Raw genomic sequence first — 144,179 nt, forward strand, 5'->3', positions numbered from 1 at the left:
CCTGAGAAACACTGTAACTAAAATGCCTTGACCTCTTGCCAAGCATTCAATAGTTAAAAGTCTTAAATCCTATCCAAATCATAGGATAGACATTCAAATCCTGAGATCATTAATTCCCCTAATAAATGGATCCATGGTAGAAGCCTATAGAAAATGTGTTGCACAATAGAAAGGCAGATTCAAATTCAATTTTGACATTGCTCCAAAGGACAACCTAGGTATTGCAGGAAGTGGAGGACTCATTATGGATAGTGAATGTAAAGCCCTTCACATTATTAAGCTTTAGCCCTCCACTTTGGCATTAGGGGACTAGAGATAGAAGAATGCTCACTCCTTGTGATCAAAGGAATGCAAAATAAGGGAGTGACTAGCAGGAGGTTATATAATATTAGAACAGTATCAGTGCTAAGCACAGACATAACTTTTGCACATTGTTATGAATAGGCAAAGTTGGCAAACAAACTAATGGAACTCCTCGTCTCTAGAGGTACCCTTCAAAGAAATCAAATAATTTACTAACGTCATTACAAAACTATCCAAAAGAAAACACTAGATTTCATTTATAAGACAAATAATTTCAATAATTTGAGCGAATAACCATCTGACATCCCATGTTTAAACCTTTCCCGCTAGCATGCAAATATTTAAACTAAGCTCTAAGGACCAGGAAAATAAACAACTATAAGCAATCTGTTATGTACAATAGAAAACTAGGATCATATAGAACCTATGTTTTTGTTGTAATTAATTAGCCTTGAACAAATAAAAAAATGCGATAACATACAACCTATTGTTTTATGCTCAGAAATGACAGTGGAATTCAACTTGCAATACTGTTATTTCCAGAGTTTACTAAAATTCTTCCCAACTTGTTTAGATTCTGATGTTCATGAAATATGCAGGGTTGGGTGTTATTAACAATACAAGCACATTTTCCTTCACTAAAGCCTCCGGCATGTGACATGGGAAGTGCATACAAAGCTGGGATTTGCAAGCAGGTGGAAGGTGGACAAACTATAATACTCTACACTTGTTTGTATGTCATGGCTCTTGGCATTGGAGGCATTAAGGGCTCTTTTCCTATTCATGGGGTAGAACAATTCAATGAGAATGATGGAAAAGAGAGAAAGCTGATATCAAATTTCTTCAACTAGTTTTTGTACAACATAAGCATTGCACTTGTATTAGCTTTCTTTCTATCATATACACTATATGCAAAATTAGCTCATTGTCTTAGATCAAATAATAGTTTGTTTGCATGATGAAATTTCATAATGTACAATAATGGATTTATGCTTTCATTAGGCTTTAATTATTAGCCACTTTTCTACAAAACCTTCTTTCTGCAATCATTAACATATTTTTAATGTTTATTGTAAAATTTACATAGTGTGGCAAAGTTTTATTTATGGTTGTTATACTTATTCTATACACATGCTTTTATAATTAATTTTTTAAGTTGTATATATATTTTCATCCCACCCCGCCCCCTTCGTCATCCCACTATCATCCCCAAATTTAAGCCCTTGGTATGTTAAGATATGAAATCTCACAATAGTTTCATTTGATATGTTAATCAAGGAAAAACCTACAATATATAGCTTCCAAGATTCCAAATCCATGAGGATCATGAAGAGGTAGAAAACCAAAAAAAGAAATTGCTTATCCAAGTTTCCAAATTTGTGACAAGGAAAAAGTAGAATCTCAATCAAAGAAGGAGAATGTGCAATCATTATCTTATTCTACCTAAGTAAAAATATTACCCAATTAAGCTTTTTAATAGTGGAATATCACACTTAGGATAAAACATATCCAAGGTAAATAAAATATTACATTGATAGGCTTCTTTGGTTGCTCTAAAAGTGGTGCCTTATTAATTATGTTCTTGGATACTAAAGTTTCCAAATTCTGGGCACTCTTGATAGCTTCTCATAGAGATTGTGATTCGAAAGCTTTAACCAAACCTTTCAATGGTTTATGTTGATGTCTTTTTTATGCACTATGCAACACAAAATAAAATAATAAGTATTCTATCCTCTCTTGAACAAAATCCTCCCAAGTGCTAAACTACGTGATCAAATGGGATGACTCCAAGATTCCAATAGTCAAGTCTTGACTTTATATTGTAGATAGACTCAATGATTGTAATGTGATATCTGCTGGAATCACAAGGGGGACTTACGTTGCTTGGGTCAAGACCTATCCATTCTCATGTTTCATGATTGATTTACACTCCATGATTTAGGTCATCCTTGAGCAACATGTCGACTTAGCCAAATTTTGTTTTTTGTACCCTAATTCTTTAATTTTGATCCCTTACTAGCATTGCCTTAGGTTCTATTGGAATTCTTGCTTCTCTAGCATGGGCACATTTCTAGGGTTCATTCGCACAAATTGCTCTTGATGAGAAAGCTAGTATCATGACCATGACTTCAACAAAATTTTAACTTAGTCAAATTATCTCCTCCAAACTTCTATGAGTTCATCGCCTTCATTCTTCATCATTTGGATGTTTTTTGTCATTGGAAGGTAATTCTTGACCACCATACCTCAATCTTGACCTATGCTATACCCTAAAACCCTAGAACCTAGTCATGTTTACAATTGAGATCTTGGTGACTTGATCACTTAATACAGCTTAATCATGTAGGTCTCATCTAACTCCAACTCCAACACTTAAGCAAATCAACCCTAGCAACCAAGTACTTTGGGAAATATCTTGCAACTTGACAACATGGGTAATGATGGAGGAATGGAAGGTGAGACCTATAGAGGTGAGAGAGAGAGAGAGGGTGGGAGGAAGAGATAATGATCTGGAGAGGGTAGAGAAAAAGAAGTAGAGAGGGATGGAGAAAGAGACCTAGAGAGGGGAGAGAGAAGAGAAATAGTAGAGAGGGATAGAGAAGAGAGATAGAAGAGAGATACCAATGTCAATCTTTTTCTATAAATTTTCTTTTCCAAAAAGTCGGCCTATCATTGGAATTCGGACTCCAAAGGATAAAATTCTGATAGAGAAGTGCTGTCGGATGCACAACATCCTTGTCGAAACTCTCGTGGAGGCTGTCATCATTACAATGGCTTCCAAGAGAGTTCCGATGAGGATGCTGTGCATCCAATGACACTCATCTATCAGAATTTTATCCTTTGGAGTCGGAATGCTGATGATAGGCCGAGATCATGATGGTAATCTTTCGAGGTATGAGCATCCATGGCAGCCATCAGAAAGGTTGGAGGTGATGTCACAATTGCGACGACCACAAGGATAGTCGGAACTTCCGACACAAAGTTTTCGACGACTTTTTTTGTCGGTAGTGCGACGAAATTGTGTTGGAATTATCACGATTTGCTGTCAAAATTTTCACCCAAATGTACTAGTGGGTGGTAATGCCACTTCCCATCAGATGTTCTAGATTGTATCTTCAGGCGAGGAAAAACTTCTCTAGTGTTTCTTGGTTCGTGCTTCATTGGTGCAGGAGCACCCATGGCATAAGGAAAATATATGGTCAAATTCATCATTTGAAATATAATTTATATTTTAAGGTCATTTATAATGTATTTGAATCCATTTGGAATGATTTGTAAGACTTGGAAGCCTAAAAATGTAAGCAAGTCCTGATTATGTCCTAGTTGTCCATATAGGCCCTTATAGGTCAAGATGGCCAAAATTGTATAAAAGGCCATGAGAAGGCTATCAAGTATGTAAAAGGTATTAAATGGATTATTTGGACATGTTTATGAGGTTTTTATAATTTTGAGAGTCATTAGGAAAAAGTGTCAAAGTTGCAAGAAAATTGCAAAAGTGCAACATTTGCAAAAATGTAAAAGTGCAAAAATTGCACATAAAGTTGTAAAAGGGAAGATGAAGGGTCATAAAGGTAGTTGGATGGTTTATAACTACCAAAGAGTCTATAAATATGTTTTATTGTTCGAACCAAATCATTATTGGAAGAATAGAGAAGAAAGGAGAATATTTTGAATACATTTTGGTGCATTCTACTATTGTTATTTTAGTTGGCTTTCCAGTTTTTGTGTTGGTTCTAGGCCTTGTATGACCATGTATAGCTTGGAAAACTTTGTATATGTATAATTTATAGCTAGATATGTCAATTAAATTTCTTCTCCTTTTTTTTTGGAGTTATTATGTTTAGAAATGAAGAAGATATGGAAGTTTTGGTGAAAGTTGTTAATTGCAGATTTGATACTTCCTGAGAATAGTCACATTGCAGTGTATGGTATGAACTCATATGATATTATTAAGACCTCTAAATAAAATTATTGGAAAGATATGTGAATCATATTTATTTTCCCTTTGGTTTGAGGCATTTTTGTTTATATTTGTGGAAGTTATGAAGATTTTGGTGAAAACTGGTTTTAAACTATCTTAAATGGAGTTGCTAGAAAGGGTTTGTACTTATCTTGTGATTTCACCATTGGAAAAATTAATGACTTGAATATTATGAAAGTAGACTCATAATGATTTCATTTTATTATGGTATTGTTTTAGTTTTGTTAAGTATTTTTTGTGAAATATGATGCCCTAGCAGGCAGCAAGCATACATTTTCCAGATTTATGACAGTCAAAATTGGTCTCGGTACAAAGATGATAACTTTTTATTGCACCGTTGGATCATTCTCAATGTTGGATATGGTTTTATATACCTATTTTTCTACAGCCTCACCGAAGAGATCTTCCAAATATGTTAAGGTTTTAAAGTTATTAATAACTGAGTACGGGTATATCAAACTATCATTAACCGGGACAGCATAATGCATTGTTTTGGTCTTGATTAATGTTCAAAGGGTTGTAAAATGATATGATGGATTTTATATTGTATTGGTTGGTTGATATTAATATTGTTTTGGACTGTAGAATAATGATTATGATCAGATTATGCCTCTAATACAGGTGAAGATGTTGTGTTGATATTGAAACTCCATGTTGATTTGGGGTTCTTGAAGGGTTTTTCTTGTTGCTCCACATCAAATTGGTATCAAAGCCAGAAGAGCTTGAGTGTGTGGGTAGAGCGCCGAAGGAGGCAATCCACACCAGGACCTAGCCCATGAGATTGTTTATTTGATTCTTTTGATTAAAGTTTCTTGGTTTTAGGTTTGGTTCAGGTTCACTCAGCTGGAAGTGGGTGGACAGGAAGGTCTACCAGAGGGTACCATAGAAGATGGTCCAAAGGGCCTGAGAAGGAGGTCCAGTGTGTCACCAAGAGTCTTGGGGAGAGAGGCAAGAGAGGACTCCCAAGTGAGGGACAGAAGTTGTTGGGTGTTTGTAGCAGCTTGGAGGAGTGGACTTTAGATGAGAGATGCACCATTGGAAGCAGCCAGTATAAACTCCATTGATAGGAGTCTTGATTGAAATAGAATGTAGCAGAGGCATCATGTTACTCATTTCCAAGAGACTTGGAAATCTTTCAAGGCCGGTAGTATGGTGCAGGAGAACCCATGGCATAAGGAAAATATATGGTCAAATTCATCATTTGAAATATAATTTATATTTGAAGGTCATTTATAATGTATTTGAATCCATTTGGAATGATTTGTAAGACTTGGAAGCCTAAAAATGTAAGCAAGTCCTGATTATGTCCTAGTGTCCATATAGGCCCTTATAGGTCAAGATGGTCAAAATTGTATAAAAGGCCATGAGAAGGCTATCAAGTATGTAAAAGGTATTAAATAGATTATTTGGACATGTTTATGAGGTTTTTACAATTTGGAGAGTCATTAGGAAAAAGTGTCAAAGTTGCAAGAAAATTGCAAAAGTGCAACATTTGCAAAAATGTAAAAGTGCAAAAATTGCACATAAAGTTGTAAAAGGGAAGATGAAGGGTCATAAAGGTAGTTGGATTGTTTATAACTACAAAATAGTCTATAAATATGTTTTATTGGTCGAACCAAATCATTATTGGAAGAATAGAGAAGAAAGGAGAACATTTTGAATACATTTTGGTGCATTCTACTATTGTTATTTTGGTCGGCTTTCCAGTTTTTGTGTTGGTTCCAGGCCTTGTACGACCATGTATGGCCTGTAAACCTTTGTATATGTATAATTTATAGTTAGATATGTCAATTACCTTTTTTTTACTTTTTGTTTGGAGTTATTATGTTTAGAAATGAAGAAGATATGGAAGTTTTGGTGAAAGTTGTTAATTGCAGATTTGATACTTCCTGAGAACAGTCACATTGTAGCATATGGTATGAACTCATATGACATTATTAAGACCTCTAAATAGAATTATTGGAAAGATATGTGAATCATCTTTCTTTTCCCTTTGGTTTGAGGCATTTTTGTTTATATTTGTGGAAGTTATGAAGATTTTGGTGAAAACTGGTTTTAAACTGACTTAAATGGAGTTGCTGGAAAGGGTTTGTACTTATCTTGTGATTTCACCATTGGAAAAATTAATGACTTGAATATTATGAAAGTAGACTTAGAGGGATTTCATTTGAGTATGGTATTTTTTTAGTTTGGTTAAGTATTTGTTGTGAAATATGATGCCCTAGTAGGCAGCAAGCATACATTTTCCAGATTTATGACAGTCAAAATTGGTCTCGGTACAGAGATGATAACTTTTTATTGCACCATTGGATCATTCTCAATTTTGGATATGGTTTTAGAAACCTATTTTTCTACAGCCAAACTGAAGCAATATTCCAAATATGTTAAGGTTTTAAAGTTATTAATAACTGAGTACGGGTATATCAAACTGTCATTAACCGGGACAGCATAATGCATTGTTTTGGTCTTGATTAATGTTCAAAGGGTTGTAAAATGATATGATGGATTTGATATTGTATTGGTTGGTTGATATTAATATTTTTTTGGACTATAGAATAATGATTATGATCAGATTATGCCTCTAATACAAGTGAAGATGTTGTGTTGAGATTGAAACTCCATGTTGATTTGGGGTTCTTGAAGGGTTTTTCATGTTGCTCCGCATCATTCATGTACCAGCTCATGTTCATGATCTTTGTTCAGTTTATACCTTATGGTCATTATATGATACTTTTGTGAACCCTTGATATTGTAACTTTGTATTCCGTGGTTTTATTGGAAGTCGTGTATTTAAGGATATTGTAATATCATGTCAGTGAAATGTATGTTAATTCAATTGCTTTGATTTTATGTATAAATGGTTTATGGATAATAAATGCATTGGAATACTTTGGTTCGTTCATTATGGAATTTAGATGTATGTGTAGTTTTAATCTTAAGCATTTAATTTATCTAATTAAATGGACAATTGGATTAACCATGATGTTAATATAATTTGTGGATTGATCATCATTGGTAACCCTTAGGAAATCATGTGTTAGACTTCCACTATGTTATTAAACGTGCTATTGTTATAATTAATGCACTTAATCTTTAAAAAAAAAAATTATTTCACCCTTTATTTGCCTAGTGTTGTTTTCCTTTAGGGTTCCTGGTGGGGCATTACATTTGGTATCAGAGCCCAAGTTTCAACATTGGGTACTCTGGGTTTGTAGTGTGCCTTTCAGTTGACCATCTTCCTTAGTTCTTAATGTTTGTATCTCTCTTATCTTATCCTAGCTGTAGATCTAAACCATTTTCTCTTTTGTGGTGCTAGGTCATGGCTAGGAAGCTAGTGGAGGTGGCTGTGTGGGTGGCCGCAAGGGAGGCAGAGGTGGAGGATAGGGCCGTGGTTCTAACTATCACAATCCTTCACCACCAACCACTCATGTGAGTGTTGAGCCAAAATAGTCTATTCATGAGGATCCAAAACAATCTGTTCATCAGGATTCTCAGCATGTAGGAGAGAAGGTTCCGAAAAGGGAAGAGCTGAGACAGATGTTTCGGGAGGTTCTGGCTAGGTTAGGCCACAGGCCTGAGTTTAAGCAGTCTATTCATGCTCAGGTTGAGAATCCGCATTAGCAAGTTACAGAGGAGAGAGAGAGGGAGAGATCGCCAAGGAGGAGGGAGATTCCAGCTAACCAAGATCCACCTTCTTTGGGTCACATAAAGGACTTGATGAGGTCCAACCCTCCTTACTTTGATGGTATGAGTACCCATCTCAAGGCAAAGACTTGGCTCATCAGTTTGGACCGGTGTTTTGCTATGTTTCCATATAGTAGCAACACCAAGGTGAGATGTGCTATTATGCATCTCAATAGTTTTTCTTCAATCTAGTGGAGATTAGAGGAGGAGAAAATCAGTGTATGCATTAACACCGTAACATGGGAGCTATTTTTGGAGAGATTCAGGGCACGATTTCTCTCACCCCAGTGGAGGCAGACTTGGGCAGATGACTTCTATGTCTTGCGTCAGTATGGTATGACAGTAGACCAGTATGAGCACAGGTTCTATGAGCTCAAACAGTATGTTGGGATTGGTAATGATGAGGCTATGCTTGTTCAGCACTTCTTGAGAGGTTTGAATGACCGCATCAATGGAGGAGTGAGGGTGTTTGAGCCACCTTTAGTTGAGATAGCCATGGTGAAAGCTAGATTTGTTGAGCTAAACCTTAGCCATTCACCTGGTGGTCAGAAAGGTGTGTAGATAGGTAGTGCACCTTCCAATGGGAATAGAGCTCGGGGAAATCATTCCCAGTCAGCTATATCGTTTAGGACTCCTCAAGGACCCGCTAAGGGTGGACAACAACAACAACAACCATCAAAACCGAAACAGTTCCAGGGCTAGCAAGGTGGAAACTCTTAGTTTAAGAAGAACAGGAACTGGTAGAGGGGCAAACAAGGCCCGACAGGGCAGTCCTTGTAGAGTGCATCTCATGCCCCTAGCCATGGAAGTTTCCAGTAGTCTAGTGGGCCGATGGGTAATAGAGGAGCTTGCTTCTCTTGTGGGTAGTTTGGTCATATAGCCGCGTAGTTCCCTCGGCATTTCCATAATTTAGGTAGTCAGAGGCCAGTAGCACCAGAGCCTATAGTGGGAGATGCAAGGAGATCCCATAGAGTGTTTGCAATGGTGGATGACCGCCAAGCTAATCATTAGGGTACAGTTATTGAGACAGTAGGTATGTTGCATGGAATCTCTATCTCTGTACTTTTTGATTCTGATGCTTCAGATTCTTTCATTTCTTCATCCATTGTGGAGCGGTGCGGACTCGTGTTTGCTAAGCAGGCAGATAGGTGGTAAGTAGAGTTGGCTATAGGTGTCCGTGTCTTTGTAGATGCCTTTATTCCCAGTTGTGAGTTGGACCTAGGAACCATAGTTACCTCAGTTGACCTTTGAGTCATTCCTTTGGGTTCTTATGGAGTTGTGTTGGGGATGGATTGGCTATCATCTCATAGTGCTCACGTTGATTGTCGCAAGAAGACAGTGGAGTGTTTAGATGACTCTGTAGAGAAGTGGAGATTGTTGGAGTTTAGAGACCAATATCCCTACGCATGATCTCCGCTATGCAACTTAAGTGGTGCATGTGTAGAGGGTGTCAACTTTTTGTAGTTACTCTTGAGGATGTGGATGAGTCAGAGAGTCAAGAAATCTCTCTTGATGGTCACCCTATTCTTAGAGAGTATGCTGATGTGTTTTGATTAGATATTCCTAGTATGCCTCCGAAGCGAGACATAGACTTTTGTGTCGATTTGTTTCTTGGTGCAGAACCTATTTTGAGAGCTCCATATTGGATGACTACTCAGGAGATGAGTGAGTTGAAGTTGCGGATAGAGGAATTATTGGCCAAGGGATTCATTCATCCTAGTGTTTCTCCTTGGGGTGCACCTGTGATCTTCGTTAAGAAGAAAGATGGTTCTTTTCAGTTATGCATTGATCACCAACAACTAAATAAGGTAACCATCTAGAATAGATATCCATTGCCTCATATAGATGACCTTTTTGATCAAGTTAAGTGATCCAAGGTGTTCTCTAAGATTGACCTGAAATCTAGATACCATTAGTTGCGCATTAAGGATGCAGACATTCATAAGACAACATTTCGTACTCGTTATGGTCACTATGAGTTCACAGTGGTACCATTTGGGTTGACGAATGCCCCTTCAGTTTTCATGAGCCTCATGAATGGGGTTTTTCGCACCTATCTTGATCACTTCATCATTGAATTCTTGGATGACATTCTGATTTATTCTAGAACTATGGAGGAGCATGAGGGTCACTTACATCAGGTATTGCAATGCTTGAGGGAGAATCAACTTTATGCCAATTTGGCGAAGTGTGACTTCTTCTAGTCTGAGGTGAACTATCTTGGTCATGTGGTTTTGTGAGAAGGTATATCCATGGATCCTTCAAAGATCCAAGCCATTGTTGATTGGCCAGTGCCGACCAACATTTCATAAGTTAGGAGTTTCATGGGTTTGGCCAGATATTATCGTCGCTTTGTTGAGGGCTTTTCCCGGATAGGACACTCGATTGCTTCTCTTTAGAGGAAAGGGAAGAAGTTTGTTTGGTCAGAGCAGTGTGAGGAAGCTTTTAGGACCTTGAAGGAACTCCTTGTCAGTGCTCCGATTTTGGTAGTTCCTGATCCATCTAGAGATTTTATGGTATGCATAGATGCCTCTTTGGAAGGTATAGGTGCAGTGCTTATGCAGGATGGATGTGTGGTTTCTTATGAGTCTCAAAAACTCAAAAACCATGAGTTGAACTATCCAGCTCACAATTTAGAGTTGGCAGCTGTAGTTCATGCTTTGGTTAGATGGCAACATTTCCTGTTAGGGCATCGATTTGAGTTGCATAGTGATCACCGCAGTCTGTAGTATATATTCATGTAGCCGAACTTGAATGCTCGACAACGAAGATGGGTGGAATTCTTATGCGAGTATGATTTTGGGGTTCATTATATTCAGGGGAAAGAGAACGTAGTGGCAGATGCTTTGAGTCGTAGGCGGCATGAAGTTTTAGCATTGTCCCTTAGAGTAGACTTGAGAGAGAGGATTCTTGGAGTTCTTCCTCAGGATACTTGGTATCAGGATGTTAGAGCTGTGATAGAGTCCAGAAGGCCTTTAGAGGGTAGATTTTATGGATATAACCTTGAGGCAGATGGACTTGTTCATCACCTTGGACAGATTTATGTACATCCTTTGGAGGGTCTTCATGTTTTGATCATGACTGAGGCCCATAGTGCACCTTATTCGGCACATCCAGGTGTCAAGAAGATGCACGTAGATCTTAGACAGATTTATCATTGGATTAGCATGAAACGTGACATTTTTGATTTTGTGTTGAAGTGTTTAGAGTGTTAGCAAGTGAAGGCAGAGCATCAGCACTCGACAGGGATTTTACAGCCTAATTTGGTATCGGATTGGAAATGGGATATCATTTCCATGGATTTCATTGTTGGTTTGCGTATCTCTTCACATCATCATGATGCTATCATGGTCATTATTGACATATTGACTAGGTTGCTCATTTTGTTCCTATTCGAGCTTCCTATATGGCAGCAGTGGTGGCACGAGTCTTCTTGGAAGATGTAGTGAGATTGCATAGGATTCCAAGGCGGATCATCTTTGATAGAGATCCTGTCTTTACCTCAGCATTGTGGACCTCACTTCAGCATACTTTGGGGACTGAGTTAAACTTCAGTTCATCTTATCACCGAAAGATAGATGGTCAGATCGAGTGAGTGAATCAAGTGTTAGAGGACATGCTTCGCATGTATGTGATGGACTAGCAATCGTGCTGGGAGGACTATATCTATCTAGTGGAGTTTGCTTATAATAATGGATGTCATAGCTCCATAGGTAAGTCCCCCTTTTAGGAATTGTATAGTCATCCTTGCCACACTCTTTTGAGTTGGGATCGGCTAGAGGATAGGGTGCTTATAGGACCGGATATTCTTCAAGAGATGGAGTGGCAGGTAGAGCGGATTCATGAGCATTTGGTAGCTGCACAAGATAGGCAGAAGAAGTATGCAGACGCTCATAGGGTACATCATCAGTTTTCTGTTGGTGACCGTGTGTTCTTGAGAGTGCGTCCGTGGAAGAGTTTGATCCGTTATGGAAAGGGTTCTAAGTTGGCGCCTCGGTTGGGTGGCCCTTTTGAGATCCTTGAGAGGATAGGACATGTTCCCTACCGTCTTGCCTTGCCACCAAGTCTATCCCGCATCCACAATGTCTTTCATGTTTCAGTTCTTCGACCTTATCATCCTGATGTGACACATGTTCTGGATTGGAAATCTTTGTAGGTCGAGGACAGACAGCTTTCCATGGAGCCCATGCGCATTCTTCAGTGTCAGGATTTGATCCTCAGGGGTCGCACCATCGACCAAGTAAGGGTCCTATGGGACCCAAATGATGAGACCTCGGTGACTTGGGACGATGCAACGAAGATGAGAGAGTTGTATTCTTATTTCTTTTAGGCTTCTAGGAGCAAGCCTAGTTTTCGGGTGAGAATGTAGTACCCCTACTCATTTGAACTCATTAGACTCATATTTGATTATTGTTTACTTTTAGTGGATACATTATCATGATGTGTTATTCAGACTTATATGACATTATTTCATGCTTTATCTAGATATGAGATGCATAATTTATTTGCAGTATTTTAGTACTTGTGGTTTATGGCATTTTATGGATTATTGCTACATACTGACACTTTACTTTATCTATGCAATGTGAAATTATATGTGGTGTGTCTGCGAGTGTATTGGATGCAAGGGTACGATTCTCCTTCACTCACTCCAGTGAGATAGGGAACGTTGTGATTCTCCTTCATCGGTGTGTATGTCATGTTTTCTATATTGTATATATGCATATGTGGTTCGGTGATGCATGATATTGCAGGTACAAGTATCGGGTAGGTACGACGTATCGTCTCCACCTGGCTTCATAGGTCTGAGCATGCCTTATATTTTCTGATGGAAGTGGAGGAGATAGTAGTTGATCCTATTTTACTCAGTTACACTCTTGTGAGTGTCGTCAATTGGTCATCCTATCAGTTTGTTCGGTCTTCATATTTTGTCGTTTGATCTTTTTATGAGTATTTGCTTGAGGTTTTCTCAGTTTGTGTGTTTAGTGGTTTTAAATTAATTAATTAAATTTATGGAGATATCTCATAGTTGGTATTTTTGAATTTTGTATTTTATGTATTGAGATTATAAATTTAGTTAATTAAAAGAAGTTATTAAATTAAGTTGCAAGCTGCATGATATTAGAAATATATTTTATTTAAATTTTAGTGAAAAATAAATTAGATTAATTTCATTTATTGTTTCCTAGAATTTTAAATAAATAAAAGAATAAAAGAATAAATAAATAAATAAATAAAAGAATTAATTAGAATTAAATTATTGCTTTAATTTCTTTATTTAGAAAATTAATTAATTTGCATGAGAAAAGAAAAGAAAGAAAAATGTTTTTAAGTCGAGAGGCGTAACCTACAATGGCATCAATAGGAGGTCATCATGAGTAACGGTGTAAGAAAAAAGAAACCTTTTGTATTCCTGTCAGTCATGCATGGAAATAACAAGAACCTTCGATAATGTTTCACAGCTTACTAGCCTTATGAAACTGACGATAATGGAAGAAGAAGCGGTTGTGGAGAATGGAAGTGCAAGAGGCATTCACCTTTTCCTATTTTAGAGGGGCAGATGATAGCAATGTTGAAGAATTCCATTGTAAGCTCCACAAATAAGCTCTGCAAAAGATGGAATGGGTGTTAGAAAAGGGCGATCATCCAATGATTCAAAACATGGAATGGGTATTAGCAAAGGGCAATCTCCAATCAAGAACAAATGTAGCAACTATTGTAGAAAAGCTGGCCAAAGTGAATGAACCAGTCGCTATGGAAATCAGCTCCATGGACAAAATACCAGATGTTTATTGCCAACTTATTTATGTTATGAGATAATAGGACATTATGTTCTATTATTCCTTGATTTAATTTTCCACTTTCCAACCACTATTTTAGATTTAGAATAGTTCAAGCAATTTAGACTTTCTATTTTAAAATTAGCTAATACGATATTCGTGGGAGTCTTTCTTTGATGATTCTGCAATTTAGACTTTCTATTTTAAAATTAGCTAATTTGTTTCTGCAATTTACATTTTTTGAAATTGAGGATACCCCTAAAACCTATAAGTTTAAATTTTAAAATTAGCTTTCTACAACTAGTTTAATTGCTGCACTCAGATATCTTCATGAAGGAAGGTGAATCTCTATGGGTTTCATTGTTAATCACTTTTTCCATGAATTTTCTGAGTTCAGAGAAAATGTTGAAACGTTGTTGCAGGCAGTTGCAATAGATGGACAAAACACGAATATGATGACATATTATATCTTCAAGGTAATTTTTTTTCAGAATTAGTGTGAATTTGCTAAAAACGAACAACTTACATCTTTTTTCCTTGTCTGTTGAGGTTTTGAATGTTTGAAAGAAAAAAAATTGAAATTTTTGGAACAGATATCTGCATTAGACACCATAGTAGGAAATCAAATGCACCAATCAGTGTAGGATCAGGGCACACCATCAAATGATGAGATGGGAATGTTGAATGAAGTTGCTCAGAATTTTCTCAAGGAAGAATACAATCACTCTCTTAAAATGATTCCCAAGAGTTTTATTTTCAATCTATACATAGACAGTTCTCCTATTTTTGTTGAAATTTTTAATTTTTTTTTCTATTTATTTAAATGATCTATTCATTAATTTCTACAGATCTAGTAATATTTAATATTGGGTGAGCCTTGGAAACTAATATTTAGATGCAAAATTTTACCCAATTTTCATATTTTTTTCATTAAAATGTTGATATTATTTATTTATTTATTGTTTGGTCTAATTGTTCAGTGAACAGTTTCACATTCTTATAACAACTCAATTCTTCTTATTAGTCTTTTTTGCTATTTTGTTTTGGTTATTGGAATTTAGCTATTTTGCCAAGAAGATAGATTGCAGTTCATATAACTTTACTAGAATCTAAAATCATTCTCAAGCTGTAAAAAGTATGGTAGTAAACAGAGACAAGTTTTGTTCTTTTTAGTGTACACTAATGTAGAAAGGGAGGCAACACATAGATCTTATTCTCATTCAAGTAGATAAAAATGGAGTTAGAAATTTTAGAATGTGAAATTTGATTGTTTTGTTTTGATTTGTTGTAACATTACTACAAGATATAAGCTTCATTTTTGGCATCTTCCATAAGCTCTATTAAACCCAAATAAATTTTTCCTATCTTGAGCTTTGTATAACAACATGCATTGAGAGAATACATGCCTTATAAGCATCATTTTTTGCATCCTCCATAAGCTCCATTAAACCCCAAATAAATTTTTTCTATCTTGAGCTTTGTATAACAACATGCATCTGAGAGAAAATAGATGCCTTTAGATGCCTTTTCTATATATTGAATTCCGAGCATAATGATCAAATCATGAATGTATTAATCTATATTCGAAAAGTAGTTTTTGTTGCTATGTAAACTTTCCAATGTAAGTTAAAAAGATTGAAAGTTTCAATATAGCTCAATTGTTGAAGTACTACTTCTTTCTAAAATTTAATATGCATAGTCATTTCACTTTAATATTTTAGATCTAATGTCTTTTAATGTCTTTTAATGTCTTCTATGTTGTTTAGCAAAAATATAGAAAGGATCTATTTATATCTAGATTTTAGTTTTAAATTTATTCTAAAAGATTGATGATTCATTTAAAAATTAGAAATGTTTTATTCATACCTAGATTTTAGTTTTAAATTTATTCTGAAATTGATTGTTTATTTATTTATAAATTTAAAAAAATTAGTTTAATTTTATAATTTAAATTTATTTGGTATATTTAGAAATATCAAAAAGATTTTTTTTGCTTTTGTTTCTATATTTCAATCATAAAAATATAAAGTTTCTAAATTCAAAAAATCAAAATTACATGCTACAAGTAGAAAGAATAAAAATGGTATATAATTTTAATTTTCAATTTTAAAAAATAGAAAAAATTATGTTTCTAAAGTTTAATCATAAAAATATAATGTTTCTAAATTCAAAAAAATCAAAGTTACATGCATTCACAAACATTTCAAAAATATGATATAGATTTGATTTTTCTATTTAGATCTCATTTATCTATTAGTTGAGTTTGAATATTTTATTATATATTAATAAAAATTTCATTTTTTTTGTATCAAAATTTAAAAAATTAGTTGCTTTAAAATAGTTTTCTAGAAACTCTAAACCTAATATTATCATTAAAAACAAAAAGTTAATAAGATTTTAAATTTATATTAATAAAATTATTTTAATTAAAATAAAGTTTAAGCTATTTTAAAATGTATTTATTTTTTAGAACAAAATTTAAAGCTATTTATTTCATAAATTGAAAAAAGGAGAAAAAATTAACCCTACTTACAACTTGAACCCTAATCTAACCATAATTGAACTTTAACCCTATTTGAACCCTAAAACTAATTATAACCCTAATTAAACCCTAATTGAATTGTAATACTAACTCTATTCATAATGGAACCCTAGCCATAATGCTCCCACTAATTTTAATGGAGCCTCAACCTTTAACTTGAGCATTATCCTTCAATATTTACCCTAATTATACCCTAACATTAACACTAAACCTAATCTTACCAAATTAAAACCTAACCCTAAACTTAAGTATAATCCTAGAGAATTAAACACTACCTATAACTTCAACCCTCATCTAATTATGATTGAGTCATAACCCCAAACTAAACCTTAACACTAATTGAAACCTAATTATAAACTAACCTTAAATTTTATTATAAATCTACAATTAATTTCTAATTACAACTTGAACCCTAAAATAACCATAATTGAATCCTATCCCTCAACTTAAACCCAACCCTAATTGAACTATAATCCTAATTAAACTCTAATTCTAAGCTATCCTAAACCCTAATCTACTCTATACCTTGATCCTAATTTAACTCTAATCCTAACCCTAACTATACTTAAATTGTTACCATAATCAAATCCTAATCGTAATTGAACCCTAAGTCTAATTAACTATAACCTTAACCCTTAACCCTAATCCCTTTAATTGAATGCCAACCATAACCTAACCATAAACTTAACTCTAGCCATATAATTAAACCCTAATCCTAACAATAACCCTAATCATATGCCCTAACCCTAATAATAACCCTATTCATGATGTAAATCCTAACCATAACCCTAACACTAAACCTAACCCTAACCATGGTGTAAGCCCTAATATTAATCCTAATAGTATCCATTAAAACATACCATAACCATGATATAAAAAACTACCCTAACTCTACCCCTAAATTAAATTATATCTCTAATTATAACACTAATCATAAATCCTAACCCTAACTCTAACCTTGAATCCATCTCTAAGCTAAAACCTAACCCTAAAGTTAAGTCTAACCCTGTCCATTAACCTAAACCTAACTATGATATAAACCTTAACCATAATCCTAAAGTCTAATCCTAACTAGACCCCAAAATCTAACCCTAATCCTAACACTATACCCTAACCCTAACCATAACCATAACCTTACCCCTAACCCGATCATTGTCCTTAACTATGATGCATCCCTAACAGTAACTATAATTGTAAGTATAACCCTAAACCTAAACATAATCCTAAGCCCTAACCTTAACTATAAAAGTAATCATATACCTTTTCCCTAACCTTGAATCTATTTCTAAGCCAAAGCCTAATTGTAATCCAAACCCTAAACCTAAGGCTAACCCTATTCATTAACCTAAAATTAACTATGATGTAAACCCTAAACATAATCCTAAACCCTAACTTTAATTATAATCCTAAACCCTAACAATAATCCTTATCTCTAATAAAAACTCACCCTAACCCTAAACTTGACCATAATTCAATCACTAAATCTAACCCTAACCCTCATTGTTAACTTAACCTAACCATAATGTCAACCCTTACTATAATCTTAAACCTAAATTAACACTAACACTAATTATTAACTTGACCCTAACAATGATGTTAACATGAGACTAACAATATCCCTAGTTGTGCTAGAAACCCTAACCCTAACCATATTCCTGACCCTGACCATGAACTCTAACCCTAACCATATTCCAAACCCTTACCGTAAATCCATCCCTAAGATTATCCTCAACCCTAACCCTAAACCTATCCCAAAACCTATCCCTCATCCTAAGAGTAAATCCTATTCATAATCCTAATCCTAACCCATACCATAACCCTAACCCTATCCTTAATCGTAAACCCTAACCATAATCCTTGAACCCTAACCCTAAACCTAAACGTAACTCTAAACATGGTGTTAATTATGACCCTAACTTGAATCATAACCCTAACCCTAGGCATAATCCTATTAATAACCCTAACCCTAATCTTAACCATAATCCTAAATCTAACCTTAATGCCAATCATGATATAAACAATAAACTTAACCATAACCCTTATCATAATCCTAACCTAACCCTAACCCTAAGCCTAACCTAACCATTATCCTAAACCCTAACCCAAACAATAATCCTGCCCTAAACATAACCCCAACCCAAATTGAACTTTGATCCTAATCTATTCCTAACTTTAATCTAGCCCAAACCCTGATCCTAATTGAACTTTAATACTAACTTAACCCTAACCTTAATGTAATTGAACCATGACCCTAATTCTAACCCTAACTTTGATGTAAACCCTAAACATAATTGTAACCCCAACACTAAACTCTAATCATAAACTTAACCTTAAAACAAAACCTTAACCCTAACCATAATCCTAATTGTAACCATAAACCTGTAGCGTCCTAAAATTGCGACACTTGCAATTTCGACTGCATTTCGGTCTTCACGATGGCGACGCAACATGCAACCTGAATGGAGACCCTGAAACTTGCTCACAACACTGAAAACTGCATTTTTCAAGCACCCTGGCCTGAACCTCCTTGCACCCTGCTGTCTCGGGAGGTGGGACCAGAGCGCCCAGTGCCCTGGTCCCTCAGGACCAGGGCGCCCAGCGCCCTGGTCCCTGGGTCCTATTTTGGGCCCGGTCTCCTAAGGGGCTCGGGTCTTTTTGTTTGCAATTTGGAAATTACATTTCTTGGTCGGCCTAAGGTCAGGAAAATCAGTCTATCAACCCTAAATAACAAGTATATAAACTACATTTTTCTTTCTCATTTGGGATGAAGAGGATATGTGTACAAGGCGTGGAAACTATACTCAAGCATTCAAGCATTCAAGCATTCCTTCAAGCAATTGGTCATCTCAAGTCTCCATTCAAGGCTAAGTGTTGCATTCAAGACAAGGATTCAACCATTGAAGAGGAGATCACATACTACATGCTACAACATACAACATACAACATACAACATCTAAACCTTCGCACATAAGGATACAAACATGCTTAGAACAAGGTATTAGTACTTGTTTTACAGTCATTTACATTTACAGCTCTTGCTCATTTCTTGGTTAATTCCAAAACCGGGGTTTGACCTAAAGGCAAACCCCCAATCCTTAACCCCCCAATCGTCTTCGCTTTTCTGTGTGTAGGTTGCAGGTACGCGGCTGAAATTGAAGATCTGGAATCCTTGTGCAGAGACGAACAGATCCCCCTTCGTTTCGCGGATTTTTCGGAGGACCGTGGCGTCGGGCGCCATCGTCCTGACAACTTTTGCTCAAATTTGCAGGTTAGCGCCGTATCGACATTTTACTGCTAATTCCAGGTCCGCAGCTTCATCCTATAACCCGAACTCAGTTTATAAGCGAATCTTTATGACTTTCTATGCATGCTTAGCTTAATTTCCTTAACAACATTCTTTACAAAAGAGGGTAGCCTTGCTGTCTTAACCCTTGAAACACATTTAGTATCCAATCTTGCATTGCGTGGGATTGGATCTTGTGGTTTTCAACCCCTCTTTTGAATGTAAAGTCTCTCCCCTAAGTGAAAAACCATCGAATCCTAGCGAACCTCCCTTCTCTCTCCTCGGAGTCGGAAGAGGGGAGAACAACTAGGGTTCGATCGTGATTTTTCCGCTTTACATTTTGGTGAACCCGACGTGAACATCCTTTCTGATTTTTCATGCTTAGATCTGAAAAAATTGATTACATTTCCATGTTTGATCTTTTGCAAAATTTTAGAGGTGATGGCATAAAAACCCTAAATTTTCTTTTTGGTAATTGAACTTGCGAAATGTCTAAATGTTAATGCCTGTTTCGGATCTGCCCTTCTATTACAAATTATCAATTCATATTTGTGCTTTAATTCTAAAAATTAAGTGGTTAAATGTCAAAACCCTAATTTTTGAAACCCTCTTAATTCAACCTTTGTCTAACAATTTCACTAATCAAAACATCTCCAAATCAGCTGTAACTTTGGATTCTGCAATAAAATCACAATATCTTTCATCCCTGAAAATTTGGAAAAAAGTTGCGAGGACCGTGTTGCACTCCGAGCGCCATCGTCCCCGACATTTTTTCCAAAATTTCGGGAGCGAGATCTTGCTGTATTTTCCTGCTAAAATCCAGAATTTTGGCTGATTTTGTCAATTATAACACTTTCAAAATTACAGTCAAAGTTGGTCTTGCGATTGCTTGGTCTAAGGCTTCTAATCATTCAAAAGTCATTGAAATTAAAATTTTGTGTCAAAATTGCATTTTTATTATCATAAATCTGAAAATTGTGTTTGCAGTCATTCGAAATTTCAGCGCTTTATTCAAATTCTTGCATTTTGTGACTTTTGAAATTAAGTGCTTAATTACAACAACTTCGATTTCCGCTTTCAAAATAGAATTTTGCGTGAAATTGAGTCAATTTTTGAATTTCAAAATTTGCATTGCTTTTGACATTCCCTCTAAAATCATAAAATTCAAAATTTCAGTTTCCCTCTCTTTTTCAAAATTCAAATTTTGCATTTTTCGACAATCTTGATAGGGTTCAATTTTGAGATTACAACTTTAATTTGGCCTATCTACAGATCGTAAAATCACTCAATTTTTTCAGATTAGCTCTAAAATCATCATACCTTTCATCCCTGCAAATTTCGAAAAAAGTTGCAGGGACCGTGTTGCACTCCGGGCGCCACGGTCCCGGACATTTTTTCCGAAATTTCGGGAGACTGTTGTGATTGCATTTAACAGCTTAAATCCAGAAAATTGGTTGATCTTACTGAAAATTGCTACCTCTAAATTCAAAACTTTCTCTCCTTCTCTAATGCATGAGTTTTACAACAATAAGCCCTACTTACACTATTCCCGTTAGACGAAGCCGTAGAATTAAGTCTTTCCGAGGTTTAACTACTGAGGAGATGGAACCTAATTTGAATGGCCTTTTTAACGAGGACATGGGTAATTCCTCTAATCCTCCTAATGATGAAGAAACTCTCTATGAGGTTTCTGTAGAACAACTTTCAAAATTGGATAACCAATTTGACGATTTTCGACAATGGATGTCTCAAGAATACCCTGATAGTCAAGCTCTTCCTTTAATTGAGGGTCTAAAACGTATGCTTCAAAGTGATAAGAATGGAATTGATATTTTGCGTGGTATTGCACACATTGTGGATTCAAATGTGATACCTATGAAGAGTTGTGCCAAAACCTTAGGTTATACACAACCTCCTACACAAGACAATCATTCTATTCCTTTGACGACTCCTATTGCTAGTATACCTACCTTTACATCAAACATCATGGCTACTTCTATACAAGGCATTCCTCCTGTGATTACTAGTCATGGGGGCAACCCTTCTTCTTCAATTAACCCTCTTCCTTCATTCAATCCTACTTCTTCATTCATTCCTTCAATGAGTGTCCCTATTATATCTCCCTGGTCGGCCTAAGGTCGGGAAAATCAGTCTATCAGCCCTAATTGACAAGTATATAAACTACATTTTTCTCTCTCATTTGGGAAGGAGAATGATGAGAAGGACATATGTGAAAAGCATGGAAACTATACTCAAGCATTCAAGCATTCAAGCAATTGATCATTCCAAGTCTCCATTCAAGGCTAAGTGTTGCATTCAAGTCAAGGATTCAACCATTGAAGAGGAGATCACTTATTACATGCTACATACTACAACATACAACATCTAAACCTTTGCACATAAGGATACAAACATCCTTAGAACAAGGTATTAGTACTTGTTTTACATTACAGTCATTTACATTTACAGCACTTGCTCATTTCTTGGTTAATTCCAAAACCAGGGTTTGACCTAAAGGAAAACCCCTAATCCCTAACCCCCCAATCGTCTTCGCTTTTCTGTGTGTAGGTTGCAGGTACACGGCTGAGATTGAAGATCTGGAATCCTTGTGCAAAGACGAACAGATCCCCCTTCGTTTCGCGGATTTTTCGAAGGACCGTGGCGCCGGGTGCCATCGTCCCGACAACTTTTTCTCAAATTTGTAGGACAGCGCCGTATCAACATTCTACTGCTAATTCCAGGTCCGCAGCTTCATCCTATAACCTAAACTCAGTTTATAAGCGAATCTTTATGACTTTCTATGCATCCTTAGCTTAATTTCCTTAATCAACATTCTTTACAAAAGAGGGTAGCCTTGCTTTCCTAACCCTTGAAATTCATTTAGCATCCAACCTTACATTGTGTGGGATTGGATCTTATGAGTTTCAACCCCTCTTTTGAATGTAAATTCTTCCTCCTAAGTGAAAACCCATCGAATCCTAGCGAACCTCCCTTCTCTCTCCTCGGAGTTAGAAGAGGGGAGACCAACTAGGGTTCGACCGCGATTTTCCGCTTTACATTTTGGTGAACTCGACGTGAACATCCTTTCTGATTATTCATGATTAGATCTGAAAATTGATTCCTTGATTACATTTCCATGTTTGATCTTTTGCAAAATTTTAGAGGTGATTGCATAAAAACCCTAAATTTTCTTTTTTTTGAACATTGAACTTGCGAAATGTTTAATTATTAATGCTTGCTTCAGATCTGCTTTTCTATTATAAATTATCAATTCATATCTGTACTTTAATTTTGAAAATTAAGTGGTTAAATGTCAAAACCCTAATTTTTGAAACCCTCTTAATTCAACCTTTGTTTGACCATTTGACCGATCAAAACATCTCCAAATCAGCTGTAACTTTGGATTCTGTAATAAAATCACAATATCTTGCATCCCTGAAAATTTGGGAAAAAGTTGCGAGGACCGTGTTGCACTCCGGGCGCCATCGTCCCCAACATTTTTTCCAAAATTTCGGGAGCGAGATCTTGCTGTATTTTCCTGCTAAAATCCAGAATTTTGGCTGATTTTGTCAATTATAACACTTTCAAAATTACAGTCAAAGTTGGTCTTGTGATTGCTTGGTTTAAGGCTCCTAATCATTCAAAAATTGTTGAAATTGAAATTTTGTGTCAAAATTGCTTTCTTACTGTCCTAAATCTGAAAATTGTGTTTGCATTCATTCAAAATTTTAGTGCTTTATTCAAATTCTTGCATTTTTGTGACTTTTGAAATTAAGTGCTTAATTACAACAACTTTGATTTCCGCTTTCAAAATTGAATTTTGCGTGAAATTGAATCAATTTTTAAATTTCAAAACTTGCACTGCTTTTGACATTCCCTCTAAAATCATAAAATTCAAAATTTCAGTTTCCCTCTCTTTTTCAAAATTCAAATTTTGCATTTTTCGACAATCTTGATAGGGTTCAATTTTGAGATTGCAACTTTAATTTGGCCTATCTACAGATCGTAAAATCCCTCAATTTTTTCAGATTAGCTCTAAAATCATCATACCTTTCATCCCTGCAAATTTCGAAAAAAGTTGCAAGGACCGTGTTGCACTCCGAGCGCCACGGTCCCGGACATTTTTTCCGAAATTTCGGGAGACTGTTGTGATTGCATTTAACAGCTTAAATCTGGAAGATTGGCTGTTTTTACTGAAAATTGCTACCTCTAAAATCAAAATCTTCTCTCTCTCTCTAGTGCATGAGTTTTACAACAAAAAGCCCTACTTACACTATTCCCGTTAGATGAAGCCGTAGAATTAAGTCTTTCCGAGGTTTAACTACTGAGGAGATGGAACCTAATTTGAGTAGTCTTTTTAACGAGGACATGGGTAATTCCTCTAATCCTTCGAATGATGAAGAAGCTCTCCATGAAGTTTCCGTTGAACAACTTTCCAAATTGGATAACCAATTTGATGATTTTCACCAATGGATGTCTCATGAGTATCCCGATAGTCAAGCTCTTCCTTTAATTGAGGGTCTAAAACGCATGCTTCAAAGTGATAAGAATGGAATTGATATTTTGCGTGGTATTGCACACATTGTGGATTCGAATGTGATGCCTATGAAGAGTTGTACTGAATCTTTAGGTTATACACAACCTCCTACACAAGTCAATCATTCTATTCCTTTGATGACTCCTATTGCTAGTATACCTACTTTTACATCAAACATAATGGCTACTTCAACACAAGACATTCTTCCTATGATCACCAGTCATGGGGGAAACCCTTCTTCTTCAATTAACCCTCTTCCTTCATTCAATCTGACTTCTTCATTCATTCCTCCAATGAGTGTTCCTATTACATCTTCACAAATGAACATGACGCAAGGGGGCAATTCGTTTAACCATTCCATTCCTCCTTGTAGCGTTCCTCCTATCCAATCATCTCCTATGACTAATTATCATAGAGTCCCACCACCTTACTCTTTACCTTCTTTCAATAACATAACACCTCCATCTCAATCTAACACATCTAATATGAATTCTTCGACTGAAGCGACCATTAACAATCTTGCACAAACTGTCTCTTCTTTACAGCAACAAATTGCCTCTATGAATCAATATAAGTCTAGTGTGCCCACATTTGATGTTGCGAGCCCACTTTCTCTTGACATTTTTCGAGCTATCCCTCCTAAACATGTTGAAATTCCACATTTGGAGCTTTATAATGGTAAAGGAGATCCTCTAACACATGTTAAGACTTTTCAAACAATATGTACTGATTTTGCTTATGACCAAAGGTTGCTTGCAAAACTATTCACCAGAACATTAAGAGACAAAGCCCTACAATGGTATTGCTCGTTGCCTTCTTATTCTATTACTTCTTTCGAACAACTTGCAAATGCTTTCATTCAACAATTTCAAAACAATATAAGTCCTAAAGTTACTTTGATTGATTTAATGCATTGTAAACAAGGTGTTAAAGAAAAAGTGACTGATTTCATTGGTAGATATAAGCATTTGTATGCTCAAATTTCTTTTCCAGTGCCTGATAATGATATTCAAAGAATCTTTATTTCTAATTTGCAAAAAGATATTCGAGACAAACTTCTGTTTTCTGAGTTTACTTCTTTCCAACAGTTGTGTGCCACTCTTCACAATTATCAACTGACTGTGAGTCAAATGGAACAATCACATCCTATGGCTCCGAGTGATAAGGGTGATAGCAGTCAACAACCATTTGGGAAGTTTAAACCGAACAGAGATTCCATCAAATTCAATGAAAACATCATCAACAACAATGTGAATGCAGCATCAGGTGTGCCTCCTATTTCTAAATTTTTCAGGAAAGAAAGAAAGTATACTCCTTTGAATGAATCATTGCATGGTATTATGAATAAATTATTGGAACAAAATGTGCTTACTCTTCCTCCTATAAGACAAATTGATCTTGCAAAGATTACTTCACCTTATTTTGATCACAAAGCTTTTTGTCACTTTCATCGTCAGCCTGGGCATGATACTGAAAAATGTTTTTCTTTAAAGGGTAAAATTCAAGATTTGATTGATAATAATACTATTTCTGTTTCTGGAGTGAATGATAAAGGCAACACATTTGTAGCTCCTCCTAACCAAAATCTTCAGATTTTTACTGATCCATTACCTTCTCATACCTCTCATACCTCTAATGCGATTGAGGCTAATGATTCCTCTTTCTCATCTGATGGTCTTGTGTCTATGACTCCGAATGTGATTAACTTTGTAGAGCAGCAAGAAATCCCTAAAGAACCTTCCATCACATTTGATTCTAGTGAAACCATTAGAGCACCTGATGGTCCTTTATACATAGTTGCAAAAGTCAAAAATACACCTTGCCGTGGAGTGCTTATTGATCCTTCATGCATGGTTAATGTTATTACTGAAGAATTTCTTTTTACTTTGCAATTGAATCAAGTGATCTATGACAAAACAGATGTGATTGTGAAACTATTTGATGCATTTTCTTCTCCTGCAATTGGTTCTATTACATTGCCTATTGAGGTTCATAATAAATCTCTTGATGTGAACTTTGCTATTATTCCATCTTCCGAACAATTTCGTGTGAAGCTTGGCTATCCTTGGCTATCTTCCATGAAAGCTATTGCTTCTCCTATTCATAAGTGTTTGAAATTTCCCCATAATGGTGAAGTTGTTACTATCAATCATAGTCTCTTTAAACCAGCTGAAAGAACCTCTAGTGTTCCTATTGATTACTTTTGGCCCAAACAATTCCAATCTCTTCCTCCGCGAAGTGATCATCTTTTTAAATCTTATCAAAAGTGGAAAACAGATATGATCCTATCTCTAAGTGAACCTAGAACACCTAAGCTTGACATTCCTATCATTCTTGAGAAGGAAATTCTTCCTTTGAAAGACAAATCTAATGTCTTTCCTCAAGAAGATTCCCAACCCGTCCCCATGGATGTGACTATGTCTATGCCTAATAAATCTTCTAAAAGTAGACCTATACCTCCTCGTCATGATGGACGTGGTCTTCTTCCTAAACCAAAAATTCTTCCTTTATATGGAGCAGTTCCTCCTCCTGCCTTTTATAGAGAGAAGAGACCTTCTCCTTCTCCTATTATCCAGCCTAAGAGACCACAACCTAAACACCCAAGTGATAGGGATGAGAACATTCCTCCTCCTCTATCTTCTACACTTCCTACTAAGACTAGACGTAATCGTTCTGCACGGGAACGCCGACGAAAGCGTCATCTTAGGGCTCAAGCAGCTGCTTCTCAAACTTCACAATCTCCAAAAACACCTTCAACAAGCATTATTCCATTTTCTCCTCAGTCGGATATTGAGCCTAAATCTCCTAAACATAAGATGCATGATGGTCTTGATCCTGTGCGAGTTAAAGATCCTATTTTTATAAATCTTGATGATGATATATATGAAAATGTTATGCATGATGAAAATGTTACTCCTCTTGCTTCTGATAGTGAATATGAACTTGTTGATGTTGATAACCATTTATCTAATGAATTTTCTAAAGCACTTATCCTAGCTCCTAGACAAGAACAACGTGGCTTGGAACATGAACGTAGCCCTTGTTTGGATCTTGTGATAGCTCCATCTGCTGTGTTGGATGTTCCTCCTCTAGCGTGTTCCCTGCCTTCCGAAACATTGATCAGCAAGATCGGGGGGTAGATGACGTGCTAGACTAGTTACATTAGCATGGCAGATTCTCTCCCCCTCTCTTTTGTTACTTCTTCTATATGTTATTCTCATTCTTCTATTTGTCGTCCTTAGTGTTGTCTACTTGAGGACGCCGCAAAGCATTGAGATCTCTCGGTCTCTCTCATGTTGACTCAAAAGACACATGTGTTCCCTTCTTCTAGGTGACCTTCCTTGATTGAGGAATGAAGAACAATTATGCATACATACATATGATATATACATGACTTATCATACAGCATACTGACCCTGAGGAAAGCGAAGTCACCTCGTGCTTTGTGTTTTGTGTCTATTATCCTTGGGTTTATCTCACACTTGGGGGCTAAATATTTGCGATAACGTTCTCCTTTTCCTTTCTCATTTCTTATGTGTATCACTACGTTAAAACAATCACCCCCGTTGAGGCGTGTGCGATCGCTTTAACGTAGGGGGACATACACCCTGTCTATCCTTTCAAAGATACTTGAAAATTTCTTGGCAAACTTAGCTTTGTCTTGAAGATTTTTGGTATTTCTTTTGCATGACTCATAGTGAGGGAACCTTACTACTGACAGTCATGGTTCTCCCTCGTGATCTTCCCTTTTACTTTGTCAATCGAAGTCGTAAGATCCTTAGTCCACTGGGGGCTTGGTGTGTCTTGCCTCCTTGACGTGGTGAAAGTCTTTCAACGTTGTTTCCTTGTACTTTACCGGAAGTATGAGCATACATACTCCCGCTAAAGTGGGGGCTAAATGTAGCGTCCTAAAATTGCGACACTTGCAATTTCGACTGCATTTCGGTCTTCACGATGGCGACGCAACACGCAACCTGAATGGAGACCCCAAAACTTGCTCACGACACTAAAAACTGCATTTTTTAAGCACCATTGGCCAGAACCTCCTTGCACCCCGCTGTCCCGGAGGTGGGACCAGAGCACCCAGCGCCCTGGTCCCTGGGTCCTATTTTGGGCCCGGTTTCCTATGTGATATCGGGTCTTTTTTATTGCAATTTGGAAATATACTTCCCTGGTCGGCCTAAGGTCGGGAAAATCAGTCTATCAGCCCTAATTGACAAGTATATAAACTACATTTTTCTCTCTCATTTGGGAAGGAGAATGATGAGAAGGACATATGTGAAAAGCGTGGAAACTATACTCAAGCATTCAAGCATTCAAGCAATTGATCATTCCAAGTCTCCATTCAAGGCTAAGTGTTGCATTCAAGTCAAGGATTCAACCATTGAAGAGGAGATCACTTATTAAATGCTACATAATACAACATACAACATCTAAACCTTTGCACATAAGGATACAAACATCCTTAGAACAAGGTATTAGTACTTGTTTTACATTACAGTCATTTACATTTACAGCACTTGCTCATTTCTTGGTTAATTCCAAAACCAGGGTTTGACCTAAAGGCAAACCCCTAATCCCTAACCCCCCAATCGTCTTCTCTTTTCTGTGTGTAGGTTGCAGGTACACAGCTGAGATTGAAGATCTGGAATCCTTGTGCAAAGACGAACAGATCCCCCTTCGTTTCGCGGATTTTTCGAAGGACCGTGGCGCCGGGTGCCATCGTCCCGACAACTTTTTCTCAAATTTGCAGGACAGCGCCGTATCGACATTCTACTGCTAATTCTAGGTCCGCAGCTTCATCCTATAACCTAAACTCAGTTTATAAGCGAATCTTTATGACTTTCTATGCATCCTTAGCTTAATTTCCTTAATCAACATTCTTTACAAAAGAGGGTAGCCTTGCTTTCCTAACCCTTGAAATTCATTTAGCATCCAACCTTACATTGTGTGGGATTGGATCTTATGAGTTTCAACCCCTCTTTTGAATGTAAAGTCTTCCTCCTAAGTGAAAACCCATCGAATCCTAGCGAACCTCCCTTCTCTCTCCTCGGAGTTAGAAGAGGGGAGACCAACTAGGGTTCGACCGCGATTTTCCGCTTTACATTATCATAGAGTCCCACCACCTTACTCTTTACCTTCTTTCAATAACATAACACCTCCATCTCAATCTAACACATCCAATATGAATTCTTCGACTGAAGCGACCATTAACAATCTAGCACAAATTGTCTCTTCTTTACAGCAACAAATTGCCTCTATGAATCAATCTAAGTTTAGTGTGCCCACATTTGATGTTGCGAGCCCACTTTCTCTTGACATTGTCCAAGCTATTCCTCCTAAACATGTTGAAATCCCGCAGTTGGAACTTTATAATGGTAAAGGAGATCCTCTAACACATGTTAAGACTTTTCAAACAATTTGTACCGATTTTGCTTATGACCAAAGGTTGCTTGCAAAACTATTTACTAGAACATTAAGAGACAAAGCCCTACAATGGTATTGCTCGTTGCCTTCTTATTCTATTACTTCTTTCGAACAACTTGCAAATGCTTTCATTCAACAATTTCAAAACAATATAAGTCCTAAAGTTACTTTGATTGATTTAATGCATTATAAACAAGGTGTTAAAGAAAAAGTGACTGATTTCATTGGTAGATATAAGCATTTGTATTCTCAAATTTCTTTTCCAGTGCCTGACAATGACATTCAAAGAATCTTTATTTCTAATTTACAAAAAGATATTCGAGACAAACTTCTGTTTTCTGAGTTTACTTCTTTCCAACAGTTGTGTGCAACTCTTCACAATTATCAACTGACTGTGAGTCAAATGGAACAACCACATCCTATGGCTCCGAGTGATAAGGGTGATAGCAGTCAACAACCATTTGGGAAGTTTAAACCGAACAGAGATTCCATCAAATTCAATGAAAACATCATCAACAACAATGTGAATGCAGCATCAGGTGTGCCTCCTATTTCTAAATTTTTCAAAAAAGAAAGAAAGTATACTCCTTTGAATGAATCATTGCATAGTATTATGAATAAGTTATTGGAACAAAATGTGCTTACTCTTCCTCCTATAAGACAAATTGATCCTGCAAAGATTACTTCACCTTATTTTGATAACAAAGCCTTTTGTCAATTTCATCGTTAGCCTGGGCATGATACTGAAAAATGTTTTTCTTTAAAGGGTAAAATTCAAGATTTGATTGATAATAATACTATCTCTGTTTCTGGAGTGAATGATAAAGGCAACACATCTGTAGCTCCTCCTAACCAAAATCTTCAGATTTTCACTGATCCATTGCCTTCTCATACCTCTAATGCAATTGAGGCTAATGATTCCTCTCTCTCATCTGATGGTCTTGTGTCTATGACCCCGAATGTGATTAACTTTGTAGAGCAGCAAGAAATCCCTGAAGAACCTTCCATCACATTTGATTTTAGTGAAACCATTAGGGCACCTGATGGTCCTTTATACATAGTTGCAAAAGTCAAGAATACACCTTGCCATGGAGTGCTTATTGATCCTTCGTGCATGGTTAATGTTATTACTGAAGAATTTCTTTTTACTTTGCAATTGAATCAAGTGACCTATGACAAAACAGATGTGATTGTGAAATTATTTGATACATTTTCTTCTCCTGCAATTGGTTCTATTACATTGCCTATTGAGGTCCATAACAAATCTCTTGATGTGAACTTTGCTATTATTCCATCTTCCGAACAATTTCGTGTGAAGCTTGGCTATCCTTGGCTATCTTCCATGAAAGCTATTGCTTCTCCTATTCATAAGTGTTTGAAATTTCCCCATAATGGTGAAGTTGTTACTGTCAATCATAGTCTCTTTAAACCAGCTGAAAGAACCTCTAGTGTTCCTCTTGATTACTTTTGGCCTAAACAATTCCAATCTCTTCCTCCGCGAAGTGATCATCTTTTCAAATCTTATCAAAAGTGGAAAACAGATATGATACTATCTCTAAGTGAACCTAGTACACCTAAACTTGACATTCCTATCATTCTTGAGAAGGAAGTTCTTCCTTTGAAAGATAAAACTAATGTCTTTCCTCAAGAAGAATCTCAACCCATCCCTATGGATGTGACTATGTCTATACCTAATAAACTTCCTAAGAGTAGACCTATACCTCCTTGTCATGATGGACTTGGTCTTCTCCCTAAACCAAAAATTCCTCCTTTGTATGGAGCAGTTCCTCCTCCTTCTTTTTATAGAGAGAAGAGATCTTCTTCTTCTCCTATTATCCAGCCTAAGAGACCACAACCTAAACACCCAAGTGCTAAGGATGAGAACATTCCTCCTCCTCAGTCTTCTCCACTTCCTACTAAGACTAGACGTAATCATTCTGCACGCGAACGCTGACGAAAGCGTCGTCTTAGAGCTCAGGCAGCTGCTTCTCAAACTTTGCAATCTCCAAAAACAACTTCAACAAGCATTATTCCATTTTCTCCTCAGCCGGACATTGAGCCTAAATCTCCTAAACATAAGATGCATGATGATCTTGATCATGTGCGAGTTAAAGATCCTATTTTTATAAATCTTGATGACGATATAGATGAAAATGTTACTCCTCTTGCTTCTGATAGTGACTATGAACTTGTTGATGTTGATAACCATTTATCTAACGAATTTTCTAAAGCACTTATCCTAGCTCCTAGACAAGAACAATGTGGCTCGGAACATGAACATAGCCCTTGTTTGGATCTTGTGATAGCTCCATCTGCTGTGTTGGATGTTCCTCCTCTAGCGTGTTCCCTGCCTTCCTGAAACATTGATCAGCAAGATCGGGGGGTAGATGACGTGCTAGACTAGTTACATTAGCATAGTAGACTCTCTTCCCATCTCTTTTGTTACTTCTTCTATATGTTATTCTCATTCTTCTATTTGTTGTCCTTGGTGTTGTCTACCTGAGGACGATGCAAAGCATTGAGATCTCTCGATCTCTCTCATGTTGACTCAAAAGACACATGTGTTCCCTTCTTCTAGGTGACCTTCCTTGATTGGGGAATGAAGAACAATTATGCATACGTACATATGATATATATACATGAATTATCATATAGCATACTGACCCCGAGGAAAGCGAAGTCACCTCGTGCTTTGTGTTTTGTGTCTATTATCCTTGGGTTTATCTCACACTTGGGGGCTAAATCCTTGCGATAACGTGCTCCTTTTTCATTTCTTATATGTATCACTACGTTAAAACAATCACCCCTGGTGAGGCATGTGCCATCGCTTTAACGTAGGGGGGCATACATCCCGTTCATATCTTTTCAAGATACTTGAAAATTTCTTCGTAAATTTAACCTTGCCTTGAAAATTTTTGATATCTTTCTTGCATGACTCATAGTGAGGGAACCTTACTACTGACAGTCATGGTTCTCCCTCGTGATCTTCCCTTTTACTTTGTCAATCGAAGTCGTAAGATCCTTAGTCCACTGGGGGCTTGGTGTATCTTGCCTCCTTGACATGGTGGAAGTCTTTCAATGTTGTTTCCTTGTACTTTACCGGAAGTATGAGCATACATACTCCCGCTAAAGTGGGGGCTAAATGTAGCGTCCTAAAATTGCGACACTTGCAATTTTGACTGCATTTCGGTCTTCACGATGGCGACGCAACATGCAACCTGAATGGAGACCCTGAAACTTGCTCACGACACTGAAAACTGCATTTTTCAAGCACCCTGCTGTCTCGGGAGGTGGGAGCGCCCTGGTCCCTGGGTCCTATTTTGGGCCCGGTCTCCTAAGGGGCTCGGGTCTTTTTGTTTGCAATTTGGAAATTACATTTCCTGGTCGGCCTAAGGTCAGGAAAATCAGTCTATCAGCCCTAAATAACAAGTATATAAACTACATTTTTCTTTCTCATTTGGGATGAAGAGGATATGTGTACAAGGCATGGAAACTATACTCAAGCATTCAAGCATTCAAGCATTCCTTCAAGCAATTGGTCATCTCAAGTCTCCATTCAAGGCTAAGTGTTGCATTCAAGACAAGGATTCAACCATTGAAGAGGAGATCACATACTACATGCTACAACATACAACATACAACATACAACATCTAAACCTTCGCACATAAGGATACAAACATCCTTAGAACAAGGTATTAGTACTTGTTTTACAGTCATTTACATTTACAGCTCTTGCTCATTTCTTGGTTAATTCCAAAACCGGGGTTTGACCTAAAGGCAAACCCCCAATCCCTAACCCCCCAATCGTCTTCGCTTTTCTGTGTGTAGGTTGCAGGTACGCGGCTGAAATTGAAGATCTGGAATCCTTGTGCAGAGACGAACAGATCCCCCTTCGTTTCGCGGATTTTTCGGAGGATCGTGGCGCCGGGCGCCATCGTCCTGACAACTTTTGCTCAAATTTGCAGGTTAGCGCCGTATCGACATTTTACTGCTAATTCCAGGTCCGCAGCTTCATCCTATAACCCGAACTCAGTTTATAAGCGAATCTTTATGACTTTCTATGCATGCTTAGCTTAATTTCCTTAACAACATTCTTTACAAAAGAGGGTAGCCTTGCTGTCTTAACCCTTGAAACACATTTAGCATCCAATCTTGCATTGCGTGGGATTGGATCTTGTGGGTTTCAACCCCTCTTTTGAATGTAAAGTCTCTCCCCTAAGTGAAAAACCATCGAATCCTAGCGAACCTCCCTTCTCTCTCCTCGGAGTCGGAAGAGGGGAGAACAACTAGGGTTCGATCGCGATTTTTCCGCTTTACAAAACCCAAACCCTAACCCTAATCCTAATCCTAAACCAAACCCTAACGCTGATGATAACCCCAACTATGATATACAACCTACCCATTATCATAATCCTAAGCCTAAACCCTAACCCTAATCATAACTCTAGGCACGATTTAAACCTTAACCTTGATCACAATGTTAACCTTAACCACGATCCAAAACATAACCATAAACCAAATCGTAATCCTAACCATACCCCAAATTATAATTTTAACCCTAACTCTAACTGTAATTATGCTTACCCTAACCCTAAGTTTGATGTAAACCCTAAACATAATTGTAAACATAACCCTAATCCCTAACCCTAACCTTAGAACCATAATTCTAATCGTAATCCTAAACCCTAACGTTAACCATAATCCTAAACCAAAAGAAAACCCTAACGTTGATGCTAACCCTAACCATGATATAACCCCTAAACATTATGATAACCCTAATGGTAAAACCAAACCCTAATCATAAATCTAACCCAAACCATGATGTAAACTTTAACGTCGACCATAACACTAACCTTAACCCTAACATTGACCATAACCATAATACTTGTGATTAAATAAAGTTAAATAATATATCTCAGATTTTAGTATTTGCTTTGATCTTGCAACACATATATGCTATAAAAAATAGTCTAAATAGAAATATTAAATTTCATATATCTCTACGTATTAATATAATAATATTATAATATAATTTATTTTAATAAAAAGATACTATATAATTATATATTGATTTATTTTATGTTTTCTATGTTGTGTCGTGCGAATGCCACTAGCATATACACCTTAAATTTTAATTTAATCTATATAAAATATGCCGAGAGATATCCTTCTCGAGGCGCCTATTTGACTTTAGGGTGTCAAATTGATTAAAAATAGGTGCCTCAAGAAGGATATCTCTCGGTGTATTTTATATAGATTAAATTAAAATTTAAGGTGTATATGCTAGTTTAGTTATTGCATGTTAACTTATCCCTTTGTTAGAAAATTAGAAAAGAAAATAAAATTGTTTTTATTACTAAATTGAGGTTTTTGAAAAAAGAGATATTCAGCCTAGAATTTTAGTTTAAAATGGGGAATAGGTCTTTATTTTAGAAGACACAGGAAATAGGTCAGGGATTTAGGTGAAGAGATTTATTTGGAAGCTTGTTGAAGGATTGGTTCTCTTCAACAAATTTCTTCCAGGAAAGCTATACCAGGTTGGGTGGCTTCTTTTGATTGTTTGTTTTAATAAAGAAAATATTTCTATTTCTTTTATCTTTCTAAATGATATGTGTGTTAAGATGTTTGTCAAATTTAAAATCCTATCTGATTATTTCTTGTTCTTGGCTAAAGTCCATTCCTGAAGTTAATTTTTTGTTTATGGAAAGAAGTTATTTCCTGGGTGTTTTTAGATTTAAATTTTTGAAGATTGGGAAAAGTTAATGTGTCAAATTTTGCCAAGATTTTTATTGTGCATGGAAGTTGCAAGATTGGGGGGGAATGAGATTTTCCAGAGAAATCATTCTCTCTTGTTTCTTTCGATAATGTTGGACTGTGATTGTATTCTTTGTACTATCATCGAGATTTAGCCAAAGATTTAATATCTTTGTTATTTATTCTAGATGTTAATTAAGTTTTATGTATCCCTGTTTTACCTGTTAAATTATAGAAATTGCCATAGGAATAAATTTATTTGTGAAATAAATTTATTGTTTTTATTAAATATTATGGGAAACTTGTATTAATTGAATAATGGGGATTAAAATTTTAATGTGTTAATTATTCTGGAAAATTGTTTTTATTAAACTGGGAGAGAAAAAGATTTTTATGTTTTTCATGTTGGGAGAGGCGGCAACCTGCTACCCCATGGTAGCAATGCTACCGTAAGGTAGTAGTGCTACCCCAAGGTAGCACCTACTACCAAATGGTAGCAGTGCTACCGTAAGGTAGCACTTGCTACCCCAAGGTAGCACCTACTACCGAACAGTAGCAGTGCTACCGTAAGGTAGCACTTGCTACCCTGCGGTACCAAGGGGGGTTGCTAATAAAATAAACAACGCCTTCCTCATTAATATTTGCTCACTGAAAAATTATAGTTTCAGTTCTTTTTTCTTTAAATTATTTTTATTTTTGTTTTTGTATGTTTTAAATTTATTTTTTTATATATATATATATATATATATATAGTATTGTGGTTTTATTATGTTATTTTGGAAATAAAAAGTTATTGTAAAATTAAATCTTCATTTTATTATATAGTTTTAATGTGATATAATTATATGATATTATATTCGATGGGTATATATATTTATGTAATTTTATTAAATTATTATTATATATATTTAATTTCGAATTTAATTTATATTATTGGTATAAGCTAATTGGATATATTTGTAAATTAATCATGAGCATATAATTACGGGGTTAATTTTTATGTGATTGATTTAACCTTATTGGACAAATAGCAGATTGATTTCTTTGTATTAAAATAGTTGTAGTTTCTTATTGTCTAGAAAATCTTTAATTGCAAGTTATTTATGCTTTTGGTTGTTTTAAGAAAAGCTTGCCTGTATTAGGATCCTATGTAAATGGTGTTTGCAGTCAAGCTTAATTTCGTTACAATTTTGGTTGAGTTTTCATTGTGTCTTATGTTATTATATCTTGTTGGTCAAGTGTTGTTGTATAACCCCATTGATGTGAGCTATTGTTTGTTTTGTCCAAATGGTCAATCTTGGTTTAGTGATTGTGTACCTTTCACCTGTGGTTTGTCAGGATTAGATATGGTTGTCTATTTTGCTATAGTGTTCTCGTAGAGAGACCTTTCTTGTTAGTGTCCTATGAGAGAGAGAATGGCTTTCAAGCGGGGGCCGCACCTAAAGTGGATGGGAGGATAACCCCTCGAAAGTCAGTTAAAAAGTGATAACCTAATAATTGATTCGGGGGTGGGTGGAATAAATATTAATTAAGATAATGTACCTCGTGCATAGGTGAGTGCTAGTATAGGGCTCATAGTTTTGTGAGAAGGCCTGGAATGGAAAACTTACCACCTTGTCTTCACGAAAGGATTGGTAGGGTGTGCATGAGACTTAAATGGAGCCAGAGGTTTGGGAGAGGTTACCAGGATAACCCAGGATGGGGGCCGGGACCTATGGAGGACTACCATGGTAACCACCATAAGCCATGCGATGAAAATCTCTCCTTAGAGTCACTAGTGTTTATGAGTTGAGTGACATGGATGTTTGCGGAGTCATGTAGTTCTTTCGTACTTGTCTTGTTTTGCTTGCTTGAGGGTTTTCTACTATCTCCTAGCACGATGGGGTGGTTCCGTTTCGGGATCACATGGTCGGGTGGTAGTGCCACTTCCCATCGGATATTCTGGATTGTATCTTCAGGTGAGAAAAGGCTTCACTGGTGTTTCTTGGTTCGTGGTTCATGTACCAGCTCATGTTTGTAATCTTTGTTCAGTTGAGACCTTTTGGCCATTGTATCAGACTTTTGTGAACCCTTGATATTGTAACTTTGTAATCCGTGGTTTTATTGGAAGCCATTTATTTATGGATATTGAAATATCATGTCAGTGGAATGCATGTTAATTTAGTTGCTTTGATTTTATGTATAAATGGTTTATGGATAAATAAATGCATTGGAATGCTTTGGTTCATTCATTATGGAATTTAGATGTATGTGTAGTTTTAACCTTAAGCATTTAATTTATCTAATTAAATGGACAATTGGATTAACCATGGTGTTAATATAATTATGGATTGATCATCATTGGTAACCCTTAGGAAATCATGTGTTAGACTTCTATTGTGTTATTAAACGTGCTATTGTTATAATTAATGCACTTAATCTTTAACAAAAAAAATTATTTCACCCTTTAGTTGCCTAGTTGTTTTGTTTTCCTTTAGGATTCCTGGCAAGGCATTACAAAATACCTGGAACAATCATTGCCAACATTATGTGCTCCCTCTTTACTGACATCCATGGAGGAATGTTATTGTTGATAACAAAAATAGGCCACATCGAGTAAGTAGATCTCAGCTCTCCAAATGGATTGACACTATCCGTTGCCAACGAAAGCTTGTGAAAGCCTGAGATTACGAGGTTCTTTAAAGTGTAGCCACTTTTCATCTCTGTCCATAAATGCAAAATCATCCGTAGGCATTCAAATAATGTCATCTCAACTTCTATTGTGTGCATGGTAATCCATAAATTGCGCTAAGCTTTCGCACCTAAATAATTGTTGCAAACATGGAATAATGGGAATATAATGAAAAAACTTGCGAGGCACCTTTTTTGTTAGTTGATTTGTTCGATATCTACTCATATGACATTTAGGGCATTCTGTTGCAAATTCATGTTGTTTATGATATATAATATGATCATTGGGACATGCATCTATTGCTTGATACTCCATTCCAATAGCTTTCATAATGATAAATAATTCTTGGTATGAGCGAGGTAGAATATTTGATGGTGGTAACAAAAACTCACCTATCAATCTACAACCAAAAATATAATTTGTTAATATAAAGAATCTTAATGGTGAATGTTTCACCCTTTATTAACTATAATGAAATAACAACAAAATTAGATGAAAAAAGATGATATATATGACATACCTTAACATACGTGAGATTGTTATGTTGGATAAATTGTTCATAACCTTCAAGTTCACCAATGAAAATACAATAGAGAGAAGAGTTGTTTGAGAGCCTTCGTAAAGGGGCTTGCATGCCTTCTCAAGTAGAGGTACATCATGAACAACATCAAAGTCATCTTGATCATCATGATCAGTTGAGCTAGCACTAAATATGTCATGGATCAATGTATTTGTACCATCATCTTCAATTATTAGTCCTGGTGCTTGATTATCTTCTTCCAAAGGATCATTATCTTTAGCTTTGATATTCACACCTCCATGTTCCTCCACTTGGAAAACCACATTCTCTAGGTTGTGGTAATCCATATCATTTACCCTAGGGTTCTCCACCTATATAAAAATGATCAACATATATAAACCATGATCATGATCTCATCATCAAGTGATTTCTTATGTATATAAAACGTTAAAACAATGTACAACCTAAGTTGGTTTAGTGGTAGACAACTTGTGTTCTTAAAAGAGAGGTCACAATTTCAAATCCCAAAGGGGGTAAGGTATGTACACCTCATCATCTTTGGCCCATTACCTATCAAAAATAAAATAAAGTTGTTAAAATAATATAATGAACAACTTACCAATGAACGATAATCATGCCCCCCTTCAATGTGACCATGTTGCCTATAATGTTTCTCAGTTGTTGTGACTAGAAGTCTTCTAGTCTTTAATCCCTTACAATTTTTGCAAGGATAATAACATTTTCCATCACCTTTTCTTTTCAAGCTAGACCACAATCTAGCAATTGTCTCCTTATTTTGTTCTTTGCTAATATTATCCAACATGATCTTTCTTCACAGGCAAAAAAAAATAGGCTATGGAAACTACGGTCTATAACCTTCACAAACTAAGTAAAACGATGTCGCAAGTATGGAAGTATTCTTAGAAATAGTTATAAAGAACTTGAAATGTTAGATATGAATTGATGTTTCAGTATAATGTACCAAATTGAAATGCTTAAACATTGAAAAATTGTAAAACGAACCAAAACCATTGAACATTCAATAGAATAACATCATGAACAACATTCATTGACAAAACACAAGAGAAATAATTATATTACAACAATGTCAAAGCAATCTGGTAAGATCAAAGTAGTGATAAGGTCAGGAAGGTTCACAAATATTTGAGGGATCCTATAGCCACTCTGCATCACTAAGATTCTCTAGAGTTTGCAAACTAGGCCAAGTAGTAAGTAAAGAGAAGCTACATTTAAAGGAGCTTGAAGGTGACCAGCTCCCATCCATCTATGATTTGGCTTTTGTAAACCAACCATTAGCTGGGCATCTTGAAGGTGGTACTAAGATGAGACAAGGAAGACATAGATCCTCTCAAGGTGTAGATTGGATGATAGAAAGCTTATTAGACATTTCTTGGAGTGATAAATAATGCAAATGTGATTGTGGCTACTTATCAAATGGTTTTCAAGATTCCTTTGAAGCGAAACCATGTGTCATTATCAAATGGTAGATATGGATGAGCTTTCACTTTGAACATTTTTGCCAAAATGTATGCCTCAAAAGTATCTTAAAGAATAACTAGGAATAGTGGAGTCCATTTTTGTGTTAGAGGTTTTGTTCAGTTTATATTGAACCCATTAAGGAGATTATAAACATCTGTATTCATAAGGAAAAAAAAAAGTTACAAAAAATTTGAAATATGTACTATTGGCAAAATTCAACCCGATGGTAACATTTAAGACAAGTAGAAGCATGTGATCGGGATAGAATACACCGATGAAGTCCATCATCAGAACACACACAAGCGGCAATGGATAAATCTTATCTTGCTGATAGCTGATGAGGCTATTGATAAGACTATTCCTGATGAGAATGTTGGCAGAGCTTATGTTGAGGAGACATAATGTATTAGGAGGAGCTACGCCAAGGGAAAAGATATCAGGGAAATTATGCCCATCACTTGAATACATTTTAAGCTATCCCAATGTCCGATGAGACTAGTGGGATAACTCGCACCAATTAGCAGGAAGACAGGTCATTGACATGTTATCCCAATGAATAAGAAGAAATCAGGAGGTTGTGAAAATCATCAGATCAATGTATTCCAATCAACAGGTAATCTGAATGTATTGAAGAAAGGGAGAGAGTTATGCCAATGGTGTCAAAATGAAGTTACATTGGGGAGACTTAGGCCTATGAGCCGTTGTCAAATCAAATTTCAAAACTGAAGCAGAGGACTCTTATTAAATGCTTGTGTTGTTGTAAATAAATATTCATTATGGATATTATTACACTTACTTAAGCTAACTTAGGATAATGCATCTCTTCGCACTTAGGGAAGTGTGCACTTAGGGATAGAGCTTGTAGGAGAAATTCCACCTTTTGTGGTCTTATTTTGCTGTTACACTCCACATTCGGTGGTTCATCCACCTCTTGTGGAATATTATATTATTTCTCATACCTACCTTTAGTATTTCTTACCTACCCTTGTTTCTCATTGAGCCACATGTCATATTTGTGTGCTCATACATCCATATGGCCTTGCCTATATAAGCAAGCCTCTATTCATTGTATTGGTTAATCCAGTTGATCATTTTGCATATTGATGAGAATACAGTTTGTTCTTGTCATTCTATTGTCTCTTTTATGATTTTCATTGTGCCCTTGATCTTGGCAAAATCCTACATGGTATCAGAGCTATTGGGGCTTCGTTGATCAATTTTTGGAGACATCGTGGAAGACTTCTACTTTCGGATTTGGGGATCTTCATTTTTGGGGGGCATCATACAGTGATTTGGACATCACCGTTGAATCCGAGAGGCCATTTCCATAAATTTCGACTATAAATTCGACCTATTTTGGTGAGAAATTTTTTTTCCCCATTTTGGCTATTATCGTATGGATTTCGAAATTTTAAAAAAAAATAAATAAATTTATTTTTCAAAAAAAAATTTATTTTTCAAAAAAAAAAATTTCGAAAAATCAAAATAAAAAATCAATTTTTTTTTTTTGGGGTCCGCAGACCCCCCCATACACCGTACCTACGTGTCGCAGGTCTTGTAGGTGCTGCAGACCCATGTCACCAGCCGCTGCCGCCTCCGTACCTCCTGGTCCCCGCGCCCCGCTCGCTGCCGCTGCCCATGCAGGTTCCAGTCGCTGCCCCCGGTCGTGCCGTCTCGTCTCATCCACGTGGCTTCCTCCTCTAGCAACCACTCCAGTCCTCCCGCCGACAGCTTCACCTGCACGCCGGCTGCCTCTGCTCCCGACCGTCGCCGGTCTCCACCGCCTTCGACCGCTTCGTCCGCCGGAGACCACCAACACCGGTAGCCCCACGTCTGGCACGTGGTAGGCGGCCACTGGCCTGCGGGCTAAACCGTTGACATGTCATCTTGCCACATTGATAGTATGGTTTGCATAGTCACTGCACCACGCAGTTTGTCCATACAGTGCCATGTCAGCATCCGTACTGCACAGTCACATGCATAGTCAGCAATCCGTACTATACGGACGCCCAATTAGTAGGGACGCGAAGTTTTTGTGACGGTCATATGGTCATAAAATTTAACATAGTGACTTGCTAACATCACCACCACATCAGCACTTTTTGAAATTTTTTTGACCCCTCTCCATTGGGCTTTTCAGTTTTGCAGTCCAACTTTGAAAGGCCATATCTTGCTCATTTTTGCTCCTTTTTTGGTGCAATTTTTTTTGAAATGGGCTAAAATTTTGTGATCTTCATAGTGGTGTGGTTATTTTCTGATTTTGGTGCATAGGTTTTTCATAATTTTCAGATTCTCTCAGCTATACCTGTCCAATCCTCAATTTTGCAACTTCAAAGGCCTCGTTTGAGCTCATACGACCTCCTTTTCAGGTGCCATTTTTTTTTAAAGTGCTTATTTTTTCATCTACTTTCAGAATCTATGATCAGATTTTAGAGATTTTGAGTGGAAATTATACTTTTAGATATTGGTCTTATTTGGCCTATTAGGTACTTGTAAATTGCTTGGATCTTAGTAAGATCTCTTGCATTATCAGTTTGAGACTCTTTTGGCCTTATTGAGGCAGTTGTAAAATTGTAAATCAGAAGTCCACTTTTCCATTTTTTGCAAGTGGCCCATTGTATACGCACTACTTATAAAGTGCCAAAATCATCACATTTGGGGGGGTTCTTTGATTGAGTGAATTTGGGGGGGTGTCTTGTGTGATTGTGCCTCTCTTTGTGCTCTTTCCATTCTTGTTGCAATGAGTCCTAACAAATTTCCACCTTTAACTCCACATAATTATGCATCATGGAAAATTAAAGTATGGAGTAAACTAATGGAAAAGGGTCTCACACACTACATAGATGGAACAATAACAGCACCACCTGATCCTAAGGCTGATCCAAATGCTCAATTAGAATGGCTCACAAAGAATTGCATGGCTCTTGGAACCTTACGCAAGTATGTATTAGATGACCTCATTTTTCACATTGAGAAGTGTAAAACAATCAAAGAGGCTTGGGATATGTTTCAAAAATTATATGGACAAGTTGATGAGATCAGAGGCTATCAGATTGACAATGAGCTCACCAACTTAGATCCCAAGAGTTTTGATACAATCCAAGATTATGTCACCAAAGCAAATGACTAAGAGAAAAGCTTAAGGATTGTGGAATTGACAAAAAGGATGCTCAATTCATATTCAACTTGTTGGATAAGCTTGCACCAGAATATGTAGCATTTGTGTCTAGCTTCCAAACTCATCGTTTGACAGTGGGGAGTTCTTATGTTATGCCTTCATTTGATGCTTTCACAGAAATGTTGATATTGGAACAAACTAAGTTTTGAACATGGGGTTTCTCAAGTCTTCAAAGTCCAAGGCTTTGGTAGAAAATCAAGGAAACCAAGGAAGTCAAGGCAAAAATTCTAATAAGAAGAAGAAGCAATTCAAGTCTAAGCCACACCAGGAAAAAGGACAATCATCCTCTCCATCACAAGGCGATTTTTCATCCTCTTCCAAGAAGGGGACACCACCTAAGAAGTATAAACCAACTTGTGCATATTGCAAAAAGTATGGTCATGATGAGCATCGATGCCACGCAAAACAAGTTGATGAGTTAACCAATCTTCTTAAGAAATACAACATCAACTTGCCATCCACCTACACAAAGAAGGATTCATCTCCTTCTTCTTCCTCAAAGTCTAAGGGAAAAGGGAAAGCATTTGTCACTTCAACAAGTTCTTCACAGCAATGGATACTTGACTCGGGTGTCTCATATCACATGGGTTCTACAAAGGAGTAGTTTTCTTCATTGGAGCCATCTAAGGTACCCCACATTTACATAGGTGATGATACACAAGTAGAGGTTGAAGGGAAAGGTTCAGTTGACATGGATGATGGAACATTTGAGAATGTTCTCTATGTTCCTAACTTGTCTACCAACCTTCTCTCCATCTACCAAATCACTCACTATGGGAATGGGAAAAAGGTTGAGTTTACACCAGATTCAGTTGTGGTAAAGGAACTTAATGATGATGCTTTGGTAGTAGTGGGACAAGTTAATGACAACTCAAGGCTTTATTCATTCTCCCACTTTGTGCCAAGTTCACCTTCTAGGGCCTTGCTTACTCATTCAAATTCAGAAAGTAAGCTTTGGCATGAGCGGTTTGGTCACCTCAACTACCGCTATCTTCAGCAGCTAAGCACTAAAGACATCGTCACAGGTCTACCTCGAATTAGTTTTTCAAAGGGTGTATGTTCAGGTTGTTCCATGGGCAAGCATCCCGAAGAGAAGTTTGATAAAGGGTAAACTTGGAGAGCTTTGGAAGTTCTTCAACTTGTTCACAGTGATGTAGCAGGTCCATTTCTAGCACCTTCATTTAGCAAGGCCCGCTATGTCCTTACCTTCATTGATGACTACTCCCGCTTCACTTGGGTCTACTTTCTCATTCATAAGAGTGAAGTATTTGATAGATTTAAAGACTTCAAGACTCGTGTGGAGAAGCAATCAAGGAAAGTGGTCAAGATTCTTCGCACAGATAATGGCAAGGAATATGTGAACAAGAGACTTGAGGATTTTTATACATTTGAGGGGATTGATCTTCAGCATTTTGTTGCATACACTCCATAGCAAAATGGAGTTGCAGAACACAAGAATACAACTCTAAAAGAAATGGCTAGCTGTATGATACATGCATGTTCTCTTGATCCCACCTTTTGGGCAGAGGCTATCAGTTGTGCCACACACATCCAGAATCGGGTTCCTCACAAATATTTGCAAGGTATTACTCCTTTTGAAGCTTGGGCTTGTAGGAAACCGATTGTGAGACATTTCAAAGTCTTTGGGTGTCCAGCATGGGCTCGCATACCTCCACAAAAGCACAAGGCATTGGAACCACAGAGTCAGACTTGCATATTTGTTGGATATCCCAAGGGTGTTAAGGCATACAGATTGATGGATCCAGAGACACACGAGGTATTCATTGAGAAGAGTGTACACTTTCAAGAAAGCTCTCCTAGTTTAGCTTCTCTACCTCCTCCACCTTCCTCCATTGTGGATAGTGATGTTATTGATTCAGATGATGAGACTCCCTCAACTCCGACTCGCAGGGTTACACCTCTGTAAGGTCCACTTGCAGTTGAGAAGCCTCATTCTCCACCTCCACCTAGACCTCATTGGGCTCAACAGACACTTGAGTCCGTGGGTTCTCTTGTTGGCGATCCTTCAGATACATGGAGAACTCGATCACAACATCAAGATCTTCCACATGCATTCATTGCTACCGCTTCCGATCCATAGACATTTAGGGAAGCATCAAGAGTTCCTGAGTGGGACCAAGTTATGGAGGAAGAGTATAGTTCCTTGATGAGGAACAACAAATGGGATTTAGTCCATCTCCCTAAGGGGAGAAAGATGTTTCGATGTAAGTGGATCTATCAGACCAAGTTTGCAGTAGATGGTAGTGTGGATAAGTATAAGGCTCGGCTTGTTGCAAAATTTTTCTCACAGGTTGCAGGTGTTGATTATACTGAGACCTTTGCACCCATAGCCAAGATGAACTCCATTCATTTGACACTTGCTATTGCTGCAGCTCATGGTTGGGCTGTACATTAGATGGATGTGAAGAGTGCTTTTCTTCATGGTGATCTTGATGAGGAGATTTATATGGAGCAGCCATAGGGTTTCATCCAGGATACTTCCTTGGTTTGCAGACTAAGGAAATCTCTCTATGGCCTTAAGCAAGCCCCTAGGGCTTGGTACGCCAAGATGGATTCCTTTCTTCTCTCCGCAGATTTCACCAGGTGTCATTCCGATCCGAATGCCTACATTTTGCACCAGGATGACTCTCACTTGATAATTGTGCTCGATGTTGATGACTTGATCATTACAGGGAGTACTTCATCCATCATTAGCAGGGTCAAATTTGCTTTGCATGACAAATTTTCTATGACTGACTTGAGTCTTTTGCACTACTTTCTCGGGATAGATATTTCACAGTCACCTTTTGGGATTACACTATCGCAGCCCAAGTATTCTCTTGATTTACTTGCATGTTTTCATATGGCTGATTGTAAGCCTACCCCGACTCCCTTTGCCCCGACTCCCTTTCTTTCAGGAGTCAAGCTTGAGGCTCAGTGTTCCTCTCCACTCATTGATGCCACTTTGTATCATCAGCTTGTGGGTAGTCTCATCTACTTGACTCATACACGCCCTGATATTTCATTTGCAGTTGGCATGGTTTCCCGCTTCATGCAGGATCCACATGAGCTTAATTGGAAAGCTGCCAAATGCATCCTTCATTACATCTAGGGTACACATCACTATTGGATTCACTATGAAGCAGGCACAGGACTTTTCTTGGTTGGTTACATAGACTCTGATTGGGCTGGTGATCTAGTTGATCGTAAGTCTACTTCTAGTTACAATTTTCACCTTGGTTCAGGCCCCATTTGTTGGTAGAGCAAGAAGCAACATGCTATTGCTCTCTCTTCGACTGAAGCTGAGTATCAAGGCGCTATTAATGCAGCGACTGAGACCATTTGGCTTTAGCAAATCCTCACAGAGTTTGGATTCACTACTCCACGGCCGACAGTCCTACATTGCGAAAATCAGAGTGCTATTTCCATCTTGAAGAACCTGGTCTAGCACTAGCAAACCAAGCACATCGAGATTCATATGCACTATATCTGAGAGCTTATCCAGGAGCAGGTCATTGATTTGCAGTATTGTCCTACAGTAGAGCAGGTTGCTGACATATTCACCAAACCTTTCACTGAGAGTAAGTTCCAGCAGTTGCAAGCTCTCTTGGGGGTGCGGGATGTGTCATTAGGGGGGGTCAGCTGACTTCTCCTTCCTCTCTTATGGGGGGGACTTTTTCCTCTTTGAGGTTTTGTCCTTCTTCTTTGAGAGACTTTTGTACATTCATCTCTCTTTTGGGGGAGAGTTTTTTCCCACTGGGTTTTCTCCCTTTCTCCGTTTGTGAGAGATTGCATTGCATAGTTTTGCTTGCATATTGTACATGGGTACCTATCATGGCCTAGTAGCTGGGACCCATCTTGCATTGTTGACTTGAGTCTTCATTCCCCTAAGTTGCACTTAAGGGGGGGGTGTTGGTGTAAATAAATATTCATTATGGATATTATTGCACTTACTTAAGTTAACTTAGGATAATGCATCTCTTCGCACTTAGGGAAGTGTGCACTTAGGGATAGAGATTGTAGGAGAAATTCCACCTTTTGTGGTCTTATTTTGCTATTACACTCTACATTCGGTGGTTCATCCACCTCTTGTGGAATATTATATTATTTCTCGTACCTACCTTTAGTATTTCTTACCTACCCTTGTTTCTCATTGAGCCACATGTCATATTTGTGTGCTCATACATCCATATGGCCTTGCCTATATAAGCAGGCTTCTATTCATTGTATTGGTTAATCCAGTTGATCATTTTGCATATTGATGAGAATACAATTTTGTTCTTGTCATTCTATTGTCTCTTTTATGCTTTTCATTGTGCCCTTGATCTTGGCAAAATCCTACAGCTTGCATTAGGTGCACACGAAGCCAATTTATGGGATGCTAATCATTGTGAGTTCGACATTGAATAAATTTGTTATATAATTGAAGTTGCCTGACATATATCTCACACAATGAAGGAAATTGGTAGTATAGAGACTTCTAATTCGTAAAGGGTAGAGTGAGAAATTACAGTTGCAGAAATGGAGGCATCTAGTTCTATAGAGAAAAAGAGATTAGCCAAGAGTTTGGAGTCAGGAGCTAAGAAATCCAAAATAGGAGAAGATTCCCTAGTTAGAAAATTGAACCAGGATATGATTGATCAAATGCAAGCACCTCGCCCTAAGTCTAGAAGATCAAAACAACATCTACCTGGTCGGAATCAATTGGAAGATAGATACAAGGATTTCAAGGATGTTTGGACTAGGGTAAGGGGCTATGAATTTTTTTTATTCCATTACTTGAGGGAAAATAGGGAGGTTCCACTCTACAACCCCTGGGTTACAAATCTAGGTAAGCTAATTGTCCCTAATGTTTTTGTAAATTTGAAAGTGTTAGAGATTCTAGTGAGAAATTATAATTCTACGGGCAGATAAATTCAGACTCGAAATGGAGAATCCTTCATAACATTTTCAGTAGACACTATAAATGAAGTATTTGTTAGGATTCCCAAAGATACTGAGAGCGGGGGGGTGAATCAGTATCTGACCAGTAATAATATTTTCTTAACTTATAACATGAAAAGCATATTAAAACTGTGTACCAGTAAACTAGAAATAATGTAGCAAATAAGAATAACAACCACAACATGAAAAACACACCACAACACAATATTTTAACGAGGAAACCTGGTGTGGGAAAAAGCTCGGTGGGATTTGTGACCCACAATATTCACTTACTGGCCAATAAGAGAATATTACTGCTACAACAGGGGCCTGCACATGCAAGAAGGCCAAGTGCCTATAGCTCACTTCTTGATTACAAAGGAAGTCACACTGACTTACAAAAATGGATTATACTAATCCAATGTCTTGTACTGCTTCAGATTAGCATCTACTATGCCAGATTCAGTACCAGTTTACGCTCTGCTACATACATAAACCTTTATCCAATAATTCGCATAATAGATTTGCTACCCTCTAGATTTTGCATCATACCTTAACATATATAAAGTGATATACAATGATCTCATACATATATGAGTCATATTACAATCTGCCATGTCGGCTTACAAAAGATTTTACAATTAATTACAAAATACATTAATACAAAATTGATGTCAGCCAGGGTGCCAGTAATCTTCCTTTTTGGTGTCAGTGTTTTGTATGTCAATGTAGAGTTTATCGGTGCCTTAACATATATAAAGTGATCTATAATGATCTCATAAATATATGAGTCATATTACAATTCACCATGTCGGCTTACAAAAGATTTTACAATTAATTACAAAATACATTAATACAAAATTGTTGTCAACCAGGGTGCCGGTAATCTTCCTTTTCGGTGCCGGTGTCTGCCTATCGGTATCACATGATTGCAAGGTTTCCATAAATGAAAATACCTTCAATCACTTATAATATCTCATTGGAGTGTGCATTTGCCAACAATCTCCCCTTTTGGCATTGATGGCAACACTCATGAGAAAAATTCAAGAATGTATCCAAAAACTGAAGTCCAAAAAATCTTTGCCAAAAACTATATGTCCAAAAATGTGTGCTCCCCCTAAGCAGATAATCTTTACTTCCTTTTGACCATTTTTCTCATCACACTACTCCCCCTTTGACATCAATGACAAAGGTTGTCATTTGCTGTTAGTGGAGTCCTTCCTGGATTCTTGTAACTGGTGGGTTACAATCTGAAAAATATCTATCAAAATCACATTTAAACCATTACTAAATGATTTGCTATCTTTTAGTGCCTCTTGATTTCTCTGCATTGTACCGGTGAGTATGTGCATTTTCTCTTCTGATGTCTTCAGTCTCAGAACTAGAGCCTCAAATACTTCTTTTCTCAAAGAAATGAGGTAATCCAGTTTGGGACCAAGTCTACATTTCAAGTCCTTTGCTTTATCCTTTATTCTTTCTTTGTCCTTTTCTAACTGCTTGATTTTCTCTTCTTGCTCTGCAATCTTCTTCTCTATCTCCAAAAATGAATCTGATGTACCTATCAGATTGTAAGCAATACTATTTATCTCATCTTGTGCTTTGCTGATTTCTTTGTCTGGATCCTCTGTTAGAATGTTTGTTTTACAAGTGTCTCTATACAGTTTCTTGAAGTAAAAAATTATCTCTCCAAGTTCCGATAATAGGGTATCCATTTTCTCTTTGTTCTTCTTCACAATTTCCTCAAGGAATTTCTCTTTTTCTTTAATCATTCTCTCCTTAATTGTATCCTCATTTATTTGATCAACAGTTAATATGTTGCTGGTGATGAACTTAGACAATATGTCTAGTTGACCTAAAGAATCTTTGTTATCTACAATACACTTTGGTTCTATCAGTTTAAGAATGGGAATTGTGTCATCAATTGCCTTATAGGCTTGTGCATTACATTTTGTGATCTTCTTTATTGAATCCAATAAGACCTTTGTTACATTTGTAGGTCTAAATCCTGCCATAGAAGTACTAGATGTCTGTCCAACTGCCTTCACAATATCCATACTACCAATTGTAGTAATCACCTTTCTTGGTTCGACCTCTGGTAAGTTAGTCTGTATTTGCATTTCTACAAACAAAGGTTTAGGCTTTTCAGTTTTGGCTGATGGCACTGTTTCTGTTTGAACCTATGTCTGAACCTGTACCTATTCTAGTTTCTCTATTTGTGTCTCAGAAGGTTTCTCTGAGCTTTCAACTACCATTTTTTTAGATGTATTCTTAGTTTGTACCTCTGTACTTTCCTTAGCTGGTTCTTTTGATGGTTTTTTAATTGTATCTACCAGTTTCTCAGTGGTATCCTCTGTCGATTGCTCTATCTGAGTAGGTTTTTTTGTGTTTATATTTATAGTTTCATTTACCTCAACCTCAGTATCTTTAGCCAGTGACTCAGTAGTCACATCTGTCCTCTTGTCCTCAATGGTTTCTTTATCAACCACAACATTTACTTCTTGAGTATCAATATTTACATTGTACAAAACTTTAGACTCAAGATTTGTATCCTCTAATGGAGTCTCCATACTCTCAGTAGCCGGTTGACTATCAGTAGTATCTACCGGTGGAGTATCTAAAGGAGGTGGGGGTACATTATCAATTATTTTAAGGCTTAGAGGACCACCTACCTTACCTTTCCCTTTATCCTTATCCTTTTGATATACTTTAATAGCCTTTGGTCTAAGTAATTCTTCCTGTTTTTCTTTTTCCACAAAGAATATATCCCATGCATCTACTGTTTCCTCATAGACTTCATTTACTCTACCTGCCATCAGTACTACATATCGGTGAGTAGTGGAGAATATTGTCTGGTTTGCTTCACTGATAAGTTTATCTATTTCATCATTTGAGTTGACTGGATGTACTGCAAGTAATTTTTCAATCTTAATTTTCTTGTCCAGATCATTTGGTATTTCATCAACAACTTGCATAAAAAATTTATTATAAATATCCAAGTGTAAGATTACATTGTTCTCTATGCTTTCCTTGTCATCTGTTGATAGTGTGTTGTATATTTTGTTGATGTTCTTCAGCTTACCATCCTTAGTGATTTCATTAAGAAGTTTGTCTATTGGGGCGATATCTTGTTTCATCTTCTTCTTCTTAGGAGTCATTTTTTTTTCACTAGAGGCCTTACTACTTGTTGTTTTTGCCTTGTTTTCCTGGGTGTAGGTCAGGGTACCGGTGAGGGTTTTCTTTTCCTTTCTACCCTTTATATACTATTGGTATATCACTCTCAGAGGAGGTTCCAACCGGTGAAAGATGAGCTTCCAGTTGAAGTCCTTCCAACTCACTTTATTTTATACCAGTTTGCTTCAAAATATCTTCTTTAATTGCTTTAGCCTATTGGGTTCCTTTCCTTACCGTTGCTTCAACTTTCTTAACCCTTTTTCTAGATTGAATTCCACTTTCTATTGTTTCAGCATTTCCAAAAACTTTCTTAGTGGGTTCCTTTGGTGCTTCAAGGAGGGCTTTTACATAAGTTTCAATAATATTGTCATCTATCTGATAGCCCATTTCAGTTACCCAGATAGTTCTAGGGACAACTGCCTCCATCTAGATTTCATCCTTTTTTACTACAAAACAAATTTCTTTCTATACTTGTCCACAATAGCTTATGACAGTCTTACTCTAGTTTTCATTCAAGCCTTTAATGCTTGAAAGTGTTCATTTAAGTTTTTCTCCCATATTGTTTAGTAGATCCAATAGTTGTTTTCCTACCTGAATGTCAAAACCAAAATCTCTTGCACCAATACTGGGTACTTGTTTAGTTATATACAACATCAGACAAACAAGTAAATTTCCAAATCTGAATGTTCCTTTCTTATCTCCTTTAATTTTCCCCAGATTGTCTATCAATTCATCTTTGATCCATTCGCATACATCTATCCTAGCATTGTTGTTGACCATGTCATATGCACTTTTGATACATAGGCTAGAAACTGAGTTCAACCTATTTGCATGTGTAGCTTTATAACCTAAGATCATACTGATAAATCTGATATTTATGTCCTTTACATTGTTTACCCTTAGAGACCTTTTGTCAAATGTTGCACTGGTTAAATCCATCACTGTGTCATTTGAGACTCTCTTTGTTTTGTCAGGTCTGCTACCGGTGGAAGGTAACCCCATTATAGCCTTGATGACTTCCTTTGTGATTTTATGAATTGTATCCAATTAAAAAAATTCACCATGAACTCTTCTTAGCACAATCCTTATAATATCCTTGGGAAAATCCAGGACACTAAGGATTTCAGTAAAACCTAGGGTTTCCACTATCTTATGTTTCAGCTTGATATTTCCAGATTCACCACAAATCATAGTGCTATACATTTTTTTGATCTCATCATCACCTAATTCCTTTATATAACAATGTATATACATCCTAGGGTCTTCAACATATACTACTCCCTTAGGAATTTGAGAAAATGCACCTATGCTATCATCTTTCTTTGCTATTTCAGGAACCAGTTTGAAAATGGGTCTAGGGCACTTAATTACTTCAACAACTATAGGATTTGCAATAAATTCAGGAGTGGATGAAGATGCCATGATTATAAATACCTCAATCTACCTTTAGGATGAATGCTTTGATGAACTGCTTCACTTTTTTGCTAAGGATGCCTTCGCTTGGGAATTTTTGTACTCTCGAAGATTTGAATGCTTGGTGAATGAAAAAGGAGCCAAAACACTTGCTTCATAATGTTATTTTCTCCAACTACCATATTTAATGCTCATAGGTTAAGTCACAACTTAACTCATTTGCTGGTATAGAAGTAATCTCAACTTCTCACCATCAGCCGAGGGAATAATAGCATGTTTTTCATTTTGTTGCTAAACCCCCAAAGTATTTTCCTTCAGTTAGATGAAGAGTCCCCTGTCAGTGGAGTGATACTCTGTTCTACCAGTGGAGGGGTATTCCCTTCAACATTATGATCTGACTTTCTGATCCATTATTTTGAGAATTCTTGCTTTACCTCTTCAACATTTTCTTTACCTTTCAAACTAGGACCTTTGTTATTTGTCGATGGGGACTTGCTTCTACAAAATTTTGCAATATGTCCAATTTTGTTACAAGCATAACAAGTCACATTTTTTTTTTTGAATAGCTTTCCCATATCCTATGTCGGTATGTGTTCTGCATTGATTAGATAAGTGTCCAAATCTTCCACAAAAATAACATCTTACATTCATTCTACAATTTTCAGAGTTATGACCAACTTTGTTGCATTTAGAACATTGATCGGTGGGTGTATTAGTGTTCTGATAATTTCTAGATCTACACTGATTTTCTCTATGACCATACTTGTTATAGTTAAAACATTTCCCATTGAATTTGTAAGCATTAGGTTGTCTTACCAGTTTGCTATGAGCATGAGTGTTTGCAATATCGGAGCTTTCACCAATTTCAAAGCCAAGGCCATTTGTATCACCATTAGGTTTCTGATTCTTCAGCATGTCAACAAGTTCTTCTGATGTTTTCTTGAATTTCTCCTTGTGTTGATTTGCAGTAGTCAATTCATTCTCCAAGATTCCTTTCTGTCTTATGAGTTTAGTTCTGTCATTTTGTGTATGCATCAGATCTATCTTCAACATATCATTTTCATGACTGAGTCTTGTGTTTTCATTTCCAACATCATTTAGTCTTCTAACCAAGTCTTCTTCGTTCTTCTTTCTGTCTTCAATTTCTTTACAAAATCTCATAGTCATATCTTGCATCTCATTCTTTGTTGTACTTATTTCTTGTCTTAGCTTGTTTACCAAATCATTAAGAGTTTCATTTTCATCTTCCTCTTTCTGCATCTTCTCACAAAGTTCTCTTCTTTTATTCCTTGCTATAGTGTAATTTTCTTGAAGTTCTTGAATGATATCCCGAGCAGCCTTCAGATCTTCCTCAAGTTTGATATTCTTCACCTTTTTTGCATCATAGTCTGAAAGAGTTGTTTCTAATTGCTTTCTCAAGTTTTCCATCTCTACCGGTGACAAGATCTTCCTCAAGTTGTTAGGCTTCTAAAAATGGAGGACTAAGCTCTGATACCAATTGTTAGGATTCCTAAAGATACTAAGAGACGGGGGGGGGGGGGGGGGGGGGTGTCTATCAATATCTAACCGGTAATAATATTTTCTTAACTTATAACATGAAAAGCATATTAAAAATGTATACCGATAAACTAGAAATAATGCAGCAAATAAGAATAACAACCACAACATGAAAAACACACCATAACACAATATTTTAATGAGGTAACCCGATGTGGGAAAAACCTCGGTGGGATTTGTAACCCACAATATTCACTTACTAGCCAATAAGAGAATATTACTGCTACAATAGGGGCCTGCACATGTAGGAAGGCCAAGTGCCTAGAGCTCACTACTCAATTACAAAGGAAGTCACATTGACTTACAAAAATGGATTATACTAATCCAATGTCTTGTACTCCTTCAGATTAGTATCTGCTATGCGAGATTCAGTACTGGTTTAAGCTCTGCTACATAAATAAACCTTTATCCAATAATTCACATAATAGATCTGCTACCCTCTAACTTTTGCATCATACCTTAACATATATAAAGTGATCTACAAATATCTCATACATATATGAGTCATATTACAATCTACCATGTTGTCTTACAAAAGATTTTACAATTAATTACAAAATACATTAATACAAAATTGATGTCGGCCAGGGTGTCGGTAATCTTCCTTTTCGGTGTCAGTGTTCTGTATGTCGGTGTAGAGTCTGTCAGTGCCAGTGCTGGTGTCTGCCTACCGGTATCACATGATTGCAAGGTTGCCATCAATGACAATACCTTCAATCACCTACAATATCTCATTGGAGTGTGCATTTTCCAACAGTGTTCAACCTAGATTCTGGTTTTGATAAACCTCTATCTTTTGGGGAATTGGAAGAGGAATATCAAAGAGTGGACACTACATACCTTGTGTGGAAACTAGTTGTCCATAAAGAAGAAGTGGGAGAACTTACAAAACAAGATGAGCCACCATTTAATATTGATTTTTTTAGACATTACCTTCAATACACCTATATGTCTTGTTGCCAATTAGGAGGCATTGAGGTTCCAGACCTCATGAGTATTGGGCCATTAGTTTTAGCTTTAGGCATTCAAATGTATGAACCCAAGTCATTTGATTATGCATCATATTTGGTGGAGAGATTGCATAAGGGTTTTTTGAACCTCAGGGATAATAATTTCCCTAATTTTAAGTTTTACTCGTTATTTATGCATTCAATCTTATTCTATGGACATTTTAGGGGTACATGTGGCCTAAGGAATTGAGGCTTAACATCAAAAACAGGCAAGGGGAGGAGCAACCTATTCAATTATGGACTTCTGTTTGGGATTCTCATTACACAATATTAAATTATATCAAATTTGAGGAATGGATAGTAAAGCCAATTTATCAGATGTATGGATTTCCTTGCGATGGATCAATCTCAGATGATATTAAAATATTTTTAAGACCTAAAAATTTTGATGACAAAAAGATAGTGAATCATAACTGGGGAGATTGGTATGTCTATAAGGGCTTCATATATTTTAGGATATATGGGTTCGAAGGAACTCCCTGTATGTTGCCAAAATGTGTTCCTAACTGAATAGCATACTTGGAGATTGTCAGACAATTGAGTATCTCAAATGCTAAAAAATTTGGGATCTACGTAAGCAGGGCTTCTTCCCACATACTCTCAACTTTGGAGATTTCACAATTGTTTCAATAAAAGCCTATGATGTAATTGACAAGAAATTAATGGAAGAATATAATTTATTCAAACATTTTGCAAGAGAATTATGATTCAGAAGGATATATCCATCACTGCAAGGAAAGGGAAAATCTAGGTGATTATTTGCATGTGAGTCTAGAAGAAGAAGATATTTTTAGGAACATGGAAGATGGAGAGGCTCAAGAAGTTATTGATAACCTAAACAAACAATTGGAGGAGAAAAGACACAGGTTAATGGAGATGGAGTCAAAAGAAGAAATGCCAGAAAATGAACCAAAAGACACTGAAGCCATTTCTAGGTCACAAGAAAAAGATGTGGAAGAAGAGTTCAATGAAGATGATCAAATTGTAACTAAAATGGAAATTTATAAAGATGCAAGATTGGATGGACATGCTCCTTTTGTGGCAGATGATGTATTTGTTAAATCTAAATAATTTAAGTCTCTTCTTTATAATTTCAAAGGTAAAAGGCTGAGGGATTCTATCCCAAATGTGAAACCTGAAAATGAGGCAGAATTATTGAAGAAACTAAAAGAGTATATAGAAGCAGAATTGGTGAAAATGACTCTGTACAGAGGGAGACAATTATTGATAGAGGCCAGAATAATTATTTTTCCAGGATGGGACCTGAGTGCCTCTTTTATTTTTGATAGTTTATTGCACTCTAATAATAAGGAATTCAAATTGGATATTCAGGGAGTTAATGACATTTTTATTGGGTCAAGGTTTGATCTAGAAGAGGAAGAACTAATGCTATGGGCACTCTATCCACCAAACAAGAGACCAACAATCATTGATGTGGATAGGGATTTTGGACACATGATGAAATTAAAGGTGGGAGAAATTGATCCTATTGTCTTAGCAGATATAGGAGTAGATATTTCCAAATTCAACATGGCAGAAAGGCTTAGAGTGGTAAGGGAAAGGAATTAGTACAAAGCTATGTATGAGAAGGCCATCAGAAGAAGTGGACAGTTTGAACCCATGTTGCTTTCTCCTAAAAATTCAAAATGGAAGAAGAAATGTGAGGAATTGTAGTAGGAAAATCAAATAATTTTCAAACATATGCAAAGTGTAAGAATTGATACTGCTTCTTTCTTGTTGAATAAAAGATTTGAAAAGCTGCAGGGTCACTTGGAAGACTTTTGGGTTGTGTTTCAAAAAAATGTGGACAATGTAGTATCACATAACAAGATCAAAATAGAGTGGGGATCAAGCTGCATGAGAAGAATTTAGAGGGAGTAGATGCCAAAGAGATTGAGAAAATTGAAAGGCTACTTGGAAAGTATGATAAATTCGATGCAGAATTACAAAAAGAATATGACGAGTTTAAAGATGTAATCCAACATGGTATTCCTATTTTAGTTGACCAGAAAGGTGAAGTTAAGGATAAGGATAAATGGATTGTTGAATACCAGAGTCTCCTCAGTGTTGCCCTTGATGTTGCCCGAACAGATAGAATAGAGCTAAAAGAAACCACTGCACAGATGGAGCAGTTTGTCACATTGAAGATCATATATTTATATAGGTGGAGATGTTGTGAATTTAATTATTAATGAAGTTAATATTTATGTTAAATTTAAATAGATTGAGATGTTTACAAATTTAAATATTAATGGAGTTAATATTTAATTTTTAAATTCAAATAGATTGAGTTGTTTTGAATTAAAAATTAGTGAAGTGATATTTAATTTTAATTAAATAAACTTAGATGTTGAAAATTAAACAATTAGGAATTTAAGTTCTAAAGGTAAATTATTGAACTCAAGGGTTTGAATTTTATCTCTCCTAGACATAGGTGCATGTGATTAAACTTGAATAGGAAAATATTCAATTGCGAATATAACCGACCCTTTAGTTGTTTTAGTTAATCTACTACTTAATTATTGCTAAGTAAAATATTTTATATTTGTCAATTTAATGTTTTAAAGTTATGTTTAAAAAAAAAAAATTCATCCCATTCTTGCCCTAAATTTTGGGCATGACAAAGGATAAATGGATTGTTGAATACTAGAGTCTCCTCAGTGTTGCCCTTGATGCTGCCCAAACAGATAGAATAGAGTTAAAAGAAACCACTGCACAGATGGAGCAGTTTGTCACATTGAAGATCATGGTCAGGGATGTGATTTATGATGCGGATACCTATAGGTTGGAAAAATATTTGGAGCATATTAAGAACTATGGTGAAGTGCTTGGCAATTAGATCTTGTTTTGAATGTTTTAAATTGTTGTCTTTTAAAGTCTTATGTAATATGTTTGTTATGTTGGTAGTTGTGTTAGGGTCAGTTGGTTGGGTTTTTTTAGTTAAGATATTAGTTAGTGTAATTATGAATGAAGGGTTATGCCCTTTCATTTTGAAACTAAATCCTCATCTATATATACAAAGGGTCTTTTGATTTAATGAGAGATAGATTTGGAGATGCAATTATATACAATACTCTCAGGGTTTATTTTCTGGAAATGCCAAACTGGTGAAAAGACATTGTGCTATATTTAATCAGTTGATTATCTTATGTTTATTTCAATACAAAGATCGATTGTTTTTAATCTATAATGGTATTTATCTTTTTGATTGTTTGATTAGTTCCCTATTTTAAATCTATTCATTTAGATTGTTTCAATATGTTATCCTATGTTATTGTAGTTTGGGTTAAGTTTCAGTTTGATTATAAGTTTGAAGGATTGGATGTCAAGCTTCATTCTATCTTATTGGTCTTTCAGAGAAAAGTTAAATTCAGTAAGACTAACTACAACATTATGTCAGGGGCGAATGCACTGGTCTACTATTGTTTGAAGATAATTTAATCAGGTGTTTTCTGCGTAATCTCAATTAAGAAATCTATAATGTCCCCACTTTGAAATAGGATTCAATAATATATAATAATAATAAAATTAAAATACAAAAGATTAAAAAATAAACATTTAAATTAAAATACAAATTAAATATAATTAAAATTTATTATTAAGTTAATGAATGATCAAAAGACATAAAATGAAAAGGTATGACTCCCTCAAACATGAGATATAAAAGGGAGAGGTCAACCTCATTTGAAAAGGGGGATGATTGGGGAATGAGAGGTGCAAATCTTATTTAAATAAGAAGTGCATATTTGATTGTGAAAGGTTGTGTCCCTTTAAAAGGGTAAAAAGAATGAAGAGGTGCACTCTTTCAAAGGGAGCTAATGGTGAAAGGGTGTGTCTCTTGCCAAAAAGCATACATGAAGAGAATTTGATAGTAATATTAATATAGAACATGGAGGAAACTATAGGCAATTGTAATCTGGTCTGTGCACACAATAATCACATCCAAGCTTCCGCCCTTTTTCTAGTATGTATTTCTATTTAGCACTTGCATATACTGCAACCCCCATATTAATCTTTGTATATTATTGGTCCAATACTTTTACAATAATAAGTTCTTACAATAATAATAATAACCTTTATATATACATATATATTTAGAGTGATCACTGATATTTAGTGGCCAATGTCACTTGAAGATAAAACTGGAAATAATCTGAAAAATTATTAATTCTTTGAAATTGTAAGTGCTAACGGATAAACTAGAACTAAATAACCATTCTAATTTCTAGTAATAGATTAGATAACTGATGATATTTTGAGCACTGGTAACAAAAGTAAATAACTGGTAATAATCTGAGTATTGACAATAAATTCAACAACTGATAATAATTCAAATAACTGATAATAAATCTGAATGCTGGTTATGATTTTTAATATTGATAACCTGAATAAACTAAATCAATTCATAAGGACTAGGGGGAACTACTAAAGGGAACCCTACCTAATAATATGGGTAGGGAGAACTGCTAAAGAGCACCCTACAAAATCATTAAGTGGGGAGAACTGTTGAAGGGAACCCTACCTGATAAATGGGTAGGGAAAACTTCTATAGGGTACCCTACATGATCATTAAGTGGGGAGAACTATTGAAGGGAACCCTACCTAATAAATGGGCAGGGAGAACAACTATAGGGCACCCTACGAGATCATTGGGTAGGGAGAAATCCTATAGGGCACCCTACATGACAATATTAGGTAGGGAGAATAGTTGTGTAAGGCACCCTACATGGCTATATTGGATAAGGGGAAATGGTCAATCAAGACACTCCACCAGATCTTGCATCACAACTCACTAACATAACTTATGATTCTATCTCTAATATTATTACAAGGATCCCTCTTTATGTTATATACAGTTAATTCTGTATATAGTCATTTATATGACAATTCCTTAATGAAATTTGTAGCACCTTTTGAGTTTATTTTTGTAGGATTTTTACAATAGCAAAGGCTAAGGTATTTTCTCTTAACCCCTACACTAAGAACTGAGATCCATAACTAGGATATTTTAAGGTATTTTATTAGGGGACATTACAAAATCATACTTATATATAAAGTAACCTTTTAATTAAAGCATTCATTTACAAGCAAGCAATTCAAAGTTTTTAGTAATTATTTAATTGAAGTGACAATCTCAGGAATCATTTTCCCTCTAATGCACATAAACCTTGGAAACATTCAATTCCAATCAGGCATACTTGACAATAATGGGATTAATACCCATCAAAAGTTTCTTCTCAATCTTCACAACACCCTTACAAGACACCAACCATACTTTGACGAAGACAAACTTGATAAAGGCTGCCCTACCTTGTAATGAAGCCAATCACTTCAATCGATCTCTTGATATCATTGTTACAGACTTATCCTCCAATTTATAGAAAGATCCAACGGTTCAAATGAAAGTTATGATAATTATTCCAAAACTGCTAGAGGATACAAGGAAGACAATATTAAGATAAACTATACAAGATACACATTATGAAGAAACTAGTCAAAATTCTTGATAACATCAAATGAAATATAGTGTTTGATTAGATTCTACTTTATTTTTAAGTTCTATATAATACCCAAATTTCTATTAACCCATAACAAAATATGCAACTAACAAATAAAATATGCAATTTGTAGCTGGCCTTGGACCTAGAAAAGTTGCTTCCATACAAACAACTATTTTAAGGGTTGGAAGCATTTACAGTCGCAGAGAATCATTGACCCCTCTAGAAGCTATGAAGCAACTTGTCTTTATAAATGCTACTAGTTTTTCAAGGGTTAGAGGGACCAAACAAGCAACTTCTAGGAACCATATTATGGATCCATTGGATGATACTAGAATTCATCCAGAGTCATATTAACTAGCCAAGAAAATGGTTGAGGATGTATAATATGAAGATGCAGGATAGAATATAGATGATATGTATGAGGAAACACAAGAAATGGTAGTTGAACATGTCAAAAACTATCCCCATGTGTTAAAGGCCCTTGATATTGATGAATATACTAGAAGTGTGGAACAACAGACATCTAATAAAAAGCAGGAAACTCTTGCTGACATAAAGTTTGAATTGGTACATGGATTTATGGATTGGTGAACACCATATAAAGAACCATCCCAGGATGAGGAATTTTATCTGCTAACTAGAGAAAGTGAAGAGACCCTTTAAGTGGGGAAAATTGTACAAGCAACTGCTCGTAGAGTCCTGAATAATTGTATAAAAGCTGCTTCCATACAAAGGGCTATTTTGAGGGTTGGAAGGGTTTACATTGGCAGAGAATTGTTGACCCCTCTAGAAGCTATGAAGCAACTTTTCTTTATAACTGGCAGCCATAGAATGGAGAGGTTAAGGAGGTTGAGGATCCATATTTTTCCAAAGCAGATACCATTAAACAAAGTGAACATGTTTCTAACATTCTACTATTTGGCAAGGGAATTCAAGCTAATAATTTGGTCACAATTTGATTACTATTTGCTAACGCCCTACTATTCAGCAAGGGAATTCGAGATAATTCGAGCTAATAATTTGGTCACACTTTGATTACTAGTTGCTAATGCCCTACTATTTGGCAAGGGAATTCAAGCTAATAATTTGGTTGAAATTTTCTTAATGGAATAACTCAGGATTCATGTAGTGAGGAACTGAGGCCCCAATAGGGGCAGCTCCAAATCAACTGACTTTTCCATCCCTACATAGGGAGGGGATTACTGGGGAAGAAGCTACGGAGTCTACCCACCTATATGCCATGGCTCCCCACTTCTCTTCCCTCTTCCCGGGCTTCACCCCTTCTTACTGTTCCTGTTCTTGCTATAGGAATACAAATGATCTGGACAATTTTCCATCTGGGCAAGGGATATGCCCATCTGTTCATACTATAGGAATACAGACAAAATACAATCTCATGCAATCTATTCTTGCTATAGGAATACAAACAAAATACAATCTCATGCCCGTACTATTATAAAGGGAGGTGTTAGGAACCTCTTTTTATGGAAGTTTTTCGAACAAATACAAAAACCAAAAGTAAGCTTAAAAGATTTAACCAACCTAAAAAGAAAAGGCATAGAATTGTAGGGCTATTTCATTCAAATTAAATTCCAATTCATTCAAACTAAAAGCAAAGGCCCTACTATTCTATGGGGCCATTTACTAGGAATTAAAGCTAGTTACTGCTAGAAATAAAGTGAACAAGAGAATGCAAGGAAAGCAAAGGAACTTGCAAAAAAATCTTGATGACAAGAACAGAAGTACCAACCTCTTGTACAGTTGATGTCGAGCATCTATCTACAGAAATTGTGTTCGCTTCCTCCAATTTTCGCACCCTGAGCCCGCGTATAATGATGGTGCGTAATTACTTTTTTTTTTGAAAAATACCTCATGTTTGTCGGAATTCTGATGTGAAATATGAAATTTGCACTATCAAAAAAAGTAAACCTGATGGTAACACACAAGTAGAAGCATGTGATCAGGATAGAATACACTGATGAAGTCCATCGACAGAATGCACACTAGTGGCAATGGAGAAATCTTGTATTGTCGAAAGTGATGCTATCAGTAAGACTTATCCTGCTGGACACTGGGAAAAGTAAAATGTATCGGCAAAGGTTACAATGATAAAGGGTCAAAGTTTATGCTAAGGAGACATGATAGATCAAGAGGAGCCACACTAAGGGAAAAGACATTGGGGAAATTATGCGCATGGCTTGGACAAATTTTAAGCTATCCTAATGCCTGATGAGACTAGTGGGATAATTCTCACCAATAGCAAGAACAAAGGTCATTGGCTTAAGTTATCCCGATGAGTAAGAAGAAATCAAGAGGTTGTGAAAATCATCTAACCAACATACACCGATCAACAGGTAAAATCCATGTTCATCGGGATGCCGATGTGAAATTTCAACATGTCTGAATTCTGACGAACACGAGGTATACTTAAAAAAAAAATTAATCTAACAAAGAAAAATAAATTCCATAACCAGTCAGAAATGTTCGTCGATTTTTCATCCAAATTCTGACGTGAAATTTTAACATGTCAAAATTCCAATGAACACGGGGTAATTTTAGAAAAAAACAAATTAATCTGATTAAACAAAAGAAATCCCATAACTCATCGGAAAACTACTCCAAATGTACTAGTGTGTCATTCATCCACTGTGCTTCTCTTTGATTAAATTCTCTCTCATGGAGATCTTCGGAAGGCACAACTGGCTTCCCTTGAATAAAATATCATCTTGGATTATGAAATCTAGCCACTTCATCCTGTCTAAAGTAAAAGGCTCCTTGCAAGCTTTCCAAGCCTCTACAAAATCAGGATCCTCAGGATACAATACTTTGAGTTCATTGAATCCAACGACCTCAAACTGAATCTTTGTCAGCAAAATATTCCTCCTACTTAAGGCATCTACAAGTCTGTTAGACCTCCCACTCTTGTGCTTCAAGACAAAAGTATAACTCTACAGAAATTCCACCCATTTCAAATGTCTCTGATTCAATTTTCCTTGACTATTCAGGTACAACAATGCTTGATGATCAATATATAAAACAAAATCTTTTGGCAACAAATAATGTCTCCATTTCTTTAATGCATAAACTATTGCATAAAATTCTTGATCATAAACAAAATATTTCTTCTTTGCATCATTTAGCTTTTCACTGAAGTATGCAATGGGCCTACCTTCTTGTCTCAATAGAGCTCTAATGGCATTACCATTGGCATCACAATCCACCTAAAACACCTTGTTAAAATCTAGAAGGGCTAAACCAGGTTACTCTGTCACCTTCTTCTTCAACAAATCAAAACTCTTTGCTTCTCCCATACTCCACCTAAATTCTTTCATATCCCCTCTCATTGTTTACAGTTAGGGGTACACAAATGCTACTAAAGTTTCTAGTTAACTTCCTGTAATAACTAGCCAAACCATGGAAAGATCTCACCTCAGTAGTAGTCATTGGGGTTGGCCATTCCAGGATAGCCTTCACCTTCTCTAGGTTCATTTGAAGACCTTCTATTGAGACGAAAAACCCCAAGTACACTTACTCTTTCACCAAAGTACACTTCTTCAAATTAATCAACAATTTCTCCTCTCCCAACTTCTCAAAAACTCTACGAGTATGCATCAAATGCTCCTCCAATGTCTTGCTGAAAATCAAAATGTCATCGAGGTACATAATAACAAAACTACCTAGAAATTCATTCAATACCTCGTTCATGAGCCGCATGAATGTACTCAGTGCATTGGTTAGCCCAAAAGGTATGAATAACTACTCATACAAGCCTTCTTTAGTTTTGAAGACGGTCTTCCACTCGTCCCCCTTTCTAATATGGATCTAGTGATATCCACTCTTCAGATCAATCTTTGTGAAGTACTCTACCCCACTCAAGCAGTCCATCAGGTTATCTATCCTTGATAGGGGAAATCTATACTTGATGGTTGTCTTTTTTATGGGCCTGGAGTCCATACACATCCTCTATTCTCCATTCTTCTTTGGTGCGAGTACTACAGGTACTACACATGGACTCGGGTTCTCTCGAATCAATCCTTTTCTCAACAACTCTTGAACCTATCGGTTCAACTCTTCATTTTCTACTGGAGTCATTCTATGGGCTACCTCATTCAGCAAATTGGCTCCAGGGATCAAGTCAATCTGATGATTGATCTTCCTCACAAGTGGTAAACCCTCAGGTACATTATCAGACACGATGTCCTGAAACTAATCCAACAACCCATAAACTTGTATAGGCACCTCTACACTATCTTGATTATCCACTCTAGGAATTAAAGAAAAACACACAGGTTTTTGTTTCATGCCCTCCAAAAATTTCCTTCCATCAACAAAACATATTCTGACATTACTACATACATTTTCTTCCACCTCCTTCAGGGACTTTAGCTTATGACGAAGTCCATCCTTTGTTAGGGTATAAGTATTTGCATGACCATCATATACATCATGCCTATCAAACTACCATGGTCTCCCTAATAGAATGTGACATGTATCCATGGGTATGATGTCACAGAGTACCTCATCATGGTAACTTCCAATCTTGAATTTCACTAAAGGGTAAGTGCACAAAGATGGTGGTCAAAAAGGGGGGTATAAGTGGACACTTTTTTTCTGAAATCAGGTGAACCTGAACTTGGAGGCAAAATTTGAAAGTCATCCACTCAAGATATGAAGATAATCAAAGAACAAATATTGTAGTACACTCAATCTAGTTTCCAAACTACTGAACTTTTTAAAAATTAGATAAGATTAAGGGGGTCAAATCCCTTGCGCACGAAAAAAAGACCTTGATTTTTTCAGAAAAACATAACATAGTGTCTGACATGCGCATCAAAAAAGTCATATTTAGATTTAGTATTTTGACAAATCCTTTGGCATAAAGATAGTTAAGAGTGAGGACTAGAAGATGTGTATTTTTTTGTAATTTTTTGTTGATTATTTTTTTTTAATGATTTTTCTGATAGAGCACATCCTGAAAATTAGGTACTTGTTCATGCGTGAAGCATAAGTTTCTCTAAAAAAATTGAAAATGCAAATATTTTTTTTTTTAAATTGTAAAGAATCACGTTCACTACAATAATATATAAATTCTTTTAAATTTGGATAATTATATCAAAAGTTATTAAAAAAATGGTGCACGTATGTTTGTGAGAACTATGGAGACACTAGTAAAAGAAATTCAATAATAATATGTTATTGTTGTTCAAATTTAAAAACAATTATATGGTTAGAAAGCTCAGAAGATGGATGAAAATATGGTGGAAATTTTAGAAATACCCACTTGATGATGTGTAAACCTGATGATGACAAAGTTGAGAAACCAAGTTGATAAAATAAAACATGCCAAAAAGGAGGGAAATGAAGGGAAATCGAACTTCCAAATTGTAGCTTTGTCATCCAGGCCTATTTCCAAGCCTAAATAGACAAAAGCGCATATGGGGTACCTATGGTATAAAAAGCGCATAGGAGGTACTTATGGTGTAAGAAGCGTGTACGTTCTATCTTAACTATAAAAAGCACATACGTGCTATTTTTACTATAAAAAACACGTATGCACTATTTTTATTATAAAAAGCGCGTACGTGCTATTTGTACTATAAAAAGCATGTACGCGCTATTTTTACTATAAATAATGCGTACGGGCTAAGTTTGTTTAAATTTTGGGAGTGTGTATAATATGTTATTGTATATATATATATAATATGTGTATATACATATAATATATAATTTCTATATAATATAAAAAATTAAAATATACAATATTTATATATATGTATGTATGTATATAATAATATATTATATATTCAATATATATATGCACATATGGGTGTGTATGTATGTGTATTGTCTCCCTCTCTCCCCCTCTCAAGCACGTACAAGGTCTCTCTCTCTCTATCTCTCTCTCTCTCTCTCTCTCTCTCTCTCTCTCTCTCTCTCTCTCTCTCTCTCTCTCTCTCTCCCCCTTCCCTCTCTCTTCCTCTCCCTCTCTCCCTCCCTCCATCCCCTTTCTCTTCCTCTCCCTCCAATATATCTTCTTTTTGTTTGCATATATATAAGGTGATAAGAAGATTGACAAGGTGGTCGGTTTTCTTTTTTTTTAAAGAAGATAGGATATAAAGTAGAACATTTGAAGAAAATGAATGTATTAGATTCTTTGGATCATGTGGATATATTGGTTGGATAATATTTATTTTTCGTATGGTGTACTAAGGTGTCATATGGTGTATTATGACCCCTTAGGTGTCATTATGGGTCATATGGTGTTCTATGATCCCTTAGGACACCATATGACCCCTTAGGACACCATATGGTGTCGTTGTGGGTCATATGGTGTCCTAAAGGGTCATATGGTATTCTATGACCCCTTAGGATACCATATGATCCCTTACATGTCATTAGAGGTCATATTGTTTCCTAAGAGGTCATATGGTGTCCTATGACCCCTTAGGACACCATACAACCCCTTAACACACCATACGACCCATAACGACACCATATGGTGTCATAAGGAGTCATAGGATACCATACAACCCATAACGATATCATATGGTGTCCTAAGAGGTCATAGGATTCCATATGACCCCTCAAGACACCATACAACACATAACAACACCATATGGTGTCCTCAAAGGTCATTTCATGTTTCATGACCCCTTAGGACACTATTCGGCATCATTATAGGTCCTATGGTGTGCTAAGGGATCATATAGTGTCCTATGACCCCTTAGGATACCATATGACCCCTTAGGATACCATATGATCCCTTAGGACACCATATGATCCCTTAAGACATCATACGACCCATAACAACATCATGTGGTGTCCTAAGGGGTCATAGGATGCCATATGACCCCTCAGGATACCATACAATCCATAACACCACCATATGGTGCCCAAAAGGGTCATATGGTGTTCTATGACCCCTTAGGACACTATTTGGCATGATTATAGGTCCTATGGTACTCTAAGGGATCATATAGTGTCCTATGACCCCTTAGATGTTGTTAGGGGTTGTATTGCATTCTAAGGGTCAAATGGTGTACAATGACCCATTGGACACCATATGGTATCATTATGTATCTTATGGTGTCGTATGACCCCTAGGACACCTTATGACCACTTAGGACACCATATGGTGTCATTAGGGGTCATATGATGTCCTAAGGGGTCATATAGTCTCCTACAACCCCTTAGGACACTATTTGACCCCTTAAGACTCCATATGGTGTTGTTATCGGTCGTATGGTGTCCTAAGAGGTCATATAGTATTTTATGACCCCTTAAGATACCATTTGGTGTCATTATGGGTTGTATGGCATGCTAAGAGGTCATATGGTGTCTTATGACCCCTTAGGACTCCATATGACCTCTTATGTGTCATTATGGGTCATATGGTGTCATAAGGAGTCATATGGTGTCCTATGACCCCTTAGGACACATGCATGGATCCCTAGGATACCATATGACCCTTGAGAATACCTTTTGACCCTAGAGAGGGATAGAGGGGGAGGAGAGGGAGGCAATGAGAGAGAGATACATCTAAGAGAGGAGGAGAGTGAGATAGAGAGATAGAGACTGAGAGGGAGAGACAAGAGATAAATGAGAGAGAGAGAGAGGGGGGAGGTATAGAGAGATCTAAGAGGTGGATAGAGGGATTGGGAGAGAAATAAATACCTAAGACGTGAAGGGAGGAAAGGTGAGAGAGAGAGAAAGAGAGGGTGAGAGAGAGAGAGATTCTGAGTGAGAGGGAGGAAGGGGTGGAAGGATATTACAAGAGACAAGAGAGAGAGAGGTGCAAAGAGAGGGAGAGAGGGAGAGAGTGAGAAAGAGAGGTAATGAGAAAGGGAGAGAGGGAGGGAGAGGGGAGAGTGAGAGAATGAGAGAGAGACACCTGAGAGAAGGAGAGAGTGAGATAGAGAGAATGAGGATGAGAGGGAGAGACTTCAGAGATAAAGAGAAAGAGAGAGAGAGAGAGAGAGAAACTTAAGTGAAAAATAGAAAGGGAGGTGGGGAGGTAGGGAGAGAGTGGGAAAGAGATACACTTGATAGAGGAGGAGAGTGAGATAAAGAGATAGAGAGGTAGATAGGGAGAGAGACTTTAGAGAGAGAGAGAGAGAGAGAGAAACTTGATAGAAGAGGAGAGATATTTGAGAGAGGGGGAGAAACTTGATAGAGATATTCGAGAAAGGGAGAGAAAGAGAGGGATATATGGAAGAGAGAAAGAGGGTGAGGGAGATGAGAAAGAGATAGAGAGATACCCGAGAGAGGGAAGAAAGTAGAGAGGGAGATTCTTAAGAGACAAAAAGGTAGGGGTTAAGGAAGAGAGAGGGGGAATGTAGGGAAGAGATGAGAGACATAATGGTGATATGAGCATGTTGATTACTGAAATTTATAAGAATACTCAAAAAACTAGAATCTGCATTATAACTCTTAGAGATTTGGAACCACTCTCAAACATCCTGACAATATATACATAAAATATAACTTAAAGTATAACTTATACTTAAATGTTATATTTTATGTATATATCCTACTGAAAAACCTAATGGAATGCTAAGTGAATTGCATTTTATTGACAGACAGAACCGCATACGCAGTTTTAGTTTTTAAACCACATACACGGTTAGTATGCTTTAAATCGTGTATGCGGTTAGTATTCTTTAAACCATGTACACGATTAGTATGTTTTAAACTGCACACGCGATTTAGCTTTGGTTAGGCTCGACAAAACGAGCCTAAACACATATGGGATTCTTTAAATTTGAAATACCTCATATGCGTTTTGGTGTTTTTCATGTGTTTTTTTTGGTGTTTCCACTTTTCTGACCACCATCTTTGTGCACTTACCCTAAACATCATTCATTGACCAAAACTTTGTGGTCATTTTACAACTAGGCTATCCAATATGGTTGCAGATGTCTTTCTCTCTTTAGACATCAGATTATTAGTGCTCCCACTATCAATAATCACATTACAACATTTGTTTTCATATTTGCATCTGGCATGGAACAAACTCTTCCTCTAATCTGGTTCTTTCTCCTCATTCATAAGGGTTCTCCTAACAACTAGGGCCTCTCCCCTTTTTGCATCATTAGAATGTTCTAATTGAGGTTCCTCATATGCATGTGTGGCTCGTGCATGGCCCTCATTTATTCAAATTAAGGCCATGGAAAATATTTAAAAGGTGCTTTTCCTTCATACTTACTTCCTACCGGTCCTTTAGGTACTCTTCTAGAAAATAGTGCTTCAAGTTTCTCAAACTCATCATCTTCTCTCTTCATATCATCCAATTCCTTTGCATATAAAGATCTCCAATATTTCTTACTAGTTGATGATGCAGATGCATAAAAAGCAGGTTCAGACTTCACAACTCTAGAAGGTCCAAATTCTTCAAGCTCAAAACCAGATAATTTCCCAACCAAGGTATCTCTGTTGATAAAAGTATTAACCATTGTTCTCAATTCATTAATTGTAGTAGCCTTCATCTTGTAATACAGTGGTAGGGCTCTCAAAACTTTAGAAACAATTTCATCTTCACTCAGAGTTCCACCACAACATTGAATTCCCATAAAAATCTCATTTACCCTTTCCATGAATGCAGTAATCCTTTCATCTTCTTCCATCTTCAGGTTTAGCAATCTTCATAGTAGGGTTACCTTCATTAAGAATCTCCAACTTATCCCATAAAGCCTTTCCAGATGATTTATCGGTGTAGACACCTAAAATTGTCATGTCTAATTAAATAAATATTTTATTTATTTAATTATCTAAGCCTAATTCTTCTATTAATTAAATAAATCTTTATTTATTTAATTAATTCATTTATCCTCTTCTAGCCTTATTTCTCATTTAAATAAATACATTTATTTATTTAAATTATCCTTTTCTTAAATTAAATAAATATCTTATTTATTTAATTGATCCCATTTCTACTATTAATTAAATGAATCTTTATTTATTTAATTAATTCAATAGCTTTTTCTACCTATGACACATGTCATTCATCTCTTAATTCCTACACTACCTACCCCCTCTCAGTATTTTATTATTTCTTTTACCTACCCTCTAATCATAGCCGACCATTTATCTTTTACACCTCTCAACCTTATCCCTTCATTTCTTATAGTATCTTCTATATAAGAGGATACTTCCTTCATTATCAACCCTAATCAATCTATGCATCCTAATCAATTGACTACCCGATTACACTTTCAAACTTGCATATGCAATCAAGCCTACTTGCAATCACATTTTTGTTCTTTGTTGAGCTCTTGTGCGCACATAAAATCTGAGAGCAAATATATCAAGCAAGATCAATGGAGATAGGAAGAATGGAGATCCAAACCCTATTGGACATGTGATGGTATAATCTTTGTGATTTCATTTGATTTGCATTGTCTTAGGTAATCTTTATATGTTATGGTGGATCTTTGTTGTTGTTAGGCTAGTGTTTTGTGGTTGAATTCATTTAGTCTTTCAATATTATCATTGTTGTTATCCATTTTCACCGTATACATTTTGGCACGTCCGGTGGGACTCTTGTCCCTTTTGCATTTAACCTCCTTGTTGCAGATTTGGTGTTTTGAAGTTGCAGATCTGACATTTCTGACAACATTTTGATATTTTCGCATCTACGTACTTTCAGATCGTGTTTTTTGTTTTATGCTGCGTCTACGACATCTGGGATCGCGTCTGCACCCTCGACAGTTTTTTTTTGCAGATTCCAAAAATTGCGTCTGTGTTCCCTAATCATGTATGTGGTATTTTTAGGTGCGTCTATGTCCATAAGCCGCGTCTGCATTCTAGAACCATGTCTGTGTGATTTTTAGGCTCGTCTGCATCCAAAAGTCGCATTTGTGTTTATGGTAACCACATCTGTGTACACTTATTTTGCATTTTGGATTTTTATTGATTCAAGTTTTTAGTCATTCAATTTTTCAGATCTGGTTTATTTTGAGCTAACATCTTCAGATCTAGCTAACGATATTGGTGCAGCTTGTCTTGAAAGCAAAATCATTTTGTTGAAGGCCCCTATTTCACAAAGTCTTTTGGATCTAAAATTTACCTAACTCATGTGCTTGCAGGAAGGGGTGATCATTTGAAACAATCCAAACTACTAATAACTCTTTGTTGCAAGTCCTTGGCAGGGGTTTTGGATTTTTATTGTGTGCCTTGTTTTCATAGACTAGCAAACACTTCAATTGGTGCACTAAAATTGAATCATTGTCTTTTGTGTCTTGAGCAATAGGCTCTTTTTGTTTAATCTTTAGAGGACCTGTCTCCCCATGTGGTCATTAGGACTACTAGTGAGGAGAGAACGACCCAAGTGGTAGCAAAAGAAAAGCCATATTCTTCCAAACCACTATAAATAACTGTATTCATGGTGAAAACTATGAATAACGTGTGCTAATTAGTTCATACCGACACTATGTCTCCCCATAAACCCATTTGATCAAATTTATTTGATCACTTGTAGGGCATAACCCCTATCGGTTGGGAGCCTTCTGTATTTACAGATCTAAAAGTGCCACATGTATGGCCACATGAGCGGATGCCCTTACTAGCACCTTTTTGTTTTAGAAGTCCAAATCCTTCTAGTAGTTGGGGCAGGAGGTCGGACCTCTGGTAGCAGCCCACACACATATGGTTATTAGTAGAGATACAAAGTTTTCCACAAGGAGATTTTGTGGGGACTAATGGTTGGCTGCCCCGAGAAGTAAGTGCCGAGGGTGGAGCCAATGGGGTCAAGCATCTAAGTATCCACTCTGAATAGCGTAGCCTCAGGGGTAAAACCCCATGTGGGATCAACAACTATTGTCTTGGCCAGCCATAAGAATTGTGCTTGACTTATTTTAAACATTCAAAACATTCAAGACCAAATAGTAAAACATTTTGTCTTTTGTGTCTTCAAGTGTATGCAAAACAATTTTACATCAAACAACACACTTTTCTTGGAGTCATTTTGAGTCTAAACACTTGCAAACATTGAGTCTTCATCAACACTGTGTCCTCTTGTCATGAAAAATAGTCAAAACATTTAGATTTGGTCACAACAACAACCTAATAGATTGGAAAAATTACACAAAGTTTACAGAAACACATCTGTGTCTGATAGAACCGCGTCTATGTTGTCAAAACACGTCTATGTCTGACATAAGAGCGTCTGTGTCTTATAACCACGTCTGTGAAGGGCAGAAATGCGTTTGCATTCCTAGAATCAATATTGCATTGACAAAATATCAAAAAGACGTCTGTGTTAAACAGAACCACGTCTACGTCAGGAAATCGCATCTGTGTAGTATACAGGTGCGTCTGTGTTCAGTATTGAAAAACTTTTATAATCCAGCAAACAAACACAGTCAGTTTCAGAATTCTTGAGCTTCCTAGGTTATTTCTCTAGGGTTTAATCTAGCATTCAACCTTTCTTTGGTTCTCACACAGTCCATCATTGCTTTACACCTTACATTACATTCACATTTGTCTAAACTTGAGTCAAAAGGTCACTTGCTTGTCCTCATCTTGCTTTGTCAACACACTACATACAACAACATTTTGCTAAGTGGTCCCTCATCAAGGTCTATCACCTTTGGGTCTCATTTGGTCTTACTTAGAGTCAAGGTCAACTTACCTCATCAAGAGAAAATATCATCTCTTTGGAAGCCACACCTACTCTACTACATACATACTTGGTCTTACACTTTGGACATTGCAAGTACACCTCGGATTCATTTACATTCCATCCAACTCTTGGTCTTCCATACTCTTTCCATTTTTCATCTAGTCTCACACATCTTGGTCAATACCTAGTTCATGGTTGAAAATCGTTCCCAAAAATCTAGGAGAGAAGCTAAAGAGGCTCAAGAGTCCACAAACATGAGTTCCTATGAGTATGACAATGATATCTTTTTCAATTCTGATCATACTACATTACCTGACATAGATGCTTATAGAAACATTCCAAATGTTGAGAACATGGACACTACAAACAACAATGATACACACAATGACAATATGGACAACTTTCGGTACATTCAACAGAAGTGGAAGACACCATTATGAATCCTCATTTTAATCAATTGGTTGAGGAAATAATGAGGAGAGATAGACAATACTTTCTACAAGTGATGGCACAAAGTGGAGCCAAGATACCTCATGATTTTGACATGTCTCAAATAATAGAAAATCGATCTTTGCAAAAAACTCACTCCAACATGGATCAAAGGAGGCCTAATAGTGGAGGCAATAGAGGACCACATATGGTGCCTGAATCACCATCATCTTTGTTTCAAAAACCAGAGGTCCCATACACACATGGTAAAGCATATGATACTCACCTTCGCAGACCATTATGGAAGTCTTATGCAAAAAAATACACTCAAGCACATGGTAATGCTAAAGACCTACCACCAAAGCAATTGGATATCCAAAGGCATGCTCAAAGTTTGGACACAAGGAAACCCCGTGTCAAATTTGGGGGCAACACATTAGAATATGACATGCCTATAGAGTATGGTATACATGGACAAAGCAGATATGCCATTCCTCAACATGAATCTATACCAAGTGGTCCATATACACAACATCATTATAGACCTCCTCCATATGAACATGTGTATGGTCAATATCATCCATATATGCAACATGCTCCTCCTCCAATTGGTGCCTCAAGCATGGGGTATGGTCCAAGGAGTCAATCTCCACCTAAGAACAATTTGAAGCAACAAATCAGGGACTTACAAAAGAAAATGGAGGACATAAATACACCAAAGCCAACATACACAATGAGAGACATATGTCATTATCCATTTGAGGTAGCAGCAGAAGAGACATATTTGATGAGATTATTCCCATAGAGCCTAGGCAATCAAGCTATGGAATGGTTCTCCCAACTTCCACCTGGAATTAAGTCATGGGGTGACTTAGTAGAGGCATTTATCCAACATTTCTCCTACATAATAGAGATAGACATATCATTCACTACTTTGTGCAACACTAAGCAAAAAGAGGGAGAGTCTTTTGCATCATTTTTACAAAGATGGAGGAATCTAGCCAACAGATGCTCTTGCAAAATTCCACAAAAGCAAATGGTAGAGATGTTCACCCAAAATGTTAAGAAAGACATTGGCTATGATCTAAGGAAAGCTTGTTTGTCTACCTTCAAGGACGTCATTGAAAAAGGATTAGTGATAGAAAAGGTCCTAATTGAATAAGGAGTCATTAAGATATTCAAGGAAAACAAAGTTGACTTTAAAGGAAAAGATAAGCCAAGATTTTGGAATAAGAGCAAGAACACAATCAATGATGGTGTTGTTGATGCAAATACAGTGTGACCCAAATTCATTTTTTTGAGATCAAGTTCTACAAACAACCAAGTGAATACTCAAACAACTTCCAAATCATAGAGGAAGTACACTCCATTGGGAGAACCTCTTGAGTCAGTTTTCAAAAAGCTAGTGGCAAACAAGGTAATCACAATTCCAGATTTTCCTCCATATGCGTCAAAGGTGAAACCAAATTGGTGGAATGATGATGAATATTGTGAATTTCATAAGAGTAAGGGTCATAAAATAGGAAATTGTCCTCAACTAAAGAACATCATACAAGATCTCATTGATAGAGGTGACATTGAGATTGAAGGACACTCATCCAATCAAGAACATGAAATGTTTAAGGAACCATTCCCAAAGCATGACAAGGGAAAAGCTAAAGCCACAGATGAACAAACCAACTATACTAGAGCATCTTATAACTATGATTCAACCATCAATCACATTTCAATGGACAATTATGTCTCTACCATTATCATCAAGGACAAAACCCCTGAGAATTCTACCTAGAGACCCAAGATCGTTCTGAAAGGCGTTGGATCTTCTTCCGAACCTACCTTGGAATGTCATGTTACAACCCATCAAGGTAAATTCACTTTGCAAGGAGCTCCAGCTAAAAACACTACTTCCTCATCAACCAAGCCTGAGTATGACCTTGTAGAACAATTAGGAAAAACACCCGCGCTTATTTCCATCTTTGAGATTTTACGCATATCCCCCACACATAAAGCTATTCTTGACAAAATCTTGAGAGACACTGTCATTCCTACTGATCTGAATGTGGACCAGTTTCAAGCCATGGTGGGATACCTTTACATTCCATACTCTCTTACATTCACAGAAGTTGATGACACCTCCGTAAGTCAGCCACATAATGCACCTTTACACATTGAATCCTTCATACAAAAACATCCCATAAAACGAGTCTTGATAGATGGAGGAGCAGGTCTAAACATTTGTACATTGAGCACTATTAAACAATTGGGATATTCTAATAAAGCTATGAATTCTACAAACAAAATTACCATCAAAGCATATGATGATGAAGAGCATTCATCCAAGGGCATAGTCACCTTACTTCTAAGAGTTGGGCCAGTTACAAAGGATGTGGTTTGTCAAGTACTTGATCTTAATCTCACATACAACATATCGCTAGGACATCCTCAGATTCATGAAATGAGGGCAGTCCCGTCTACATATCACCAATGCATTAAGTTTCCTCACAATGGAGTTGAAATAACAGTTAATGGTGATCCTAATCCATTCATATATTGCAATAACTTGAGACCAAAAACTGAGACCATCATTCCCAGTAATCATGAAGTTGTTCCTTCTTCTGCATACATTGATCCTGAGTCATTAAAACCTTTGACATCAAAAAAAGGTGAACTTAAGGGAAAATTCTAGGACAAAGGCATGGGTGAATACACTTTAAATCAGACCATGTACTTACAACAAGTCATGAATTCACCAAAAGAATATGGACGACCACATCCTACTAAGCGGGTATCTATCATTACACTTGAATGGGATCCTACAATCTTCCAAAAATGGGGTGAACTGGAAGAGGAAGACTTATACAAAATGCTTTACAAAGACCTTGCAAATGATACACAAGATTAAATCAGTTTACCATGTGAGAAGTATGGCAAAGGGTTCAAGATTCTACAAAAATTTGGGTATGATGGCAAAAGTCCTCTTGGGTTAAGAAAGGAAGGTATCGTTGAACCTTTACAACCTGATTTGACATTCAAAAAGGAACATTACAAAGGACTTGGTTTCATGACTTCCAAGGTTCATACTCAAAAGACAGAAGAAGCATTACAAATCAAAGCTGCCAAAATTCAACAAGAAAATTGCTATTCCATAGACTCCAATGAGTGGGAATGGGGTTCAAATAAATCCTCTAGTGACTATGAGCTCACCAAGACATTCAGAGAGATAGATGAACCCACAAAAGAAGAGGAATTTAATAGGAAATTCAAAGTTGGTCAAGAAACAACCCCAGAGGATTACACATAGTCCTTGTCTCTAGGTCCTAGGTTGAAATCACATAGAATGAGAACACCTGTTCTAGAATGTGCTACTAGTGATGATAATTTGGATTCATTCACGATCGAGATTGATGAGGAGAGTGCCAACAATTACCTTGATAACTACCTCGACATACCGAAATATAAGTGCATCTTCACTCTTAGCCCTGCTAACTTCGAAGACATCAAAGGCCTTCCCCTTGTCCACCACCAACTCATTGACTAGGATCATGAAGGACCTACATAGTTTGACACATTCCAAAATGATGAAGCTTTTATTGACTATCTTGGCATATAAGATGATCTTCCCCCTGGGGACCATAAAGAAGGATACACTATAGAACTCAATAGCGTGGCATATTTTGGTGAGGGTGTCGGATCTTCCAATTGCAAAAATATAAAAATAAAAACAAACCAAGGGTCTTATGGCAAAAATCACACCGTGGTGCTATCTGATCCCAAAAAAGTAAAAAGAAAGGACGTATCTGAGGGCGAAAACCTCTTTGAGGCACCCAAAGATGGAAGGCTCGACATTCTCCCAACATCATATGAGGAAAAGTCATCCATGTTGGTAGAGGAGACTATCAAAATAAACATTGGTATAGAAGAAGTTCCACACAACATATTCTTGGCTCAATCTTTGCAAAAGTTAGAAAGGTCGAAATTCATAAGTTTCTTCACGGAACAACAAATCAACTTTGCATGGTCATACGCTGATAGGCCTAGATTGGATCCGGATTTGGTAATGCACAAATTGACAGTTAAACCAGGGGCAAAACCAGTGAAACAAAAATTAAGAAAGATGCATCCACAAGTGGCATTATTAGTCAAAGTAGAGCTTGAGAAATTATTGGATGTCAGATTCATACGCCCAATTGATTATCCTGAATGGATCTCCAACTTAGTGCCTATCAGTAAACTAGATCGTAGCATCAAAATATGTATAGATTTCAGAGACATCAACAAAGCTTGTCCTAAGGATGATTTTTCGTTACCAAATATTGACTTGATTGTCAATCTCACAGTAGGTCATGCAATGTTATCCTTGATGGATGGATTCTCTTGTTACAATCAAATAAAAATTGCATCTGAAGACTAGAACAAAACAACATTCACTTGTCCTTGGGGAACTTTCTGCTGGAATGTCATGCCCTTTGGGCTAAAAAATGCAGGCATTACATATCAAAGAGCCATGACTACTATCTTTCATGATCTCATGCACGTTACTATGGAAGATTATGTTGATGACCTCTTAGGAAAATCAATAGATAGAGATACACATTTGGACATACTTTCAGTCATCTTTGATCGGTTGGAAAAATATAAAGTAAGATTAAACCCCAAGAAATGTGTCTTTGGAGTAACCTCCGGGAAGCTCCTAGGATTCATTGTTTCAAAGAGAGGAATTGAAGCAGATCTAGCAAAATTCAAGGCCATCCTAGAGATGCAACCACCAAGAAATATTAGTCAACTTCAATCTTTGCAAGGGAGACTTCAATCCATACGAAGATTCATAGCACAACTCGTAGATAAATGTAATCCCTTTCAGCACTTGCTACATAAAAACATCAAATTCAAATGGGATGATAATTGTCAACAAGCTTTCCAGGCACTCAAAAATTATCTTCTGAATTTGCCAGTTTTGATGCCACCAATTCCAGATCAGCCTCTACTACTATACATATCAGCTACTTCAATAGCACTGGGGGCACTCTTAGCACAACAGGTTACTGAAGGCAAAGAAAAGGTTGTCTATTACATCAGTCACACATTGGTGGGATATGAGTTAAACTACACACCAATTGAGCGTGCATGTCTCGCCATGGTCTTTGCTTCGTAGAAATTATGACATTACATGCTAACTCATAAGACTAAGTTGGTTGCAAGGATCGATCCATTGAAATACCTTCTCAATAAAGCAACACTTACTGGGCGACTAGCCAAATGGGTGATGCTCTTGAGTGAATTTGACATCGAGTACGTGGACAGAAAAGAAATAAAAGGACAAGCTATCACATATTAGTTAGTGGATGCTCCCATGATAGATGATGTTCCTCTAATTTTAGAATTTCCAATGAATCCATTTTAACAGTGTCACATGCAAAACCATGGCAATTATACTTTGACGGCTCATACACACATCATTGGGTAGGAGGTGGCATCCTCTTTATAACTCCTCAAGGGGATTCTATACCAAAATCATACCACTTATCATTTCCTTGCACTAATAACATAGCAAAATATGAGGCATTAACAACAGGATTACGGATTGCTGTTCAGTGGAAGATCCAGGAAATTCATGTTTTTAGGGACTCTCAACTTGTAATCTGTCAAGCAACTAATGATTACCAAACAAAAGATGAGAAATTAATGCCTTACAAAAGAATGGTGGATGACCTAAAACAACATTTCACAAAGATAGACTTTGAGCAGATACCAAGAGAGCAGAATCGAGCCGCAAATGCCATGGCTACAATTGCTTCACTAATCGGTCTACCTCCAAATGAGACCCGCTATGAGTTCTTGGTGGATAACCTTTTGGTTTCTTCATATGAAATCACTCCTACTAAGATAATATGTGTCATCAATCCTAAGTCCTAGTTATATGGTTCCATTTTCACATACCTTTGTGACAATACCCTACCTCCTGATCTATCCAATAACCAACGTTGCACTTTCATTCGCTAATCTTCTCGATACATCATTTTAGCTGATATCCTATACCGTCGAGGTCTAGATGGCACTATTCTTAGATGTTTGGAAAGCGACGAAGCTCAGATTGTGTTACGTGATGCACATGAAGGGATATGTGGTCCACATTCTAGTGGTCCTACCTTAGCTAAGAAACTCATCAGGATTGGATATTACTGGCACAATATGGAAAAAGACTCAACAAGAAATGTAAGCATTGTCAACTTCATGGAGACCTCATCCATGTGCCAGCACAAGAACTTCAACCAATTGTGACTCCTTGGCCTTTTTGTCAGTGGGGACTCGATCTCATAGGCAAGATTCACCCTCCTTCTTTCAATGGTCATAAATTCATTATCACTGCCACAGAGTATTTCAGAAAATGGATCAAAGCCATGCCTCTCATGCAAGTCACTAGAAAACAAATTTCTACCTTCATTCTCAATTATATCATTTGTCGATACGGTATTCCTATTTCCATTATCACCGATAACGGGCGTCCCTTCAAAAATACGGATGTTTGTGAACTCTGTGATCGCTTCCATATTACTCATCATTTCTCCACACCATATAACCCCCAAGGTAACGGTCAAGCTGAGGCATCTAATAAAACAATCCTTAAAATCTTAAAAAAGACTATCGACGACGCTGGCCGTATTTGGCATATCCAACTTTATCCAGCACTTTGGGCCTACCACACAAGTGTTTGCACACCTACAGGAGCTACACCCTATTCACTTGTCTATGGTGCTGAAGCCATCTTGCCTATTGAGGTTGAGCTACCCTCTTTATGAGTCTCCTTGCAAAACATCATCAGTGATGAAGACTATACGGTCTCTCACTTACAAGAACTTGAACTATTGGATGAACGAAGACAAACTACTTTTAATCATCTCAAGGCTTATCAACAACAAATGAGTCACAGCTACAATCACAAAGTCAAGCCTCAGACATTTGAGGTAGGTGATTTAGTTCTCAGAGAAAACCCCAAAAATCAGCAAGATAGAGGGAAGAAGGGTAAGTTCGAACCAAACTGGCTTGGTCCTTACATCATTACAGTAGCATATGGATCTAGAGAATAGCAGCTCTCAACCACAAAGGGTGAACATTTAGAGGATCCTATCAACAGCATGCACCTTCACCAGTTTTACACATAGCTCTTCGGAATATCCTAATTCAAAAATACAAAAAAAATCATAAAACAAAAAAATCATTACTTGGTGAAAACCTGGCAAACAGGCGCCTTGTGACACAAAAAAAAAAAAAAAACATTGAAAAATCAAAAAAAGTAAAGAGAAATAATTTTGTCCAATGGTGAAAACCACTTCGGTGGTGCCCTGGGCAAATACCATGGTGAAAACTGGGTCACCAGCGCCATGCATAGAGACATTGCTTCTCCCTCCTTCAAGATTCACCTTCATCCTTTCACTTTGCACACACTCACAATCTATCCATTCATAATAAACATACCCATTCCCATCATGGCTTGTTATTGATCTACCTAAGATTGGTTTTCCATTCATAATAACCTTCATTTTCATCCCTTTCCATCCATAATAAATTAGATCCTATCTGTGGCTAAGGTAAATCCTATGTCTAGTGATGGGTGTGGAACTGAGAGCATCACATGTTTCGAGGAGTACAATTTCTTCCACTTTTCTTCAATACGTGCACAATCCATAATAAAATAGCACTTGCATCGCCAATCCACAATAAAGCTCTGTCTTCTCTGCAATAATGTATCGGTTTCATGGATTCAGTCAGTTTTAGATGATACACAGCAGCAACAATGTGCTTCCACAAATCAAATATTTCAACAAACTCAGACAACATATGGTTCAGTGCTATCTATCCTTTTTGTGAAAGTAAACATTGTGACCACAATCAAATAAGACTTATACAAGTGACAAGAGACACTAAACTTGAAGACTACAATGGATGTTGGTGTCAAGTCTTGGTTTTCTTTTGATTTTATCTTTTTGGTGACATGTCTTTTAGCTTTTCTAGGATGTCTTTGACTAGAAAGGCAAGGATGGGGTATCGTCACCTATTTCTTCTTTTCTATCTATGGATTGTCTCTTAGTAATGCTATGACTTGTCCAAGGATATGAGGACACTGTGAGTCTAGTGTGAACTGGGGCATTCCTTGTTTGTGATTGTCTTATCTCCATGCAAATGAGTACAATGACTTTCTAGGTCGAACATATGCCTTGATTGTCATAACCTACTTGCCATAATAAAGCTCAATGATGATAATGCACAAGAAGCTCTTTCACTTTCATATCTTCTATCTTCCATCCCCCCTTTCATGATTGACTTCCATCATCCTTCTCGAGTTTCCATAGCCTACTATCACATGACTAAGTATAATGACACACCAAAAAATATTTGTATTTCATGTTGTTTGCACTTGCATTACCACATATAAGCATTTCATACATACATACCGATATCATAATTGCATCACATCCTACATGCAACACATTTTAACAATCTTACATTTTTTATCATGTAAATACTTCTTTTGCATTATCATATTCATTTGCATTTCATCATGTACATATTTGCATCCATATCATAACCATCACATAAAACATACATCATTAAACATCTCATCACATAGGTACACATGCATATAGTTGCCGCAAAGATAAATCATCTCATATATATATATATATAAAGTGTCATGATACAATGATGTCAAAATCATATGGCTATAGTCACCCACAAGTGTCTACATCATCATACAAAAATGGTACAATACTGATACATAGGGATCCCTCTACGGCTATGATGAACTCCCTCCCTCAGAGCCACCTGGCCTCGAAGGAATCTGAGCCCTGGAAGGACCCGCCTCAGGATCATCTCTCCTACCCCCTCTATCTGGTAGTGGTGGAGGACCCATAACCCCACCGTTGGACACCTGTCTCCTCTGACTCCCTCCAGTGGCCGTCGCTGTACGTGATGATCTCCGGAAGCTCTTGGCTTGTTGATCAGTTGGCATTGCACCATAATAGAGATCCCGCCAGTAAGCGATCTCCTCCCTTGCCCATAGGACATAGGCATATCCAGCCCCTATGTCCTCTATCGCCTACCTCCCAGCCCTTAGTGTTGTGTCAGCCTCAGTGTAGTGCTGTATAGCCTAATCTCGCTCGCGCTCAGTATCTCTGAGCTGCCTCCTAAGTCTATCCCTCTCCCTCTCCAAGTCTTGAATCTCATCTGCCTATCCCTGGCAGATCTCCCTCAGCTCAACCAGCTCATCCTCCTTCGTCTCGGCCCCCTATACCTCTTCCTATGGCTCCCCCTGCATGAGTGCCTATGGTTGTGCCTATCCCTGTGCCAGTACCTATACCTACCTTTGTCCCTATCCCTATCCCTGCACCTGTCTAGGACCCTATGCTACTGGCACCTATACTGGCAACCCACTGCGACCCCTCACCACCCGAACTAGTCTCTCCTCTCCACCCTCCCTTCACGGAACCACTCTCCTCTCTCCTACCACACCTCATCTCCTCCATCAGCCTCTGCCCCCACCATCTCCATCATCATTGTCATCTCCTCCGCCATCCCCATCTATCAGCTCTCCAGGGTCTGTCAATCATGGGAAGGGATGCTCAACCCAATATGCAGTGTACTCTACATCCATCCCTGCATCCTTGATCTTTGGCCACATATCCCATGGCAAGGGAACCATCTCCACCAGCTGCATCATGGCTTGATCATATGATAGTAGTGGCCCAAAATGTGCCTAGTTGCACACTGTCCACGCATACATACCTGAGCCCCGTGGCATCCACTAAATCCTACCAAACTGTCTACCCAATCTGTCCACTAGCTACCTCTCCAATACATACAGCATCTGCCCAATCAAATATCTGCTCTAGAAGGTGTATGGTAAATCTACTGCATCATCCTCCCACTACTCGCACCCAAGGTATGACCTCCATATAACAGTTTCGATCTCATCCAAGACTCGACGCTAGTACTCCAATCTGCCAACCCATGGCTGTGATGTAATCATGTCGTACAAATGCACAAAGTTGCATCCATGCCCCCTACCCCTGAAGTGTATAGGTCATATCACTGGTAGATGCTCCTATGCCCACACCTGTAGCAATGTAACCCCGCAGCCCAATCCTATGGATCCATGATAAACAAACTGATTTAGCTCATAATACAAGTGTGCTAGCACATACGGTCCCCAGGCATATCTAGTGTGTTGTGTAACCAATGTCTCCAAGGTGCTCCCCCAACCCACAACCAAACCTCGTGTTGCCCTATCGGGACACAGGAACCCACTGATCACTCCCCCTAGCACTACTAGTAGTACTAATCCTGTAGCTATCATGGTGTCCCATGCAACATGTCCTGCCCTCATATCCAGTCCTAGGTCTCGAAATACTCATCTCAGGGCATCCCTATCTCTGTCTCAATCATAGGGTACTAACTCCCCATCGATCGGTATCCTCAGAATCTGGTATACATCCTCCAAGGTGAGTGTCATCTCACCCATCAGCAAATAGAATGTGCACGTCTCTGAGTGCCATCTCTCAGCTAGCGCAGTCAGCAAACCCATGTTCGCCTGAAACTCAGGCACATACAAAATGTGGTGTAGACCCATACCTCAATGGCAGCTCTTTCCTCGAATGTCAACTCTGGTCGCAACCCTCTTAGTCGATGGAAATCTCTCCCGTGACTCCAACATAGGCAAATACTCCTGCAGTCACGCAAATCAATCATGTTAGTCCTAGTGACACTCACTGTTCATCACAAAGTGTTGCTTCTATCCTAGTGACACTCACTATTCATCACAAAATGTTGCTTCTATCCTAGTGACACTCAATGTTCATCACAAAGTGTTTCTTCTATCCTAGTGGTACTCCCTGTTCATCACAAAGTACTGTGTGTTTGGCACTCCCTATTCATCACAAAGTGTTGCTCACATTAGCACTCACTATTCATCACAAAGTGCCTTTGATTTATCCTATCCTAGGGCCTCTGATTGAGTTAAACCTCTTGAGTAGTTTCCTAATAGGCAAGGTATGTTCTATCACAGAATTGTCAATCCTACCCCTATTTGCTATCCTAGTCTTCCCTAGAGGACCTGCTTGAGTGTATCCTCTTAGCAGCTTATCCAATTGATGGCGTATGTTCATCACAGAACTACCGATTTGACCTAGAAGACACAAATTCACATTTTTAGACACAAATGCGCTTTCATGACATAAACGCACTTAGAGACTGCATAAACATGCCTGCCTAGCACAGATGTGCCTGAAACACATAAATGTGCCTATGCTATGCATAGACGTGCCTAAAAGACACAAATGTGCCTACCTATCATAAACACACCTAAAAAACACAGACGCGATTGCATCCGACATAGATGCCTTTTCTAACACAGACGCGCTTGGCACAAACATAGATGCGCCTAGCCAGCATAGACACGTCTGGCACCAACACAAATGTGCCTATGCATTTTGGACACTTTTTGACATTTTCCTAAAACACATTTATTGCACTAGCTAGCATGCATTTATGACAATAATTAATACAACAAAGTACAAGGAGGTTTTGTGGTACTTACCGGCTCTCCTGCCTCTGCTGGCCTCTGAAATCGGCGAACACAATCGAATCTGTGAATCATTGCCATCGCTGCTGACTGTTGCTGCTTTATCTCACTCTACACTCTGATCTCTTCAAGGTGTGGATGACAATGAGGATGTTTTCCCCTCGTGGTCTATTTATAGACTGCCCTAGTCTTAGTCCTAGCCCTCATTTCCCAAGTCAATCTTCATTATCCCGTGACTCTGTCACTTTATCTGGTCAATCCTTTCTAGCCATTCTTTCTTATTGAGAGATTGCCTACGATCTTTTTAGACTTTTTTTATCCAATCTCTTGAGGGGGCATATCATTCCCATCTTGGGGCAACTTTGTATCAGTTCATCTTATCTTCTTTGAAACAACGCGACAAGCTGCATTGTCTCAAAGAGGGGCAAAATGTAGACACCTAAAATTGTCATGTCTAATTAAATAAATATTTTATTTATTAAATTATCTAAGCCTAATTCTTCTATTAATTAAATAAATATTTATTTATTTAATTAATTCATTTATCTTCTTCTAGCCTTATTTCTCATTTAAATAAATACATTTATTTATTTAAATTATCATTTTCTTAAATTAAATAAATATCTTATTTATTTAATTGATCCCATTTCTACTATTAATTAAATGAATCTTTATTTATTTAATTAATTCAATAACTTTTTCTACCTATGACACATGTCATTCATCTCTTAATTCCTACACTACCTACCCCCTCTCAGTATTTTATTATTTCTTTTACCTACCCTCTAATCATAGCCGACCATTTATCTTTTACACCTCTCAACCTTATCCCTTCATTTCTTATAGTATCTTCTATATAAGAGGATACTTCCTTCATTATCAACCCTAATCAATCTATGCATCCTAATCAATTGACTACCCGACTACACTTTCAAACTTGCATATGCAATCAAGCCTACTTGCAACCACATTTTTGTTCTTTGTTGAGCTCTTGTGCACACATAAAATCTGAGAGCAAATATATCAAGCAAGATCAATGGAGATAGGAAGAATGGAGATCCAAACCCTATTGGACATGTGATGGTATAATCTTTGTGATTTCATTTGATTTGCATTGTCTTAGGTAATCTTCATATGTTATGGTGGATCTTTGTTGTTGTTAGGCTAGGGTTTTGTGGTTGAATTCATTTTGTCTTTCAATATTATCATTGTTGTTATCCATTTTCACCGTATACAATCGGTTAATCCCATTATTTGTTGATTAGAAAGTGCACACAAGAGGGATTCTCTTGCTCTACAATCTTTCTCAAGCTCCTTATCCAATTTTTCTAGAGGAGGATTGCCAGATACCAGATTATGAGGTGTAACACCAATCTGTGTGATCTCCAATTGTCCTTACCAAGACATCTCAGATGAGTCTCCATCTGAATCTTCCATACTATGTAATTTGTTCCATCAAGCCTAGGAATATCTCTCTGAAAGATAGCTCAAGATGAGCTAGATGAACTTGAACTATTAGTCGCCATAGGATCTTCCTCAAACGGTTAAGCTTTCTATAGAGAGGACCAGATATCAATTGTTAGACAGTTCAAATAACCAAAATACAACTGAGAGGGGGTGGAGCATGAGTTAGTTGTCACAGATTACCAAAACATTTAGCAATTAAAACTTTAATACTGGAACCCAAAACATTAATACCGAAATGCTTAAACCAAATACCAAAATAATAGATAAAACAATTAAGCATAAACAATAATCAGAGAATAAATATCATCCACATGACACCAATATTTATGCATGGAAAACCTGGTAAAGGGAAAAACCACAGTGGGAAGCCTACCCACAGTCAGATAATACTTCTACAGTAAGTATGTCAATTATAATTGAGAGGCCTGCACTTGATAGAAGGCCAACAACCTACAGTACACTACTCATCACAAAAGGAGTCTCACTGACTACATATAAATCTAGACTACAATCCAGAGAAATGATTGAACTGCAAAGATAGCATCTCCTATACCTGAGTATAGTTCTAGTTAAGCTCAATACCAGAGGACTAAATCCTCTTACATAAACCCAACTCGATCTCCAATGATCGACCAAATCCTCTGCCTGAATGATATTACATTATTCGCATATTACATATCCATATCCCTTTCCTATGACCATGATCTACAATGAGATCTTACATCATATATATAAAAAACCCTCGACCATAAATAGTCAAGTTGGCAACCAGACAATAAACCAATTACATAATTACAAAACATGTTAGCCTTAGACCAAACAAATAATATCCAACTCATAAGACATCTCGAAAACACATCAAGAGGTCCAATCCACACGTTACATTTAGCCGATCCATAACCTAGATGAACCGGGACCCAATATAGTTCCATACACACCAAAGCAATGATCCCAATCTGCCAAGTCTCGAACATCATCACCATTAGTATCCTAAATCTCCATCAAAAGTTGTACCAACACCACTTATGTATATCATCAAAGCTTTATCGGTGAAACCCTCACCAAAACCACAAACTAATCTTCCAAGCAAACAGGATAGCATCCGATAACTAGACCAAAACTTGCTAACTGAATATGAACATGAGTAGCATGAATAAGCCGATTCTATAACCAAAACATATTGGAGCATACCGGATCATGTCAGATCCAATCCAACCAGAAACCACACAACCTACCGGGATCAGAAGGGTGTCAGAAAAGCATCCAAAATAGCTAGTGTTGACATCAATGACAAAACATCAATGCAATAAATAACCAATTCCTCCAAATGGCCAACATTTTTTTGTAGTCCTGAGATTTTGCCTATTACTATTAAGGATAGGGTGGCCTTTTTATAATCATGCATCAATTAAATGAGGCTAATATGTCTTTGATGGGAGGGTCATACAATAAAGGATCAATGATCCCCACAAGTTGTGATTGGGATGTATAACTTTTAAAATAGGAAAGCATATGATATCTTGAATTTTATGTTGAACAAGTATAGACTTCCCCTAGCTAGATATAGGTTTTATGACTCTTAATGGATTGTCAAAAAGTTTGGGAAGAATAAAACACCAAAGCATCAATGGGATGAGGAAGATGATGAAGACCTCATAAGGAATGCATAAAACTATGAGGAAGTATTGAAAAGAAAGGAAAGGTAGTATAAAGTCCAATATGAGGAAAATAGAATAAAAAAGGAGTATAGTTCTTACTCCCCAACATGGGAGATGCAACTAATAGCAAAAGAAAGGATGAGAGAAATTTTTTCTACTTATATAGATGTTGATAGAATTCCCCTTCCTCATGAGAGACCCCACCTGGTGTTGGCATATGTGCAGAGTATGATGACATGTTGATATTGTATGTTGTCATTGATGTCAATATGCTGAAGAGTGAATCGGTATATTGAAGTAAGCAAATTGCAAGAGAACTGGTATGATGTTGTGAATCGGTATATGTGAAAAAGTGAAGTGGTATGTTTGTCCAAGTGAACCGGTATGTTGGAATGTGAAACAATATATACAATGTTTTGTATCAAGTTTTCATATGGTATGACTACCAGTTGGTAGTCTTAGCTTCAGGGTTTCTAGTTGAAGTATTCCAAGCCTGTGTGATTCAACTGATGACATCATGTGCTGAGTTAGCCTTGTAATGAAGATAGATTGTGTTTCCATGTCAGCCTTGTGTGCGTGAAGGATCTTGCATGAAGGAGATTGATCCTATCTACCTCAGGAATGTGTGAACTCTCTATAAATAGTGGAGAACATGTGATGGGTTATCAGCCTCCAAGAAGTGGTGAAGAACGAAGGTTGGAGAATGTCTTGAGATCCGTTCAAGACTGTTGTAATCAATTAAATATGTTCAATGGTTAGGATTGAACTGACTAAATTGCTTAACCTAAATGTTTAGGGTTTAGACTGACGACCTATCTTTCCTATAAGGTCAATGTTGTTTTTTGTGTTGAGGTAGTTGGAAAATGTTGTGTGTGTATCTAAGTGCAGAGATACATGATTCTTGCCAAACCATATAAGAGAATAGATACCTACATAGTGTGATTGCAGAAGGAAGGAACTAAAGTGGATCTGCATTGGCATCGAAGTGTTCTTACCAGCTCATTGTAATACCTATTGACCTCTAACCACTTCAACAATTGGAAAATCCCTTAACAGGGTAGCTTTAACTGGCTTGCTATAAATCCTTTAACAAGGTGACTCAAAATCATTGAGTTTTTAAAATCCTCTAACAAGGTAACCTTTAACAGGGTTTAACCCTTAACCGGGTATTTTAGCCATCCCTTAATTAGGTGATCCCTAGCAGGATCGGTTCCTAACAGAACCTATTGTAAAGTCTTTAACTGGACTAGGCTCCTAATACAATAGACTTCAAAAGGGTTCAAAGAATAGCTTGTGGGTATTCATTCCCACCATGGTTTTTCCTAGTTGGGTTTCCACATGAAAAATATGTGTGTTATGTGTGATGCTTTGTTATTCTCTATCAAGCAATAAAGCATGTTGAACCAATAAGTCTTTACATTTATGTTGATGTATTACTAGTGCATGCATATGGGTGAAATGGAAATAAGATGTTAGATTGTGTGGAAAGCTAAGAGTTACCGGTTTATGTCTTTCACATTCTTATTGTGTTTAACTAGCAGTAATCTGGTTTAGACCAGTGTTATTGCTTGCTAGTCAAGTGCATTGTTTTCAGTCAAACTAGTTCAACTAAAAGTGTTTTTGTTAGTACTGATTCACACCCCCCCTCTCAGTACCAGTTTGGTACTAACTGTTCATCATTGATTCATCACTTGGATGTTATACCCCCAATGCAAGTAGTAGAGGAGGAAAGGCCAAAATCCCCTTAGTCAATTTTCTCTCCCATTCATCTTGTTTCCCCTCCCCTGAGACCTTAAGAACCTCCATCCACATTTTCTCTTGATCTAGAATAATCACACCCTTCCCCCTCACAAAGATTGTTTTTAGAAGCTACCATGAAGTAGCCCATGAGTGCACCATCTTCGAATGGTTCTCTTTTTCAAGTTCCAGAGAGTCCTAGAGTTGTCACTCCCTTGGATATATTGTCTCTGGGAAGAGAAATCCCTTTCTAGTCATATCAAGTTTTTGAATTCTAAGGGGATGATCCCTTACCTCCTCATAAATTTGATACAAGGATAAGGGTTACCATTCAAAATCCTCCTAAGGAGTGGGCCCTTGATGCTTTTAAACTTGGGGGAGATCTCAATGAGATGTGAGATTGAATGCTTGTGAACAATTCATGAGTGATGATGATTTCATAAATACCAGGGAATTCAAGCATTTTGTTATAAGAAATTTGACACATGAAATGGAAAAGAGAAGAGGTATTAACTTTGATAATTTGGGGAATGAAGAAGGATTGAGAATGAAAGATGAGGTCCTAAGAGCTGCAAAGGAACAATTTGCTGCTATGACCGCAGAGATAGAAAGGTAGATTATAAAGAGGAGTAAGATACTCCTTTTGGAAGGATGGGATATCTCTTTTTCATGTGATGCTTTGTTATTCTCTGTCAAGCGGTAAAGCATGTTGAACCAGTAAGTCTTTACATTTCTGTTGATGTATTACTAGTGCATGCATATGGGTGAAATGGACATAAGATGTTAGATTGTGTGGAAAGCTAAGAGTTACTGGTTTATGTCTTTCACATTCTTACTATGTTTGACCGGTAGTAATTTGATTTAGACCAGTGTTATTGCTTTCCAGTCAAGTGCAATGTTTTTTAGTCAAACCAGTTCAAGGAAAAGTGTTTTTGTCAATATTGTTTCACCCCCCCCCCCCCTCTTAGTACCAGTTTGGTACTAACTGTTCATCATTGATTCATCAATTGGTATTAGAGTGTCTTCCAGGTCCTCTATGTAGTAAGCTTAACCACTTCAAGTAAAGATCCTACTCTAATGATGAAGAGGGAAGGCCCAGAGTTCAACAGAGACAACTTTAAAATATGGAAGGACAGAATGAAGATATACATCAGAAGCATGGGTGCTCAACACTAGAGCTATGTTGAGAATGTTTATGTTATCCCTATGGGTATTCTCACCGAAGATCAAAAGAGAGAGATTCAGGAGAATGGGCAAGTCATGGAAGCCCTAATCAATAGTTTATCTGTCATTGAGTTTATTGATGTTCAGGATAAAGAGAATCCCAAAGAAGTATGGGATGCCCTTGAGAATATCTATGGCGATGATGAGCATGTGAAACAAGCTAAGGAAGAAAGCCTTAGGGGAAAGTTTGAAGGCATGCGGATGGTTGAAGGAGAGACCATTCAACAATATGGAATAGGAATCAAAACTATTGTTGGAGATATCAAGAGTGCAGGTGGTAAAATGGAAGATTCCACTATTGTTAGCAAAGTTTTGAGATCCTTATTACTGATCTATGCAATAAGGGTTGTTGCTATTCAAGAGTTGAGGTTTGTAGACAAGATAAAGGTATCCCTGGAATCCATCATTGCAAAGTTAATAGCTTATGAGCTAAATAATTATGATGGTAGTATTCAGAAGATTGAATCAACCTTCAAAGCATCTGTTGCACCATCTAGAAAAGGCAAAGAAGCTAGTACCAGTGGTGAACCAAGACAAAGTAGAGAAATGGATGATGAGGATATCCTGATGGAATTTGAAGCTCTTCTTGCCAAGAGACTTCCCAAGGGAACTAGTAAATACAGAGGTAAGATCCCTTTGAAATGCTTTTCTTCTAACTAGATAGGACACATTGCTATAAACTATCTTAATGGTGACAATAAGGACAAACCAAAAAAGTTCAAGAAGTTCAAAGGAGGAAACCCTGAGAAACTATTTTGTAGAAGTTGATGAAGGTGTCACTGATGAGGAATCAGAAGATGAAGAAAGTGAAGATATTGTGTTTGTAGCAATCAAGGAAGATGTGTCAGACAAGAAGGCTCTTGTCTCCTGCTTTGATAATTCCAATGAGTGGATTATTGATAGTGGTTGTTCTCACCATACGACCAGTGACCAGAGTAAGTTTCTATCTCTAGAAGAGTATGATGGTGGTGTGGTTTTTTTTGGTAATGATGCACCATGTATGGTAAAAGGCAGAGGGTCCATCTCTTTGAATGGAAAAAGTAGTGCTGATAATGTGTATTGGGTAGAAGGTCTCAGACACAACCTTTTAAGTGTTGCCTAGCTGAATGATAATGGACTCACTCTAGAATTCAGAGATGGAGTGCATAAAATAAAAGGTAAGAGTGGTGAACTGATGGTCATTAGTATGTAGACCAAAGGTAACCTATTTCAACTAAATGCTAATGTCAGTACATGTCTAATGGCTAAGTTTGATGATAGCTGGATATGGCATAGGAGACTCTACCATGTAAAATTTGATAATATTGTGAAGGCTAGTAAGATAAAGGCAATTAGAGGATTTCCTATGCTGAGAAAACCAGAAAATCCTTTGTGCAAAGAGTGTCAATTAGGGAAAATGTCTTCCACAACGTTCAAAGGTAAATCTTTCACTACAAACAATTTACTTGATCTTGTGCATACTGATTTGTGTGGTCCTATGAAAACTAGGAGTGTGCAAGGAGATAAGTGTTTTATGATTCTTACTGATGATTTCTCAAGAATGATGTGGGTCACATTCTTGAAAGACAAATCTGAAGTTTTTGGAAAGTTCAAAGCCTTCAGAGTACCGGTTGAAAAAGAAAGTGGTAAGAGGATTAAGTGCTTAAGAACTGATCAAGGAGGAGAATTCACTTCCAGTGAATTCAACAAATACTATGAAGAGAATGGAATCAAAAGGCAACTATCTACCCCCCAGACTCTACAACAGAATGGCCTAGCAGAGAGGAACAACCGAACTATGGCTGAAGCAGCTAGAACTATGTTGATCCAAGGGAAGGTTTCTCACACCTTTTGGAGAGAAGCGGTGAGCACTATAGTCTACACAATGAACCGGGTACTCATCAAAAAGGGTAAGGATAAAACACCTTATGAGTATTAGACTGGTAAGACACCAGTGGTAAGCTACTTTAGAGTGTTTGGTAGCAAATGTTATATGAAGAGGACTAAACATCAGAGCAAGTTTGATGCTAAATGTGATGAGGGAATATTCCTAGGGTATTCCACAAAGAGAAAAGCTCTCAAATGTTTCAACAATAGGACTCAGAGAATTGTTGAAAGAATCAATGTTAGAGTTGATAAAACCTCTGAGAAATTTGAGGAAACTGACAATGAGCAAGTAGGAGATGAATCGGTAGTAACCTTCTGGGAACTGACTGCAAAATAGCCTAGCACCAGTAACAGTGCTCCTACACTAGTAAATGTTGATGCTGATGAAGATGAGGATGAAGAAGAAAAGAAAGAGGAAACAACTAAGATCATTCCTAGGTATGTAAAGTTGAATCATGATCCAAAACAGATCATAGGAGACAAGGATGCAAGAATTCTCACAAGAAGAAAGGTCAGAGAAAACTCTTGCATGATCTATGAATTTGAGCCTAAAACATTTAGAGAGGCACATAAAGATGAAGACTGCATCAAGGAAATGGAAGAGCAAATTGACCAGATAGAAAAGAATGGTACATGGTCTCTGGTACCTAGACCTAAGCATAAAAATGTCATAGGCACCAAGTGGGTTTTCAGAAATAAGTTGAATGAAGATGGCACAATGGTAAGAAACAAAGCCAAACTAGTGTGCAAAGGATATGCTCAAGAAGAAGGAGAAGACTATGGAGAAATATTTTCTCTAGTAGCCAGATTGGAAGGAGATCGTATGCTTCTTGCATATGCATCATTCAAGGGATTCAAAGTATATCAAATGGATGTAAAATCTACATTCCTGAATCAAATAGTAGAAGAGGAGGTGTATATAGAGCAACCAAATGGGTTTTCCCTATCAGAAGACAATGACATGGTGTGTAGGCTACATAAGGCCTTGTATGGACTAAAGCAGGCACCTAGAGCATGGTATGAATGCTTGCACTCCCATCTTCTGAAGATTGGATTTGAGAGAACAAGTGAAGATAGAAAAATCTATCTGAAGTCAGAAGGAGATCAAATTCTAATCTGTGAGGTATTTGTTGATGACATAATCTTTGGAGGAGATGACAAGATGAGTCATGATTTTGCAAATGAGATGAAAAAGGAGTTTGAGATGTCACTTATAGGGGAGATTAAGTTATTCATTGGACTACATATTCAACAAATGAAAGATGGAATGTTTATCACTCAGTCCAAGTATGTCAAAGAAGTGTTGAAGACTTTTGGCATGGAAGACAACAAATCGGTTGGTACACTGATGGTGACCGGTTGTAAACTATCAAAGGAGGATGACTCAGTGTTGGTAAATGAGAAAGAATACAGATCAATGATAGGTAAATTGCACTATGTAGTACATAGCAAACCGAACATTGCACATGTAGTGGGAATTACTGCACGGTTCCAAAAAAGCCCAAGAGAATCCCACTTGGTAGCAGTCAAGTGGGTTCTGAGATATTTGAAGGGAACTATTGATTATGGATTATGGTATCCATACAATAATGATTTCAACTTGAAAGTGTTTATAGATTCTAACTGGGCTGGTAATGTAGATGATCGGAAGAGCACAACCGGTGGTGCATTATTTATTGGTGGTATACTAGTCTCATGGATGAGTAAGAAGCAAAGTTGTATCTCTCAGTCTATAGCAGAAGCGGAGTATGTTGCAACATTTATGAACTGCACCCAGACAATTTGGATGAAGCATGTATTAAATGGCTTCAAAGTTCATGTATCAAAACTGATAACTATATTTTGTGACAACACAAGTGTGATTAACATCTCCAAGAATCTGGTTTTACATGATAGAACCAAGCACTTCGAGCTCAAGTATCATTTCTTGAGGGACAAGGTTCAAAACAAAGAAGTTGTACTAGAACATGTTTCCAGCAAGGAGCAGTTAGCAGACATATTCACCAAGCCTCTACTGAAGGCTACCTTTACCTATTTGAGAGGTGAATTAGGGGTGTTGCCCCTTCAAGAGGTGAACTAAAGGTGTGTGCTCCACATCAGTCAGGACTTACATTGATATATCTTTTTTAGGATTGGTGTGTTGAAGGATGCTACTCCTTAAGAGGAGCAACATAGTAGAACATAGATGCATATGCCTCCACTTTGGCATTGTTGTCAAAGGGGGAGAAGATGTGAAGAGGAGAAAATATCTGCAGTGTTGGGGCAGAAGATGTGAAGCAGAGAGATATCTTTGTATATTGCCATCAATGCCAAAGGGGGAGATTGTTGGCATATATGTAGAGTATGATGACATGATGATATTGTATGTTGTCATTGATGTCAATATGCTGAAGAGTGAATTGGTATATTGAAGTAAGCAACTTGCAAGAGAACTGGTATGATGTTGTGAACCAGTATATGTGAAAAAGTGAAGTGGTATGTTTGTCCAAGTGAACCGTTATGTTGGAATGTGAACCGGTATATGGAATGTTTTGTATCAATGTTTCATATGGTATGACTACTGATTGGTAGTCTTATCTTCAGGGTTTCTGGTTGATGTATTCCAAGCCTGTGTGATTCAACCGATGACATTGTGTGATGAGTTAGCATTGTAATGAAGAACAGATTGTGTTGCCACGTCAGCCTTGTCCACGTGAAAGATCTTGCATGAAGGAGATTGATCCTATCTAACTCGGGAATGTATGAAGTCTCTGTAAACAGTGGAGAATGTGTGATGGGTTATGAGCCTCCAAGAAGTGGTAAAGAATGAATGTTGGAGAATGTCTTGAGATCTATTCAAGACTGTTGTAATCAATGCAATATGTTCAACGGTTAGGATTGAACTGACTAAATTGCTTAACCTAAATTTTTAGGGTTTAGGCTACCGACCTATCTTTCCAATAAGGTCAATGTTGTTTTTCGTGTTGAGGTAGTTGACAAATGTTGTGTGTGTATCTAAGTGCAGAGATACGTGATTCTTTTCAGACCAAATAAGAGAATAGATACCTAGAGAGTGTGATTACAGAAGGAAGGAACTAAAGTGGATCTGCATTAGCATTGAAGTGTTGTCACCAGATCATTGTAATACTTGTTGACCTCTAACCACTTCAATAGTTGGAAAATCCCTTAACAGGGTAGCTTTAACTGGCTTAATGTAAATCCTTTAACAGGGTGACTCAAAATAATTGAGTTCTTAAAATTCTCTAACAAGGTTTAACCCTTAACCAAGTATTTTAGCCATCCCTTAACTGGGTGATCCCTAGCACAATCAGTTCCTAATAGGAAACTATTCTAAAGTCTTTAACCAGACTAGGCTCCTAACAAAGCGGACTTCAAAAGGGTTCAAAGAACAGCTTGTGGGTATTCATCACCACCGTGGTTTTTCCCATTTGGGTTTCCATGTGAAAAATATGTGTGGTATGTGTGATGCTTTTCATTTGATGATTTGTTATTCTCTGTCAAGTAGTAAAGCATGTTGAACCAGTAAGTCTTTACATTTCTGTTGATGTATTACTAGTGCATGCATATGGGTGAAATGGAAATAAGATGTTAGATTGTGTGGAAAGCTAAGAGTTACCAGTTTATGTCTTTCACATTGTTATTGTGTTTAACCGGTAGTAATCTGGTTTACAACAATGTTATTGCTTGCCAGTCAAGTGTAGTGTTTTCAGTCAAACTAGTTCAAGGAAAAGTGTTTTTGTCAGTACTGATTCACCCCCGCCTCTCAATACTAGTTTGGTACTAACTGTTCATCATTGATTCATCACTTAGATGTTATACCCCCAATGTAGGTAGTAGAGGAGGAAAGGCCAAAATCCCCTTAGTCAATTGGCTCTCCCATTCATCCTATTTCCCCTCCCCTGAGAACTTAAGAACCTCCATCCACTTTTTTTCTTGATCTAGAATAATCATACCCTTCCCCCTCACAAAGATTGATTTCAGAAGCTACCATGAAGCATCCCATGGGTGCACCATCTTTGAATGGTTCTCTTTTTCAAGTTCTAGAGAGTCCTAGAGCTGTCACTCCCTTGCATATATTGTCTTCGGGAAGAGAAATCCATTTCTAGTCATATCAAGGTTTTGAATTCTAAGGGGATGATCCCTTACCTCCTCATATTTTTGATACAAGGATAAGGGTTACCATTCAAAATCCTCCTAAGGAGTGGGCCCTTGATACTTTTAGACTTGGGGGAGATCTCAATGAAGATGTGAGATTGAATGCTTGTGAACAATTCATGAGCGATGATGATTTCATAAATACCAGGGAATTCAAGCATTTTGTTATAAGAAATTTAACACATGAAATGGAAAAGAGAAGAGGTATTAACTTTGATAATTTGGGGAATGAAGAAGAATTGAGAATGAAAGATGAGGTCCTAAGAGCTACAAAGGAACAATTTTTTGCTATGACCACAAAGATAGAAAGGTAGATTATAAAGAGGAGCAAGATACTCCTTTTGGAAGGATGTAATATCTCTTTTTCTATTGTTTTTGATGAATTGAGAAAGAGACATGACATAGATCTAGACTCAATGGATCTAGTGTAGAGAGGAAGTACTTTTAGGAGCACTATTTGATGATCATCTTGATTAATTAGTTATTTGGTGTCTTCATAGAGTCACACAAATGATTAGTATGAGCTATGAAGTTGATCAATTATTGGGGGGTCTGTTAGTCAAAAGAGTGGCTAACACTTCCATTACAAAGGCAACAAGCCTAAATCTAAATGTGGCAAAATTTACTCATAAGGTGGCTTTGAAGACAAATAAAGAGGTCACAATTTTGAGAGAGAAGGTGGTTGCTCCGGAAGAAAAGTTGAGAGTAGGACCAACATACACACCTCTGGGAAGGATTGAGTATACCTTTGATAAAGATATGGGATTAAGGAATGATCTGGCTCAAGATAGATTGGAGATAGTTAGTTTGATTAATGAAAGAGATGTGCTAAAGATGGATGCTTTGTAGATGCAAAGAAGAATAAAGATAGACATGGCGAAATCACTGTTGGAATCAAAGATCACTAAAATTTTGGACCATGCTGATGATGCATGGGATGAGCAGAGGGATTTGTTGAGGTTTTCTCAAGAGCATTTAAGATGGCAAGGTTTCATGGCCCGCTCATTATCTCATATGAGTAAGACAATTGCAGTGTTGGAGATTTTATTGATTAAGCTTCTCCCAAGTTTCTTACATGACATGATCAAAAGTTTTAAAACTAGGTTTGAGATGTTAAAGCAACTCTTTATTATTAATAGGATGTATACATATAAAATTAGTGGTGAACTAAGAGTATTTCAATGTTTAGTCACCAACCACATGCCTACTCTATTTGATAGAGAAAGATGTAGAATAGAAGGAGAAAAGGTCTTGAGATCCAAAGCAAATTGGAAGGATAATATCAAAACTCTTTAGGATAAAATGTTGCCAGATATAACTTCAGATGATACATAGTTCATTAAGAAGTTAGAATCCTACATGGATGCACTCTTAAAGTTCAACAATGGTATGACCAAAATAGATGTGATCGGGCCAGAAAATTGAAGATCACAACTATAAACAACATCTCAAGGATCTTTATGACCTCAAACAATATGGATTTGAAGACTTCTAATCCTTTTTCCTCTCTTTTCTATGTTTCTTCTAGTTTTCAAATTTTAAATTTTTAAACAAAGAAAAGGAAGAACACATCAAGAGGCTTCAATAGTTCAAGCAGCATGGATTTGATCACTTTTGATCCTTTTTCCTCTTTTTTCCTTAGTTTTCAAATTTTGATATTGTAAAAGGCCTTGCTTTTCCCCCTCCTTCTTCAACTTCTACATATACTACAAAAGACCAATAGAAGAAGATATACTAATTCACCAAGGGTGAATAATATACAAAAAGTACATAGTTGTTATCTAGAATCATATATGAATCAATAAAATTGAGGATTTTTTGGTTGAGGTTCATATGTCTACACTGTGTTGTTGAGTTTGAATGTCTTTGAGCTTCTTCTAAAGTAGAAGATTAAAATTTCTTACTCTATTCAAAGGGATTCTATGTAGATAACAAGTAGTAAGTTGCAATTGGGAAAAATCATCTCATGTTGTGGTTGATATCAAATATTAATCATATTTTTTGATACTAATGCAGTTAAAATTTTCCATGATCATGATGTAATTACTAATGAAACACTACAATTTTTTGATACTTGAATGTTGAATCAAAATTATCAAATAAATAATTACTAATGCAACCTTATTTTTGAACACTGAAAAATAGTAGTATGCTAATTTATTAACTTGTAAATATAAATTTGAAAAATATAATTGCATATCAAAATTAAATGACATTGATAGAAACATAAAATATCATCAAGCACAATTAGGATTTTGCAATGTGACAAATGAAATACATTATGCAATATGCAACCAAAAGTTTAATAAATACCTAGTAATGGCTAGTGCTCAATCTCTTAAATTTTCCAAATCATCTCATCATCCTAATCATCAAATCAAGAGCTTCCTTAATTATTGTCTATGTTTTCTCTACTCTCCATACCTCCTCTTGATCACATCTCAAAAATAGTAGTACATGTGTCACTGGTATCCATTTTGTAATTGTCAATTGTCCCACTTTGCTTTGTAGGGTTGCCCAACATCCTTATTTCAAATTTGGACTTCTAGATTCCTAGTGCCCTTTCATAAGGAAAAATTTGAAAATCATACCTCGATGTATACAAACGCAAGCAATTTTCCAAATTCTTGTCTAGTTTGTTCCTAATCTTTGATTTTAAGAACCTGAAAGCACTGAAAACTCTCTCATCCTCTACTGAACCCAATATCATGTTTTGACATAAATCAACAAGTTTGAGAAACTGTGATAATGAATTAGCCAATTGTGCGCTCTGACCTATCTTTGTCCAAACCTTTTTTACCGATCTCTCTTCCAAGGGGTTCTCTGCTTTTTTTGATTCTTCAAATTGTTGCCTCATATTTAATGTAAAATAGGCTGATTGCTCTCTAAGAATTGTTTCATTCAAAATTCCTCTATAGTTTGTCCATTGATTTCTACAGATTTGAAAAAATGGTTTATCAAAGTCATTATCCTATGATGAAAATCAATTGGATTGTTGAGTTCTCAATATTGAGGAAACACAATAGACATGGCTTCAAGTAATTCATCATGAGGGAATCCTTTTCTAATTTTTGAGGAAACTGAAGAGGTGATTTTCTTCAGACTAGTAGTCATAGAATCAACAATCTTGCTTAAATCTTCCCTTGTGAAACTTACTTCTTGCTTCTTAGAGTGTTTTCCTAGTTTTGTGATCATGGAAAGTTAGTGCATTGGTATCTCAAATCCACATACACTGACACATAACTCCCCATTTGCATTAAACTAAAAACAATTGTTATCACTGTTCAAATCTGTCAATGTCTGATAGCTAGCAAATTTTACATCTACAAATGTTTATTTTGATTGATAGAGATTATCAAGGGTCATTCATGTCATTTTACGTAGCTTAGCATATTCTACAATATACATAGCTCTTTCTTGGGCTTTTTGCACGAGATGGTTCACTTCCTCTAGCATGGGGAGAAGACCTACTAAAGTTAGGATTGCCTCTATACCACATAACCTACAAAGTAGGTCAGGAGCTTTGTCTACTATGTGGAAATGTTCTTACATTACTCCATTCTGAATAAACTTGATGAACATGACCATGCAAGGAGATCCATCTAACATTGACATCCTTAAGAAGCTTGTTCCCATTGGTTATTCCATTTGTAAAATTTTAAAAACTCCAAAAATCATTTGGTTCGACAAAAGTATGAGTAGAGCTCTCTGATTAAATCTTCAACATTTGTTACTATAGGATATTTGCTCATAATTTTAAAAGCTAGATTCATTCTGTGGGCCATGCAGTGAGTGGAAATCATGGAGGGCAAAAAAGATGTTTGTAGCTTTACGTAAAGACTGTTCTTATGACCTTGCATTACTGAAGCTCCATCTACTGCTACACATACAAATGTTTTTGCAATTGTCAAGTCATCCATACTTCCATATTCAATTAATGAATTCTTAACTAGTTGAAATAGAGTTTCCGCTATTGCACTCTCCTGCAATTTAGAAACACATAGTAGATGAGGTTGGTAGACATGATTCTTTAGGGTATAAACATGCATACATACCCAAGATAGATTATATATTTCGGTAACTTCATCCAAAGACAATGCAATAAAGTTTGACTCTCTAATTCTTTCCTTTATATCTTGTTTTTCAACCTCAGCAAGATAACTTATCGTTCCCAACCACTATTTACTGACCAAAGACTGTTACGAAAGTTAGGAATGCCCAAAAAGTATAATTTAAAGTACTAATTTTTGGGTATTCAATCATAGGATGCCCTCTGGTCAAAATATGAAAACAACACTTAATTGAACAGTTTTTCCCAGTTGTGCTACTACCATTTCCTTTCCAAAGTTAGCTTCAAGAGAACCTCCAGATTTAACAAGATTTTCTTGTCTTTTCAAATGTGCATCATATTCTAAGGCACACTTAACATGCTGACATTTCTCCATTGTTTTCATCTTATCACTGATTTTTCAATTCCATCTATGATTTTATTTTCATAAACTTTGCTAATATTCTTTTCAATGGTGCCAAGATTTAGCTGCAACCTCTTCTCCTTTTTATATTTCCAACTACAAATATTGTGCCTGCATTCTATTGGAGGTTCACCTTTGTTTGGATTCTCCACTGGTTCAATGAATGGATACTTTGACACCCAATCAATTTGAAAATACCTTGCCATATCCCACTCCTGACCCATTTTTTATTTCGATTTTCTTTTCTCCTTTCCCGCATCATCATCACCTATGACATTGTCAACCAGGTTGATTATCACATTTCTGCTATCCTGGGTATCTATCAGATCTTCTGCTTCATTATCATGTAAGATATCACATTCACCACCTTCTTCAATATTTAGTGTAAGTTATGAATGTAGTTGTGGTAGTTGTGATGATGAACCTTCATAATCATTTTTTTGACCACAAACATTACTAGAGTATGAATTTAAGGTTCTACATTTTTTTGCCCTCTCTTTCCCTTCACCATATTCAAGAGTCTTACCCTTCTTCTTGTTTGACATCTCCGAAGAAATAAAGGCTCGAAAAAAACTATCTACTTGTTTAAGAAGCAATAATAGACTATAAGATTCATTGCCCCTATGGCCTAGAATCTAGATGTGTGAGGTCTCCACGCACAATAAGAATGATCAAAAAATTGCTAACAAATCGAGATGAATAATATTATAACACTTCAGATAAATTATCACTTACTTTTAGATTCTCAGAGAGTAGCACATAGCACTAGTAGACTGCAATACAACAATGGTTGTTTTTGTCTATAACTTGGCTATTGATCCGAATTTAGAGCTCCAAACTGAGTATTGACCAAATTGTGTAAAAATAAATTTGATTTTTCATACAATCTTATACCAATCTGTATTAGGTGAATATTGTGGGAATTTTAAATCATATACAAAAAATTGGGCACACTAAACTTGGGTTGACTCATAGAAGCAATTTGTTGTTGTAAGGAAGACATTGTTTGAGAAAGATTGTTAATTGTCATTTCGATAGAAGAATTGATGTTAGACATAGGTGATTGGGAAGGTGGTGTGATGTTATTGAAAGAAGGCATGGACTGAGGATAAGTTGGTGGGACATTATGGTAACTAGGCATGGGTGATGATTGGGTAGGAAGAGGGAAACTTAAATGAGGAATAAAGTTGTTGAAGGAATTGCCCCTTTGTGTAACACTGATTGGTTGAGGATCATGGAAGACATAGGTAATGATGGAGGATTAAATAAAGAAGAGGTATTACCCCCATGACCCATGGTTGTAGGAATGACATTTTGAGTTGAAGTAGCCATGATGTTGGATGTGAAAGTAGGAATACTAGTCATAAGAGTAGTCAAAGGAATTGAAGGATTGACTTGTGCTGAAGGTTGTGAATAACATAGGGTTTCGGTACCACTCTTGATAGGCATGACATTAGAATCAACAATATGTGCAATGCCACATAATATATCAATTCCATTCTTATCACTTTGAATCATGTGCTTAAGGCCTTCAATTAATGGAAGAGCTTCACTATTAGGGTATTCTTGGGATATCCAATGTTGAAAGTTATCAAATTGTTTGTCTAATGTGGAAAGTTGACCTAAAGAAACCCTAGTTAAAGCTTCTTCTTCATCATGGGATCCATCAATGGAGTGAACAGGCACATGATTAGGATGGGAAGAATTAGCATGATCCTCATTAAAGAAGTAACCCAAATTAGGCTCCATTTCCTTAGTAATTAAACCTTGGGAAGCCTTAATTCTAATGCTTCGTCTAACAGGGATAGGGTAGGTAGGACTAATAGTGGTAAAACTTATGCACTAGAGGGAAAACTTGAATTTTGAATTGTGGAACAAAGATTACAAAATTGAGTAATGCAAAATTTAAAAAAATAATGATTACACAGTTTGAACTTTTTTGGAAGAAGGGGATGACACAATTTCCAAAAATGAAAGGAAAATGAAATTTTAATATTAGGGCCAAGGGAAGGCCACTTAATTTTAAAATCAGAATTTTTAAAATCAGAGCAAAACTATAATTAACCTCTTAGTTTTAAAAAATTTCTTGAAAGTTGAAATGTTGAATTTTGAAGGTATTTCTGATTCTAGAGGGATCAAAAGTCCATAAAATCAGCCAATCTTCTGGATTTAGGCTAGTAAATACAGTCATAATAGTCTCCCAAAATTTTGGGAAAAAAATTGAGGACTGTGGTGGGAACACACATGGTCCGACCAATGTTTTTTAAAAATTTTCAGGGATGGATATTACGATGATTTTAAAGATAACCCCCCAAAATTAGTGAATTTAACGATCTCTAGATGGGCAAAATGAAGGCACAAATGTAAAGATAGGACCCTATTAGGGTTGTGAAGAAAAAGAGGAATTGAATTGCAATTTTGAAAAAGGTCAAACCTAATGGATAGGGACACCTTGGAAAATGTTTAGAAATCTGAATTGAAATGAAATTGATTTGAGATTTGCACAAAATCCAATTAGTTTTGAAAATTAGGATTTTATGACCTAACCACTTAATTTTAAAATTTGAATTTTGGGAAAAAAGAGGGGAAATTGAAAATTTGAATTGTAGGATTGAAGACAAATTTGAGAACAATCAGAAATCTGAAAATTAAATGGAAATCCAATTTTTGCACAAGTGCAATATGATTTTTTAAAATTAGGGCTTTAACAAGTAACCTCTTAATTTTGTAAATTTTATTTGCAAATTGAACAAGACAAGGAGAAAATTGAATTTGACAAACTCAACAATTTTCAGATCTAAGATAACCAAAAACAATTTTTATAAATTACAAGCTCAATTTTAATTAAAAACTAGGGCTTTTAATGATTTAACCACTAAGTTTTTTGCAGAAATTTGAAACTCGTAAATGAAAAATATGCAATTTTGTTCAAAGAAAAGCATGCAATGCATTGGGTTCACCAAAATGTAATGGTGAAAAAATGGTGAATGATAGATCAAGAGGAAAACTACCCTTTCCCTCAAAGAGAGATGAGAGTTTCACCATTGATTACCCTTCAAACACTTTTCACCATGTTACATTTGGAAGAGGAGAGGATAATTTACTAGATTCAATCTCTCCACATGAAGATGGTAGATTGAATTATGAATGAAATAGGAATGATAAGTTGATCCCCTCTTCCTTGTTTGAAATGGAAAGGAATTGATTGAATTATGTAGTGCAAAGTGACAAAGAACTGATTATAACTTGAGATCGAAATATGGGATGAAGCTGTGCACCTGGATCTAGTAGTAATATGTCGAGATGAAGTCACCCTGTGAATTTGAGGAAAAGTTTCCTGGACAGTGGTGGAAATGTACACGGTCCTTCGAAAAATCAGCGAAATGAAAAGGATTTTTTCGCCTCTATAAATGGAGCCCGAATCCAAAAGTATAGTTGTGCACTTGCAGCCTACACACATAAAAGAGAGGAAAATGGGTTGGGATTGGGGGTTTCCCTTTAGGTCAAACCTCAGTTTTGGAATTAACCAAGTAATGAAAGAAATTACTTGCAAGCAGATGTAAAGGAAAGACTGAATTGTAAATCACCTCAAGGGAGGTTGTGATAGCAATGTTGATAGAAATGCTTGTGTAGAATTGAATGTTGAAATAAATCTCCTATTCAATAGTTGAATCCTTGACATGAATGCAACACCTAGCCTTGAAGGGAGACTTGAGAATGCTCAATGCTGAAAAAGAATGATTGAATGCTCTTGAATGCTTGATCACTTATGCAACTTGACACACTCCAATCTTATCCAACTTCAACTTCTTGAACTTCTAAAAATGAGAGGATGAATGTCCCTTAAATAAATTTTAGTGGATTTGATTTTGGTCATGGGCCGACATCAGAGGAGTTTCCCGCATGATGCACAACCAGCAATGCAACCCTTGGAAGGGTCCTACCCCAAAATAAGGCGGGGTGTCACACTCCTATCCTAGGATGAAAAGGGTGCCATGACCCTATCCAAGAGGAGAAGTGGTGCCATGCCCCTATCCTACACCTTTCTCTAGGGTAGAGTGTGGACGGGGTGATGTAGAGGCCAAGGAAGATGTTGTTTCTGAGGGTTGTGCAATCTTCAGCCTCCGATCAGGCTAGATGATTCAAAGTCATATGCGTGAGGACCCTAATGCAGTCAAAAATTGCTAGGGTCGCAATTTTATGACACTACAGTTATAACAAGAGATTGTAGAGAATTGTGGAGAGTGCTTATGTCAATGTGGGTGAGCTGAATAGAAGTCAAATCGGAGTTTATAAGCAAGAACCGGTGGTGGAAATGATTATATCTGAACCAGTAGCACCTTTACCAGAATAGAGTGTTGAAATAGTTACTTCGATAGTATCATAAAATTCAATAGTAATTGAAGAACCAGGAAGAGGAACAAAGAGTTAGAAGACTCCTAGGTATGTGAGATTGAATAATTTAGAAGATCAAATCATTGGGGATAAGAACAATGGAGTGATGACAAGAAGAATATTGGCAACTAATAAGGTAAGTTTAATTTCCCAAGTTGAACTAGTATCAGTAATTGAATCATGTAATGATGAATGTTGGTTGAAAGCTATGGAAGAAGAATTAGATCAGATTGAGAAGAATAACACATGGACTTTAGTTCCCCAAACTAAGAATAAGAATGTTATTGGAACTAAATGGGTTTTTAGGAATAAATTGAATGAGGATGGTCAAGTTGTAAGGAATAAGGCTAGATTGGTTTGCAAAAGATATTCTCAGAAGGAAGGAATTGATTATGGTGAGACTTTTGCACCTATAGCTAGGATTGAAGCTGTAAGATTATTTCTTGCCTATGCTGCCCATAAGAACTACAAGGTTTATTAGATGGATGTTAAGTGTGCATTTTTGAATGGGGATCTTGATGAGGAAGTTTATATTGAGAAACATGATGGTTTTTCACTTTCAGATGATACAAACATGGTTTGCAAGCTAAGGAAAGATTTATATGGATTGAAAGAGGCACCTAGAGTTTTTTATGCAAGGTTGGACAAATATATTTTGAAGCTTGGTTTTACTAAGGGTAATGCTAACAGTAATTTATATTATAAGGTCACTGATGATGCTATATTTATTATTGAAGTATTTGTTGATGACATCATTTTTGGAGGTGAAGATAAGTTGTGCATGGAATTTTCTAAGAACATGGAGAAAGAATTTGAAATGTCTATGTTTGGGGAAATGAAATTTTTCTTAGGTTTGCAGATTACTTAAACTTATAAAGGTATTTTCATCTATCAAACTAAGTATGCTAGGGAATTGTTGAAGAAATTTGGTATGGGAGATTCTAAATCAATGAGTACTCCTATGGTTACAAATGAGAAATTGACAAGGAATGATGTTTCTACATCGACAAATCCTACAAGATACAAATCTATGATTGGAGGTCTGCTTTATTTGACTAAGACTAGGCTTGACATAATGAATGTTGTTTGTATTGCATCTAAATTTGAGAGTGATCCTAGAGAAAATCATGAGAGTGCGGTGAAAAGGATTATTAGATACATGCAAGGTACATCTAAATATGGTTTGTGGTACCCTAAGGATGATGAGTTTACTTTATGTGCATATACAGATCTTGATTGGATTGGAAATGTTGATGACCGGAAAAGTACTTTTGGTGGAGCTTTCTTTCTTGGAAAGAAGTTGGTTTCATGGATCAGCAAGAAGTAATCATGTACTTATTTATCTACTTTTGAAGCTGAGTATGTTGCTGCTGCTACTAAATGTACATAGGTTTTATGGATGAAGAAAATGTTGAAGGATATCAAAGTTCATTCCACTAGATCAGTAATTATTCATTGTGATAACACTACTGCTATTGACATATCAAATAATTTGGTATTTCACTCTAACACTAAGCACATATCTATCAAGTATAGCATTTTGAAGGAGAAGGTGGAAGAAAATGAAGTTAGACTAGTTTATGTGAACACTAAAGAGCAGATTGCAAATATTTTCACTAAACCTTTGCTTAAAGAACTATTTGAGTACCTAAGAGATAGGTTAGGGGTTTCTACCCCTCTGGTTGAGAACTTATTGATGCTTTTTGGCATCAATACGTTATGTATTATCATAGATATTATTTATTCTAGCATTGATGTGGGGATGCTACTACTCAAGGAGAGTAGTTAGCCTTGTGATTCAGTGGTTTATGTTTTTGCTTTGATATTTTTGTCAGATTTATGGAATTGATGTCAAAGGGGGAGAGATATTGATGTGAAAAACTTAAGGAGTTGTATACACTAGGGGGAGAGATATATGTATAATACAGAGCTTTATAGAGATATCATTCACAAGGGGAGTTTGGTCTTTGTTTCAGAACTTCATTGCTATATCTTTGAGTGGGAGATTGTTGGTTGTCTTCCATTGGGGGAGACTTGTTTGGCATTTCTTGGTACTTAGATATTTTTCACATCTAGTGTTTCCATCAATGCCAAAGGGGGAGATTGTTGGCTATTTGGAGGAATTGATTATGTGTTGCACTCATGTTTTATCATTAATGTCAACACTAGCTATTTTGGATGCTTTACCGGCACCCTTCTGGTCTCAGTAGGTTGTGTGGTTTTTGGTTGGATTGGATTCGGCATGATTCGGTATTCTTCGGTATGTTTTGGTTATGGAATTATCTTATTCATGCTACTCATGTTCATATTCAGTCAGTTGGTTTTGGTCTGGTGATCAAATGTTATCCCATTTGCTTGGAAGTTTGGTTTGTGGTTCCGGTGAGGGCTTCACCGACAAAGCTTTGATGAACATCTTTGATGATATGCAAAGTGGTGTTCATGCAGCTTCTGGTGGAGATTCAGGATGTTGATGGTGATCATGTCTGAGACTTGGTGAATTGGGATTCTTTGGCGTGTATGGACCTATATTGGGTCTCGGTTGATCTAGGTTATGGACAAGCTTAATGTAATGTGTTGATTGGACCTCTTGATGTGTTTTCAAGATGTCTTGTGAGTTGGATATTATTTTTTTGGTCTAAGGCCAACATGTTTTATAATTATGTAATTGGTTTATTGTCTGGTGACCGACTTGATTGTTTATGGTCGAGGGTTTATATATATATGATGTAAGATGTCATTGTACATCATGGTCATAAGAAAGGGATATGGATATGAAATGTGCAAATAATGAAATATCATTCAGGTAGAGGATTTGGTTGATAATTGGAGATTGAGTTGGGTTTATGTAAGAGGATTTAGTCCTCTGGTATTGAGCTTATTCGGAACTGTACTTAGGCATTGGAGATGCTATCTTTGTAGTTCAATCATTTCTCTAAATTGTAGTCTAGATTTTTATGTAGTTAGTGAGACTCCTTTTGTGATGAGCATTATGCTCTAGGTTGTTGGCCTTCTTGCAAGTGCAGGCCCCTCAATTGTAATTCACATACTTACTACAGAAGTATTATCTGAACGTGGGTAGGCTTCCCATCATGGATTTTCCCTTTACCAGGTTTCCACATATAAATCTTAATTTCATGTGGATGGTATTTATTCTCTAATTATTGTTTATTCTTAATTGGTTTATCTATTATTCTGATATTTGGTTTAAGAATTCTGGTATTAATGTTTTGGGTTTCAGTATTAATGTTTTAATTGCTAAATATTCTGGTAATCTATGACAACTGATTCACCCACCCCCTCTTAGTTGTCTTCTGGTTATTTGATATGTCTAACAAAAACCCTTATGATTGTGTGGTCCTTAAAGTAGAACCAAGATCCCTAATTGTGGGTGATACCTAACACAAGATTAAGGGCTTTGGGTTTGAAAAATTCCTTAGCCATTGGGCTTAGACCCCACCTAACTTCCTGTTGCAAAATACTCAAGCTTTCTCATGAATAAATTTTTAAAAACTACATAGTTTGACTTATTCATATGTGAGTCCCAGATATAGGTCCATTCTTGAACCGGAAGCTTCTTCCCTTTAGCCATGGTTACAATATGAAAATTAGGATGTCATACTTTAAGACCTTTGTATAAAAGTATATGCATCAAGAGAGAGTAATACCTAAAATAAATTATTTTCCCATTTTGAAATCACACAAGGCATTATGAAAACCCTAAGCTACCACAAAAACATAGTCAAAAGGCCTATTGATATCCTTGTGTGGTGTCATAAAATTGTGACCCTTACAATTTGCAACCACATTAGGGTCTTCACGTTGGTGATTTGAATCCCCAAGCCTGATCGGAACCCCCAAACTTGCTCAACCCCCAAAAATTGCACTTGCTCTACCTTCCACACTACTTGAACCTGCTTCTTGTCCTGAGACAAGGGCAGGACAAGGGCATGGCACCCTTGTCCCTCCTAGGATAGGGGTGTGGCGTGCTTTTCCTTGCCCTATTTTGGGCCCCTCTCTGTCCTATCTTTGTATTAGACATTGCATAAAGAAGGAAAACTTTCCCTATGTCGGCCTGTGATGGAAAATCAGTCAATTAACCCTAATTGATGAGTATATAAGTCACATTCACCCTCCCATTTGCATTAGGGAGAAATTGGATGAGCTTCAAATACATGAGATCATGCATTCAAGCATTCAAGAGCATTCAAGCATTCCTTTCTAGCATTGAGCATTCTCAAGTCTCCCTTCAAGGCTAGGTGTTGCATTCAATTCAAGGATTCAACCATTGAAGAGGAGATCCCTTTCAACATTCAATTCCATACAAGCAAATCTACCTACATTCTATCTACAACCTCCCTTGAGGTGACTTACATTTGAGTCTTTCATTTACATTTACTTGCAGGTAATTTATTTCATCATTTGGTTAATTCAAAAACTAGGGTTTGACCTAAAGGCAAACCCCCAATCCTAACCCCTTTTCCTCTCTTTTCTATGTGTACATTGCAGGTGCGCAATTGTGTTTGCATATTTTGACTCCATTTGTAGAGGTAGAAAAACACTTTTCGTTTAACAAATTTTTCGAAGGACCGTAGACACTTTCAGCATGGTCCTCACAACTTTTCCTCAAATTCGTAGGTCAACTTTGTCTCGACATATTGTAACTATATCTAGGTGCAAAACTTCATCTTACACTTCTATCTCAAGTTATAATCAGTTCTTTACTACTTTTACACTTAGTCTTACAACACATAATTCAATCATCTTCCATTCTAAAAGAGGGGTTAGCTTGTCACTTCTATCCCATTATCAATTCATTTAGTATTCAATCTTTGCCCTAAGAGATTGGATCTAGTGAATTCCCCCCTCTTTTAAATGTAATTTGAATAAGGTGTTTGAAGGGAAATCTGTAGTAAAACTTTCATCTCTCCTCGGAGGGAAGAAAAACTTTCCTCTCGATCTCTCCATCATTCACCCGTTTTCACCATTACATTTTGGTGAACCCGATGTCCTACATGCTTTATTCTAAAAATCATTGCATATTTTTCATTTACAAGTTTAATTTTTCTGCAAACTTAGTGGTTAATTCATTCAAAACCATAGTTTTTAAAATTGAAATTGAACTTGCGTTTTGAAAAAATTGCTATCTATTGTTTTAGATCTAAAAATTGCTTTGTTTTTCAAATTCAACTTCTTCATTGTCTTGTTCAATTTCCAAATCAAATTCACAAAATTAAGAGGTTAATTGTCCAAACCCTAATTTTCAAAAATCATCTTGAAATTGTGCAAAAAATGAATTTCCATTTAATCTTTAGATTTGTGATTGTTTTTAGACTTATCTTCTGACCTAAAATTCAAATTTTCAATTTCCCTCCTTTTTCAAAATTCAAAATTACAAAAATTAAGTGGTTAGGTTGGATTTTGTGCAAATTTCACTCAATTTCAATCATTTTCAGCTTTCTAAACATTTTTCAAGGTGTCCCTATCCATTAGGTTTGACCCTTTTCAAATTTTCAATTCAATTCCTCATTTTTTCAAAACCCTAATAGGGTCCTATTTTCACATTCAAACCTTCATTTCGCCTATCTAGGGATCATAAAATTCACCAATTCTTTGGGGTTCGCTTTAAAATCATCATAACTTTCATCCTTGAAAATTTCAAAAAAGTTCGTCAAACCATGTGCACTTTCAACACGGTCCTTGGCTTTTTTCTAGAAATTTCAGGAGACGGTTATGACCGTATTTAATAGCTTAAATCAATAAAATTGGCTGATTTTGTCAATTTTTGATCCCTCTAAAATAAAAAATACCTTCAAATTTCAAGAATTTTTTAAAAATTAAGTGGTTAATTATACTCTGCCCTAATTTTAAAAATTCTGATTTTATCAATTTTAAAATTAAGTGGTATCCCATTGGCCCTAATTTTAAATTCCAATTTCCTTTCATTTATCATCAAAATTATTTTTTGGAAATTATGTCATTTTGTTCTTCCAACAAAGTAAAATTGTTTAATCATTATTTTCTCAAATTTTGCATTATTCAATTTTGGTGCACTTTGTTCCTATTATTCAAAATTTCCAATTTTCCTTCTAGTGCATGAGTTTCACCACTATTAGTCCTAGCTGCACTATCCCCATTAGATGAAGTATTAGAATTAAGGCTTCCCAAGGTTTAATTGCCGAGGAGATGGAGCATAATTTGGGTGACTTCTTTAATGAGTATAATGCTAGTTCTTCCCATTCTAATCATGTCCCTATCTATGCAATTGATGAATCCCATGATGAACAAGAAGAAGCTTTGAATAGAGTTTCCATAGATCAACTTTCAAAATTTGACAATCAATTTGATAACTTTCAACAATGGATGTCCCAAGAATACCCTAATAGTGAAGCTCTTCCATTAATTGAAGGCCTTAAACACATGATTCAAAGTGATAAGAATGGAATTGATATATTGCATGGCATTTCTCGTATTGTTGATTATAATGTCATGCCTATAAAGAGTTGTGCTAAGAACTTAGGTTATTCACAACCTTCGAATCAAATCAATCATTTCATTCCTTTATCTACTCCAATGGCTAGTATTCTTATCTTCACTTCAAACATCATGGCTACATTAACTCAAAATGTCATTCCTACAACCATTTGTCATGGGGGAAATCCCTCTTCTTCATTTAATCCTCCATCTTTACCTATTTCTTACATAAGTATTCCTATTATCCCCCAACCAATCAATGTGACACAAAGGGGCAATTCATTCAACAATTTTATTCCTCCTTTAAGTGTCCCATTTCCTACTCAATCATCACCTATGCCTATTTACCATAATGTCCCACTACCTTATTCTCAATCCATGTCTTCCTTCAATAACTTCACACCACCTTCTCAATCAACCATGTCTAACATCAATTCTTCTACCAAAGCAACCAATAATAATCTTGCTCAAACTATGTCTTCCTTACAACAACAAATTGCTTCCATGAGTCAATCCTAGTTTAGTGTTCCCATATTTGATGTTGCAAGCTCACTTTCTCTTGATATTGTTAAAGCCATCCAACCTAAGCATGTTGAGGTCCCTCAATTGGAACTCTATAATGGAAAGGGTGATCCTGTCACACATGTTAAAACATTTCAAACCTTGTGTACTGATTTTGCTTATGATCAAATATTACTTGCAAAATTGTTTACAAGAACACTAAGGGATAAGGCTTTACAATGGTATTGCTCTTTTCCTTCTTATTCTATCACATCTTTTCAACAATTAGCAAATGCTTGCATTCAACAATTTCAAAACAACATTGCTCCTACAATCACTTTGATTGATTAATTCATTATAAACAAGGTGTTAAAGAAAAAGTGACTGATTTCTTTGGTATATATAAGCATTTGTGTGCTCAAATTTCTTTTCCTGTACCTAATAATGATATTCAAATAATTTTTATTTCTAATTTGCAAAAATATATAGGGGAAATACTTATTTTGTCTGAGTTTACTTCCTTTCCATAGTTATGTGCAACACTCCACAATTATCAACTGGTTGTGAGTCAGATGGAGCAATATACTCCTATGGATTTGAGTGATAAGGGGGAGAGTGTTCAACAACCATTTGTGAATTTTAAACCAACAAAAAGCGTCATCCAGTTCAATGATACAATCAACAACAATAATGTGAATGCTACAACAGGTGTGCCTCCTATTTCTAAATTCTTTAAAAGAGAAAGACAATTTAATCCTTTGAATGAATCTTTACATAGTATTATGTCTTAGTTGTTACAAAGAAATGTGATCAAACTTCCTCCTATTAGACCAGTTGACCCATCTAAGCTTGCATCCCCTTATTTGATAGCAATTCCTTTTGTCAAATTCATCGTCAAACTGGTCATGATACTAAGAAATGTTTTGCATTGAAAAGTAAGATTGAAGATTTGATTGATAATAATACTATATCCATGGTAGATGTGAATGATAAGGGAAACAAATCAATAGCTCCTCCTAATCAAAATCTTAAGATTTTAAGTGATCCTTTGCCTTCTCATACTTCTAACATGATTGAGACTAAACATACCTCTTTCTCTCCTTCTGATCTTACTACCATAGCTCCGAATTTGGTGAACATGGTAGAGAAACAAAAGACACCTAAGGATCCTTGTATTACATTCAACCCTAGTGAAACCATTAGGGCACCCGATGGGCCTTTATACATAGTTGCAAAGGTTAAGGACATACCTTGTCATGGTTCTCTTGTTGATCCCTCTTGCATGGTTAGTGTTATCACTAAGGAGTATCTTTTCACTTTACAATTGCATAAACTGATCTATGATGACTCTAATGCGGTTGTGAAGTTATTTGATGGATTCTCTCATCCTACCATTGGTTCTATCTCTCTTCCTATTGAAGTTCAGACTAAATCTATGGATGTCAATTTTTCTATCATTCCTTCTTCCGAACAATTTTGTGTGAAGTTGGGCTACCCTTGGCTATCTTCCATGAAGGCTATTGCTTCTCCTATTCATAACTGTTTGAAATTTCCTCACAATAGGGAAATCATGACAGTGAACCATATCTTATTTCACCCATTCGAAAGAAGCCCTAGTGTTTCTATTGATCTCATTTGGCCTAAGAAATTTCAATCTCTTCCACATAGGAGCGATACTCTTTTCCAGTCTTATAAAAAATTGAAGAAAGATATGATCTTATCCTTGAGTCAACCAAGATCCCCAACACTTGACATTCCCATCATTCTTGAAGATGAAATCCTTCCCCTAACAGATAGGACTAATCTTCCTCCTAAGGAATATCCTCAACCTATTCCTATGGATGTGACTATGCCTTATCCTAAGAAGAAGAACAATATTCCTCCTCAGGTTAGACCTATACCACCTCCTCATGATGGACCCGGTCTCCTTCCTACACCTAATATTCCTCCTTTATATGGTGCAGTTCCACCTCCTTGCTCTTATAGAGAGAAGAGACCTACGTCTCCTCTTGTCCAACCTACAAGACCTCAACCTAAAGCATCAACTATCAAAGAGGAGACTATTCCTCCTTCAACAAATATTCCTCCTCCTTCTCAATCTTCCACTAAGACTCGACAAAATTTTTGTGCAAGAGACCATCAATGAAGGCATCATGCTTGAGCTTGTGAAGTTGTTCCTCAACCCATTCAATCTCCCAAGACTCCAACAGTTGATATGATTCCCTTTTATCCTAAGTAAGATGTTGAACCTACATCTCCAAATCATAAGTTGCACAAAACAGGTGATGGTTTTACTCCTATTTGTGTTCACGCTCCTCTTTATATAAATCTTAATAAAGAAATGAGTGAAAATGTTATTCATGATGGCAATACAACTCCTAATGCTTCTGATAGTGACTATGAATATGTTTATGTGGACAAGCATTTATCAATTGAATTTTCATAAACCCTAATCCTAGCTCCTAGAATCAAACAAAGTGACTTACCACATTAGCATATTCCTTATTTGGATCTTGTGATAGCTCCATCTGTTGTGCCTAATGTCGCTCCTCTGGCATGTTGCTTTCCTTCCTGAAATAGTGATCAACAAGATTGGGAGGTGGATGTCATACTAAATTAGCAATATTATCACTATAGATAATCTCTCTCTCTCTCTCCTTTCTTGCTCTTTTGTGACCATTCTTCTATGTGTATCCCTGTTCTTGTATTTTTCCCTCAATTTCTACTTCAAGATGATGCAAAGAATTGAGATCTCTTTTTGGTCTCTTTCATGTTGACTCAAAAGACATCCTCTATTCCCTTTCTTCCAAGGTAGTGTCCTTTCCTTGTGGAATGATGATTATGATATGCACATATACATATATGATATACATGAGTTATCATACAACATACTGACTTCGAGGAAAGAGAAACTACCTCATGTTTTGTGTTCATTATCCTTGGGTTTATTCCTTTGTTGGCATATGGACACTCCAATGAGACATTGTGTGTGATTGAAGGTTTTGTCATTGATGGAAACCTTGCAATCCTATGGCACCGGCAAGACATTATACCGGCAAAGCATTATTCAAACAAGACAGTGCACCGGCATCAGCAAGATCACTCTACACTAGCACTGGCATAGAAGATGTACACCGACACAGAAGAGAACATGTATACTGACATAGAGGCCGACAGGATTTTTTGATATGGAATATTTTGTTTATTATTGTAAGCTGACTTGGCAAATTGTACAATGACTCTTGTATATAAAAGAGATCATTGTAGACATTTGTAGGATATGGATAGGAAGCATATTAAATTATAAGGCAGACCTAATGTGCGAATTGTAGGTCAAGGGTATATGTAAAGAACAGAGCAAGAACCGGTACTGAATCTGGCATTGAAGATGCTATTGTAAAGTAGTACAAAATATTGGATTTGTGTAAATCCTCATTGTAAGTCAGTGTGACTTCTTATTGAGCAGTGAGCTCTAAGGAGTTGGCCTTCCTACATGTGTAGGCCCCTATTGTAAGTAATATTCTCTTATTGGCCAGTAAGTGAATATTGTGGGTCACAAATCCCACCGAGGTTTTTCCCACACCGGGTTTCCTCGTTAAACATCTTGTGTTATGGTGTTCTTTTCATGTGGATGTTTTTGATTCTATTATTTACATTAATTCTTGCATACCGGTATACTGTTACTTTATGTTCTGCATATTCAATTTTAAGAAAATTACATTACCGATCAGATACTGATTCACCCCCCCCCCCCCCCCTCAATATCTCTGGGAACCCTAACAATTGGTATCAGAGCTTGATCCTCTATTTTCAGAAGCCTAACAGCTTGAGAAAGATCTTAACACCGGTAAAGATGGAAAATCTGATGAAGCAACTTGGAGGAGCCCTTACTAACTATGATGTAGAGAATTTGAAAAATATCAAATTAGAAGATGACTTAAAAGCAGCTCAGGACATTATTCAGGCACTTCAAGAAAATCTTATTGTTACAAGAAATAAGAGAAGAGAACTTTGTGAAAAATTGCAAAATGAGAATGATGAAAAGGAATCACTAAATGATATGATAAGAAAATTGAAACAAGAGATCATGACAACAAAAAATGAAATGTAGGATATGACTATGAGATTTTGCAAAGAAATTGAGGACAGAAAGAAGAATGAAGAAGAGTTGACCAGAAGACTAATTGATGCAGCAAATGAGAACACAAGACTTAGCTATGAAAATGACATGTTGAAAACAGATCTGATGCATACTCAGAATGACTCAAATGAACTAATGAGACAAAAAGAAATCTTGGAAAGGGAATTGGAAACTGCAAATCAACACAAAGAAAAATTCAAGAAAAGCTCAGAAGAACTTGGTATCTTATTGAAGAATCAAAAACCCAAAGGTGACACTTCTAGAATTGGATTTGAAGTTGGAGAAAGCTCTGGTACTACAAATACCAAGGATCATAGCAAACCGGTAAGACCTAATACTTACAAATTCAACGGAAAATGCTTTAACTACAATAAATATGGTCATAGGGAAAATGAATGTAGATCTAGGAATTATCAGAACATCAATCCTCCCACCGGTCAATGCTCCAAATGCAACAAAATTGGTCATAACTCTAAAAATTGCAGAATGAATGTAAGATGTTATGTTTGTGGAAGATTTGGTCATTTATCAAATAAATGTAGAACACAAACTAGCATAGGTTATGGGAAAGCTATTCAGAAAAATAATGTAACTTGTTATGCATGTAACAAGATTGGTCATATTGCTAAATTTTGTAGAAGTAAAGGTACACCGGTAGATAACAAAAGCACTAGGTTGAAAGGTAAAGAAAAGGTTGAAGAAGTTAAGCAAGAATTCTCAAAACAATCGATTAGAAAAGGTGATCTAAATATTGGGGATACTCCTCCACCGGTAGAACCAACAAATGCTCCACCGGGAGGACAATATGATGCTCCACCGGCAAGACAAAGCAATGCTCCACCAATAGGATGTTCTTCATCAAATTGAAGAAAATTATCTTGAGGGTTTGGCAATCTAATGACACATGTGCTATTATTCCCTCAGTTAGAGAAAAGAAGTTGAAAATCATTCATTACTGGCAAATAAAGTTAAGCTAATACATTACCGACAATCAATTAATGTGGTAGGTAGCAAAAAAGACTTTATAAAATAAGGTTTTTGGCTCCATTTCCTTTCACCATGAATTCAAACTTTCAAAGAGTGTGAAGATTTCTGAGCTAAGGAATTCCAAGCAAAGAGGCAAAGCACTTTAGCAATCAATCCATCCAAAGGAAAAAAAAGGTATTTATCATCATGGCATCCTCCTCTGCACCTGAATTCATAGCAAACCCTACAGTAGTCAAAGTTATAAAATGACCTAGGTCTGTGTTTCAGCTAGTTCCCGAGGTAGCTAAGAAAGATGACAACACAGGTGCTTTTTCAAAAATTCCAAAAGGTGTTGTTTATGCAGAAGACCCTAGAATGTATATTCATTGCAACATAGAGAAATTGGGTGATGAAGAAATCAAAAACATGTATAAGTCTATTATATGTGACAACTCCGGAAATGTGAAACCTGAACATAAAATTGTTGAAACCCTAGTATTCATTGAAATCCTCTACATTCCTAAATTTCCCAAGGAAGTGGTTAGGATAGTTTTAAGCAGGGTACATGGTTCATTCTTTTGGCTTGACTCAGTGCATAAAATTACAAAGGAAGCTGTGAGAGCAGTAACAGGGTTACCTTCCACCAATAACAGACCTGACAAAACCAAAAAGGTCTCCAATGACTTAGTAACAAACTTAACTAGTGCAACATCTGACAAGAGATCATTGAGGGTTAATGATGTGATCGATACAAATGTTAGATTTGTTAGCATGATTTTAGGTTACAAAGCAACTCATGCTAATAGGCTTAACTCGGTTTCTAGTTTATGCATAAAGAGTGCTTATGACATGGTTAAGGACAATGTAAAAATTGATATCTATGAATGGTTAAAGGATGAGTTAATTGACAATTTAGCAAAAATCAAGAAGGATAAGAAAGGAACCTTTAGATTTGGAAATTTACTTGTATGCTTAATGCTACATATAACCAAACAGGCTCCCGGTATAGGCAACAAGGATTTTGGATTTGACTTACCAGTAGGGAAACAATTATCTGACTTATTCAACAACATGGGTGAAAATAGAGAGAAGAATATCAATGAGTATTTTCAAGCACTAAAGGTCAGAATGAATAAAAGAATCAGACTATCATAGGAAATTGTCAACAAATACAAAGATGATATATGTTTTGTAATAAAAAAGGATGAAATATGGATGGAAGCAGTCATTCCAAGGACAATCTGGGTAACAGAGATGGGGTATGAAACAAATGACCACATAGTGGAAACTTATGCCAAAGCACTTCTAGAAGCCCTTAATGAACCAAAGGAAGAAGTATTTGGTAGTGCTGAGACCATCAAAAGTCAAATTCAATCTAAGAAGAGAGTGAAAAAGGTTGAGGCATTTGTGAGAAAAGGAACCAAACAAGCAAAAGCCATAAAGGAAGATGTATTAAAGAAAACCGACATAACAAAAGATGAGTTGGCAGCCCAACAACCTGAAACTCATCTATCACCGGTAGATACTTCCTTAGAAGGAGATATGTCAGCAACCTTCAAAAGAGTTGTCAAGAAAAGAGATCCCTCACTGGTAGCCACTCCTTCACCTAGAAGGACAAGACAGAAGCAACAAGCCGTGAGATCTCTAGTCAAGAAGGTCACACCTAAGAAGAAGCTGACCCCCAAAAAGAAGAAGAAGACAAACACTGACTTGGCCCCTCTTGACATATTACTGAATGAGATCATAGAGGAAGGTAAATTGAAAAACATAGGGAAAATCTATGACACCCTATCAGATGATGAGAAAGGACAAGTTGAAGAGAGTGTCATATTACACATGGACATGTATAAAAAGTTTTTGTTGCAAGTCCTAAATGAAATTCCTGATGAACTATATAAAAGACTTGAGGCCAGAAGGCAAGGAATAATTGAGTTGGATAAGAAAATAAAAATAGAAAAATTACTTGCAGTATACCCAGTCAACTCACCTAAGGAAATTGATGATCTGATAGCTCAGGCCAACCGGATAGTTTTTTTCCATTGCACATCGGCAAATTTCACTAATGGCAGGTAGAGTTATAGAAGTTTCAAAGGAAACAAAAAATGGTTGGGATACATTCTTGGTTGAAAAAGAAAAACAAGAAGAATATAGGAATCCCAGGCCTATTTTGGTATATCAGAAGGACAAAGGGAAAGGTAAAGTTGGTGGACCACCAAGTATCAAGATTAGAGACAACTTACCCCCACCTCCTTTAAATACTCCACCGGTAAAAATGACAACTGCAGAAGATCAACCGACAGCTGAGAGTATGGACACAGAGGATAATAATCCTAATCCTAAAGTCCTATATACTATGAATGTTGATACTCAGAAGATCAACATAGTGGTAGATAAGGATACAACAGATAAATCAGGAAACAAAGAGCAACCGGTAGTAGCAACAGAGAAAAAGATGGAATCTGAAACACAAACAGAGAAACAAACAAAGTTGAAGGCTCCAAAATAGATGCCACCGATAAGAAATGATGCAAGAAAACCAATGCTTAAAGAGATGGAGACACAAACAGACCTACCAGAGGTCAATACTAGCATGGTCACTTCCACCGGCACTCAGTTTGTTGGGTCACCATCAAATGTGATTGAGGTATTACTTGAATCTATCAAGAAAATAATTGATTATAGCTCACAAGCTTATAAAGCGATAGATGATTCAATTCCATTTTTGAAATCAATAGCTCCTAATTGTAATATAAACAATAAAGATTCTTTAGGCCAGTTGGATACACTTTGTAAATATATTTCTGGAAATTTTGAGCAAACAAAGGTAGAATCTGTAAAGGAAACTGTAGAAAAAGAGAAACAGAAATTCTTTGAGGAAGGAATAAAGAAGTGTAACAGGGAATTTGACACACTTCTACCGGATCTATGCAATTTATTGAAAGAGTACAAAACTCTGTACAAAGACATCTGTAAGATAAACTTTTTGACCATAGATGTAGACAAAAAGATGAGCAAGGTACAGGAAAAGATCAATAAACTTGCAGATAATTTTGTTAACTCACCCGATACATTATTAGTTTTTGAGGAAAAGATAACAAATTTTGAGGAAGAATTGCTCAAATTAGGAAGAGAGAAAGAGAAAATAATAAACAAGGCAAAACTCTTGAGATCTAAACTAAGTCCAAGATTGGACTATTTAGCATCTCTACGGAAGGAAATCTTAGAGGCTCTAACACAGGGAAGCAAATCACTGGCAGAGCACTTGCAGCATCTCACCGGTACAGTATACAGAATTGAGATAGCAATAAAAGATAGTAAGAAGTTTATGGATGGAATAAACTTAATTTTGGGAGATATTCTTCAGATAATAACCACCCAACTATAAGGTTGAGGTTATGAATTGGTACAACTACAAAATCTACTAACTTTTGTCATTGATGCCAAAGGGGGAGTAGTAGGATGAGAAACTTCAAAACACAGGGATCACATGCTCAGGGGGAGCTCTCACATTATTGGTAACATTTTTGGTCTACACTTTTTGGATATCTTTTGAAATTTCTCATGAGTGTTGCCATCAATGCCAAAGGGGGAGATTGTTGGCATATGGACACTCCAATGAGACATTGTGTGTGATTGAAGGTTTTGTGATTGATGGTAACCTTGCAATCCTATGGCACCGGCAAGACTTTATATCGGCAAAGCATTACATAGGCAACCTTGCAATCCTATGGCACCGGCAAGACATTATACCAGCAAGACATTATACCGGCAAAGCATTATTCAAACAAGATAGTGCACTGGCATCAGCAAGATCACTCTACACTGGCACCGGCACAGAAGATGTACACTGGCATAGAAGAGAACATGTATACCGGCACAGAGGTTGATAGGATTTTTTGATATGTAATATTTTGTTTATTATTTTAAGCCAACTTGGAAAATTTTTAAATTACTCTTGTATATAAAAGAGATCATTGTAGACATTTGTAGGATATGGATAGGAAGCATATTAAATTATAAGGCAGACCTAATGTGAAAATTGTAGGTCAAGGGTATATGTAAAGAATAGATCAAGAACCGGTATTGAATCTGGCATTGAAGATGCTATTGTAAAGCAGTACAGAATATTGGATTTGTGTAAATCCTCATTGTAAGTCAGTGTGACTTCTTATTGAGCAGTGAGCTCTAGGCAGTTGGCCTTCCTGCATGTGCAGGCCCCTATTGTAAGTAATATTCTCTTATTGGCTAGTAAGTGAATATTATGGGTCACAAATCCCACCGAGGTTTTTCCCACACCGAGTTTCCTCATTAAACATCTTGTGTTATGGTGTTCTTTTTGTGTGGATGTTTTTGATTATATTATTACATTAATTCTTGCATACCGGTATACTGTTACTTTATGTTTTGCATATTCGATTTTAAGAAAATTACATTACCGGTCATATATTGATTCACCCCCCCCCCTCTCAGTATCTATGGGAACCCTAACATCCTCAACTAGGGGCTTGTCTATATTATGGATGTGTTGCATTGGTTTTGTCATTGATGTCAACACTTATCAACACTTGTGAAGACTTATCAGCATTGAAGATCTTTGGTTATGTTCACTGGCATGTTCAGTGACTTATGCATAGTCACTGATATCTGGTTCACTGATAGATTATATTGTTCACCGGCATTGAGGATGATCTGTTATCATCTAGAGATTACTTGGCTATGCCAAAGACATTGTTTGGACACTTGGTTTTGGTGATTTGGTTATTGATCTAATTGAGTTTGCATATTTTTTGTTACCAGCAAATGGGTCTAGGTTATGGACCGGCAAGCATTATCTATTCCAGATCAACACGACACATTATGGAGATGTCTTATTGATTGATTATTATTGTAAATGCATTGAGATAACATGATGCATCGCATATTGATTCATTTGTGATTGATTTAATTATAATATTCTTAGTGAGCCAACCTACACATTTGGTCTTAGGTTTTGGTATATATGTAAGATCTCATTTGTGAGATTAATGTAAGGTGTGAAAGGAATGCAATAAGGTATTACAAGGTTGTGATATTTGATATAAGTAGAGATATACATGCAGACATCATTTGAAGATTCAAGAAGGTATGAAGAAGACAATCAGAGCTTAACTAGTACTAAATCCAGCATATGAAGATGCTATCTTGAGTAGTACATTATCATTGGATCTAACCATCCAATTGTAGTCAGTGTGACTCCCATTTTGTGATTGAGTAGTGAACTCTAGGCAGTTGGCCTTTCTGCATGTGCAGACCCCATTTGTACACACATACTATTTGCAGTAGTATCATCTGATTATGGGTAAGGTTTCCCACTGTGGTTTTTCCCCTTATAGGGTTTCCACATACAATTATTTGTGTTATGTGTTATGGATTTTATTTGTCTTTCTATTTCATGCATTAAACTTTACTGGTACTGTTATTAATTGTTAAACTGTCTACCGACATTAAGTTTGGTTAAGTTATGTTTGGGTTGAAATTAATAGACAACTGATTCACCCCCCCCCCCTCTCAGTTGCCTCTGGGTCCTAACAATTGGTATAAGATTTTCAGGATTAATGATAGTCCCAAAGATACAGAGAGGGGGGGTGAATCATTATCTAACCAGTTAGCAGAATATTTAACTTTATTAAGTATTTTGCATTCCAAAATAATGTACCAGTAAATAAGAATTAATGCACTAAACAGGAACAATAAAGACAAAATAGAAAACACACCATAACACAAGATGTTTAACAAGGCAACCCCATGTGGGAAAAACCTCGGTGGGATTTGTGACCCACAATATTCACTCACTGGCCAATGAATAAATATTACTTACAATGAGGCCTACACATGCAAGAAGGCCAACTACCTAGAGCTCACTACTCAATTTACAAGATAGAAGTCTCACTGACCTACAAAATGGACTATCAAAATCCAATACAATGTACTGCTTCAATTCATCATCAACTATGTCAGGTTTAGTACCGGTTTAAGCTCATTCTATAACCAAAACCTTCGATGTCAACTTATATCTCCTTATACAAAATTCACAACTCCTCTCTTACAAAATGACCTATAAGATCTCATACATGTATATGAGTCTTTTACAATATGCCATGTCAGCTTTACAAAAGATAATTACATTAAATACAATAAACAAAAGTTTATTCCCTGTTGGCTGGAGTGTCGATATGCATTGTAGCCACTATCGGTGAAGTGTCTATCGGTGTATGTAGATGTTTATGCCAGTGTCGATGGCTTTACTAGATGAATGTTGGGTGGTTTCTAGAAGGTTGCCATCAATGAAAACACCATCATTTCTCATTAGAGTGTAGAATGCCAACAATACCCCCCATTGGCATTGATGGCAACACTCATGAGAAAAGTCCAAAAATTTATCAAAAAGATGTGCTCCCCTTGAGCAGATGATCTCCCCTAAATGATCATTTTTCTCTATCTACTACTCCCCCTTTGACATCAATGACAAATGTTGTCAAAAATTATCAAATGAGTGCAAAATTTCACCTTAAGGTTTGTAACCGGTTGGTTACAATTTGAAATATGTCTGCCAAAACCAAGTTTAAACTCTGCATGAATCTATTGGTGTCATTCATGGTTGTCTTAGTTCATTGGATCATGCCAGTGAGATGATGCATATGCTCCTCCAGTGATCTTTCCCCTTGAATTAATGCCTTAGATATCTCATTTCTCAGAGAGATAAGATTATCCAACTTAGGACTAAGTTTATACTTAAGCTCTCTGACATTTTCTTTGATCCTTGCTTCTTCCTTCTCAAAGTTCTCCAACTTTTCCTCAAATCCTGCTATTTCTTTCTCAATAACAAATATAGGTTTGGATGAACCAATAATGTTATCAGCTATATCATCTATCTCCTTCTATACTCTGCTTATTGCCTTTTCAATGTCCTTTGTCAACATATGTGGCTTGCATGTTTCTCTATACAATTTCTTATACTCCAAAATTGTTGTATTCAGTGCTGGTAAAAGTGTGTTAATATGTTTAGTGCACTTCTTTATTGTATCCTCAAAGAATTTTTCTTTCTTTTTCCATTTTCTCTTTGAATCTATCCTCATTCACCTTATCAACTGTTATTACATTTCCAGCAATAAATTTAGACACTGTGTCCAACTGACTTAAAGAATCCTTTACATGATCTATATTACATTTTGGTGCAATCATCTTAAGATTAGGTAATGTATCATCAATTGCTTTATAAGCCAATGCATTACAATCAGTTATCTTCTTGATAGAATCCAAGAGTACCTCTATCACATGGTTGGCCTGAATTCACTTAAAGAAGTATCGAATGTCTGACCAACTACCTTAATCACTTCAGTGCTTCCAACATTAGTTACCAATTTTCTTGTATCAACCTCTAGTGGATTAGTCTGAGTTTGCATTTATACTAGCAATGGTTTGGGTTTCTTAGTGATTACCGGTTTCTTTGCCTCAATGTGTACCTATGCCTCTTCCGATTTCTCTATTGGTTTCTCTATGTTCTCACTTGCCAGTATCTTTGTCTCTGTAGGTTTCTCAGTGCCAACATCTATACTACCCGTATTCATTCCACTATCCAAAGGTTGCTCTATTTTCTCTATTTGTGTTTTGACCTCAATATTCTCTGCCAGTTGCTCAGTAATGTTTCCACTGTCAGCAATATCATTTTGTACCTCTGTGTTGTCCTTATCCACAAAAATGTTTACTTCCTGAATATCGACATTCATGGTGAATGGAATTTTTGGTTCAGGGTTAGTGTCATCTTGTGTTATACCTACACTATTAGTAGCTAGTGCAGTGTCCAAGGGTGGTGGTAAGTTGTCAATTATTTTGATGTTTGGTATTACACCAACTTTACCTTTCCCTTTGTCCTTATCCTTCTGATATACCTTAAATTTTTTCTTCAACTTTTTCAATTCCTCTTGTTTTTCTTTTTCTACAAAAAAGATATCCCATTAATCAATCGTTTCCTCTGCAATTTCATTAACTCTACCAACCATCAAACTCACTTGTCAATGACCACTAGCAAAAACTGATCTATTGGCCTCACAAATTAAGTCATCAATTTTCTCTTTATAGTTAACTGGATGTACAGCTAGAAGTTTTTCAACTTTAAGTTTCTTGTCCAACTCCATTACTGCAATCCTCTTTGCACCTAACCTTCTATACAGATCATTTGGTAAATCATCTACAACTTCAATTAACACTTTCTTGTATATATCTAGATGTATAATTATATTGTTTTCAATACTTTCCTTTTCCGAATTAGTGAATGTGTTGTACAATTTTCTCACATTTTCCAAGTTACCATTATCAGTGATTTCATTCAGTAAAGTAGATGACAAAAAGAGTACCACCGGTGGAGCATTTTTTCTTGGTAGCAGATTAATTTCGTGGTTGAGAAAGAAACAAAGTTGCACATCATTATCAACAACAGAATCAGAATATGTTGCAGCAGTAACTAACTGTACATAGGTATTATGGATTAAGCAAATGTTGAGGGACATAAAGGTAAAATGCAAAGAACCTATAATCATTTACTGTGATAATGTGGCAGAAATTGATATATCAAAGAATCTAGTATTTCACTCTAAAACTAAACATGTGTCTATCAAATTTAATTTTTTGAAAGAGAATGTTGAAGCAAAAGAAGTGAAATTGTTTTATGTGAATACTAAAGAGAAGATTGCAGATATCTTTACTAAGCCTTTGCCTAAGGAAACTTTTCAATATCTCAGAGAGCGGCTTGGTGTTATACCCTCACTGATAGAAAATTAGACAGTTGGAGCATGGCATTAGACCAACATAAATTAACAAAGAAATCTTTTTCCGGCTTTGATGAAAGAGAGATACTTCTCAGGGGGAGTAGATTGGATAAATTTGGTTATAACAATTGGTATCAGAGCTAAGTCAACTTTTTGCAGAAGTTTAACAAGTTGAGGAGATTCTATGGTAACTAACTATTTTAGGAAGGATAGTCTGAAGCTTGATGGAACTAACTATGGTATATGGAAGATTATAATGGAGACACATTTGAATTGCATTGGAAAAGACACATGGGATGTTACAAAGAATGGATATGTTGGTCCTACACAGAGCCAACCTAATCCACCTACCTTGGCTAAAGATCAGGAGAATGATTGAAAAGCAAGAGAAGGACTTTTGAGCGCATTGTCAGATCAGCAAATTAATAGACAACTGATTCACCCCCCCTCCCAGTTGCCTTCGGGTCATAACAATAATGAGAAATGATGGTGTTGTCATTGATGGCAACCTTCTAGAAACCACCCATCATTCATCTAGTAAAGCCATTGGTAGGCATTGACATCGGCATAGACATCTACATACACCAACAGACACTTCACAGGCAGCAGCTACAATGCATACCAACACTCCAGCTGACAAGTAATAAACTTTTGAACTTCTCTACTATGGGGAATGGAATGAAAGATATGACTATGATATTTTGTAAAGAGATTGAAGACAAGAAGAAAAATAAAGATGACTTGACTAGGAGACTCAATGATGCTGGAAATGAAAATCTAAGACTCAGTCATAAAAATGATATGTTAAAGACAGATCTGATTCACATGCAAGATGATAAAACTGAACTTATGAGACAAATGGGAATTCTTGAAAATGAGTTGGCCACTACAAATCAACACAAGGGGAAATTCAAGAAAAGCTTAGAGGAATTTGATAACATGCTGAAAAGTCAGAAACCTGATGGAGATACTAATGTACTTGGATTTGAAGTTGGAGAAAGTTCTGGTACTACAAACAATCATGATCATAGTAAACTGGTAAGACAGCCTAATGCTTACAAATTTAATGGGACATTATTTAACTGTAGCAAGTATGGTCATAGAGAAAATCAGTGTAGATCTAGAAACAATTAGAACATTAATGCACCCACTAGTCAATGTTCCAAATGCAATAAAGTTGGTCATAATTCAAAAAACTACAGAATGAATGTGAGATGTTATGTTTGTGGAAGATTTGGGCACTTATCTAATCAATGCATAACACAAACTGACATAGGATATGGAAAGGCTATTTAGAATAATAATGTGACTTGTTATGCTTGTAACAAAATTGGACATATTGCAAAATTTTGTAGAAGCAAGACTTCAACGATGAATAATAAAGGACCCAATTTGAAAGGTAAAGAAAATGTTGATGAGGTAAAGAAAGGATTTTCAAAACAATAGATGAGAAAGATAGATCAAAATATTGATGAGACTATTTCTTCACCAATAGAATAGTGTATTACTCCACCGGCAAGAAATTCTCCATCCAACTGAGAAGTAACCCTTTGGGGGTACTATAGCAAATTGAATATCATGTAGTTTACCCTCTGTCGATGGTGAGAAGATAGATTTCTTCCTTATCAGTAGATGTGTTAAGTTTTCACTTAACCGACTAGCATTTAATGCGGTTATTGAAAGAAATTTCATTATAAAGCATTGATTTTCCTTCATTTCTGATTCACCAAGCATTCAAATTAGTAGAGAGCGTGAAATACAAGCGAAGGCATTCAAGGCAAAGGTGTGAAGCGATTCCTTTCAAGCATTCAAACATTATCAAGCAGCTTAAGGTATTTTTCAAATGGATTCCTCTTCTGCTCCCAAATTCATTGCAAACCCTACTATTGTGGAAAATATAAAATGCCCTAGGCTCGTATTCAAAATTATTCCCGAGATAGCTAAGCAAGATGATTCCATAGGTGCATTTTCAAATATTCCTAAAAGTGTAGCTTATGCTAAAGACCCTAGGATATATATTCACTACAATATTGAAGAATTAGGTTCCGAGGAAGTGTTAAAGATGTTTAAAACCATAATTTGTGATGAAAATGGCAATGTTAAACCCAAGCACAAGGTTATTGAGACTTTAGGTTTTGTGGAAATCTTGAACATCCCTGAATTTCTAGAGGAAGTTGTGAGAATTGTCCTAAGTAGGGTACATGGAGAATTTTTTTGGTTAGATTCAATCTGCAAATTCACCTGGCAAGCAATTAGGGCAGTGACAGGTTTACCCTCAACTGGCAGCAGACCTGACAAAACTAAGAAGGTTCCTAATAACAAAGTCATGACCTTAACTAAAGCAACATTTGATAGTAGATCTCTAAGAGTGAATGACATCAAGGACATTAATGTGAGATTCATAAGTACGATTTTAGGCTATAAGACTACGCATGCAAATAGACTCAATTCAGTTTCTAGTCTTTGCATTAATAGTGCTTATGAAATGGTAAATAATGATGCAAAAATAGATGTGTGTGAATGGCTGAAGGATAAACTAGTTGATAACTTGAAAAAGATGAAAGGTGATAAGAAAGGGACATTTCATTTTGGCAATCTCTTAGTATGCCTTATGTTGTATTTCACAAAGGAAATCCCCGGTATTGGACTGAAAGAATTTGGATATGACATATCAGTAGGCAAATAGTTGCAAGAAGCTTTCACCAGCATGGGTACTACTAAAGAAAATAATATAACTGAGTATTTCAAAGCTTTCCAAACCAAAATGAAAACAAGAGAGAGACTACCATAGAGTGTAGTAGATAAATATGATAAGGAAATTTATTTTGTAATTAAGAAAGATGAAACATGGATGAAAGTTGTATTACCTAGAACTATATGGGTAACAGAAATGGGTTATGAGGTAGATATCAACATTGTTGAAACTTATGCAAAAGCTTTATTAGATGCACCTAGAGAACCATCAGAAGAAGTTTTTGGTAGTGTTGAAACAATTGAGAGTGGTGTACAAACAGTGAAACAAAGGAAGAGAAGAGAAAAGTATATAAGAGATGCTTCTAAATAGGTAAAGGAAATAAAAGAAAATGTTATGAACCTTACTAGTATAAAGGAAAGTGAACTAGAAGGACTGCAACCGAAGGCACACATTTCACTGGTTGGCACATCATTTGATAGTGAGATACCTGTTGAATTCAAGAGAGTTGATAGGAAGAGAAAGTCCTCACCATTACCCTCTCCTCCACCCAATAAAACAAGAACTTTGAGAAAGAAACAACAAGTAGTAAGGCAACCAGCAAAGAAACTTACACCCAAGAAGAAACAAAAATAGGTTATACCACCATTGGATAATTTACTGAATGGAATCACTGATGATGGTAACTTGGAAAATTTGAGCAAATTGTACAACACATTCACTGATTCAGAAAAGGAAAGGATTGAAAACAAAATAATTCTACATCTGGACATATACAAGAAAGTGTTAATTGAAGTTGTAGATGATTTACCAAATGATCTGTATAGAAGGTTAGATGCAAAGAGGATTGCAGTAATGGAGTTGGACAAGAAACTTAAAGTTGAAAAACTTCTAGCTGTACATCCAGTTAACTCTAAAGAGGAAATTGATGACTTAATTTGTGAGGCCAACAGATTAGTTTTTGCTAGTGGTCACCAGCAAGTGAGTTTGATGGTTGGTAGAGTTAATGAAATTGCACAGGAAACGACTGACAAATGGGATACCTTTTTTGTAGAAAAAGAAAAACAAGAGGAATTGAATAGGTCGAAGAAAAAATTTAAGGTATATCAGAAGGATAAGGACAAAGGGAAAGGTAAAGTTAGTGGAATACCAAACATCAAAATAACTGACAACTTATCACTGCCCTTGGACACTGCACTGGTACATACTGATGATACACTAGCTACTAATAGTGTAGGTTTAACACAAGATGACACTGACCCTGAATTATAAATTTTATTCACCATGAATTTTGATACTCAAGAAGTAAACATTGTTGTGGATAAGCACAACACAGAGGTACAAAATGATATTGCTAATAGTGGAAACATTGATGAGCAATTGGTAGAGAATGTTGAGGTTGAGACACAAATAGAGCATACACTACAAACAAAGCAACCTTTGGACACTGGTATGAATATTGGTATTATATATGTAGGCACTGAGAAACCTACAAAGTCAGAGATACCAGCAGGTGAGAACACAGAGAAACTGACAAAGGTATAGGTACATACTGAGCTAGAGAAACTAGTAATCACTGAGAAACCCAAACCATTGCTAGTAGACATGCAAACTCAAACTAATCCATCAAAGGTTAATACAAGAAAATTGGTAACTAATGTTGGAAGCACTAAAGTGATTAAGGCAGTTGGTCAGACATCCGGTACTTCTTTAAGTGAATTTAGGCCTACCAATGTGACAGAAGTACTCCTAGACTCTATCAAGAAGATAAATGACTATAATGCATTCGCTTATAAATAATTTGATGATACAATACCTATTCTTAAGATGATTGCACCAAAATGTAATATAGATCATATAAAGGATTCTTTAAGTCAGTTGGACACATTGTCCAAATTTATTGTTGGAAATGTAATAATAGTTGATAAGGTGAATGAGGATACATTCAAAGAGAAAATGTAAAAAGAAAGAAAAATTCTTTGAGGATACAATAAAGAAGTGCACTGAACATATTAACACACTTTTACTGGCATTGAATACAACAATTTTGGAGTATAAGAAATTGTACAGAGAAACATGTAAGCCACATCTGTTGACAAAGGACATTGAAAAGGAAATAAGCAAAGTATAGAAGGAGATAGATGATATAGCTGATAACATTATTTTTTCATCCAAACCTATATCTATTATTGAGAAAGAAATAGTAGGATTTGAGGAAAAATTGGAGAAGTGTGAGAAGGAAGAAGCAAGGATCAAAGAAAATGTCAGAGAGCTTAAGTATAAACTTATTCCTAAGTTGGATAATCTTATCTCTCTGAAAAATGAGATATCTAAGGCACTAATTCAAGGGGAAAGATCACCAGAGGAGCATATGCATCATCTCACTAGCACGATCGAACAAACTAAGGCAACCATGAATGACAATAATAGATTCATGCAGAGTTTATGTTATGGTGTGTTTTCTATGCTGTTTGTATTGTTCCTATTTACTACATTAATTCTTATTTACCGGTACATTGTTTTGGAATGCAAAATACTTAATAAGGTTAAATATTTTGTTAACCGATTAGATACCGATTCACCTCCCCCTCTCAGTATCTTTGGGACTATCATTAATCCTAACATTGTGTTCATTATCCTTGGGACTATTCCTCAACTGGGGGCTAAATCCTTACAATAATGTGCTCCCTCTGTTCTCTCTCATGGGTGTATCCTACCTTAAATCAATTACTCTGTATAAGGCGTGCATGATTTTTTTAACATAGGGGCATACACTCCACTCATATTTTCATTTTTTGATACTTAGAATTATTTAGTGACCTTGGCTTTGCTTCATAATTTTGGTATCATTTTTGTGACTCATAGTCAGGGGAACCTTGCTACTTGCAGCTATGATTTTCCCTTCTTGATCTTCTATTTTACTTTGTCAATCGATGTTGTAAGATCCTAAGTCCACTTGGGGCTTGGTGCATCTTGCCTCCTTGACATGGTAGAAGTCTTTCAATCTTGTTTCCTTGTACTTTACTAGCAGTATTGGCGTATGCTTATACTCTCGCTAAAGTGGGGGTGAAATGTAGTGTAATGAAATTGTGACCCTTGTAATTTGCGACCACATTAGGGTCTTCACGTTGGTGATTCAAATCCCCAAGCCTGATCAGAGACCCGAGAATTTCTCAACCCCCTGAAATTTCACTTGTTCTACTCTCTGCACTACCTGAACTTGCTTCCTATCATGAGATAAGGGTAGGATAGGGGCATGGCATCCATATCCTCCTAGGATAGGGGCATGGTTCCCTTGTCCTTGACCTATTTTGGGGCCCCCTCTATCTTATCTTTGCATTGGACATTGCATAAAGTGGGAAAACTTTCCCTGTGTCAGCCTATGATGGAAAATCAGTCAATTAATCCTAATTGATAAGTATATAAGTCGCATTCGCCCTCCCATTTGCATAAGGGATAATTTGGATGAAGTTCAGATACATGAGATCACACATTCAAGCATTCAAGAGCATTCAAGCATTCATTTCTAGCATTGAGCATTCTCAAGTCTCCCTTCAAGTCTAAGTATTGCATTCAAGTCAATGATTCAACCATTGAAGAGGAGATCCCTTTCAAAATTCAATTCCATACAAGAAAATCTACCTACATTCTATCTACAACCTCCCCTGAGGTGACTTACATTTCAGTCTTTCATTTACATTTACTTGCAGGTAATTTCTTTCATCATTTGGTTAATTCCAAAACTGGGGTTTGACCTAAAGACAAACCCCCAATCCCAACCCCTTTCCCTCTCTTTTCTGTGTGTAGGTTTCAAGTGCACAATTGTGTTTGCAAATTTGGACTTCATTTGCAAAGGTGGAAAAACCCTTTTCATTTTGCAGATTTTTTGGAGGACCATGGATACTTTTAGCATGGTCTTGACAAATTTTCCTCAAATTCATAGGGAAGCTTTGTCTCGACATATTATAACCAGATCCAAATGCAAAGCTTCATCTCATGCTTCTATCTCGAGTTATAATCAATTCTTTGCTAACTTTACTCTTAGTCTGACAATACATAATTCAATCATATTACATTATAAAAGAGGGGTTAGCTTGTCACTTCTATCCCATTATCAATTCATTTAGTTCTCAATCTTTTCCCTAAGAGATTGGATCTAGTGAATTCGCCACTCTTTAAAATGTAATGTGAACAAGGTGTTTGAAGGGAAATCCGTAGTGAAAATTTCATCTCTCCTCGAAGGGAAGAAAATATTTCCTCTTGATCTCTCCATCATTCACCCTTTTCACCATTACACCCTACTTTGGATATCCATACAAACCATCAAAATGCAGTTTGGAATTAGGTCCTGGTGTCGGAGCACCTAGTTGAGTAAAAACTCTCCTTTTTTAGTATTTCATGCTTTCATGTTTGTAATGTCTTGTGTTAGGTTTATGTGTTGTTTTAGGTTTTTTTGTGTCTTTTCAAGTGTTTTTGATCTCATTTTGTGCTCAAGAGGTCAAGCTTTGCCTTTCAGGATGAGAGTTGACAATTTTGGGTTTTTAGGCCAAAAAGGGCAAAAATGTGTAAAATTGCCTAAAAGGTCTAGAAATATTTTCCAAAGCATTGAAACATGTTTGATAAGTGTTTTTAAGCATTTCTTATGTGTTTAGATAAGTTGATGCGGTTAGGTTGTCAAAAATGCCTCTTGGCGCAACAAATGTTGTCATTTGGGCTTGAAAAGTTGTCATTTTTTGACATTTCTAGTATAATGAAGTTGTGGAAACCTCATGTCCATAATAGGCCTGATAAATAACTTGAAGGAATATAAAAATTCCTCCCTTCTCCTTGAAAAAGGTTAGTGATTGTATTAACTAAGGTTTCTTAATCTGAAAATGATGAAATTCTGGCTTTTAATGTGTTTTTCTTTCTTATAGAGCAGCAGTCTGTACTGTAGCAAATCTGGTCCATACTGTACCTTGTGGGAAGTTTTCATACTATTTTCCCAATTCTCTCCAAGTGATCATTGTATCATTTTTCCATTTGCAAGTTGATTAAATAAAAATTCTTTCATTTTGTGTGCTCACTGCCCTGTCAAGGGTTTGGAGTTTTAAAATGCAACAACTTGACTAATCTAGGTCTCAGCTCCCACCAAATGGATTTGTTCAAGTTGGAATGCATGTAAATAGTGTATATATTTTCATTTTATGCCAGAGCTATGCTTGGAAAGGTGAATTTGAGCACTTATTAGGCAAGTAGTCTAACTTGGCTAATATTCTTCCTTAATGCTCAAAATTTGAATTCTAAAGCACCAAGTGTTGAAACAAACATGGACAGAGGTCTATACCTATCCTAGAATAATTTTGAAGGGATTGGAGCACCAAACTTTATCCATTTTGCATTGTAATGTGTCACTGTTTGTGAAGGACAATGAATTCCCTGTTTTGGGAAAGTGATTAGTTTTGTTACTAAATTGGCTCTATGAATACTTTTGTATTGGAAAATGATTCCTGATGTTATAGTAGAGTTGAAGACTTATTTGGTAGCATCTATTTACAATGGTGGTGTTCTATTTGTGCTCCTAACCAACTCCCTTGCAAAAATAACAGTGAAAAGATAGAAAAACAATGATTGACAGTGAATTTGTGCTCATTTACACTTTGATCACCAAATGTTTGGCATAATGCTTGTTTGTCAGTGGTAGGGGATGGTTTTTTTTATTGTGGAAGAGGTTTCCTAGTAGTGTGGAAGCTTGAAACAAGCTTGGTAGTGAGAACCTATGGTAAATGCATCAAAACCCTCACTAAACCCTACATTTAAGCCCAAAATTGAGGACAGTCACTAAACCTGCATGGAGCCTAAGACCTGAAAAACCCTTGAGCTTAGACCTCTAAAACATCATCCAATAGAATTTTTTTGGTTCAAATTCCCATCATTGAGTGGGGTGAGCAAAAAGATGCCAATTAGCCCTCGACGGGCTACTAGCCTTCTTGTTCTACAAAATTGCATTTTCAAGGACCCGTTTGGTTTGGGCTTGTTGGAACTTGTGAAACTTTTGGTGAACTATCTAGGAACACTAAGATAGACCCATCCACCTTCGTGACAAAAGACAAAAACTTTTGGGGTTTTCCACCTAGCAAAGGGGTTTGAGTAGAAGAGCAAAAATGCCTAAGTGCTACAAGAACATACATGATCAAAGACAAAACCTTTGCCTTGCTTCATAGAATCTTTGGAGGAGTTTGCCTAGTCTTGGTGCAATAGGTATGTATGCTTAGATAGAAGAGAATTGAAGTTAGAAGAGTATACAATCAAGGAGGAGTAGGTTGAGTAAGTGTGTAAGCCTTCATCAAAGGATGGATGTTGGAGAAGCTATGCATGAGATACTTAGCATTAAAACCTAAAGACGATTCTACAAACATGCATGATAGTCACAAACAAGAATTTTGGAAACCAATTGAACCATTAGACCTAATTCACCTTGTTGAGTACTTTTCTAGCAATCTCCCCATCACAATGGTATTAGAGCCATTGAAAGATTCAGGAGAAAAGGATCATTAGAAGAAAACATGGTGACTAATGTTGAATTAGCCAAGAAGGTCGAAGACCAAGAAGAAGAAAATATAGCACTCAGAGAAAGGTTGGATCAACTAGCAATGAAATTAGTTGAAGTAGAAGTCAAAACTAAAGAAGTCCATGATAAGGCTGGAGATCAGGGCAAAATGGTGGCAACAGAAGATGAGGTTCCCATACCTGACCCTGTCATTGAGCAAGAACCATTCTTGAAGGCTTTGAGATCTATGAGTGGTAAAACCCTAGAGGGAGTGACTCTTTTCAGTGGAAAGATGGATCCAGATGCTCTTATAGAGTGGACTAAAGGTCTAGAAAACCATTTTGAATGTGATGGAATAACTGAAGCACAAAAGGTTAAGGTAGAAAAATCAAGGTTAAGAGGGGCAGCCTTAACTTGGTGGAAGTTCATCCAAGAGGAAAGGGTGAAAGAGGGTAAACAACCAATAGCCACCTGGAAAGCAATGATATCCAAAATTAGATAAACCTACCTTCTTGAAGACTATGAAGTCCAACTTCACAGGAAAAGACAAAATTTGAGACAAAAAGACTTAGATGTCAGTAGCTACACTGAGGAGTTTCAAAAATTGTGCATGAGATCCAAGGTAGTAGAGGATGAGAGTATAAAAGTGGCAAGGTACTTGAATGTATTGAGATGGAACATCCAGGAAGAGATGAGTTTGTTATGCCCACAAATAGTACACAAGTGTTATCAACTAGCACTTAAAGTGGAAGAGAAAAGTAGGAGAAAGCAAGAACAAAATAACAGAGGAAGAGGTAGGGATAGAGATGGTAGAGGCCATAGAGGAAGTTTTGGTGGAACAGGAGATCAAAGATCCCAAGGAGAATCCAAACTTATTGAGCAAAGTGGGGATTCATATAGCAAGAGCAGCTATAGAGGAAGGGGATCTAGCAACCCAAGTAGAGGTAGATCAAGTGGACCAAGAAGAGGGTCCTACTTCTCCACCACAAAATACTACAACTGTCAGAAGTTGGGGCACCCTGCCTATAGATGTCCAGAGAAACCCACCTCTTCACAGGGAGGTGAAAGAAGAGTGAACTATGTGCAAGAAAATTCAGCAAGTTGTAAGGCTCATGAAGTGATCTTAGCATAAAAAGATGGGGAAAGTCTGATGATGAGAAGAGTCTTGATAAAAGAACCAATCAAGGAGGAACCTACTCAAATAAGGTAATTGTTTAGAATTAAGTGCAAGATCATGGGAAAGGTATGCAAGGTGGTCATAGAGTCTGGATCCACAGATAATATAATCTCATAAGAAACAATTGGTAAACTCAAATTTGAGAGAATCCCACACACACATCCCTATAGAGTCACATGGTTGAATAGGGAGCAACATGTCCTTGTAAACGAACAAACATGGGTAGAATTCACCATAGGAGGGTATCAAGATAAGATCCTATGTGACATTCTTCCAATGGATTCTTGCCATCTACTTCTTGGTAGACCTTGGAAATTTGATAGGAAAGCCATCCACAATGGGGAAAAGAACTCATACTCTTTTCAGAAGAATGGAGTTACATGCAAAATTTAGTCCATAAATGATGAGAAAGAGGGCAGAAAGTCAACAAATCAGAATGTCATAATTGTGAGTGAGAAAGAGTTCATAAGTACACTTGAAGAAGGTGAAGGAGTGGTATTCACACTCATAGTGAAACCCGAGGAAAAGATAGCAAAGAAAGTTGAGATACCATATGAGGTACAATAGATCCTAGATAACTTCAAAGAAATAATCAGTGATGGTACACCTATAGCCTTACCACCTCCTAGGGCCATTAGCCATTAGATTGATTTCATATCTGGAGCCTCTTTACCCAATAAGGCAGCCTACAAGATGACCCCTAAACAAAATGAAGAAGTAGCAAGACAAATACAAGAACTCTTAGACTAAAGGCTGATTAGGAAAAGCATTAGTCCTTGTGTAGTGCCTATAGTGTTGGCACCTAAGAAGGGTGGAACATGGAGACTTTGCATAGATTCTAGAGCCATAAACAAGATCATCATCAAATACAAGTTTCCCATACCCAGGATAGAGGATTTGATGGATTGCTTGGGGGGTGCACAGTATTTTATTAAGATTGACTTGAAGAGTGGTTACCATCAGATACGAATCAAAGAGGGTGATGAATGGAAGACAACTTTCAAAATGAATGAGGGTCTCTATGAGTGGCTTGTTATTCCATTTGGACTCTCTAATATTCCTAGCACATTCATGAGACTCATGAATGAAGTTTTACATGATTTCATTAGCAAGTTTGTTGTTGTGTATTTAGATGATATTCTTATTTTCAATAAAACTAAGGAAGAGCATCTGAATCATTTAGCTATTGTTTTGAGAAAGTTATCTGATGAACAACTAACCATTAATCTAGAAAAGTATGATTTTATGAAACAAGAATTGGTCTTTCTTGGTTTTGTTGTATCAAGAGGCAGTCTAAAAATGGATCAATCTAAAGTTGTAGCAATAACTAGTTGGCCAACTCCTAAAATAGCCAGTGATGTCAGAAGCTTTCATGGTTTAGCACAATTTTACAGGAAATTCATCAAGGGATTCAGTGAGATTTGTGCCCCTATGTTGGACACAATCAAAGGGGGTGTGAAGGTAAAGTTTCAATGGATAGATGTAGCCAATAAAGGGTTTGAATATTTGAAAACTAAAGTAGCTTCTCAACCAGTACTCATTTTACCTAGTTTTGATAAACTATTTACTATTGAATGTGACGCTAGCAATATTGTTGTAGGAGTTGTTTTAAGTCAAGACAATAGACCAGTTGCATTCTTTAGTGAGAAGTTAAATGATGCCAAGAAAAAGTACTCTTCCTATTATTTAGAACTTTATGCATTAGTACAGGCACTTAGGAAATGGAGACATTATCTTCTTCCTAAAGAGTTTGTTGTATACACAGATAATTAGGCATTGAGTTTCTTGAACTCATAGGATAAACTGAATCATAGGCATGTTAAATGGGTAGAGTACTTGCAAGCTTACACTTTTACTCTTAAGCACAAGAAGGGTCAGTAGAATAAATTAGTAGATGCTTTGAGTACGAGGTTGTTAACTGTTCATGAGATTCAAGTACAGAGCATTGGTATTGATAGTTTTAAAGATATGTATCCTACTAATGATGATTTTGCTGAAGCTTATAAAGTTTGTCAAGATTTTGAGAATTATTTCCATGGTGCATATGCTAATTTCACTTTGTAGGATGGTTTGTTATTCAAGGATGGATAGTTATGTGTTCTAAAAGGTTTTATGAGAGAGAACCTCATTTAGAAGAAGCACAATGGGTGCTTAAGTGGACATTTTGGTCTCAACAAGACCTTAGAGTTGGTTCAAAGATTCTACTATTGGCCCAAGATGCAGAGAGACATTAGGAGGTATGTTGAGCAGTGTTTGGTATGCCAGAAAGCAAAAGGTAATTCCTCCAATGTTGGTTTATATCAGCCTCTTCCCATTCCACATAGACCTTGGGATTGCATTAGTATGGATTTTGTGGTAGGATTACCTAGAACTCAAGCAAGATTTGATAGCATCTTTGTAGTAGTTGACAGATTTAGCAAAATGGCTTATTTTATTCCTTGTAAGACAACACATGATGCAAGTCATATTGCTTACCTATTTTTCAAAGAAGTTGTTAGAATACATGGTTTGCCTACTAGCATTGTTTTAGATAGAGATGTGAAATTTCTTGGTCATTTCTGGAAAACATTATGGAAGAGACTAGCTACTAATCTCTCTTTTGGTTCAACTTATCATCCACAAAATGATGGTCAAACTAAGGTTGTGAATATGTCTCTTGGAAACTTGCTTAGGTTTTTGACAAAGGAATATGGACTGAGTTGGGATCAGCTCATTCATCAAGCAGAGTATGCCTACAATGATAGTGTCAACCGGTCTATAGGTAAAAGCCCTTTTGAAGTTGTTTATGGTATGCATCCAAGGGGTATAATGGAGTTGAGAGATATAACTAACTTTCAGCCTAAGAGTGGAACAACAGATGACATGGCTCAATCCATGAAGGAGGTTGATGAGCAAGAAAGAAAAGCTCTTGAGAGATATAATGGAGTTGAGAGATATAACTAACTTTCAGCCTAAGAGTGGAACAACAGATGACATGGATCAATCCATGAAGGAGGTTGATGAGCAAGAAAGAAAAGCTCTTTAGGATACCTCCCAAAAAGTCAAAGCAAGAGTGGATACTACAAAGAGAGATGTTCAGTTTTTTGTAGCAGATTATGTGATGGTTCATTTGAACAAGGCAAGGCTACAAAAAGGAGTTCCAATCAAACTTCAGATGAGGAGAATAGGCTCTTGCAAAATCTTGGCTAAGTATGGGTCTAATGCTTACAAAGTTGATTTGCCTACTGATATTTCTTTGTCTCCCATTTTTAATGTTGTACATTTGATTGCTTTCAAGGGGAAGCCACCTGAGGAGATTCAAGGAGTTTTAGATGTTACACAATCCCTTTCTGATCTTTCTTTTCCTCCTCTCTCTATTCCTCAAGCAGAACAGGTTCTAGACTCCAGGGTTCTCAAGAAGACAAGGAATCACACCTATATGGAGCACCTCCTCAAATGGAAGGATAAGCCTATCTAAGAAGCTACATGGATACCTAAATCTGACTTTTAGAAAGTTGGAATACCTTCTTCTTTTCTTCCTCAAGGAGTTACATGACTTCTTTGTCTTTGGGGGAGCATGGTGCAGGAGCACCTAGTTGAGTAAAAACTCTCCTTTTTGAGTATTTCATGCTTTCATGTTTGTAATGTCTTGTGTTAGGTTTATGTGTTGTTTTAGGTTTTTTTGTGTCTTTTAAAGTGGTTTTTCTCTCATTTTGTGCTCAAGAGGTCAATCTTTTCCTTTCAGGATGAGAGTTGACAATTTTGGGTTTTTAGGCCAAAAAGGGCAAAAATGTATAAAATTGCCTAAAAGGTCTAGAAATGCTTTCCAAAGAATTGAAACATGTTTTCTAAGTGTTTTTAATAACTTCTTAGGTATTTAGATAAGTTTATGAGGTTAGGTTGTCAAAAATGCCTCTTGGAGCAACAAATGTTGTCATTTGGGCTTGAAAAGTTGTCATTTTTTGACATTTCTAGTATAATGAAGTTGTGGAAGCCTCATGTCCATACTAGGCTTGATAAATAACTCTAAGGACTATAAAAAGGTCTCCCTTCTCCTTGAAAAAGTTTAGTGATTATATTAACTAAGGTTTCCTAATATGAAAATGATGAAATTCTGGCTTTTAATGTGTTTTTCTCTCTTTTAGAGTAGCAGTCCGTACTGTAGCACATCTGGTCTGTACTATACCTTGTGGGAAGTGATAATATTGTTTTCCCAATTCTCTCCAAGTGATCATTATATTGATTTTCCATTTGCAAATTGATTAAATAAAAATTCTTTCATTTTGTGTGCTCACTGCCTTATCAAGGGTTTGGAGTTTTAAAATGCAGCAACTTGACTAATCCAGGTCTGGGCTCCCACCAAATGGATTTGGTCAAGTTGGTATGCATGTACATAGTGTATATATGTTAATTTTATGGCAGATCTATGCTTGGAAAGGTGAATTTGAGCACTTATTAGGCAAGTAGTCTAACTTGGCTAATATTCTTCCTTAATGCTCAAAATTTGAATTCTAAACCACCAAGTGTTGAAACAAACATGGACAGAGGTTTGTACTTGTCTTAGAAGAATTTTGAAGGGATTGGAGCACCAAAATTTATCCATTTTGCACTGTAATGTGTCAATGTCCGTGAAGGACAACGAATTCCCTGTTTTGGGAAAGTGATTAGTTTTGTTACTAAATTGGCTCGATGAATATTTTTGTATTGGAAAATGATTTCTGATGTTGTAGCAGAGTTGAATATTTGTTTGGTAGCATTTATTTACAATGGTGGTGTTCTATTTGTGCTCCTAACCAACTACCTTGCAGAAATAACAGTGAAAAATCAGAAAAACAGTGATTGACAGTGAATTTGTGCTCATTTACACTTTGATCACCAAGTGCTTGGCATAATGCTTGTTTGCCAATGGTAGGGGATGCTTTTTTCTTTTGTTGTGGCAGATGTTTCCTAGCAGTGTGGAAGCTTGAACCAAGCTTGGTAGTGAGAACCTATGGTAAATGCATCAAAACCCTCACTAAACCCTACATTTAAGCCCAAAATTGAGGACAGTCACTAAACCTGCTTCATGGAGCCTAAGACCTAAAAAATATTTGAGCTTAGACCTCTAAAACATCATCCAAGATAAGTTTGTTATACAAGAGCTCATTTTTCTTATACTCCATATCTAGCTCTTGCAGATCAATAACCCAATTTGTATTAGGGTTGATCATGAACACTTCATTGATAACATCTCTGGTGATCTCTATTAACCTATCACCTTCACTAGACACAATATGTCTAGTATCAAGCTTTTAATTTGCAGCATTTGCAGCAATCAATTCGATATTCATGTAGACATTTGGCACCACAAGTTTTGCCAGATTGCAATTCCATATGTTGGACACTATAACTCTATCCTTCTTCTTGTTGTAACCTCTCCTCCAGAGACTGAAACCTAATGGTGGAATCAATGCATCCCTGATTCCAATGGAGTGATCAATGATGAATTCATCTAATTGAGATCTAGGCTTGGATCTCTTTTATGTCTCTGATGATCCAGGGAGTTGTGCAATTATTTCTTCAGAGAACTTTCTCTTCCCCAAGTCAAAAGACTCTATCATTCCTAGGGTTAGGGTTCTATAGACTAACAGAAATGAGAAGCTTAATTTAATTCAGCTCCAATTAAATCCTATGGCATTCAGACAATAATGAGCAATCTAGAATTATCAAGAGGAGGTCAAAAGCTAGTAGAATTGTAATGAAAGTGCAGACAACAATCACTTCTTAGAAACCCTAATTATGATAGAGAAAAGCACAAAAAAAATTTTAGAATATGCAGAGCACTGTAAATACGAATTAGAGGGAGATCGGTGTTAATATAGTAGAGAAATTCACATCATAATGGGAAAAATAGATTCATTAGCTATAGGCACGTATGCAGGTGTGATGGTAGGAGGTAGGAGTGTAATTCATATTTCAACATTGGGGCACGTAGTAGATTTAATATTTTTTATTTCACCATTGCCTCTTAAGCCTCCTCGACAATGTTGATATTGTGGAGTTATCTTGGTTGTGCACCTTTTCCTAATCACACAATCACGTGACAATCTCATTTGTAGATCTCATGTGAAAGTGTCTCCCTTTATCACACTTAGAAAATGGGGGCATAGGTCCCACACTCTTATTGCGTGGCTTAGCTATCCATATGCTCTTGTCTTATTAGTCAAGAAATTTACTGTCAACCTTCATGGGTCCCACATGTCACATCTATAGCAACATTGTATAATTAGACTTTGGATACATCTTTAATTAGTTGTGCAGTCGCACAATCACTTCTAGCCATTGATCTTTGCCAAACTATTTGCTTAGTAAATTGCAAAGGACGTAACCATGTCAGTCCACCTTTCCACCATGTCAACTTGCCCTCCATGTGACACTTGTTGATTGGTCCACATATATGCACAACAAGCTTGAGTGGGTCCCATCTACCATATAAGTGGTAGGGTTGCAGAGTTGACATTTGCCAACCCATTAATCTAATCGTGAAATTGCATGCAAACACTAGCCATGAATTTGATCAAAGATGAAGAGAAGTTAAACAAAAAA

This window comes from Cryptomeria japonica, chromosome 6 (genome assembly GCF_030272615.1).
Source record: "Cryptomeria japonica chromosome 6, Sugi_1.0, whole genome shotgun sequence".
Lineage (NCBI taxonomy): Eukaryota > Viridiplantae > Streptophyta > Pinopsida > Cupressales > Cupressaceae > Cryptomeria > Cryptomeria japonica.